Below are 117671 nucleotides of genomic sequence, written 5' to 3' on the forward strand. Positions count from 1 at the left end.
TGAAAATTCAAAAGCTTAATATGTAAAAATGACGTTCAAGAAACTAAAGAAAATTAGCTTTCCCCATCCTTCAGTCTTGGAAATTTTTTCCCTTATGTATATTATTGGATGCGGACTCAATTTGACCCTTAATTACCCAAAGATGAATTCATTTAGATATCATATATATTGTCAATAACATTTCCAAGGGATAATATGACAAATCTGAAGTTTGGATAGCTAGGAAGTCCTTTGCTGTATTCATACCTGTTGAATATATTATCATCCTCAAGAACAAAAAATCACATGCTTAATTTATTAGGATTAGAAAAGATTAACTCAACTTTTGGAAATAGAATGTTAAAAGAACCCATCTTTCCAAGAATGAATCCGCGAATAAATTATTCAAAATATTTACTCTGTTCTTTTTTTTTGAGAAGAAACTGAAAACTATTATTGACTATGAAACAAGTCCTCGAAAACAAAACAATGAACTGAGGAAGTTTTTCATGAACAAGCTCCTCTGTCCTTTATTATGTAACAAATAATGGAAGTTTTTCATAAAAGGACGAATGTATTAGTTGATACCTATTTTTTCTTAACAAGAAAGACCTAATTGCACCTGTTTTTATTTGGACTCATTTAAACTTCAATTTATAATATTGAAGTTTAACTACTCCTTCAACTCTTTTCTAGATTTCTCAACCGCAACAGCCTCATCCTTAGATTTCTTAGCATCAACATTATCAGTCTCAGCATCATCCCCCTTAGCATTTTCCCCAGCATCAAGCTCAGCATCAAGCTTAGCTTCAACCGCAGCATCATCCCCCTTAGCATCATCCTTAGCCTCACCCTTAGCTTCACCCTTAGCCTCACCCTTAGCATCATCCTCAGCATCACCCTTAGCCTCACCCTTAGCCTCACCCTTAGCATCACCCTTACCATCACCCTTAGCCTTATCCTTAGCCTCACCCTTAGCATCATTAGATTTCTCATCAGCATCATCCCCCTTAGCATTTTCCTCAGCATCAAGCTCAGCATCAAGCTTAGCTTCAACCGCAGCATCATCACCCTTAGCATCATCCTCAGCATCACCCTTAGCCTCACCCTTAGCCTCATCCTTAGCATCACCCTTACCATCACCCTTAGCCTTATCCTTAGCCTCACCCTTAGCATCACCCTTAGCCTTACCCTTAGCCTCACCCTTAGCATCATTAGATTTCTCATCAGCATCATCCCCCTTAGCATTTTCCTCAGCATCAAGCTCAGCATCAAGCTTAGCTTCAACCGCAGCATCATCACCCTTAGCATCATCCTTAGGCACATCCTTAGCATCACCCTTAGCATCACCCTTAGCCTCACCCTTAGCCTCACCCTTAGCATCACCCTTAGCATCACCCTTAGCCTCAACCTTAGCATCATTAGATTTCTCAGCAGCATCATCCCCCTTAGCATTTTCCTCAGCATCAAGCTCAGCATCAAGCTTAGCTTCAACCGCAGCATCATCACCCTTAGCATCATCCTTAGCCTCACCCTTAGCATCACCCTTAGCGTCTTTATGAGCATAACCAGAAACAAACAACAGGGACAGAAGTAATAAAATTTTGAAAATTATCGCCATTGTGATACAAAGAGATTTTCCTTTTTTTTTATTTTTTTATTTTTTTTATTTTTATTATTATTTTTTAAATAGATCTTTTTATTTTTCTTTTTCTCCCTGATTATTGCTTTTCCCCTTTGTGCTAACGCCTTTATAGATACAAGAAGTTGTTAGTAGGATGCGATAAAACAGATAAGTCATTCCTTGTTTAGCGAACAGCCATTGATACCTGGAGTTAATTTGAAAATTAAACACCTGCAATATTGAAAAAGTATTACTGCTAGACTTGGTTATCCTACGATCTCTCAAACTTTATTTTTTTTCTTTTGACTTAAAAATTATATGTGGTGTTTAATTAACATAACAATATTGATTAATTTCTTGCTTAAGCAGACAAGTGCAGAGCTATTTTAATTTAAACTGCTTTTTTTTTTTTTGCCTATTAATTAAACTGAATTATTGTTAATTAGATCAAACTCATTATATATACTATTAATTATAATGATTATTGAAGTCTAACTATTAATGCATAACTGTAAATAGCATTTTATAGCTGCATCACTGCCTAATAAAGTAACCTACTTCATTTACAACTATAATGAAAGCAAAAATCCAACCCCAAAAGAAGAAACTAGTGAAAACATGACACCAGCAATTCTTCTGATTATGTCTAGTATTTTTTTGATCAGCAACAAAATTTTTAATAGAATTAAAGAATCAGTAAAAACATTGAAATTTTCAGAAATTTACTTCCAAGCCTCCAATACGTCCATAACTAGCTTGAAAAATGTTAAATGAAAACCTGGCCAAACAATACAATCACAGCTCCTTTGCTTTGACATCGACAAGCCTACCATCTCTGAGTCTGACTTTTGAACAATAGTTTGTATCCAAGCTATCAAAATTCACCAAGTTTGGTGTCATGTGGTTAGTGCAGCAACTATCAAGAAATCACGCTTCTTTAGCTTCAATTGAGACACCACATTGTTTAATTTCAATAGCAGCAAATAGTTGTGCTTCATGGTTTTCGGAATTTTAGGTGACTTGTGCAAGATGAGCTTGTGTTTGTTGATTCTGATTTGTAGAACAAACTTTCTCAATGTGAGCTTACAAACTTACATTGAGCTCCAGGTTCTGAACCAGCAGTAGTTCTCGGTATGGTTTATTTTTTTTCAATGTGGACAAGGTGGAAATCCCTTTCTCCATTTCTTTCTGAAATTGTTCTTAATTTTTGGTTTTCTGTCAGTTTGCTGGCCTCTTGGACCTCCTTCTTGCATTTTTGTTTTATGAGTTGCTGCAAGAGCCTTTTCTCCATTGGTTTCTTCTTTCTTGTAAGCTTTTCTTTGTGCTATAACTTGTAAAGCATTTGAAAGCTCATTCAACAATATTTGTGACAGGTCCCAAGTATCTTCAAGAGAAGAAATCTTGGCTTCAAATTTTTCATCAGGAGTCACCATAACTTTCTCCACAATTCTCTTCTCTTCAAACTCTTCTCCCAACAATCGAATTTGGTTTACAATGTTCATAACTCTATCAACATAATATTTCACCTTTTCATTGTCCTTCATCTTCAACATTTCAAATTCTTCTCTTAGATTAAATACCTGCATTTGTCTAGTTTTGTCAGATTCATGATACTCAATTTTTAACTTCTTCTAAGCTTCATATGCTGTCTCACATGCCATAATCTTGGTGAAGACAGGATCTGCAATAGCTGCATGGATATAGGACAGGGCTTTTGGAGCTTTAGCAATCTCTTCTTCATATTGTCTAATCTGCTGAAGGGTTGGATTTTGTCTAAGAAGTGGAGGTACTCTGTTTAACTCTACATACTGCCATAATCCAAGCCCCTTGAAATAAGCTCTCATCTTCACAGCTCAAACATGATAGTTTTCCCATTAAAATGAGGTGATGAAAGAGATATGCTACTGGAAGCCATTTGAGGGAAAGAAACATAGTTTTCCCATTAATTCTCTGGTTTTTTTTTGGTGGCTTTCTCTATAATTTTCACTCAAATTCACACACAAACCCTTGAGATCAAGGTTGCTCTGGTACCATTTGTTGGTTTAGAAGAATAGAGAATTAAGAAAGAGAAGGAAAATTCTGCAGAGAATTATAAGTGCGGAAAGAAAAGATCTAATCTCCATTATAGCATAGTGAAAATATTTATACAAGAGCTATTCTAAAGTTTTTTCACCAAACCTCCACAAATCAATGAAGTTTGTCTTCCAAACTGAAGCTTAAAGCAAGGTTCATCACAGATTTTTCAACTTCTGCTACTTGACTTCATAAGAGATGGAGATTGTAAGATAACAAAGTACAACAAAATCTAAATGACTTCAGCAAAATAATCTCCAATCAGCTACAGTATCTTCATCAGTAAAATACGTCCAAAATCTGTCCAACACTTACATCAATTTTACTTTAATGGAGCCGTAGCTGTGACCTTTTAACAAATAGAGACAAGAAAGGGGTTTATACAGTTAAAGAGTGCATATCGATTTTTGAATGAGCCGATAAACCCTCCCCTGTTAATTCCATGAGTGCATTCCGGTTCTCCCTGTGGAAATTACATATTCCTCTAAAGATAAAAAGCTTTATCTGGAGTTTAGGTTCTGATTGTGTTCCTGTCAAGTCTCTGCTTCTCAAAGGAAGAGTTGAGGTGGATAGCAGCCGCCCTGTGTGCAGTCATTAGCAGAGGACTTGTCGCACTTGTTCTTTGTTTGTTCTTTTGTTCGTGATTGTTGGGCACAAGCTGTGCCAAGTGCTTTGGATGTTTTTGATTTGAATCCTCACCCTGATATCAAGGAGTGGCTGGTTAATATGTGTGCAGTGTTGGAGGTTGAGGATTTCAAAGTTGTTTGTATGGTACTTTGGGCTATTTGGCAGAACCGCAACAACCTGCTGTGGAGGAATCAGAGGCAATCTGTGCATCAAAGTGTGTCTGCAGCTATTGCTTTTCTGCAGTCATGGCAAAATGCACGAGTGTTGGCAACTTGTCCATCGACTATGAATTTACCTGCTGTGACAGTTTGGTCAAAGCCCCCTGCAGGATCCCTAAAGTGCAAGACTGACGCAGCTATTCCTAGGCAAGATGGGAAAATTGGCGCTGGATGGGTTCTCAGAGATGAGCTTGGTGCAGTTGTGAATGCATGTCAGAAGGTCTTGCTAGGCTCGCAGGAACCATTTATGGCCGAGGCTCTTAGTTTTCGTGAAGCTCTAAGCTGGGTGATGAATAAAGGGTATCAACGGGTTCTTTTCGAATCTGACTCTCTGCTTTTTTTCAACGTCGGAACGTGGAGTTTCTCCACCGGGTATTATTGTTCTTTGATTGCAAAGCTATGTTGGCCTTTTTAAATTATAGCTCTGTTAGTTTTGTAAGGAGGTATGCGAACAGATTTGCCCACTTATTCGCAACTCCTGCATGTTCTATGCCAGATTTCAAGGAGTGGGGTCTTGTCCCTCCTCCTGTGTTTATTTATGATGTTATTTCTTGTGATATTGGTTAATGCTAATTCTTTCTGTTTTACCTTAAAAGAAATATAATAACAAGATTCCAATCTTAACAAAATTACTAGACTAATTGGATTTTTCTTAAACTTTTGGTAATGGAACATCTTTCAAAACTTAGTAATTAAAATCATGCAAAATCATTAAATACTTTAACTTGCACAATCATTTTATTAAACACTAGAACAAGTAAAATTAATTGATTAAATACATATTAAATAGTTGAAAGTATAAAAATTATTATTTTAAATGTTATATTAACAACACATCATATCAATATTTTGCATATAAAAACGTAGATTCTAAAAATTATTATTAATATTGTGAAAACGTGCTTCATATTATCAAAATTTATAACTATAAAAAGTAAAATAGGTCATCGCTAAAATTCGTAATATCATTAGATTAAAGTTATCAAATTAAGCAGCATATTTATTCATTCCATCAAAGAAATCATAAGTGCATGCATGCACAGGCCTTTTAACAACTTCTTCATCACTAAATATGCATGAAAGTAATTATTTACAACAAAATAATAATATTCATTTAAATGTGAAGTGGCCATGCACATGATAACCTACTATATAAATGAACTATTATAGTTAAGTTTTCTAAAGTATTATTTGAGATATTGGAGAAAATTATAATCAACATATTTAGAAATATAGTCACTAACTTCAAATTAGCTTGGTGATTTAGAATGTCCTATACATAGTACTATAATTTGTTTATTAAATTAAAAATATTAGGACACTTGTGCATGTATAGATTCCTCAACATCCATTCACAAAGGCGGTCAGTAATTTACTGTTAAACTTTTGCCTATAAACAATTGAAATAATTCTCCCACTAATTGTTTCTAGCCTTAACAACTCACCCATACATTATAAACTGTATGATATTGATGACTTGAGGCAGAGCATTCAGTGGATTAGAGTGGCCCTATTTCCCCTTTACAACTTCAAGAAAACTTCCAATACATACCTAGATTGTTTTCACAAACAAACTTATAAGATGTAATAATAAGATTATTGGTGGAATGGTGGAAAGTGTTAGAAATAATCATTATTTGCTATTCAATAAACAATTCACAAGAGGAGAAATCATAAACAAGAACCTATTCTGAGAAAGTAGAAACAGTTCGGAAGAGAAAAACATAAACAAGAAAGCAGCACTCTAGGAGTTTTGCCATGTATAGTTCGAAATGATCTTAGACTCGAATAGGAAATTATGAGAATCCTTTTGTTCCATATCTAGTCCCTATGAGTAATTGTCTATTAATTAAATTTGATTAATTTTTCAAGAAAAAAAAAAGTATACCTCACCCTAGGGTAATTACATATGCTAATATTATAAATTAATTATTAGTAATAACTATTTTACAAATTAGATATTCATCTTTACGAAAATTACTAGTATTATAAAATATATTGTTACCAATCTGACTCTCATAAAATTACTTCTAAAATCGTCAACCATGAGTTTTTTTTTATTAGCTTTTTCGCTAATGTGAGAAATGAGAGAAAGGCTATCCATGGGGCAATGTATAACAACTATATATATTATATATTTATTTATTAATTACAGTGGCAAGGAAGAAGAATATAGAATATCGTCATAAAAACTCATTTTAGTATAATTTAGTAAATTAATTGTAGCATTGGCTCCATGCAGCACCATCAAATTAATTAACTTAAAAATATAAAATCAAGCACAATCTCATATACTATAACCACAAATAAGATAAATTATCTAAATAATAAAAAATCAATTAATCAATTAATTGCAGTGTTTGGCTTCATGCAGCACCATCAAATTAATTAAATTTAAGTAATGAAATAAATCACAATCTGAAATATTATAACCACAAATAAAATAAATTATCTAAATAATAAAAAAATCAATTAATTAATATTAAATCCCACATCCAATAATACCATCCTACCCATCTCCACCAAGTGAGAAAAAACAATAGCAGTTGAGAAAGGCAAACTGAAAGCAATGAAAGCCATAACTCCCAAAGCTACACAAGGCCTTGTGTTCATCAACTGTGATTGAACAAACTGCATTGTTTCACATATTAAAGAATTATAACTCGTAAAATATTGCTTTTCCCATTCTATCCAATGTGGAGGCGGCTCATAGTTTCTCTCGACCATTTTCATCTCATGAATTCTTTTCCTGAGAACTATCAAATTCGTGTCGACTAACCAGCTGTTGGAGTTATCATTTTCACGTGATTCTGATCTCTGTACCACGAAAATTCTTCTAGTTGCCTTTGTAGAGGCATGAGTATGATGAAAAAGAAGAGAAGGAAATGTATTATATGATGAAAACGACGATTTCATGATGATGTTTTTCTAATATGGAGTTGTTTTTGGTAATGTATCATATTTATAGGGTTAAGAAACGGTGGATTAACTCTATAAAAAAAGAATTTGTACAGGAAAAAAAATCTCATGAGAGGCAGAAGCGTGTCTTTTTAACTGGCAACAGCTGCAGTTTTGCGCGTAAATTTGGAAACGTTTCAAGAATTTTTTTAGATGTAAGAGACAATTTTAATTGGCTAAATAAAATATATATAATTAATACTTAGAGAATTGGTTCAGTTAACAAGAGAGTGCTCCAATTTTATTCAGGCTGTAAATGAAGATTTTTTTTTTTCTTTCGCAACTTATTGTAAATTAATGTTACGAGATTAATTAATAACTCATCTCTCTAACTTACTCAATGGAAGATTTGCTCAAGCAAAAACTAGGAAATTTGTTATTTGAAGAAGTCATTATTAACTCGAAGAATTCCTTTCTGTGATAATTAAATTAATGTCCAATTGTATAATTTAACCCTTGAATTAAAAAAAAAAATTGTGACATATTGAACTTTAAAACTGACTTTTTTTCAGTTTTAACTTCAGTTTTGTAATAATCTCATATCTCCTTACATTAAAATAAAACTTTTTGACTTTATATATAAAATATTGATTTGATATATAGTTAATATAATTTTTAAAATATTATTTTTTATATTGTTTAACTATCTAATAAGTGTTTTAATCTATCTAATTTTTTAAGTTAAGGGGTTTAATGGATAAAAAAAGTTTTTAACAGATCAAATTTTGTAAATTAAAATGTTTAATGAATCAAAATAAAAGATAAAAATGACATAAATAAGGCTGAATTTATTTGATTGCAGATGAATAATTTAATATCAATATCATATAAAATAGGAAGGTTTTTCTGGAAGCAGCAGTAATGGAATGGGATTGACTATTATGATTAATTAATTTTTTTATTATATTAATATTACACCGATTTCTCATTTTTGTCCAGGGAACAGGACTTTGAAAACATGAATTAATTAATGGTGGGTCAGCTAAATGCTTATCATGTGCCTCTTCATAATCTGGGGCAACCATAAGTTTGGAGAATCATACACAAAGCATATATGTATGTATAAGTTTGTATCATATACTTATTATTATTATTATTATTATTATTATTATTATTATATAAATGAATGATAAGTTTCTAAAATAATTATTTGAGATATTGCAGAAAAGTACTATGAAAATATAATAGCTATAACTTATAAAAATAATAATAATAATATTAGTAAGGTAAGAGCAGAGGTTAACACCCAATGACTTCCCAAAGTTATCATCCTATACTTTAACCATTATTGAGTTTTTTTTTTGGTCTGTTTCTTCACATCAGTTCAGATCCATGATATCAAAATCCCAATAAATAATGTTGTGTAGCGACAGTTCCTTGTACGTATTTCTTGATCAGCCTATTTTTAATTAATACCAAGTGTAGAATTGAGTATATTGAAAAATCCTCATGGATTGATTCTGTTGTTGATATGTATTATACTATTTCTTAATAAATTGAATTACTTGTTGATTAAAAAAATTATCCAAAAAATTCAATTAATTTTACTTTAGTTTGGTTAATATATATGCAATAAAGAAAAATTTTTATTTTTCATTTTTTTAGAAAATAATGATTTAATTTCCAAATAATAACTGTAATTTGGATAACCAGATTATTTTTCTATCAATTTATTTTGAAATTATAATTGGTGCTCATATAAATCAGGCAAGTTTTTTTTTTTTTTTTTCTTCTGATTTTAGCTGTATTTACATTGAATTTGACAATTTAAGGTCCTAGCTAAAATGCTCACTTGTTATTAGAATTTCTCATTGTTTTCCTTTCAAGGGGTGAAAAATACTAATTATTACAATTATAATCCCATAAAAAAAATTAGTATTTGAAAGATATGACTTTGTATATAAATTTTTTCCAATTTTTATTTTTGTCAAAATTAACCACTTCATTATCTTTCTTCTTTGATCTTATATAGCTCTTACTTACGAGTCTTGTTCAACTAGCTATTCTTGCAGTATCAGTTTTTCTTTTTGGTGCAATTTTCTTTTTATTGGTTGAAATAATATAATTATTTTTCAAGGTGACTAAGAAGAGGATACTCTTTCAAGAGCCTTATCAATTGAAATAAATAGATTAAAAAAGTGATATATTTCTTTTAGGCTATATGTATTTTTTTTTTCTTAAAAGATTATTAACTTATTTCAATCAATAGAAAAGAAGTTACTAGATAGTTGTTTGAAAGAGCGACTGCAGTCAGCATTTCTTTTTTAATTAAATAGTTGTTAATAAATCTAAATACAATTGCACATTGCATTATGTTTAGCATTCCTGGACATGCTTCAAATTCAGCCTTGGGGAACAAAACTTAAATATTAACAGTCCAAAAATACCAATAAATAAATAAAGCCAATTTGGATAGTTCATATAAATATTTCTGAATTTATAATTTAGGGAGAAAATAATTAAATTTTTTTTCATACCAAATATAAAAATTTGGATTTGTGGAATTCAATTTATTCCAAATAAGGGTAAAGGTAAATATAAGTTTAAAGGTAAGATTATTTTATCTTAGTTTATGAAAGAAATTATGAGCTAAATAAATCAAAAGTTTAATAAATTTTTTATATTTGATAAATTCAGATTTAATTCATCAGTAGGTTTATTACTATTTAAATTTATTTTGCAGGACCATATATCATACTTTATGAAAAATATTATAAATTAAATGAACTAAATTTAACACACCAAGGCATAGCGTAGTAGTTCTCCCTCTGTGTCATGACCCATTTCCGTGGACCGGACCGGCACTAGGATCTAAGTAGGCTTAAGGCCCCCGAAGCCCGTTGTAAGCCTAATTTATTTAAATCTCACATTATATTCATAATTATGGATTCAGGCCCATTTACTTATTATACATATGCATCTAAAATACAGTTCATATGTTTAATATGGACTTTTATTATTTATTTACAACCCAACTGAAATACAATTGCGGAACTCTACCTTTATATTTACATCGTTATTTCTATCATTAACCGTCTTCTACAATAAGTGTCTCAACTCCATAGGGCTTTCCTTTCTTTCTATTACCTGAAAAAAAATAGTAGGCAGGGGTGAGCGCCAAACTCAATGAGTAGGGTTAGATAACCCTCTCACCCCACACAATCACACAGATGCTAAAATATTTTTATCCGATTACCGTTTAATTATATGATCATGCAATTTGTCACACAAATGGCAATACAACAGCAATCACAAGTATTATCACCTTCATATAATCACATCACGTGGAAATTAGTCAGTGGAGTCACCGAACCCCGATGAGCCGTCCTCCCACATGGCTCATCCTCTCACGTGTGCACCAGGGAGCCAATCCCCCATTCTGGCCGACCGGTTCAATCCTCACACAACCAGTCCTCTCATTATTTTTCCAGTCTTTCTCTCTTTTTTTTATTTTATTTTTATTTTTTTATTTTTTTATCAACAGGAGGCAACCCGGTCGTCTCCATCAAATCTAGATCTTCAAGCGCTCACAACAGGAGGCCACCCTGCGGGCTGCGATCAGATCTAGATTATCAGGTGCGCCCAAAGAGACCAACCCGTGGTTTTCCATATCATACAGATCAGAACAGTAGGTGCACACGGGGGCGCTGATCTCCCATTTACCCGGCTAACAGAAATCAGAATCAGGATCCATATAACAGAATCAAAATCATAATCAGGATCCATATAACAGAAACAGTCTCACAAACCCATGGTGACCCACTTCATCCCAATTCCACACAACCAAGGCACAGTAATATCACATCACAGCTAATCAAGCAATACAAATAGGGCAGCACGATATGGCAATTCAACAAAATAATGCATGATAACATTTAGCCGTGAATGCATGAATGCCGGTGGATGATACTAGTTATCTAATACTACTCACAGTTCGTTATTGTCCTTTAAAAGGACTGCCTTTTTAGCCACATGCTTCTAGCTTTTGTCCTCGCATTTTGTACTTTATAAACCTTTAAAATAAACAAGAAAATTCTAAATAAGAATTTTAATTCAAAAACTTATATTTCACATTCGTTTATTTATTTTGGCTACTGGTCATTTAATTCACTTGTTATATATGCATATATATCTAGGTTCTCTCATTTATATAAATAATTATTCTAATTTATAAGCTTTAGATAAAATCTCTAATTATTCAGTGAGGAATATTGTATAATGATAATTATAATATTGTATAATATTTCTTAATACCTAAAATTTTAGTCGTCACTACTTATTAAGAATATAACTAATTTAATTCTTCATTAAGTGTTCTATAAAAATTTCGGCAGCATTTCCTCTATAAACTGGACTATCCAAATTTTTACATAAACCATATGTCAAAACAGCCCATCCATCGGGCAATTCACATTAACTCATCTCGTCCGCCATAACCATCATTCATTCTTTCATTCAATTCACAGTCTATTCATCGGGCATATTCTTAATCAAATTAAATTCTCATTATAATTAATTATGCTATAACTATTTACTTACTAATAAAATTTCCAAATTTTACTTACATTATTATTAGATAGAAATTTATATTTCAACACCGATTTTATAGTTATAATTAATATTCATGGAATATATTTAACAATATCAAATTTAATTTATTTAACTACTTAATTAAATTCATTAATTAATTATCTTGGGATTTATTCAAAAATTGCAAATTAAGCTTTAGAGTGTACCGATCGAAAATCGGATTTGATTTCCGTGATCCGCGCAAAGAGGAGAACATTCTGCCTTTGAAGTCCTCGCCGGACCGCCGCCGTGCACGGTGGCCGAAAAAGTCAAATCTTCACCAAAATTAACAAACAATATATCATTTTATTCGTTTCGATGAGAGGATCACTAATATGTATTCAAATCAAGGTGGGTATGACCTATTTGGCCGGAAATTGACCGGAAAGGTTTGGTGAAACTCATTTTGGGTTTTCCGATTCCGGTTATTACAGTCGATGAGGAGGCCATCAAATGAAAGAGGAAGAAGAGAGGAGTCATTTGGTACTTACCTTGCGCTCTAGGCTTGCCTGAAACGCCGTGAATCGCCGGAAAAAGTGTAACCACGGTGGCCGAAACTTCAAGCTCTTCCCCTTCAAAATAGACGCAATTTCAGTTCAAATCTAAGCTATAATCTTCTTCCTTGCGTTGAGTAGATGTTTTTAGAGTGTTCATTTGCCGAATTTGGTGGCCGGAGGACGGAGATCGAAGGAGAGGGAGGAGGAGGAGGTGACGCAACTGGAGAAGGAGAAGGAATAAACGAAGAGAAAGATAAAGAAAAAGAAAAGAAAAGAAATGGGCCGGTCCGGTTCGATTCAAACCGGTTCGGTCCAATTCAGTGATTTTGTCTCATTTCGTTTGGTTTTTGAGTTTTCCAATCGATTTTCGGTTCGGTTTATCACAGTATTCGAACTAAAATATTAATATAATTTTCAAGCTGTCGGTTCATTAAATTTAATTGGAAAATTTTTGAAAATAAAAATTCAGGGTATTACACTCTGACAACAAAATGAACTAAATCTAAATTTTATATTTTTCAGATCATGACCCCATTTTTATTTATTGTAATATTATAGATAATCCTTTTTATTAGTAATAGAATATTATTATTTATTATAATTTTTATCACTTAGCTTAAGGTGGATTCAATTTCTAAAGTCATTTTACAAGGCTTTTTTTACCATTGTAGTTCGTCAAATCTACCTTTTTTTATTATTGATTAGAATATCTAAATGTCAAATTAATTTCTCAACTAGTAATATCTAAATGTTAAATTTCAGTTAGAGTTAATTATACTCTCCAAAGTAGCAAAAAACTATTTCTACCCTGAAATGCCAATCCTTACATGCTTAATTTAGTTCAAGACACAAAAATTACAAGAATGTTTAAAAAATTCTAATCTTTCCAAGAACAAACAGGGGAATAAATTATTCAAAAATAAAATTACTCCATTTCTATTATAAACAATATTATCTTCAAAGCATAGAATTAACACGCATGCATAAGTTTTAAATAAATATTTTCATCATTGGATATACGTGAAAGTAATTATTGTACAATACCATGTAATATTCATTTAAACAAGAGCTTGTAATATTTATGATAACTTATTATATAAATTAATGGGTAAACTTTATAATAATTTATTTGAGATATTGGAGAAAATTATAATTAATATAATAGTTATAAGAAATATTATTATATACAATAGATATTGGAAGTATTTTAATAATAGATAAATTGATGTCGTGTTTATCTTCCGTGAAGTCTTCCATTTTGAGATGGATAGGAATGTATTTGCATATCAATTAGCTAAAATGGGAGTTTCTGTTAATGAGTAGTTTTTGGCATGGTTTTAGAGATTGTGATCGGGTTGATCTTGTTCTGTTTTATCTTAATCTGTTTTAGATCTTTTTAGTAAACAAGAGATTGCAAATACTTTTATAATATATTTGTTTTAATAAATTACTTGTATTATTATTCTATTAGCTAATGACAGTTTAATCAACCAAACCAATTTTAACATTAATCTTTATTCTTATTTTTTTTAACAGTAAATAATTTTTTTTATTAATTTTTTAATATATTTAGGGAAAACCTAATATTAGAGGCAACTAAATCAAAACCATTAGACTTATCCAAAAATTAACTTAACCCAGATGAAAGATTCAAGAGCTTAAAAAATGCGGAGAAATAATAATTTTCCACGGTATGAGAACCAAATGGTTTCTTCTAATTAGTTGTAGCGGATATTCTTTTTTTATGTAATTTCAATTAACTCATTTATTGTTTTTAAGGAATAAATTCTTAATTTCAATAAAATCATTTTTTTAAGCAATAAATTTCGTTTTTTTTGTTGTTTTTATTATGAGTAATGTTTTATGGATTGGCCTTTTATCAAATTACTGAAGTCAGCTTAATTCTTTAATATTAAAATTAAAAAAATCAAGTCACCACAATATAGTTGAACTTATTTTTTACTGTTTAACATTGCACATTTATCAATATATGTTTTCCAAATTTAAATTAATAAAGATAAATTTATAATGGAAATATTTTATATTTTGATTTATTTAACTATCCCTCGCTTTCTCGAAGTGCCACCAATAAAAATACAATATAGACTCATCAAATTCCTCATTTTCATAAATTTTTTATTTATCAATTTCAACAATTTAGATCAATCACGAAATGTTTATTAGATTTACATGTGTGCTAGATATGTTATTTTGTATGCAATCAATTATATAATTAGATATATAAATCTATTCTTCTAATAATCGAATATTTACCTTTATTATAAAAAAAAATTGAACAACCTATAATATGCATATTAAAACTCATTTTAGTAAAATTTACTTAAACCAATTCTATTATTAGCTGTTAATTAAGTTGATAAATAATAATCTCAATCTTATAATAATATATCCACAAACGAAATAAATAATCCAAATAATAAAAGGAAAAATATTTTTGGCTTAATTAATTACTTCATCCCTAAATTTATAAAAACTAATTTAGTGCAAATACTAAAATGCCCTTATATATATAGACACTTACATGAAATGCTCTTTCCCCATGGTTATATGATTAATTCAATTTTTTTTTTTAAATCACATTCTTAATTTGTTGAATTAGAGAAGATTATATCAACATCGAATGTTAAAAAAAAAAATCAAATCATTATAAAAATAAATAAGCAACTAAATTATGATTATATATAATTTTCAGCTTATATTATAATTTTTGGTGAATTAAAAATATAACACTTGCGCTCTTAAACAAATTTGTTATCATTAACTATACATGAAAGTAGTTATTCTACAACTACATAAAATATTCATTTAAATGCAAGGTAGCTCTATGTATGGTAAGTTGCAATATTGTATGATGAGTTATTATTAATACTTGAGATATTTTAAAATATTTATTTGAGATATCGGAAAAAATTATAATGATTATAAAATTAGTCATTAAATTCATATTAGCTTAATATGGTTAAATAATCTTGTATTCTGATAGAATCGATGTTCTTCAAAATCAATTCAGTGCAATAGGCTAGCGAGAGCATAAAGTGGAGAAAATGTGGAAAAATGGGAAAATGTTGAGAATTGAATTTTTTTTTTTTTTCCCTTTTGATAAATCAATAAATGGCAGAGGCAAGATTTCCATATGGTTATGTTTGACAATCCCATCCATTAGATGTATTAAATATATATTTATAATTATTTTTAAATTATTAGCTAGTTTTATTAATTAATAATGTATAATTCAAGATTTTCATATGGTTGATTAATGAAGATTAATTGCTTTATATTAATCAAAATTAATTGCAAAATCCCCACAGCTTTGCATACATCAAAAATGTATAATTCAAGATTTTAATTCTTTATTTTTTCATACAAAAACAAAAATTTGAATTTATAAATAAATTCCGTAAAATTTTATGGAATTCATTTATTCCAAATAAAGGTAAAGGTAAATACAAGTTTAAAGGTAAAAGGTTATTTGATCTTAGTTTATGAAAGAAATTATGAGCTAAATAGATCAAATATTTATAAATATTTATATTTTATAAATTCAGATTGATTCATCAATAGGTTTATTAGTATTTAAATTTATTTGCATATATCATAATTTATGAAAAATATTATAGATTATATGAACTAAATCTAAATTTTATGGTTTTCTATTTTTATTTATTATAATATATAGATAATCCTTTTTATTAGTAATAGAATATTATTATTTATTATAATTTTTATCACTTAGCTCAAGGTGGATTCAATTTCTCAAGTCATTTTATGACATTTTTTTTTTTATCATTGTGGTTGGTCAAATTTGCTTTACCTTTTTTTTATTAATTAGAATATCTAAATGCCAAATTAAGTTCTCAACTAGTAATACAATATTATCAAAAAAGTTTTTTTTGCTAAATTTCAGTTAGAGTTAATTAAACTCTCCAAAGCAGCGAATTACTATTTCTACCATGAAATGCCATTTCCCTATCGTTATATGCTTAATTTAGATCAAGAAAAAAAAAAATCACAAGAATGTCAAAAAAATTCTCATCTTTCCGGGAACAAATTGTGGAATAAATTATTCAAAAATAAAATTACTCCATTTCTATTATATATAATCTTCAACGCATACATAAGTTTAAAATAAATATTTTCATCATTGGATATACATGAAAGTAATACAATGCAATATTCATTTTATCATAAGTTATATTTATGATAACTTATTATATAAATGAATGGGTAAACATTACAATAATTTATTTGAGATATTGGAGAAAATTATAATCAACATGAAAGTTGTAAGAAAAATCATTACATACAATAGATATTGGAGGGATTTTGGTACAATGGTGTCGTGTTTATCTTTGTAAGGTTTACTCATGTTAAGAGAGGTAGGAATGTATTTGCAGATCCATTAGCTAAGTAGTTTTTGGCATGGTCCTAGAGTTTCTGTTCGATTGATTTTGTTTTGTTTTGGTCTAATTTGTTTTAGCTTTTCCTTATTTTTATTTTTATTTTTAATAATATTTTATTTCACATTGTGTTCTCAAATTTTTATTTCTATTTTTAATAATATTACTCTTTTTTATGACGTGTCTTGCACATTAATTATGCTCGTTATATATTTGTACTCTTTTAATTATATATATATTAAAGCATAAGTTTTTTATTTAGATTCAAATAAATACATTTAATTTATATTGAATTTTGTCGTACAAGACATTTGTAATACTACTTCTTATGTATTTAATTTTATTTTATTTATAACAAAGTGGTCTCAAAATAAAATTCAATCCAATCCCTAGGCCTAATCCTTCAGTCCCTAATTTATAAATGCAGATTCTTAAAACTTTAATAAGTGCCCAAAAAAATCAAGTCATCACTCAATCTCTAACCTCTTGCCCTCAACCCCAAATTAATATTTATATACAACTATAATGCAGATTCTTAAAACTTTAATAAGTGTCCAAAATAAATTATTTACTACTTAGTAAAAGAAAGAAATGAGCAGATGATCTGAATTGATAATATTAATTACTTTGGCTATAGTAATAGTATTACTTACCCAGTGCATAGAGAAAAGAATATATGCATAGACACACAAATTCTTGAAATCCCAAAAAGTGACAAAAAAAGAAATATATAGTTCTTGTTTTTTCTAATTTTATAAACATTATTTTCTTTCAAGTCAAATGTATTGAGAATATAATAGAAAAAATGTTAAGAAAATTAAAAATGTTTAATCATCAAGAGGCCATCTATTAATTGCATGGGAGATATAATTCTTTTACTAAATTAAAATGATAGTAGTTACAAATTAATTTAATAATAAAAAAAATAAAAATAAAAAATTATTATTAATAATAGAACTCCTTTTGGAATCCAACATATAATAAGAAAAAAATTATATTAAAAAAATGACTAATTTAAATTTCAAAAATCAATTCCGTCTTTAACTGGAAATATTGTAATTTAATGAAATTTGATGTTGATAAACAAAAAAAAAAATTGTAGCCAAGTCAATAAATGAAAATTATAAAGCAAATAATGCTGGGATCTAACTTTATTTCTCTATTTTTCTAAGTTGAAAATTTAAAATAAATAAATAAGTTAATTAATTAATAAAAATGATTACATAAAAGAAATGTTCTGTCCTCGCCAAATAAACTATCAATTTTCCCTACAATCATATAGAATTATTATCTATATGTATTTATTTAAAAAATAATTTTTAAAAATTATATTCAATCAAATAATAAAATATAAATTTTCTTTTTTTTCCTAACTACAGCTATCTCGAGCCTACTAGCCAGAACTAAATCATGCTTGCACCGGATTGGTCCAAGAAGGGAGAAAGTGCTCACAGCGAGTATTTGCTCCAGCCATGAGTATTGAACCTTCGACCTCACTTAAGAGAGAAGAGTACCGAACCATCTATCCAAACATTCATTGGTATAAAATGTAATTTTTAAATTGACTACAATTAAGGTTATTTTAGAATATTTTTAATTTCATTAAGAGCATTATCGGGAATCTCATTATTCTCCATCATTCCCACTTTTATATATAATAGATAGATAAATTTATTTTTATGATAAATATAAATTTCATATTTAGTAATTTTATTTTATTACTTTATACTATAAAAATTTTTTTATGTATTTTTACATTTCACTAATTCTACCTATATTAAGTAAGGTAATTTTTAAAGATTTATAAACTACTTTTTTATAAATTTCTCATATATTTTTTACTTTTAACAAAAATAAATTATTAAATAATCAAAGGATAATATTATATAAATTGAAGCCATAAAAGTAGAATTGTGATTGCAAATGACATCAATGTAATAAAAAAACAAAGGATTAAAGTGAGAAAACACTATTGCAGGTTTTATTTCAAGAATCATGCGAATGAAAATGGATTTATTATTTTTTTACACAATTAACCAAAAAAAAAAAAAAAAGATAGTATAAATGCAATCAAAGTGATATCAAAGTGCAAAAGTGACAAAATACTATTATGGCAAATCAAAATAGATTTTTTTTTTATCTTTTTACACTATTAAAAGAAAATAAAAGAGTATAAATATAATTAAACAAGATATCAAAGAGTAAAACCTGGAAACTACTGTAATTAAAAATGAAGGCCATAGAATTAAAAATGTCAATTAGTAACAAATTGACATCACTGTAATAATAAGATATTAAAGAACTAAAATGAAAAAGGAATATTGTAATTAAAAAAAACATAAGAGGCTTAATGGAAAAATCGCTGTTACATGAACAGTAATTTACCCAGGCCCTTTAATGTATATAATAAAATAATGTCTAATTTTTATACTTATATTAGTTAACAGGGTTATTTTATTATTAATATTTTTTTTTTCACTTAGGAGCATTTACATATGACACAATGGCAAAAAGTAATTAATTACGTCAAACCTTGTAGGCTTAAAATTTGTTTACCATAATAAAAAATTAATTAATTAATTAATTTCCTTCTTACCCATCCCCATAATATGAGAAAAACAATGGCAGTTGATTTTTTTTCTTTTAATATTATTCAAAAATAAATATTACTCCATTTCCATGTATTAACATAAATTTTTTATGAGTTAAAGAATTATGCATCCATACATAAATTTTAAATAAATATTTTCATCATTGAATATGCATGAAAGTAATTATTCTACAATATCATGCAATATTCATTTAAATGAAAGCTTGTTATTTATGATAATTTACAATATAAATGAATAGATAGAGATTATAATAATTTATTTGAGATATTGGAGAAAATTATAATCAACCTCATAGTCATGAAAATAGTCATTAAATTAAAATCAAATTAATTGGTTACATTGTCCTGTGCTAATAGAATAATACAAGTAATTTATTAAAATAAAAATACTATGACATTAATGAATATAGTAGTATAAGATTTAAGAGCTTGGAAAATGTAGAGAAATAATAATTTTTCATGGTTTAAAGATGAAGATGCGGCTTTTAATTAGATGTAGTTATCAACACTAGCTTCTCAAGTTGTGCAATTACCATAAGCTTTTCAAACAGAAATCAATTTACCAAAGTTTCTCAAATAGAAACAAGTTAATTTGTGATCATTGATAGTTTTATTTGATAGTAGGGAGATGTACGAACTAACTACAAATTAATTAGCTACTATTTATTTTAAGCAATAAATTCATTTTTGTTGACATTACACCTTTATCATAATATATATTTTTCAAATTTATTTAAATTAATAAGGATAAATTTATAATTGAAACATTTGACGTTTCAATTTATTGAAGCATCCCTCACTTTCTCCTTCCCCATATTGCCTCCAACTACACAATAGAGACTCATTAAATTACTCCCATTACATTCATCTCGATTTTATCAATTTCAACCATTACATTCATCTCTATTTTATCAATTTCACGAGTTTAGATCAAACACATATCATTGGTTGGGATAACAAAATTCTCATGAAAAAAGAATTTATTAAATTTACATGTCTGTTCTTTCAAAAAGAAAAAAAAAAAGATTTAAGGTATATGAGATGCAGAAATGAATAGATGATGAACAAAAATCTCAAGTGAATGGAGGAGTGAGGTCTATTTAATAAAGGCATAGAGACTAACGGAGGAGTGATCCTTACAAGCACGTATCATATTCGTAGCGATCATCAGCACCATTTTTTTATTCAAGAAAGGTCTCTAATTACACCCATGAGTTGATCTGCAAAATCTCTACTCCAACCTGTATTTCATGCCAACAAAAGGCTTTAATCTCCTTTTCTTTATTGAAAAGAAACTCAGAAGAAAGATATTATTAGCAAAAAGAGCATCTCTATTCATGTAATGTTATTTTTTATTTAATAACAACTCAGAACAATAATTCTAATTAGACAGCTAGCAGAAAAAGAAAATGAACAACGAAATAAATCTATAGCAAAATTAGAAGTGTTGTTATCAAACAAGAGAGATGAAAAATGTGTACAGAAGTAACTAAACATTGCAATAAATCTATCAAACTAAAGAAAAAAATTACAAATATAAATTTACAACCCATTTATCCAACTCCAGAAGTTCAACACAATGATAAGAATTGAAGTTGGTAAACTCAACATTAAAACAGCAAAAATTCCCAAGGCCAAGCTAGGTCTTGTATTGATCAAGATTGATTGCAAAATCCCTAGAGCTTCGCATACATCAGAAATGTAATTTGCATAATAATATTGCTTTTCCCATTCCATCCAATTAGAGGGAGCTTCTTCTTCATAGTTAGCTTCTACCATCTTCATCTCCTTAATTCTTTTTTTAAGAACAAGCATATTTTCGTCGATCAATTTTCCATCGTAGTCGCCTTTTTTCGATGCTGAAATTTTTAGGGAACTTTTATTGTAAGTATTAAAACCAATAGCTTTGTGCAAGTGAAGGAATTTGACAGAAACTGGGTGGGGAATTGAAGAAAGAAATGATGAGTGTAGAATAGATTTTGATTGATCCATTGTTTGCTTGATTTCAGATTTGAAAATGGGTTTGAATATTTATAAGAGAGGTTTCAGATTTTACACATTGAAATTGCCATACGTTAAACAATACATTATTAATATTGTTAACGCGTAATTTTGTTGTGGAAAATGTCACTGCCTTTGCTTTATTTTATTAGCTATATCTAGAAATAGAATGTTCTTCAAGAAAGAGCCAAACTTTGCATTTTGCATGTAAGGTGTGGCTAGTCGTTCCATTTGGATAATACTGAATACTATGCCATGTCATGCAGCCTTTTTTTTTTTTTTTTTTAAATAATAGTAATAATAATAACAATAACAATATGTCCATTAGCATTTTATAAGGACAATAACTCTTTCTTCTAAATTAGATAATACAATATTAAATATTGCTACCGTCCGTTTTTAACCGTTCTTCAAGGCTTTCCTAGGTTAAACAAGCAACTAAATTATAATAATAATTTTTTTTTGAGGATAAATAAAATATTATATTTAATTTGAGTAAAATACATTATATCTCACCAGGTTATCACAATCTCAACAATTCTTTTTCTGTTAATAAGTAATTAAAATTAAAAATAAAAAAGATGGGAAGGTGATAAGATGAGTTTTAGGGAAAAAAAAAAAAACAGAAAATAATTATTGCATTTAGTAGGTATAAAAATAAAATTGAAAACTTTAATTAATACTCATTAATCTCAAAATGACAAATAATTAATTTTTATAGAAGTAAACTCAAATTTAAATTTTTACATATATATAATCTTACTATATTAATTTTTAAAAATAATTTATCTTTTATCAAATTTGATACAATTTAAAACGCTCCACATGCCAACTCCACAATTTAATCCTAAGATCATCAGAGTCGTATCTAGCTATCTTGAGTAAATATGCTCATATTTTAATAACACAATGTTTTTTTTTTTTTTTTTTTGAAAGAAATAACACGTTAATCTAGTATAGGGAAATGATGGTTTATGAAAATATAATGGGTACCGTAGTGATGCATTCCCTTTCATAGTTTTCTTATAGGAAAATACAGAATACAAAAGTAGTAGAAAGATCACAAGAAAGCTAGTTGATGATAAGGATATAATCAAAATCTTCCAGATTTCCTTTCAATTTTTTATTTTATTTTATTTTATTTTATTGAGGTGAGCTCAATTTGTCACAAAGCCTACGTGGTAGGATATTAAAATTATTGAACTAACACCTACAAGAATTTGTCTCAGCCAAAAAGACTCACCCTAACCCGAGACGATCAGAATAAAGCTTAGTCCATAAAGCTAGATATACTTGTATATAAATAATTCTTGAATCAAGATTAGAACAAAGATTTTATACTTGTATTTAAAAAAATAATTTCAAAATAAAAAAATGATAAATAAGAGTGAACGAAGAGAGTATAATATTTTAATAAAATTTAGTATATTTATTTAGAATCATTGAAATGAATCAAATTTAAAATTTTATTTAATCTTAATAATTACAGTTTTTTAAAAGAAAATTAATAGTTAGTCGATCACATAGTGGTTTAATTGATTTCTCACTTATGTGAAGGGAGGAGGTCCCAAATTTGAGTACTCTTCAACTCATTTATTTTTATCAATTTAGCGAGTTTCTAATTAATTAAAAAAGAAGATTAATTGTTGATTGATAAGTAGTATAATATAAATATATGATAATATTCTAATAAGAAAAATCAGAAATTACGTAGAGAATATTTTAGTAGATATTAATCTTTTCAATGGTAGTTGGTCCTTTTTTTTAAATTGGATGAAAAGAAAAAACATTCTAGAGTTTTAACAAAACAAACTAAATCTGCTCATATTTTAATAATATGTAGATAATATCTTTTGAAAAACACTATAGAAGGCACAAGAATGACGCATACGGCATACCGTTGCATACTTTCTCATGAGGAAGACAGCTAGTTGATGACCATGACACGATCAGAATCTTTCAATTTCCCTTTTTATTTTATTAATTTTTATTTTATTTTTGTTTATTATATGGGGGTGAATTGAACTTGGCAACCCTGATTTTATAGCACGAGTCAAAAACGGAAAACTGAAAATGATTGAACTCAATTATTATTCATGCCATTTGAATTGGTATAAGAAGGGCAGGCTCGCTCTTCTCTCACCATTAAAAACATTATGTTGAAAGAGTCAAAGAAATCAGAAAATCAGAAAAAAAAAAAAAAAAAAAAAAAAACCCCAAAAAAATCAATCAATCACTAGAATATTGTAAACAGCAATCTCCATCTAATGACCAACTTAAATTTGGAAGCTACATCCATCACAATGTGAAATCCCACGAGAACTTCACAGTGATATTTTTATTTCACAATGTAAAATATGATTGCTAATACTACTCGACATTTAACTTAAATTTTTTGGTGTATTTTTTATACAGAGAAAGTTACTCTTAATAGTAACTTTGGGATGCAAAACAAGTTAAAAAGATTAAAAAGCCCTTAAAATATATGTGTATTTTTAAGATTGAAGCTTAATAATCAAGGAAAGTGTTAGATACAAATATTCTCAATATTTAATGCACGCGTGTTTCAAGGAACAAGTTATCAATTCACTTTTTCATTTCGTTTTATAGTAACAGTAGTCGTTTTTATAAATTTGGCCACATAAATACAAAGTTAGCCTTTATTTGTATGTTTGATGAATATATATCAACTTTTGTCATTGTAAATTTGGCCACAACCATTAACGTAAGGAACGAATATATGTTATGCTTTGAATGAGGATCCAAAGATAAAAATTGTACAATAAAGGAGTCAGCTACTCTTCCAAGAAGCGCTGAAAGAGTGCCTTCAATTGCAAACAATAGTGTTGAGATTTTAAAAAAATTGGATGCAATTACTACTCTTTTGGCCACATTGATGGAAAAGATAAATAAAACAGTGAGTAAACATAGAAAAATAGTGCACCTATGATGCACAGACACGGAAACAGGAAAACAGGGAAACGAGGAAACGAACAAGGGGAAACGGCATTTTCAAAAAATATAGGGAACGTAAACGTGGGGGGAATGTGTAAATATAAAAAATATAAGGGTTTATTTATAAAATTTAAAATATAGGAATAAATATAAAAATAATTTAGAAATAGTACATTTATAATTTTTAAAGGATAATTTATAAGTTACATGCTCAATAAAAAAAAAAAAAAAAAGATATTCAAATGTCAAAATGGAAAAAGATAATGAAATTCTATTAAATTTAAATTTAAAATTTGATTTTTTTTTAATGCAAGATACGTTTTCAGGGAGAGGAAACGGGCGTTCTCGAAAACGGACCCGACACGTTTTCGAGTCGTTTCCAAAACGCGGAAACGTCAAGCCTATTGCACGTGTCCCTGCATCACAGTAGTGAACAACTTGAAGAGCTGCAGTCTTCTGTTGTTGATTTGAGGCATTTCATTAAGGAATGAATTAGTATTTTGAGAATTTCGAAAACACCTGCTGGAGAAAAAAAATAACCAAAAAAGTAAAGATGTGCCTGAAGGTAGTGATCATCAAGTCGTAGAACTCAGATGAGACTGAACCTCCTATACAAGAACCATAGACAAAAGAAAAGTTTATTGACTCTGAAGATCCTTTTGCAAGTGATGAGATAGATGACCCAGTAGGAAAAATTATGGAGAACACATTTGCTACTATTAATGCTGATCTAAATAAGAATAGTGACAATAAATAGGTTAATGTGTACTTTTATTGATTGTAATTGTGCACTTTCTGATTATCTTTTGCTTTTTTGTAAGCCACTTAGTGGTCTTTTGTTTTTAGTACTTGTGCAATTTTTCAAAATCATCATAATAGTTTTACACTGTTGTAAGCCACTTAGTAGCCTTTTGTTTTTAGTATTTGTGCACTTTTTCAATGGTTTTTGTTTCTCTGTATTAGTTAACAGAGAAACAAAAATAGTGAACTTCTGTAAGCCACTTTGTATCCTTTTAATTATTAGTTGTGAACTTCTTTAAACCATTTTGTGACCATATTTTCAGTACTTGTGCACTTTTTTAATAGTTTTTGTTTCTCTGTATTAGTTAGTGGTTGTGAAATCCTGTAAGTCACTTCGTGGCGTTTTAATTTATTAGTTGTGCACTTTTGTAAAACATTTTGTGGCCTTGTTAGTTTTAGTTGTGCATTTTTTCAAACCCTTATAATGGTTGTACTCTTTTGTAAGTCACATTGTAACCTTATTATCATTAGTTGTGAACTTTTCAAAATGTGAAGTTGTCACACATTTTGCTAGACTGTGCACTTTTTTCTGCCGTCAAACTTACACTTAAACTCAGATTTTAGTATCTACTTTCAAATTAAAACTTGTTAAGAGTTTTCAAATTAAAACTCAGATTCTATATCTATTTGGCCGCAATATATTGCATTTGGACACTACTTTCTGAATTTCATGTAAATTTGGAGAAACCAAATTTTGTTTTTAATTTTGAATTAAAATTAAAAAAATAATATATTAATTAATCTATATGAAACGCTATTAAGGTGTTTAACGTTGTATAAAAAGTTATCATAAAGCAACTTTACCAAGCACTATAATTAATAGAAATAAAATTTTAAATTAATTAAAACGCTGAAACTTAGATCATAGTGCTAAAGTGTTAAAAGTTAGTTCATAATGCTACAAGGCAAATCAAAAGTTGCTGCGGAAGCCGAACAAAGCATAATTTTAGCAGACACCCCTCCCAAGTGTTGTTAAAAATCTTAAACTAATTTGAATTTTCACCATGCAGAATAACTGAAAATTTGCATAAGTTAAACACTATTTTAAATAAATTTTCATCGTTTAGATTATTCAATGCTAAAAATTCTAAGTCATAAATTTTCAATTTTTACCTAACAAATTAAACTAAACACCATCTAAATTGTAGAATAATCCATGATAATGAAAATTTAAATTATGATGATGAAAATCAAAATTCACCATAATTAAATATAAAATTCAAAATTCATCTAATATCCGAAAACTTATTCCACCCTAATAGAACTAGTTTATGGCTAACACCAGACATTATTTAACCAAGATTTTCTTAAACAAATAGTGAAATTTCATCAGACAAAGAAGGTGCATTTTAGCAAGCTAACCTACAATACAACCGTTCCATTAAAAGAATAGTGGAACAATGTTTTATATGAGTGCCTTGAACTGACCTAATAAAACAGATTTCATACTCCGATTCAAACTTCATGATATTCTAAATGTCAAAAAAAAACAAAACAAAACAAAAATCAATGGCTTATATGCGATAATTTGACTCTGTGCAAGCCAAGTTGTAAAGCCTCAACCAGCAGAAAGCACAGCACATGTTGAAATAGGATTTTCGCCGGTGAAAGAGAAAGATGAGTGCCTGACATTTAATTATACAGCGACATTCTACATTACAAGTGAGATTTCTGAGCTGCTTCAGTTTTTCAGATATACATAGAAATGAACTTTTATTGTTGTCTATTTCTATCAGCTCAGAAAAAGGCACGAGACCCTCCTTAATTGCAAAGACGTCTCTCCTTTACTTAGTACCTGTATGAGATATATCAATAAATAGATGCAGATCTTGTAATTATATTGTTTTATGCCTAAATATTTACAAACCTTCTAAGACAAATGGTCGGATTTGGTCAACAGCAGGTGATTCATATTGCTGGTTTGATTCATCTTGTTTCGGTGAAACAGGATCAAATTTGAGTTGTTCTTCTTGGTCAGGATCCAATGGCTCAAGCTGTAGCTGTGGTTCAATATGTTCAAGAGGCGGTGGCTCGAGCTGTTGGTATTTGGGCTTGTTTTTCTCAAGGAGAAGGTAACTAATGTAATACCAAAATAGTAAAATTCTACTCTGAGCTATAACGGTTTCATTAATGTGGCTTCCTCCAAAAGAGAGCCGCTCAAGTGCCTGCAAAATATAAAAGATAAATATAAATTTGGAAAACTACAATATAAACACAAGTAAATTGTAGAAAAGACACGCAATCATAAAAACAAGTCCTTGTCAACTACTTTGACAATGTCTTGTGTGTAGAATTTATTGCCATTAGCAAAGGTGTGCTAGAATTATACAGCTGAAAGCATGAATCTGTAAATCATATGAAATATTAAGAAGATAAATAGGATAGCTGATTACAGAAAGCTATTGCAGATTTATTTTTATATGTATTTTGACTCAAATTTTGATTACATAACCGAGTGCTCTTGGAAACCCGATTTTTGGTATCAAGTAGCAGGAGAAGGATTAAGCATTCACAATATGTGTTATGAAACAAATATTTTTAATACCCTAATACATATTTGACCACTAACTTAAAATCTCAAAGACAATTATATTACAGAATATCTTTAGTATTTGTTAGAAGTTGATGAGACTTTTAATTAGAAGGTTCATGAACCCAAATAATCAAGTTCATCCTAGATATATAGTACTAAGCATTACTTAGATACAATGTATTTTATTAATTAAGCTTTCAAGTCTTTTAGTTTTGTGTGTTGCTTTTATTGTAATTCTTATTAAGAAGCATCTATAAATAGATGTTTGTAAAGAAGAAAACATATAGCAAAAATTTCAAGAATTCCTTCTCTTGTCTTCTACTCGAATCTTCTAAGTTTACTTTTCATATTTCTTAGTTTCAATGGTATTGTTATAATGAACTAACACTTTTGTAATAACAAATTCTTGTTAAATGTTAATCTTTGATGTGAATCAAGGTTCTAACAAAAAAATGTCAATCTTTTCTTTGACAGTTCCCGGTTATTCTTCACCAAAACAGGTTGCTACAATTTAAACTACTGGAATTCACAATGTCAGTTTTACCTGTTCACCGGTTTCAATATCAAATGAATGTTGATGATCAAACTTAAGTCCTCTGAACTCATTGATGCAAAGCCCTTGAAAGGCCCTGAAAGAATGTGAAGAAAATGGAGTCACGGTCCGTAAAGAAAGTAAAATGGAACCATATTCAACTTATCATCTAGTCAAAATGGAAAAAAAAAAAATAATGGATTGAAATATATATAACACCCATTTACCATCTTATCAGAGAAACACGTGGTATCCATCGGAAGATGATTGGTGTATTATCTGCATTGACATAATACCCCCCAAATACAATGAATACTGTCATTAGAGATGGTCCCACTGCCATTGCTGCTTCAGTGGTTGAAACCATTGCTCCAACAGTTAGCCCCATTGCAGATGCAGCAAATGATTCTGCAGTTACAATTCCACAGAATTTTCCAAACCTAGAACAAGAGTTTTAATTCAGTAACTTCATGTATAATAAGAGGAATGAGCAATAACTTCCCTACCAAATTATGCCCAATGTCCAGGAGGCTTGGTTATTTGATTTACATATATCAATAATAAAGAATGACAAACCAGCCTGCTCTCACAAGAATTATTTGAATCACTTGATGCACATTAAAATAATGGATCTTATTCTCACGTTCATGTGGAATACACAATTAAAACGATAGGTGGACAATGGGTGGGTTCCATTCCAATTTTCACGTGCACCAAGAGTACATTCTAGAATTTGCCATCACATAGTCAACAATAATTAATGTTAAGAGATACAACAAGGGAAGCAACTAATCCAAGGAAATTACATAGATGAAAAAGATAAATACTAAGAGGAAATAATAAATGTCATAGTCTAATCAGCTAAATAAGTCTATTCTACAATACAAGGAAAAAAGAATAGCACAATTAACAGAGTAGAATTTTTAACCATCCTCGTGGTTCCAGCCATATTAACTCAAAGCATTTTGAGCACACAATTGAAAACAAACACTACTAAATACACCATTACTAAAAAAGTAACCAGAACCAAGTGCAGTATAACTGGAAGGTGCATTTCTCTCCAGTAAGGCACGCCCTTGAAAGTGACTATTTTGCACCTTGTGATACCGAAGTGTCACTTCTCAAACATGCCAACTTGAATTAATGAAAATGAAAACTATATTTTATATAATTAATTTATAATAATTAATTATTCAATTCATATTCATTAATTATTGATTTATATAAATTATATTTTAATATAACACAAACTTCATATCCAAATAAGTTCAGCATAGAAGAAATACATTCAGATTGTGGTCCACAAGTCAATATAGATACCTTCACCTTTTATTTATTCCATAAACAAAAAATAAAGATTCTTTATTTCCTAAATCAAGGGACTGCAAAGACATAGCAGTACTTTAACTTGTAAAATGCGTTAATAACCACTTTTGGGGGGCTAAATTTAAGGACTTGCCACCAATATTTATAGCAGATAAGCTGTAACAAGTGAAAGGAACATTGGTCCACTGAAAATTTCAATATTTGTTTTTCTCTTTTTAGGGGCTTGCTTCAATTTATATTTCCGCTCACCCTTGGGAGTTAACAAACACACATTTCCATGTTTGATGCTATTTTGTTGTATTTCATTTATTTCAACAAATTGCAGGGTGGCACACTGTAATGATCTTGAGAAGTGCTAGTCACATATACTAGTCAAGCTTAGGGATGAAATTGGAATCTCCTCCCCAATTCCTAGTGTCCTAATCAAGCCCGTAGAGATTTCAGGATCCTGAATAATATGAGATTCCGGAGCATTATGAGCTCACCATGCTCATACCCAGTGTCATGTGCCCCAGCTAAACAAGTGGTTCACAGCAGGATTTACAGTAGTTATTAACATAGGCCACAATTGCTTAAATAAAACAATTGTCTATTAAATGACCATAGTGGAGGTGTATCAACATGTTTTTCAAAAGTCAAACTGGTAAACCAACACACCTGGACAAAGTGGGATTAAGACGTGCCATGGGATACAATACAGCACCAAACATTAATGGAAAAGCAGCTCCAACAGGAATCTCAGCTATCAATTTAGAGAGAAGATATGGCCCTAATGCATAAGATCCCTTTACACGCTCTCTATCCACAATTGCACGTTCCTTGGGAAACACACTCACTGTTTTGGTGAGAGCAGCCATTGCTGTATTTATTGCTGCGACCTGAGAAAGGCCAAATGTCCAAAATTAATCAAGGAAACTGTAACATGATATTTTCGTCAAAATCGAAAACATAATATTTCCATACTAGCCTACTAATTCAAAAGGTTATAATTATCATCCATGCTGTGTTAATGTGTTGAAAGCAAAAATAGCAAATTTTCTTAAGTCAGTGAGTAACAAAGTGGCACAATCTGGCAACAAGGATGGAAATTATACTCAAGAATGGGACAAAGGTTCTCCATTTCTAATACCTCATGGATGAAAGTAATCTCCACAAACAATGGAAAGGTGATGCTTTCAAACTATAACCATGCATCCCATCTTTCAGAAAATATAAAGAACAAGCGAAGTCAAAATTATTGAATAACTGTAAAAGGCCTAAACCTGCATCATGGTTCATGTCTCCAAACCGAGTATTATCGATCTCAGTTAGTACATTCAATAATCTGTCCCATATGAGTAACATTTGGACTTCCTTTCAAATTTAAAAAAAAAAAAAAAAATTCTCTTACATTTTCTTTTGGTCCATAAATTGTTTTTCTCATATGCATGTCTGAAAATGCATCTTCAGAGTGCAGGAAGTTGAAGGGGACCATGTGTAACATACCTGGAGCAATCCCATTCTGTCTTGTATTGATGTCTGAGATAATCCCATTCTCCAGAAAACAGACCCAAATATTATAGCTGATGCAATTGACATTCTTGCCCGAACTTTGTTTGTTGGTCCATCACGAGAAGCCTAGAAACTCATTAAAATGTGCCAATCAGAAAAAGCCAAAGCTGAGGTTATAGTCAATTGAAAATTGCTACCTATGAACAAACTACAAGAGCTTCTTGACTATTCTAATTTGTCTCATTCACTTCCAATAGGAAGCAACTGCATTTATGAATTTTCTTAACAAAACTCAGTGCATCATTTCTACAGTTTGCTTTCTAGTGAATTGGTCATCTAAAATTGGGTAAATTTGACCTTGCAAATGCTGTTTGTCTGACCAGGAACAAGCATAGGAACCGACTCTATCACATCATGTTGAAAAAACAGATTCTTAAACATAAATATTAGCAAGTGACAATTGAGAAACCAACTTGCATCCATGCACGTTTAAGGAGCAGCCAGAATTGCTTCCACCAAGAACCTTCCCGCTTTACAATGGTTTTCTTGCTTAACTTCATGCCATACTTGTAGCTCTTCCTTGTATTAAGGGGAGTTGCATAAAGGACTGTTGATAATTGTTGTGAGAATGACTCAACAAGACCATCTATCCTTTTCTGGGAAGAGTACACACTTTCAGCAGAAGTGTAGTCAATGGATATGAGATCAGCCAAAAATTCAGCTGGATTGACATGATCAGGGCAACGATACCTGTAGAATCAATCAAATAGTAATCAGTGGTTTCAAACTTCAATAGTAGCAACATCAGCTAAAAACCACAGCAGAGAAGACAGAAAGTCCAGTGAATAATGAATAGTGTTTTATTTTTCCATGTAATCACTAATAGCTTATTTGAAAATAGAGTAATAAAATCATGCACCAAAAAGGAAGGCAAAAGATTCAACACATACAGCTGTGTACTGCCACTATGGTTAAATAATTACTTTCCAACTTCATGGCAAGAATAATGTTTGTTAAATTAGAAGTGTAGAATGCATGATGGAAGGATTTGTTTGCAATGCAGAGTATCCATTAAAAATGTGTATAACATAACAATTAACATAGAAATAATCATATGAGATCCAACATCAAATTTGAGATTTTGAACAATTACAAATGTCGGAAAGGTTGAGCTCAAGGTCTACATCCAACTATAACAGGCATCTGAGTCTCATTGGCTTTCTAGTCTGGAAAGTTCAGGCGAGAGCTGTCTAATGTATTTAGTCTTCCTCCAGCACTGTTTGCAAAGAGGTTGTCTAGAACCTATGACCTCCAGTCAACAAAAGAATGGTAACCGAAAAAAAGAAAAAAAAAAAAAAAAAGGAGAAGAAAGAAAAAGAAACCTCACTATCCCCAAGGATCACCCTGAAGATCAATATCTGGCCATGAACTAATCAACTAGAAGGGCATATGGGTCAACATGGGGAAAAATTGTGGCCATGACCTAATGAATTTATTGTGATTGCTCCCATTTATGCAAAATGTTTGGAGGCTACCCCAATATATTTTCCTTTCTAGCAATAGCATACTATGCAACCCCAGAAATCCCGTAATGGTAATCATAAATCAAAAGAACTAGAGAATTACAATTGACATATCCATATACCATAGAAAGTACCACAAGAATGATCAACATTAGAAAGGCAAGGTCTGGCTAACCCAAATTTGGAGAAGTATGTCAGTGGTTCATCATGTGCAGGACCAGCATAAACAAGCGCACCCTCTGTTAGCAAAACGATGTCATCAAATTTACTGTATACTGAACTTCTGGGTTGGTGAATGGAGCAAATGACAGTATGTCCATCCTGAGCCAGTTGTCGAAGAGTTTCCATTACCCTCTCTGCCTGGAAAGCATCAAGTCCTAGAATATATTGATTCAGCAGTCAACTCTACAAGTCAGCGGATCAATAATCTATAGAAATTTGGGTTATTGTGAATCCACAATAACACACTCTAGATTAAAGCAGAATGACGAAGTCCAAAAATAAATTGAGCATCGTTAATATACAATTTGCTAGAAATTAATGCAACGGGAATTTGCAAATGTATATAAAAATGCTTTTTCCTTTTTTGTCTCCCTTTTCAATAAAAGAGGACTTTAATAATTAAGAAAAAGGAAAATTCCAATGAGAATAAGATCTGACTAATATATGTTCTAAAAACCAAAATAAAATTGAAAATAATATATTAGGATCTAATAAAGCAAAGCTGCAATCACATTGAATACCAAGAATGCTAAAAACTGTTGTGGTTAGTTATTAAAAACAGACTTAGAAAAAGAATGCTAAAGCTAACTTATCAAGGGACGTGCAAAAATACTTGTGAAAACAGTCCAGTAAAGGACTAATAGGTGAGCAGAATCGCATGAAGCATGCTACCTGTTGTGGGTTCATCAGCAAAAATGACAGATGGGCTTGCAATAAGTTCACATGCCAGTGATAAACGTTTCTTTTCACCACCACTTATCCCACGAACTTTTGCATCACCAACATTTGAATCAGCACAACTAACCTTTGAGTAAAAAGAACAAAAGCAAACCCCGGATTGAAATCAAATTAAATGAGAGGTAATTTATTATATAAACTGATAAATACAAGAAACAAAAGATGAATTATAGTGCATCCATGGTTACACCACATTAGACCACAATGTGTTGTTATTAATTATTTTCGCAGAAGAGATATTGATGAAGAGACCAAGTTACATATATAGGATTTCTATTTCGAGGATATAAACTAAGACTGATTAGCTTCAAAAGTAAATGCTTGGACTTCAAATAAATAGGAGCTAATTTGACATCAAGAGTTTTCAGTTCAATTTACATATTCACATCGAAGTTAAGAAGTCATAGTCATATTTACCAGGCCTAGCTTGAACAGCAGATTGTTCACGTACTCATCTCTTTCTTCCACCGAAGATATATCTCGAAGTTGAAGTTCTGCAGCAAGAGACAGTGTCTCCCTCACAGTAAGCTGTGAGAAGAAAAGATCCTCCTGTCTCACAAAAGCAAACCTGCAAATGACAATAAACCTCATAAAAACCATTACAACATATAAAAAGATCATATCACTTCATATATGTCCCAAATGCCAATAAAACATACTTGTAAGCTCTGTTAGAACTAGGTCTCCCATTGACCTCCAAAAGACCAGATAAATGCAGACGAGATGATGCCATTAGTTGCCCTGCCAGGACATTGAGCAAAGTCGTTTTTCCTGATCCAGAAGGCCCCATGATTGCAAGTAATCTTCCAGGTTTTGCTTCTCCACTCACATTTTTCAACAGAAATCGCACCTGCAGATTCAATTGCCATCAGTTTTACACATATAGGCGATGCTACCCCGATATCAACCAAACCAAACATTAAGCCAAAAACAAATAAGCGAAAACAACTTATTTTTCCACATTTTCTCAGTGGCCGACCACAACTTGAAGGAAAATTATCAATTTAAAGAAAAATCAAGAAAAAAATAAATAAATGATTAATATCCAACTAACCTGTTTAGAGGATTTATCAGAAAGAGAACACGTGATGTTGGTCCAGCGGATAGTAACCGGAACAACTTTCCCCAGAACCGGAGCCTTTCCAGATTCATCGTCTCCGTTAACGTCGTTCATCTCATCGTCATCGAACTCGTCTTCCGGTGTCAAAGCAGGGCCTGGTCCGGAAAACAATCGGAGCAGAAGAGACACCGCGGCTGCCACCAGAACCTGGCCAATACCAGTCCCGCCAAACCTCACCACCTGGCCCGCCATTTTCCCGCCAAAACGCACCATTATCTTTCTATCTTCAACCTCTTGCTACTGCTGCGACCTGCAGAAGCTAAAGCTACTACCTACTGGCCCGTTTGCGATAACGGATTCACGTTCTGTACTCTGGTGAGATAAAATTTATCATTTCATGCACTTTTTTAGACGATGTCGTTTAACTCGATACTATGTTTGGATTAAAGATGAAATAAAACAAGAGGGAAGGAAATATAGAGAAATAGGAAGCAAATGAGAATTTTGAAAACAAAAAAAAAAAACTATTGTTTTCCTTTGTGTCTTCTTATATAGAAGAATAAAATTATTTTTTTCAATGAGACTAGGTATTATTTTTCTTCTTTATTTCTTTTCTCTTTGTCAAATGAGGAAACATTACATTTTCTCATTATTTTCTTTAAGCATTTTCTTTCCTCTTGTACTCTGTCTCACATCCAAACATAGCCCAAGATTTACTGTCTTAATTCCTGTTTCTTTAGAAAAATCGTTTTCTCGAGACTCGATTTTATTCCCCTATCGCCTGATAATTTGATGACACGTGTGTACTTTGAGGATAAGATATAGTTTCCCCCGCTCATCGAAGCAGAAACATTTTTTGAAAAGAAAAATCTCAAAACAGACCGAACCAACCAAATCAAACCCATTGTCAATTTATCATAGTAATTTCCGGTTCGAAGGCAAATTATTATATATGAAAACTAGCTCATTTTGCACCCTTAATTTGGCTGATTTATTCAATTTCCCCAGATTTCAATTATATAATCAATTTACTCTATTAATTTGCCTAAAAATGACAAATACCCTTAATTCTGTAAGATTAACGTGTATAAAAGAGCTTCTCTATTCTCAGCAGGTGAGACACACCTTCGAGAAATAATTTGAGCGCTCCAACACAACGTGTTAGAATATAATATATATGAAGAGATTTTCAATTCCAATTCAATTCAACTAAAAGGTACAAATTGATTTTAAATTCATAAATCTATAAGAGTGTAGAATCTTTTACCAGGGTCCTTCTAACTCCAAGACACCAATGTTGAATCTTCATATCACATTCACAATAGCAAACAACTTAACCGTGAAATTCCATAGTTCTGTAAGGTGGCTAAGGATGATAGTCGAGAACCAAAGCTTATGCTTTTCGCTTCTTGAATCGCATTTTCTCTTCAACTTGGGATCTGCAGTTGAATGATGATTTCATTTACATATTTGGCAGTTTAAGGGTTGAATTTTTTTTTACTATTCATATTAATAAAAAATAATTTATAATTTCCTTTTTCTTGTGTACTGTGAAGCACGCTGGAGATTCGGATTAAATTGTAGCCAATTTGATAATTTTGACAAACTACTGGAGCAAATTGGTGTAAAAATAAAAAATCTAGGCAAATTAAACATGTGAGTCAAATTCTTAAGTTTACAAAATTAGATGGATGATATAATTAAAATTTTTAACTTATCAATTATCATTATATAAAACTAAAATTGTGTGAATCAAATTATAAAAAATATTACTAAATTTTAAGGGTTTTTTTTAAGTAGGCCAAATTTAGAATCTGCGCAAAGTAATATTAAAATATAAAATAATCTTTTATAATATCATTCAAAAATAACAAAATTATATAATAAAATGATTGCATTACAAAATTGTATCTTATTGAGATATGCTAAAAAAAAGTTGCAGTGCTAAAATGTGTTTTCTTAAGTATCATGTGAAGCCTTTTACCAAGATATGCAATAGCAAAAGTCATATATTGTATGACCTAGGGGTGTCAAAATGGGTTGGCGTGTCAGATTCGAGAGGATTCGCCTAACACGAGATACGATAGGGTCAAGATGAACACGACCAATTTAATAATTATGTTAAATTTATCGATACAAACACGACACGAAAATTAGATAGGTAACATGAACACGACATATTTAACTCGCCTAATATCGTAAACGGATTAAGTGATATACAACCCGTGTAACTCACTTAATATCATAAACAGGTTAGGTGAGTCGTGTTGACTTGTATACGATCCACTTAACCTGCTTATAATATTTTTAAATTTTTTAACCTATTTAACTCCAATCGTATATAAAAGTAATTTTTCGTACATAAAATGCATAAATTTTTCAGAATTTATAACTAAAATAAAAAAGTAATACAACAGTAAAGTTACCTTTTTACTCTTAAATAAACGGTCACTCGTCTAACCCGCGTGTCAATACATTTATATTTGTATCATAAATAGGTGACTCGTTTATGACACGAACTCGTTTAACTTTAACCCTATCCATTTATTTCGCGTGTTAAGTGAATCGTGTTCGCATACGATGACCCATTTTGACACTCCTAGAATGACTTGCATTAAAAAATGCACACACACTATTAATGTATTTTTTAATAGTGATAATAATTTAGAAAGCCGTATTCAATGAAAGTCGTATGTACGGCTTGGAGGGAGGTCTTTCATATCTTTCAAGATCCAGAGTAGTATATCCTGAGTGTTTGAATGTCCTATTTATGTTTTATATATATATATATAAAAGAAAAATAAAGTTAATTTTTTTCTACAAATTTATTTTTATTTTTTTTATTTTCCTTCTAATTTGAAGAGAAAATTATCTGAATTCTTTTCTCTTATTTCCAAATAAAATAGTTTTTGCTTATTAATATTAGTTAATTTTCTTTTCTCCTCTTATATGACATTATCTAAAAATATAACACAAATTATCTTCTTATAATTGTTGTCATTACAACTCATCTTCTTACAATTACACTAACTCCTTTGCGCTTGGCAATATGAGAGACTTATGCTATCTTTTGAGATAGATCTCTATATAGATAGATATATACATACTTAAGCGGAACCAAAATTCACTGTACACAGGAACAATAAATTTCCATTTAAACCATTATCTTTTTATTGTATTTCCATTCTACCCTCTCTTTATAAACATAAATTACTGCTTTTTTTTTTTTTTTTTTTTTTTTTTGGAAAACCAAACTGAAACTTCATTAACAATGATAAAGAGAATACAAAGAAGATGGACTATTGTCCCACACAACAAAACTAGCATATTGGTAGGATGTTTTGGCTAAACTATGAGCACCTATATTAACTTGTCTAGAAATCCAACGAATTATAATATCTACACTGTCTTAACAACAACTTACAATCATCCACAACCTTACCTAAATCAGAAGCATCACAAACAGTGGAGGACAATGCAAGAACTAAAGATCGACAATCACTATATATATACATCTTGAACTAAGCATATTATCAACAGCCCAAAAAAGAGTGGATCATAAGGCCAAAGCCTCTGTCAAAATAGCCGCACCATAAATGTTGAAACTGCTGGAGATAGCTGCTTTGAACACACCCTCTTGGCTTTCAAATATTGCCCCAAAACCCAACATATGCTGAGGAGCAAAGAGAGCACCATCCACAAAAGCAAGCCAATCAAAATTAGACATATGATCCTGATTGACAAGGTGAGAGTTACTATTCAAAGAAACATCTCTATGCAAAATCAACCTGGGAATTACGGCAGCACATGTATAGAAGTATGAAAAGAAAGAGAGGACCTCCAATCTTGCAAAGAGAGACAAATATTGTTGCAAATCTCAACAGTAGTAAGCTGAACATTATGCCAAAGAAATTGGTTCCTGAAATACCAAAGCTTCCAAGTGATGAAAACAATTCAGCAATCCTTTCATGAGCAGAAGATAGAAAAATTCTAACAAAATATGCTTTAAAAGTACAAGAATAATGTGGTTTTGGAAATCCAAAATAATGCCATATTTCTCTTACTTTAAAACATTTCTACAAATATGATTAACAACTTCCACCTCATGACAAAAATAACAAAGTATGTCCACATTCACTCCTTTTGTAAATAAATTTGCTTTTGTAGGTAAAATATCTCTTAAAGCTCTCCATATAAACTCTTTAGCTTTTGGTGGAACCTTTACATGCCATAAATTATGCTAAAAACTTCCATCAACTATGTCACCCACTCTTCCTAATATTTTTTGGCACCAGTAGTAACATGTTTTCACAACAAAAATACCCTTGTTATGAATTTCCCATATGAGCTTATCTGGACTCGATCTGAAACTTAAAGGAATTGAAAGAATAGCCTAAGAATCCTTAACAAAGAATGTTTCTATAATTTTATTAATACCCAACATCCTAGTATTAGGAATGATAAGATCACACACCCTTAAAATTAGGATCTATAAAGCCAAAAGAATTGTCTACCATAAAAGTATCATCTTTAGGTAACCAAGCGTCCCTACAACAATATGCTTACCATCCCCACACTCCACCTAATACCTTGTTTTAAAATATTCCTTGAAGTAGGAACACTCTTCCAAGTAAAGCTTGGGTTTTGTCCCAAATTAGCTGACAAAAAATCTCCTAAAGGATAATATTTAGCTTTGTAAATCCTAGAAAGAAGAGTGTAAGGAGTAGTTAGAAGTCGCCACCTCTGCTTAGCTAACATGGATAAATTAAAACACCTAAGATCCCTAAATCCCATACCTCCATCTTGCTTACTAGAGCACCGCCTATCCTAAGACATCCAATGGATACCCTTAGCTTCATTCTTTTTTTGTTCCCCTCCAATAAGCATTCATTATTTTTTGCAATTCATCACAAAGAGTAAAAGGTAATTGGAAAACACTCATGGCATAAGCAGGAATAGCTTGACCAATGGACTTAAGAAGAATTTCCCTACCTGCACGAGATAACAATTTATTTTTTCATCCTCTTATCCGTTTACAAAGTCTATCCTTCAAATATGCAAAAATCTATTTTTTACTTCTACCTATTAAGGAAGGTAGACACAAATAAGAACCACTTCCTAAAGCATGATGAACCCTTAAAATAGAATGCACTCTATTTTTAATATGGTCAGAAACATTAAGGCTAAAACCTATACTAGATTTTTGGAAATTTATACGTTTTAATCGCGATGAGTCTTGGGTTTATGGGTTTTACAATAAGGTGTTTTACTATTTAACTAGTCTTCTTTATGACGTGCGATGCACATTGACTATGCTTGTTATACCTTCATTCTTCATATTTGTTTAATTTTTTATTTATATAATATTAAAGTATAAATTCTTATTTAGATTGAGTGGTTAAATTATATTACACTTTATATATATATAGTAAATATTTTTTTTTATTCTATGTTAATGTACTAATTCATATAGTTTTTATTATACGTTAGTTGCTTTCATTTTATTTTTTAAGGAAAAACCAAATTGATTTATAAAAATCCTCATATAGCTCCTATTATACGTTTTATAATCAATTTACATGTTTTTTTAATAATTTTCACTTTAATCTCTTGTAGTAAATAAATATACGCTAACAAGAGAATAAAAAAGCAATCTAATAAGTCAAATTAAATATTTATAAATAAAAATAAATTTTTATTTTATTTTGTAGCCAATTAAAATAATGAAAGTATTTTAAAAAATTATTAATAAAATTATATTCTTTAATAGAAATAGGATTTGGATTATATATATATCAATGTAACTAATTAAATTTCAGATGTTTAAAAATAATAACTTTTTATCTTATTTTTTGGCTAACCAAATTAGAGTGCAATTTGTAATTAAAGAAATTTAATTATACCTTTTTTAAATCAAATCTGAATCATCCAAATATATTTATTTAAAATAAATTTAAAAAGATATAAAAAATTTTAAATGCCTCATTTACATATATTATTTAAAATAATAATATTGAAGCTAAATTATAAATCATAATGATAATAAATTATTAAATTATTATTAATAATTTACGTAATAATATAATGAAAATATAATATAATTAGACACAATTAAGATAATAATAGTAAAATTTAAAATTTGAAATGCTTAATTATCTATATTTATTTATCTATTAAAAAAAGTAAAAAAAAAATCCGATCAAAGCATAGAAATATATTTTTTTTTAGGTTAAAATTTTAGGATATCTTAAATTTCACAAGAACAGTATCGTCAATCTCATTATTCTCCCCTCATTCCCACTTTTATATATACTAGTTTTTTTTATGACTTATGATGCACGTTGACTATACTCGTTTAGCTTTTCTTATTTATGTAATTAAAATATAAATTTTTAATTAGATTGCAATAAATACAGTGGTTTTATATATACGGTAAAATAATTTTTTAATTATATGTCTTGTATTGTAATATCTTATTGGAAAAAAATGATATATTTGTTTCTCTCTTTAAAATAACAATTTAAATATTTTATCTTCAACATATATGCTAGTTGATTTTATTTTTTGTTTTAGTAGTTGTTTTTATTTTTTGTTGAAATACCAAATTGATTTATAAAAATCATCATATATCTTTTATTTTACGTTTTATAATTAATTTACATGTTTTGTTAATAACTTTCATTATAATCTCTTTTAGTAAATAAATATACTTTAATAATAGAACAAAAAACCAATCTAAATCAAATTAAATATTTATAAATAATAATTATTTTTATTTTTATTTTTTTAACAAACAAAATCATAAAATCATTTAAAAATTTTATTAATAAAATTATATTCCTTAATAGAAATATTGCGATTTGAATTAAATAAGATATCAATATAATGAATCAAATTCGAGATGTTTAAAAAATATATTTTTTTATCTTATTTTTTGGCCAGCTAAATTAAAGTGCAGTTTGTAATTAAAGAAATTTAACCATACTCTTTTTAAATCAAAATCTCAATTATCTAGATATATTTATTGAGAATAAATTCAAAAAAAAAAATTAAAAATTTTAAATGGCTCACATTTACACATTTTCATTTAAGATAATCCTGTTGAAGATAAATTACAATAATAGTAAATAAAAATAAAATAATAATAATAATAATAATAATAAATTATTAAAATTATTAAATTATTATTAATAATTATATAATATATAATAAAATAAAACATAATTAGACATAACAAGATAATAATAGTAAAATTTTAAATTTCGAATGCTTAATTATCTATATGTATTTATCTATTAAAAAAATACCAATTTAAATTATAGAGATATTATATATATTTTTATATTAAAATTTTTTAATGGCTATGACTAAAGTTATTTTAAAGTATCTTAAATTTTACAAGAACAATATAAAAAATCACATTAACCTTCATTTCCACTTTTATATATAGTATAATATAGATGTAGATAGATAGATAGATAGACTAGACCAGACTAAATGACAATAAAGCAGTCCACCAAACATCTATTATTGTCAAAACGAGTCTAAACCCGCAGACAGCCTAGGATTCTCGTAATTTTTTTGAATATAAACAAAAGAATTGAGATTTGTTTTTAAAACAAGCTTTTTTTTATTCAGTCTGTTTTTTATCAAAGCCCACACAGGCCAGCCGAATGGGCATGCAGGCTCGCTTTAGAACAATATATATACATATATCATAAAAATTTAAAGTAAAACGGAGAATAACAATCCAAAATTTGCATAAATCGACTGAGAGAGCTTGCTTTCCTCTTTTTTCCATGTTAGGGCTCTTTGAATGGAAACACAAAGTCAATAGAAATTCAAAAAAGTAAAAAAAAAAAAAAAAAAAAAACCGTCAAAACGGACATGTCTGCTGGCCCGCACGGACTGAACCTAAATATTAGAGGCCATGTTTTAACAAGTTTTTTTTGCTCAATCTATTTTGGGATCAAGTCCATGCAGTTGGGCCGGACAGCCCATTTTGACAATGCTATTAACATCCAATATCTCCTTAAGTGCATTCGTTAATCTGCATTGCATTTGTTAATTATGAACATTTGAACGGTGGGAGGTCCAGGGGTGGCCACAGTTCTAGAACTGCCGGTTTCAGTTCTAAAAAATTTAAAATCGAAACTGAACCAAAAATTAACAGTTCCGGTTACAGTTTGGAACCGAATGGTTTTAATTCCAGTTTCGGTTTCAAAATGGTTCCAAAATGGACGGTTTCGACCGGTTCTCAGGCTGATTTTCTGACCGATTTCATACAATTCTGGTCGGTTTTAGATCGGTCCTGGCCAGTTTCAGACGGTTCAGGCCAGTTTCTGGCGGAACTAAATCCGTCTGTTTCGACTGGAACTAGAACCGCTGGTTCACAGTTCCAAAACTAGTGGAACCGAAATCGAACCGATTTGGACCGATTTCAATTTGGGTTCAGACCGGTTCTGGTTTCAGTTCCCACTGGTTCGAAACCGAAGGTTCAGGTTCCGAAAATCGGATTTTGGCCACCCCTAGGGAGGTCTACCTATTTTTTTTATTACATATTGTTTTTTTTCTTTCCTAAGTATTTAAAATGTACTTATTAATTAAAAAATTAAAAATCCAAATAATCTTTTTATAAGAAAAAATAAAAAATAATTAAATAGTATCAAATAAATCTAAAAATATACTTAATATAAACAAATAGTTATAAATTTAAACTATTGATTATATATTTATTGCCTTTGTCAATTTAACACCACACTACAAATAAGTATTAATTTTTTCCCACTGTCATATTTGAAAAATATCATAAAAATTATAAATGGTTAACAAGTCAGAATATGATTTTAAAGTTCCTAAATTATTGCGGCTACAAACTGAATTCTTTTAATTTATTTTTCTCATTTAAAAGTATTTTAAATTATTAAAATTTTAAAAGTTAGAAATAGATTTAATTAAAAAAATAAAATCTAATATAAATAAAATATATTTTGAAAAAAAAAAATTACATTGCGGGCTTTTAATCTTTTTTTTTTTTTTGGAAAAAATAATGCGCGTAAATTTTAGTTGTTCTTTTCCTATATAAATAAATGACAACCCAATAGTTCTTTTCGCCAACAGAACTCAGTGGCACAATGGATTCACTCCGGCCACCATCATCACCGTGGAAGCTCCCCCCAGTTATATCACCACCACAACCACCCTATCGAAACTGGGTGGAGCTTCCACGGGATATAACTGCATTGATCCTGCGCAGTTTAGGTGACGTCGAGATCTTGAACACCGCGAGACTTGTCTGCTCCACTTGGCGTAGCATATGCAACGACCCATCCATGTGGAGATCGATTGACATGTATAATTTTGATGATAGACTTTGGGATTCGGAATACGATAAAATGTGTAGATACGCAGTTGATGAGAGTTGCGGTGGCTTAATATACATCAATATTGAGCATTTTGGTACTGATGATCTCCTCATCTACATCGCTGATGGGTAATTTTCTGGTATTGATAGTGGGTGGGATTGTGTTTGTTAACTGTTTAGCTGTTGTGGGTTAGTTTATTTGTTGAATTTTGTGATAAGGGTTGTATTTGGTAATTTGATTTTGTGATTTTCTTTTTCCTTTGTGTTTGAGCTCTGAACTTGCAGATGTGAGTTATTTGGTAAAAATGTGAACTTTCTATTATGTATTTTATAATTGTGGTCATTTCTAATTGCCTTGTTTTTCTTTTTACGGGAATGTTTCATTAATATATGTATTTGGAGGAAAATAAAATTACCTTGAGAAATTCCAGACCAGCATTTTGTTGAACAACTATTCCGAAACAATTTGGTGCTTAAGGGAAATTACCTCATCAGATGTTTGCCTTTCTAGGGAGGTTCAATTGAAATCACATATCCTCGATAGAATGAAATATCCCCATGCAATTTTTTTTTTCCTATAGACATAATTTGAATCTGCACTCTTTTATTTTCGCAGTATATTTTGGTGATTTATTGGTGTCAATCTTCTCACTTTTTGATATTGCCATCTTCTTTGACCACCTTACAGATCAAATCATCTAAAACGACTTAGTTTTGCATTTTGCTATGACATTTCGGATGAGGGATTAAGTGAAGTAGTCGCAAAATTTCCATTACTGGAAGAGCTTGCTATTTCGGGCTGCCCATCAATATCATACAAAGCTCTTGAAGTTATTGCACATTGCTGTCCTTTACTCAGATCATTGAAGTTGAACAACAAGAAGTGGAAACACCCATATAAATGCAATCAGGAGGCATTAGCCATTGCAGAAAACATGCCTGATTTACGCCGCCTTCAGATTCTTGGAAATATGCTGACAGATGAAGGCTTGCAGGCCATTCTTGATGGTTGTCCACAACTTGAATCTCTTGATCTGAGACACTGTTTCAATATCAGTCTGGATGGGAATTTAGGGAAAAGATGTGCTGAACAGATCAAAGATTTGCGGGGTCCTTATGATCCCACCACCGATGACTACCCTTTTAGTGAATCTCCAAAGGAAGACTATGCATCTAGATGTTCCTATTTTTCATGGGATGTTCATTATGATGATGATGATGATGATTATGACTACTACTATGATGATGGTGGTGGTGGTGATGATGATGATGATTATGATTATTTATGACTATATTTATGATTAGAGTAAGTCTATGTTTTCTTTGAGAATTGTCTTTTGTCTATTCTCATTGTCTGATTTTGTTTTTCTGTTTTAGACATCTCTAATGATAAATGAATGTTTTATGTTTATATTATGCTAATGCTATTTCTTTTGTCTAAATAGCAGCTGTAGTTTATATGAATGTGAAATTTGCGTTCGGCTTTTAAGGGAACAAACCTGTTTCATGCCAGTGTTTTTTCTTTCATACTTCAAATTCAACTGTGACTTAGCAATTTAGCCATGACCCAGCCTTATAAGTAGGGATCTAGAAGATGAAAATTTGATATGTTAAACGATACTGTATTTACTGCTTTTTGGCCAAAAAAAAAAAAAAAACAAACTTAACCTTAACTTTCATATGTTTTAAACTCTCATTGACTCATGAAATTTTTTTAGTTATTTCATGGATTTTATTTCAGGGTAAAATTTGAAAATAAAGCTCCTAAATTTAAATTCGAGGAAAAAAAATTAAAAATAATTTTTACAGTCAATTTAGTGTAAAGAATGAGTTGTTCAAAGAATTGAAAAGTTGGAGGGCTAAAAAAAGATAAAAGATGACAATGAAGAAGAGAGAAAAAATTTGAATAAATTAAGATTTATTAAAAATTAATATACATTATTGAACTTTTAAATACTTTAGACTTTTGGTTGTCCAACGTATTGAAGGACAGATTGACGCTCCGGCTTCTGCTCGTTTTCTGATTCTGTAACTTACTTCTACCGGAGTTCAAGAATGTGAAATGCATATTATTACTCGTTAAACATACATCTTATAATGATTATTTATAATTTATTTTGCATATATTTTTTATTAATTTTTATAATCACAATGTAAAAATTCAATAATTTTAGTTATAATTATTATATGTATAAAAATAGGTACAAACCACTCTATCGATTAATTAATAAATATAATGTGATTCTCATCTTGATCAGAAGAGTTCTCCGTTTCTCTAAAATTAAAATAAAATAAAATAAAATAAAATTGTGTGAATCAAATAATAAAAAATAGTATTAAATTTTAAGGTTTTTCTTTTTTTTTTTTTAATAATTGGGCCAAATTTACCTCACAGCAATTCTGTGCACGTTCACCGTATATCTAAAGTTTCAACTCCCAAAGCCGGAAACGCTTCGTGAAGCCCAATCCAAATAAAGTATCCAATCTAATCCCCACCAGGGCCACCACCGTCAAAGCGGTTCTTCTCTACATAAATGACAACTAAGTAGTAATTCTTTTCGCAAACAGAAATCACTCGCATAATGGATTCACTCCTGCAACCATCATCACCGCCGCAACAACCATATCGAGACTGGGTGGAGCTGCCACGGGACGTAACTGCAATGATCCTATCCAGGTTAGATACCGAGGAGATCTTAAACACCGCGCGACTCGTCTGCTCCACTTGGCATAGCGTATGCAACGACCCATCCATGTGGAGATCAATTGACATGCGTGGTTTTGACGGTTATTGTGAAGAATTGGATTACGATATTGAGAAAATGTGTAAATATGCTGTTGATAGGAGTTGTGGTGGCTTAATAGATATTAACATTGAGTATTTTGCTACTGATGATCTCCTTAGCTATATCGCTGATCGGTAATTTTCTGGTATTGATAGTTGATAATTGATAATTGGTGGGATTGTGTTTATAAACTGTTTAGCTTTTGCGAGTTGGTTTGTTTGTTGAATTTTTTTTTTTTTTTTTTTTTTTTTTTTTTTTTTTTTTTTTTTTTTTGTGTTTGAGCTCTGAACTCATACATGATAATTTGAGCTATTTGGTAAAAATGTGAACTTTCTATTATGGGTTTTATGATTGTTGTCATTTTTAATTGTCTTGTTCTTTTTTTTATTAGTATGAGAAATTCTAGGCCAGCATTTCGTTGAAAGGCTTTTTTTCCCCCCCTTTATTTCTTCGACGACAATGGTGGAAACGACTTCAAACATCTAAAAGTACAACCTGAAAAAGAATCATTTTAAGTAGTCCTAACACCTTGTTTGATTTTCTGGTGTGGGAATATGCTGTTTTTGTGTCATGAATTCAAGATTTGTGGGTTAGTTCGAGCAATGGTTTACCTAGGATGGAGGGAAAACTTTTCTATTTTAATGGAGAGGCAAGTTTCAGTTGTTTCAAGCCTTCCTATTGAAATCAATGTTTTACAATTTGCATATAGAAGAGTGAATTGATAGTCTGCTTTTCTTAGGAGGTTCAATTGAAATCACATGCCCATGTTGTACTATTCTGATCCTCATGCAACACTTCTTTTTTCCCTATATGCATGTTTGAAGCTTCAATCTCTTAATTTCCCTGTATATTTTGGTGACTTGTTGGGGTCAATCTGCTGACTTTTAGCACGTGGTCTTTTTTATAATCACCTTACAGAGCAAGTCATCTAAAACGACTTAGGCTTGCGATGAACTTTCGGATGAGGGATTAAGTGAAGCAGTTAGAAAATTTCCATTACTGGAAGAGCTTGCTATTTTATCTTGCTCATCAGAAAAAGCTCTTGAAGTTGTTGGCCATTGCTGTCCTCTACTAAGATCATTGAAGGTGAACGACAGGGCACACAAAGACTTTCATACAGAATGCAATCTGGAGGCATTAATCATTGCGGAAAACTTCCCTCATTTACACCACCTTCAGATTCTCGGAAATAGGCTGACAAATGAAGGCTTGCAGGCGATTCTCAATGGTTGTCCACACCTTGAATCACTTGATTTGCGTAAATGTTTCAATATAAGAACGGTGGGGGATCTAGGCAAAAGATGTGCTGAACAAATCAAAGACTTGCGGTGGCCCTATGATCCCACTCCCATCAGTGATGACTATCCTTTTAGTGAATCTTCTGATGAGGAAGACTATGACGCTTCTATTTTTTCCTCTCTTTCATGGAGTGATGGTCCTTACGGTGGTGATCATTATGACTTCTATGATGATTTTGATGATTATGAAGATTATTTTGACTCTCGTTATGATTATTAGTGGCTTGTTGATGAGGTTACTCTTATCCAGGTGAGCTAACTAATTCTGTGTTAGTGTTCATAAGACCTGCAAATTGTCCAGTTTTAATGGTGATTTGTGTTTTGTAGGTGGGGATATATGCACTACCGTGGCATTTTGATGCAGTTATCGATTTTGCAATTTTTGGCATGCCTTTGATCAAATGACTGTAAAGTTCAGTTCTTTGTTTTCTTTCAGTGTTGTCGTCTTTTATGTAGTCTCCTGTTCTTCTCGTTTAAAGCCCCGTTGTCTTAGACATCTTTTCTATGTAATGACTTTTATAGTTATTTTAATTTATTTTTGAGGAATTAGTTTAATAATTTTTATATAAGGACTCTTGTAATTATTTCATGAATTTAATTTCAATGTAAAAGTAATCTAAATTTCTAATTTGATTAATTTAAATATATTATTTTTTTCATTAAATTTAAATTTATTATTTTTTCATTAGTCTATTGTAGCGGTCTAAAATAAGCATTTCACCTTTTAAAAAATAAATGGAAATCAATTATGCTTGTAAATTTGGAGGTAATTTGAATGTTAAAATTTTTAATTATTCTATGAATATGGTAGTTTTTTTATTTATTTTTGTTTTCTTGAGAAAGAATAGGACAATTCATGTAACTATGTAATTGATTTCATCATAATTTTGTTGTTTTAGGGTAGAGAAATTATGTCTCAAATGTGGGATTTCTCATTTGCATTATTTTTTTTTATTATGATGGAATTTAAACTATTTAATTTTATTTGAAAAAAAAAAAGTGTCCCTTAATTTATTAATTTTGTTTTGGAGAAAAATATAAATAGGTCTTTAAATTATTATTAAAAAATATATTAGGATTTCTATTTTCAAAAATTAAGTGTGACATCTCTAATTTTTGAATATGTGAATTTCTATCTTAAAAATGTAATTTTAATTGTCATGTGAAGTGACTAAAATATCAGTTTATAAGCATGTGCCGTTTTGATGCTTCGTTTTTCTCACTCCTAAGCCAAACTTTCAACCAATTTTATACGCACAGCTGATTTTTGGAAATTTAAATCTATTATATTTTTTATATTTAAAATGAGCATTGATATAATACTTAAAATTTATATTTATTTTATTGTCAACTATTTATTCCAAATAATTTTCTTAGGTTTTGAATGTTCTCTGCTAATAATAGCTAATGAAAATTTTTTTGTTTTTTATTCCATTTTCATTAAAATTAACAAAAAAATAAAATTAAAATATTTAGATTATAATTTTTTATATATATATTTTAAAAAATATTAAACACCAATTATAATATTATAGCTAAAATTATGAACGGTGCGTAGAACGGGAATATTGGTAATTCAAAAAGTAGTTTATATGTATTCATATTAACAATAAGGAGCTTTTAAAATTTAATTTCCCCCCTCAAATTTATATGTATTCTTAAAAATAACCACAATTGCAGGTCATCAACATTTGCGTCTTCAATTTTTTTTTTTTTTTAATCTCTCAATATTAAAACTAATTCTGTTATGAACCGAATGTAATATAATTAAGGATACTTCATAAAAGCATGTCGAGTAATTATAAATAAATACCAATGTCAAATTGTATTTTTTTAGGTACTATTTAAATTTATAAATAACTATTTACATAAAATTAGTCCCACGGAAGAATGGTATGTTAAACGAGTTTCATAAGATTAAATATGAAAGATGATTAAGCAGTTAATTTTGACATTAAAAAAATTAAAAGTAAATAAAAAAGTGATGAGCGAACATAAAAATTTATTCTTTAGCAAGAATTTTCTATAAATATGCTTATTTTCAAAAGTGAGAAAATGTTCGACGGAAGTCGTTTTCTTTTTATTCTATTTAATGGAATGGTTAAATTATAATTTAATTGTTAACAACAAATATTTTCATTTAGTCATATTTTAAACACATGAAATTTCTTTTATAATTTCATTCAATATACCAATTTTTTAGAAAATATATTTCATTCTGATTCAATATACCAATTCTTAAATTTAATTTTTTTATAAAATGAGATCGTTGATATAGTTAAAGTTTTTAAATGTCATGTAAAATTAATAAAATTAAAATTGTCTGAATCAAATTATTATTTTTTTTTTTTTTTTGAAAATTAGGCCAAATTTATCACACAACAAGTTTATGCACGTGCAGAGTTCCGGAGTTCCACCACCCAAACAGACCACCAGACCAAATTCCCACCACCGGTCAATATTTGCTTCTCTTCATAAATGACTGCCCACATTATTCTTTTCTCCAACACAAAATCACTCGCACAATGGATTCACGCCGGCCACCATCGTCACCACCGCAACAACCATATCGAAACTGGGTAGAGCTGCCACGGGACATAACTGCATCGATCTTATCCAGGGTTGGTGCTGTCGAGATCTTAAACACAGCGCGACTCGTCTGCTCAACTTGGCGTACCATATGCAATGACCCATCCATGTGGAGATCGATTGACATGCATAATTTGGGTAATTCTTGGGATGTGGAGTGTGATCCTGAGAAAATGTGCAGATATGCTGTTGATAAGAGCTGTGGGGGCTTAATAGATATCAATATTGAGTATTTTGGTACTGATGATCTCCTTAGCTACATCGCTGATCGGTAATTTTCTAGTATTTGATAGTCAGTAGGATAGTGTTTATTAACTGTTTAGCTATTGTGGGTTTGTTTGTTGAATTTTGTGATTAGGGTTTTGTTTAGTCAATTTATTTTGCTACTTTTTGTGTTTTTGATTTGAAGTAGATGCTAATTTGAGTTTTTTTTTGGGTAGAAGTGTGATTTTTCATTTTATTATTTGGTTATTTCTAATTATTTTGTGCATTTCTTTTGATTTATGGGAATGTTTCATTAATTTATATTTAGCGGAGAATAAAAATACTTCGAGAAATTACAGGCCAGCATTTTGTTGAAAGGCTTTTTTTTTTTTTCTTTTTCTCGTTTTGATTTATTGAACAACTGTAGTGAAAATGGTGCTTAGTGGAATTTCTACTTGCAGTTTTGATTTCTACTTGCAGTCCTGTTGTATTATAAATACAACATGAAAATATTATTGTAATTTGTAAGTGCTTGTAACATTGTGGTTGAATTATTTGGTGTCAGCACATGCGACTGTTCTGTGTCAAGATGTGTATTTGCAAATACTTTGTGCAAGTATACGTGTAATTGTGTATGTGAGATTGGTTCTGGCAATGGTTGACCTAGGATGGAGGAAAAACTTCTCTGTGTTTGATGGAGAGGCAAGTTTCAGTTGCTATGAGCCTACCCATTGAATCCAATACTTTACAATTTGCACATAGAAAGAGTTACCCCTTCGTTTGTCGATTGGGGAGGTTCAATTGAAATCACATATCCATGTTGTAGTATTGGGACCCTTGATAGAATGAAAGATCCTCAGGCAATGCTTGTTTCCCTATATGCATAATTTTAATCTTCAATCTCTTAATTTCGATATATGATAAAATATGCTACACTCAATTGACGACTACATGTTGGTGATTTATTGATGTCAATCTGCTGAATTTTAGTATTGTGGTCTTTTATTACCAACTTACAGATCAAGTCATCTAAAACGACTTAGGCTTGCATTTTGCGATGACATTTCGGATAAAGGATTAAGTGAAGCAGTCACTAAATTTCCATTACTGGAAGAGCTTGCTATTTCTCGCTATTCATCTATATCAAACGAAGCTCTTGAAGCTGTTGCACTTTGCTGTCCTTTACTCACATCATTGAAGCTGAAAATGGGGTACAAACACACACGTATAGAAAGCAATGAGGAGGCACTAGCTATTGCAGAAAACATGCCTCATTTACGCCACCTTCAGATTTTTGGAAATAAGCTGACAAATGAAGGCTTGCAGGCTATTCTTGATGGTTGTCCACTCCTTGAATCACTTGATCTGCGTCAATGTTTCAATATTAGTCTGGACGGGGATCTAGGGAAAAGATGTGCTGAACAAATCAAAGATTTGCGGCATCCCAATGATCCCATTGAGGACAGTCCTTTTATTGAATTATCAGAGGAAGATTACCCATCTGGATGTTCTGAGGTTTATTCATGGAGTGATGATTACGATGACTATTATGATGACTATTATGAATTCTCTGGGGGCAGTGATATGTCTGACCTTGGCGATTTATATTTTGATTAGCGCCTTCTTGATGACCCTGTCGCTTATCCAGGTGAGCTAACTAAGGCCGCATTGGTGTTTATAATACCTTCTAGTTTACTATGGTCTGATTTTTTATATAATTACATTGCATGCATGCTGCACTTCTTTGGTCAACATCAGTTTGCTGATAACTGATGATGATTTGTGTTTGTGTTCAGGTTTTTGTAGGTGGGGATGTATTTACGTATGCACCGGCATGGCATTTGGATGCAGTAGTCGCATTTGTAATATTTGGCACGCTTTTGATCGAATAACTGTAAAGCAGGTCTGCGTTTTCTTTGAGAGTTGTCTTGTATGTACTCTCATTCTCTTCTTTTCATCTAACAGTATGTATTTACCTTTATAGACTTCTCTACCAATAGATAGATGTATGTATTTATGTTCATACTGGCTTTGTCTAAATAGCAGCTGTAGTAGTTCTGTTTATATGCCTGTGAAATTTTATTTTGGCTTTTAGAGGAACAAACCTGTTTCATTCCAAGTTTTTTTTTTTTTTTTTTTTTGTTCTTTGCATACTTCAAATCAAAATGTTCACTTTGAAATTTAGCCATGACCCAAATAATGGTATGATATATTGTTTCCTTTGGCTTGGCTATTGGTTTTCATATTATGAAATCAATTCTTTAATCTTTAATTAACACTATCACCCACTAAATCGAGAAAGCTGTGAAAATAAAAGAAGAAATGAGAAAAAGACGGATAGGGAGATCTAAAAAGAAAGAGAACAGAAGAAGGATTGGATGGTGAAAGATTGGGGAGGGAGAAAACTCTGGTCATCTGGGAAAGGATGGAGTTGGCGTGAAGATAACAGTGAAGGTGGCAGGTGAAAGCGTTTGGGTTAGCTCAGGAACTCGATGCCGTTGTCGTTTGGCTTACATATGTGTGATGATTTTTTTATTATTTTAAAAAACATACGTTTTTTTTTTTATTTTTGGCTAAGAAAAGACCGAGTCAAAAATTGATCTAATTTTGGCCTAATTAATCCAAAATTTTATTTTAAACTTGTGAGTTCGGAAGATAGATTTTAGGTTCAGAAAGATAAATTGAATATTATATTTTAAAAAAAATAGAAAAATAGAAAATGCAATTTTAAAAGGAAAATTTCAAATAACAGCTAATTTGCAGGAGCGTTTTATTCAGACAATGAGCAGCTTTATTTTGCAGTTTGCACTAATAAACATTTACTTGAATAAGCACAGCAGATATTTCTGTTTATTTTCCGTGAATTTTTATATGTCGTTCAAATTTTTTCTAATTATTAAAAAGTAATTAAATTAAATTATATAAATTAAAAAAATATTTTTAAATTTATTTCTCTTAATTATCATAATCTCAACAATTTTCTTTCTTTTAATACATAATTAAAATGCAACAAAAATGATTAATACTCTCTAATTATTTTAAAGATCTATCTCAGGCAAAATAGATAATTTTAGGCAAAATATAATAATTAAAAATAATTTTATTCATCCGATTTTTACTTAAATTATATTTTATTTTGAAAACCTGCTCTTCATTTATTAAATTATTAAAAATATTGCAATAGGCAGTAAGCAATAGGGCAGGCCTAGGCATCCACCTACTGTAATTAGTAATTATAATATTATTATATGATGATTAATTTCTCAATCAAAATGTAAATAATTATTTCTCTCCGACTCCGCTCTCGCACACAAACGTAGGCCACGTAAGACTACTCTGCACGAGGCACAAGTTACGGTGCATTCTGTGCTCACGTGACTACCTTCCTTTTTTCCTGTCTCTAAATTAGAGATACCGAGATAACTGTAATGTTAAAAAAATTAATTAATTAATGATTTTCTCTCTTTTAAAATTTCGAATAAAATAGAATAAAGAATTCCTTGAAATCACGTTTTATTAAGGAGATAAAAAAATATTAGTACTATATATATTTTTTTAAACTCGAAGAGAAGAGAGGGAATTAAATCATAATTCATTATTAAATTTTATATATATTTACCACTACTTAATATTATCTTTATTATTAATAAAGTATTATATTTATATTATCTTTTTCCCATTTTAAGTGTCACAACTTCCTAATAAAAAAAAGTGTCACAAATTAGTTTTTTTATTTTATATGTTGATTTAGAAATAAAGGATATATATACATATATTTTTAATTTTACTCTTATATCTCATTATTTCTGCTAAGTCAATATTAATCACTTGGAAAATTAATAAAAGGGTACTTTAATTAATTATAAATGTTTTTAAGAATTAAGGAGATTTATTAATTTCTTTAACTTTTCATACAATTATATTTAAATGAAATTTAAAATGAAATGATTTTTTTTTTCTTAAATGAAAGTCATTTAGTTTTTTTTTTTTTTTTTTTGAGAAAGTTGTTTAGTAATTTTTTAAAATTCTTATAAAATTTGAAATTGTGATATTTAAAATGGAATGTTGATGATCTAAATATTAATTTGGTCATAATTTAGAGACCCGAAAATATTTAATCATTGTGATAAATAGAAAATGAAGTGACTTGCAATTAAACTCTGCTTTTCAAACTAAAACAATAGAATATATGTCAGATAAGCATTCATTTGATTTCTACATTCAGATGTGTCAATGTGTCTACTACAATTTGAGTTTGAGATAAAGCTTCGTCCACAAAACCTTTAAGAATATTGTCTGGGTATGTTTCATTTTCAGCATGTGTGCACCAACATTTTCAAGATCTCTCCTCCATTCTCTTCTTTATGAATGAGCATCATTTTCTTTCGATTTGCGCATTTTCAGTCCTGTCAATATGCGTTTCATTTTAGGATCTTCTCCTTTATTCTTTTCTTCAACAATCTAAGCATTATTTTTCCTAACTTACACAATTTGAGGAGTTTTAGATATTTCAGTTATATTAACATTGGCTTGAAGTCGATAAAAGTAGTCTTTATTTCTTCAATCCATGCTCTATTAACTTCAACCTTATCAACCAATGTTAACATTAAAATGAATTTTTCTTGTCTTTTTTAATTAAAATGGAGAAAGAAAGAGATAAAAGCATTGTTTTGGAAACCTAACCATATCCAATTCATTTTCTGTATTTTATCCGCCTCTCTCTTGATTTTCATATATTATTGTAATTAAAAAAAAAACTACGTAAAGGACAATATAAACTTTATATTTTGGCTTTTACTAAATTTAGTAAGTTTGTCTAAATAAATGGGACGCTCCAATTAAAAATTTTTAATTTTTTTTTTTTGGAATTTACAATAGCAAATTGCATTTTTTTTTTCTTATCAGTAAAATTTCTTTTATTATTAAAATCCGACAAAAACATAATATAGCCAAACATCTAAACCCAGATCATCAGGCCTCTCCAATATACCCATCCCAGCTCGAAAATGCTAAGTGAAAAAACTCAATAAACTATACATCAACTTGAAGTTTTTTCTTGAGATAAGAAAAGAAAATAAGAACAATTGAACAAAAAATCATGTAGCTTCAATAGTAAAAATCAAATCCAAGCAATAAAGGGCATTGTTGCATCTACACCTCTCTTAGCCAAACTATCAACAAAATGGTTTCTCTCTCAAATCACATGATAAAAGGAGATATTATCCGTAGATTCTAGCATCGCATCAAATTTGTTGAAATGTTCCCACCACTTCTAAGGACATTTGTTCCTTTGAGATATCCAACATATAACACTTTTTGAATCCGATTTAATAATTAAAGGGCAGTATTTAAAGTCTAAGAGAGAGAATATTTCTACGGCTTTAAAGTTGGCGAGAAATTCTGCATAATTAGAATCAAGAATACCCACAAACTCAAAAAATAAACAGATCATTATACCCTATGAATTTCTAAGAACTCCACCAATACCAACTGGGCCTGATTTTCTTCTAGAAGCTCCATCGGTGTTAAATTTTAGATAACTCGTAGAAGGTTGTTGTCATTCCAGTACATATTTTTTTATATAGCCTCCCAAATATCCAAGCCAACTACTCTTACAAACCAAGATCAGGTTAGAGAACTAATGGTTAAATAATAAGGAATAGATGGGGACTTAACCTTAAGAAGTTCAAAGTTGTGAAATTTAATAATATCAACAAGAGAAGCATTGTCTTGTCTAATACCGAAGAAAATGAAGTTGTTCCTTCGAAGCCAAATTGACTAACAAGTTATAAAAAATAAGGAAACCCATGCAATATGCAGCCCTTTAAACTTTAATAAGCTTTCCCATTGCCAACATAAATCATTCAAAGAGGATAGTAGAACACCAGAAACATTCCACCACTGGAAAATAGATAACCAAATCTCTCTAAAAGTTTCACAAAGCAACAATATTTGGTCCATATATTCAAAATGAGAGTTGCAAAGTGAGCATACACATCCATCAAGACTTAAAATAATATTTCTTTTGAACAAATTGGTCCTGCATGGTATTTTATCCAACATGGCTTTCCAAACAAACAAAGCTATTTTAGAGGGGATGAATGAGATCCAAAGATAGGGGTGGCTATATCAGGGTTCAGGGAACCGGAAACGGTGGTTCGGAATCGGTCCGAACCAGAATCAGAACCGGAACCAGAGATTTTCGGTTCGGTTCCAGTTTCAGTATTGTTGGAACCGTAAACCGGCGGTTCCACAAACCGGTCGGAACCGGATGGAACCGCCGGTTCTCCGGCCGGTTCGAACCGGCGGTTCTAGCCGTTAGAAACTATCAGATTTATTTATTTTTTTTTAATTTTGTTGTGAAATCTCTTAATTTTTTTTATTCCTCTAAACCCCAAGAGGATACGTAGGCAACTTAATTTTATTTTATTTTTTTAAAAAAATTAAGTTCAAGCCCTTTTTTTTTTCAAATTATGTTCAAACTTTGTTAAACAAAAAATAAATTCAGTTGAAGACTTTTTTTAAAAAAAATAATTAAGTTCCAGTCTTTAAAAAAATAAATTTAATTGAAGCATTTTTTAATTTTTTAGGTGTATTTTTTTTAGAAATAACTTTCACAAATTTTTAAAATTTTGAAAACCCGTCTTCAAAATTTAAAATTTAAAATTATGCGATTTGCCAAAAAATCGGTTGGAAAACCGATCGGAACCGTCGGTTTTGAAACTGTTAAGGAACCGGAACCGGAATTGAAAATTTTCTGTTCGGTTCCGGAACCGTGACCACACTTACCCAAAGTTATTTCTGATTGAATAAAGGTACTGGTTCACTTCAACCTTTTCAATGAAAGAATAGAGATTTTTTACAGAGAAATACCTCAATGATCAAAAGTCCAAGCAAGCTTATCTTCCACCTCTTATATCACAACAATGTTCATCAATTGGATTTTAAATTGGCCCGCATTTCATCCTCGAAGCATCTGAGATCTCTAATCCAATTAATATGCCAATTCCATTTTCCATCCATGTAACTGCCACATTGGTTCGCCATGGCTCTTCCATTAGAAGCTATACGGAAAATCCTGGGAAATAAAGAACTAATAGGAACATCAAAAAGCCAAATGTAAGTCCAGAAATGAATAAGAGAGCCATCGCCTAAAATCCAACGAAAATCAAGTTTTAAGAAATCATATGCAATAGAGTTTGTAGCACCTAATTTGACTACTTCACGCCAAGTAGGAGAAATTCTTCTCCAAAGATTCAAATCTAAATCAGGTTTTAGTAGAGCATCAATATCATATTTAGAAATCAACACTTTTCCAAAGGAAGCCCTTTTCTTATTTAAACCTCCACCACCATTTGCTGAGGAGAGCAGTATTTTTTTCTTTTAAATGTTGCAACACCCAAACCTCCACTCTTTTATATCAATAGATATTTTTTTCCAAGCAACCAGTTCAATGGTCTTTCTCCCTCCAAACCCGTGCCCCATAGAAATTTATGTTGGATCAATTCAATGCGGCTGATAACTTTAAGAGGAGCTTTGAAAATAGACATGTGAAAAAGAGGTAGGGAGGAAAGGACTGACTTGATCAAGGTGATTTTCCCTCCCATGGAGAAACTTTTGGATTTCCAAGAAGAGAGTTTGGATTCAAATTTATCAAGGATAAGTTTTCAAGTCTTGAAAATTTTTAGATTAGAGCCAATTGGAATGCCTAAGTAACGAGTTGGAAGCCTTCCAGGTAGACATTTCAAGATGCTTGCAAAGTTGTTTAACTCATCCTCACCAATGTTTAACCCATAGATTCTGCTTTTGTTGAAATTTATTTTTAAGCTTGATGTAAGTTGAAAGCATAAAAGTACTCTCCTTAAATTAAGCACTTCCTCCTCATCGGATTTGTTAAAAACAATTGAATCGTCAGCAAACTGAAGATGTGAGACAGTCACATCTTCATATCCAACCTGAATACCAGATAAAATTTCGTGCAAATTGCAATGTTACTCTCTCCGTCCATATATATAGGCTTACTTTTCTTTTTTTATTTATCCCAAAATAGTGCTATTTTCTTCTTTAAAAGATCATTCATTGTTTAATTTTTTAAATATACCTCAATCTAATAAAGTACATCTATATTTACAATTCTATACACCATTAATATTATAGAGAGATATTTAAGAGAAAATTAAATAAAAAATATACTTTAATTATGTTAATTAGCTTTATTTTAATCAAATCAGACTAAACCTATATATGGCGAGGAAGAGGATTTGCAAAATGACAAAGTGGTGGGCGAGTGGTTCTCAATCGGCACAAAACTTAGTTGTAAGTTAGGTAAACAATTGTTGAGGGTAAGGTGACAACCGTACACCAAATTACCTCATTCACACCCTCACCTTAAAAATAATTCACCACTACCAACTCTCTTTTGTCTCCCTCACTATTCTCTAATCAACTTATTTATCTCAACTTTTTACTTTAAGAAATAATTTTAATTTTAGGGTGAAATTTTATTTAAAATTGTAAATACGAGTGGTAAAGAAATAAATTAGAGTGTAATTATACAAATCATAAATATAAATTAAGCAAATTTATTAAACCTATAAGCAAATTAATTAATATGGGTTAAAATAAAAGTCAAAACTACTTAATTTGTTGGTGTCATAGTGCACATATCGAAGAAGCCTTGCCTAACCCAAAGAAAGTCATACCCAAAATCTCTATAAACTATGAATATTAAAATATAATCAAATCCTATAATGAGTTGCATCCCCTTCTTATCAATTGGGGAAAGACAACTAAACAAACATAAAATAAAACTAAATAAAATAATAAATATTACTCATCAACTCTTATTATAAAAATAAAAAATAATAATAATAATATATATTATTAGAAACGTATTTTTCTATATTGCCTACACTTCCACTTCCCATGTCATAGCCTGTCTTTTTTGATTTCCCATCATCACCATTATCATTGGTTTCAAGCTATAAGGAAGTTATTGTTTTTTAAAAATTAGAGATGGCAATTAAACTTGTCCCCACATAAAACCTCTTGCCTTTAGACCGTTTCAAGCTTTAATTAGAGTAGAGATGATAATAGGTTGAATTTGAATTAGGTTTTGAGATACCCATTCTATATTTACATCATCTTATTTCAGAATTTTTAATATGTGATGTTTTCAAATTAATTAAAATTAATCTTTCTTAATTTAGATGAATGATCCTTTTGTTTAGTCGATTATAAATTTTTCAGTTAGCATTGAAATATCATATAATAGGTACAGTATCATTTTTAACGACTATATTAGCTAAATTTGAATGATAATAATATGAAGGTACTAATTTTTTTGAAAAATAGAATATAAAATATCCGCTAATAGAATTTTAAAATTTGGTTAAAATTTAAGAAATGTCAAAATAAATAATTTTCCAATCATTAGATTTTTAATTAATGTGCAACATAAGTTTGATTAATAAATCACATATCATATAGTTTGATTAATGAATTTGACTGATTCATTATACCTAAATTGATTAAATTATAGAATAGCATTCCAAAAAATTGAATGGTGCCCATGTCACCTCATTTTTGTCATCTCTAACCATTAGCAAGGAGCAACTAACAACCGAGCCATGCAGCGGGTGGGGTGGGGATGGGGTCAGAAAAATGGAAAAGGCCACGTGGTCGAGAGAGGGAATTGACACGTGGAAAAACGTGATTGCGTCAGTACTGGGACAGCTATTTGGTAGCATCGTGTTGGGGGTTTGTGGGGTAGGGTTCGGACATGAAAGGGGACAGTGCCTTCAAGTGAGCTGGTAGAACTGCCTGGTTGGCAGGTGGTCACATGGACATCCCCATGTGTTGTCAAAACTCTCTTACTCTCCTTATTATCTTCTCCACTTAGATGCGCGTCATCCTCACGCGCCGTCACATAGGGAGACTTCTTTTTTCCTTTACGTAAAAAATTTGGGATTAATTTTATCTTTTCGTCTTTGAAATAATTGAGAAGGATTATACAATCTAATGAGTTATTCCGTCGAAGCATAAGATAGATCCGTTGTTTTTTTATTGTAATAAAGAAAATTAGTTTAAAATATTAAAATTTTTAACTTATAGTACCATAAATATTAATAATAATAGATATTTTGTATTTTAAAATTTTATTATTAGATATAAAAATATAAATAAATAAATAAATTATGAAAATCCGAGGTGACCGTGGTGAATAGTAAATGGTGTTAGTGACTATTAATAATTAATAAATTAAAAAATTTTAATTTATAAAATTATAATAAATTTGTTAGCGTCCAAAAAAAGAAAAATTATTTTTTAAAAAAATATTTAATTTTTTTTTAATTAGAAAAATATTTTTCTAAACGCTCAAATAATAAAAAATATTTTTACACTTAAAAATAATAAAACATACGAAATAAGTAATTTTTTGAGGTGAAAGGATAGGGCAAGTGAGATGATAATTTGCACAACACGTAGATCGCGTGGGATGGAAGGGTCCAATAGTTGCTATTAAACAACCTCAGCTACGGAATAGAATAATAATAATAATACTGATAAAAAAAGAACCTTCACATCCCTTTTATCATTCCTTTTGGCTTTGGTTTTTCAACTAAATTATTATTATCCAATGATTTAAACTTACAAATCATAAAATAATATAATAGTAGTAATCCAACAAGAAAGACGTTGATAAATGGAATACCTAATGAGAATCTAAGCCGTTGATGTCTGCTCCTGTCCCACACGATTCTTACTGCCCACATGATATGTCTACGCAGCTCATGCTAGTGGGCCCAACTCAGACATACTTGAAGAAGGTTGTGAGCTTGTCATAATAATTAGATTTATTGAACTATAAAATATATGATTATGGTCAAAAGGGTACAGAAATTAGGGGAGAATTAGGTTAAACTCTTTAGTCTCTTCTAATGTTGTTCGCTTTGCCTTTGATGATGGACATTGACCCCCTATAATAAAAAGTTAAACTAGGTTAGAATAATCTAATTATAAACGTGCAAATTCTATATTTGACACGTTCCGTAATATCACGTTTAAGACAATAATTTATTTTAAAATACTTATTATATTTGTAGTTTTCAGGAGTAATAAATCTCTTTTTTCCATGTTTACCCTTTATATATGAATAATAATTATTATTTCAATTTAAAGATTTTTCTTAGAGAAATTAGTATTAAATTAAAAGTAATATAGTTAATTTACTCAATAATTTATTGTAACTTAAGAAAATTTAATAGTTTTCGTAAGTGATGTGAAATTTCAAAATATAACAATTATTATGAGACAAAGGTAGTATGTACTCCCTTCGTCCCAAAAAGAGAGTCAATCTTTACTTTTTGGTTTGTCCCAAAATATAGTTTACTTTCCTTTTTTGCATTATAGTCAATCTTTGAATTGTCTACTATACTCTTGTTAAATTTTACCTTATTTTCAATAACTCTCATTAATTCTTAGTTATTATTCCAATACTAATGTTTTATTTAAAATGAGCATAATAGAAAAATTATATGAATAAAATTGTCCTTTAACCATATTATTTAATCTGTGTAAAAATAGAAAGTGGATTATCTTTTTGGGACGGAGGGAGTAATTTTAATAAAATTTAAACACATTTGGTTATTGGTAATTTCAATTGTTAGTATTTCCAAAGTTAAACTATAAACTTCCATCAAGAAATGAAGCAATTGGCTCGTGAAAGTCTTATTACTAAACTTCAATCACTCCAATTAAAGATGAAAGGTGCATTGTAAAATCAATAAATATTTTTTTTATATTAAAAAAACCCTAACATTTATATAGTTCCGTAGTTAGTTTTCTTTTTAAATAAATAAATGAGTTAATTAAACACTCTCTTCAATTATAATATATATATATATATATATATATATATATATATAGGTCTTCCATTTCTAGTAAATAATTCCAATAATTTCAGTCGAATTTAAAAGCTTTTGGCAAAAGTCTAAATTTTAACTATCAAAAATTGCTTTCTCGAAAACACTAATCCCTCAATTCAAGGGTGAATTCATGATAAACTTTTTGACTATATAAAATAAAATAAAACATAAAAAATTAATTCAAAGGTATCATATACTTAAATTATAAAGAAAGAAAGGAAAAAAACAAATAAAAACTTTCATTGCATTTGTTGGAAAAGTATCTTACCAATATATATATATATATAATAAAAGCATCGTACTAACTTAAATGCAATGAATATAGTTAATAATAATGAGTTGATTAAATAATAGAGATCAATTAATAAATAATGAGCATTATTTATTAATATTTGATATATACATTATTATTATTATTATTGAAGACAATGAAAGGAATCCATGGTTGACCTTCTAATCAGGTTCAGAGGTTGATTAAAACTAAAACAACTTGAAAATCATATATTTGACTTTTTATCTTTCAGCACATGTCCATCTACATTTTTATATTATACTACTATACAATGTCTGATCAAATCATGTGTGCCAATAAATATCATTCACATCTAAATATACATATTTTTTTAAAAAGTACTACTATTACTATAAATTACACGTACACATGCAACTTGGTTTAATTTACAAATTATTTAAATATTCAACTTTCTTTTTATCATCCAAATCAAAAACACACTTTACAACATATTAAACATAAATTTGGTTAATGGAGTCTGTCCCAAAACTTTCCATTTAAAGAAAATCCAGTTAGGTTATTACAGTACCACAACATGATTCAACTTTCTCTGCCGTTATGTGGCAACGTGAACCGCACTCACTCGGTTTTTGTCTTGAACAACCTCCCAAAATACGTAATCTCTCTTCCTTTTTTTTTTTTTTTTATGTAATCACTAATTATCATTAATTAGGCGTATTTTTCATGTTAATTAACTTACCTAACATGGTTTATAGATCAAATGATCAAAAGAAAGAAAGAAAAAAAAAAAGGCTTAAATATACACATATATGGCCCGCCAATGGCAAAATATGGCGGAATTGCTAAACACGTGGCGCTAATCCGCACTTCTAGATCTTAAAAGTAATCGAACGCCGTTGATTTAGGTTTACCATGGTGAAATGGTGCCGTTCTTTGCCTTCTCAAACCAGGAATCTCAGGTGGTGTCACCGTCCTTATAAGGGCGAAATTTAGCCCTTTAAAAAATGGGTGGCTTTTCACCTCGGCAGCCCCCCGCTTCGACCCGAGTCTGTTATTCGGATCTTTATTCAACAACCTGGAAATTAAGTCTCGCGCGTGGTGCTCAAGCGAAGAGTAAGGAGTATGGGTAGGAAAAGTCAAGGGCTTTTTCACGATGTTACGCAGTGTAAGTTCATTTGATGGAGCTGCAAACGGAGTACGTCCATAAATGAGCTCGTAGATAAAAATTCCAAAGGCCCACCAGTCAACAGCGTTGCCATGGGACCCACCGGCGGCGACTTCTGGGGCGACATATTCATGGGTCCCAACGAAGGAGCAAGACCGAGCGGCTACAGGTTCGGCGACAAATAACCGGTTGGGGTTCAAGGTTTGGATTTTCTTGGATCGGAAAAGCCGGTTCAGGAGGCAAGAGAACGTTTTGCTAGAGTGTGACCGCGTATAGGTTCTAGCAGATGGAGATGTAGAATCCGGAGAGAACGTCGGAGATTCAACGGCTGGGATTGCATCTGAGCATAATGAAAGGTCAAAATCTGAGAGCATGATGTGACCATCCGATCTGACTAGAACGTTTTCAGGCTTTAGGTCTCTGTAGATGATTCCCAGCATGTGAAGGTATTCCAAAGCAACAAGAACCTCCGCTGCATAAAATCTGAAACCAAAAAAGTCTAGTATTATTACTATTTTCTCGGAAGCCAAACACTGAATAGAAAGTGAAACAAGACACTGTAAAATCAAATCTCCAGATTTCTTGCATGCAAAGGAAAAGAACAATGCCTGATGTAGTAAATTAGGATCGAAAAGTAGCTATAATGAGATGATTCCATTATACCATTAATAGGAAAATTTTCAAATAATGGAAATTTGCGGCTAAGTCAGAGAGATATAATCTCTGTTGTAGATGAAAATAAGGAATCCAGAAAGCGATATTTACAAACCCAAATAATTATGCTAATTAAGTGTAATTATCACGAACTATGATAAGTTTTGCATTAATGAATTAAAGATTTCTTATGAAGCAGAGATAAAAGGACACAAAGACAAGAACGTATCAGTATATATGTTAACACAAAAAACCAAAAGCACCGCAGGCTAAGCCATGCAAAAAAGATCGATCATTGCAGTGGATAAGTAAAAATACACAAAGTTCTTTTGTTCTCATATGGAAATGATTGAGAACTTCAAAAAAAAAAAAATTTTGCAGCTTTTTTTTCTAAATGCCAAAAGACTAAAAAGATGTGAAGAAAGAAGAAAATATACCTTGCAGAACTTAGAGAGAAGCGTTTATGAGGTTGTTTGTGTCTCAAAGAGTGCAAGTCACCACCGGAACAGTACTCCATTACAATGCAGGAGAAATGTGAAGCCTCAAACTCTGCGTATAAACTAGGCAAAAATGGATGATCCAACATTTTCAAGATCTTCCTCTCCATTTCCGCTCTCTGCACCTTCTTTTTCACCGCCAACGCCTCCTTATCCACCACTTTCATTGCGTAGAAGCACAGCCGATCATCCTCGTCTTCATCTTCATACTCCTCGTTCTTGTTGTGCTCTCTATTGAGACGGCAGAGGTAAACTGTGCCGATGTCGCCGGCACCGATGCGGCGGATGAGACGGAAGTCACGGAAAGTGAGACCAGTTTTGCGGCGGAAAGTGGCGGACCGGATAGCGGAGTAAGCGAAATCGGAGGAGCGGTGAGGCTTGAGAGTGAGGTTTTCCGGTGAGGATCTTGAAGTAAGAAGCTCGAAAGATAAACGACTGTAGCTGCTACAACTTTCGCTGCTCATTGAACTGTTAGTTGAATTAGTAGTTTTGAAACTGAGATCACCGTCTGAGGAGTCGCGGTGGCCGCCGCCGCACTCTAACATTTTAGAAATTGAGAATCCAGTTGTACTTAACGCTAGCTTTTCTTTTCTTTTTATCTAGAGAAGGAAATATAAAGAATTTAAAAATAAGTCAAAAAAGCAAAAAAGAAATGGAATCTCATAAAATTCTTGATCGGTTGTGTTTGTATGGTTAGAGACAATGAATTGGAGCCTATGATCGAATCAGATACTCCAAAAAAAAAAAAAAATGAAATGAAGAAGAAAATAAAAGATGCAGAAATGGCATGGAAGTGAAGAGGGAGATGCTATGGCAATAAAGGAGATAGTAATAGATATACAGAGAGATGCGCTATGAATGTAGCAGGCTTTTTAGGGTTTCTGAGCAAGAACAGTCCGTACTCAAAGCTAGGTTTTGCGAGAGAGAGAGAGAGAGAGAGTGTGATTGTTGCTCTGGTTTGTTTTGGTTTGGTTTAGATTGAGAGAGAATGGAAAGGAAAAGATAGTAGTTGAGGTGTATTTATGATGGGAGGGATTGTTATAAACTCATTTTCTAGGAATAAGGGTTTTTCTTTATTATTTTTATTTATTTCACAATTTTAAATTATAAATTTAGCATCAAAGATCTTATTTTGATTATTTTATTTTTTATTAGTCAGTTGTTATAATTATTATTATTACTATCATTATTATTATGTATGATTAGTTTATTAATTATGTTTTTAAAAAAAATTTTCATAGATTCATTCAATTTTTAGTTTTTACGAGGATTATTCTTTTGAATTCAAATTCACTTTATTATTTATATTTATATAGTTACTTATTTTGAGAATTTACTATTTATAAATTATTCACTTTATCATTTATGTTTATTTATTTATTTTATTTTGAGATGTTAACATTTATTTTGTAATAATTGTATTACTCCAAATATGTTATATTAAAAATAATTTAACATATGGAAATAATTTTAATAATAACAAGATTAAAATTAATAGGGCTTGACCGTGGTAAAGAGTTATCGACACACGTGAGGTTAAAAAAAAGGGGTTCTTACTCGCGGCGCAACTGCATAAGGTAGGGTTGTTTTTTCCTTTTTTTTAGTGTTTTTTGCCCCTTTAATTTTTATTATTGCCGTTGGATGACGTAGGCTACAGGCACGTGCGGAGATGGTCGTTTAGATGATTGTCACGTGGCATGGGATTAGTCTTATCTTTTTGCGTTAAATTTATTGGAATTCTACACCGCGTGTGGTTTCACTGGGTTTTTGCCGTTTGGGCGAGGGGGAAAAGCCCGATATGTCGATAATACCCTTCTTAATTAACTGAAATTATTTTACTTTTTTATTTTTATTTATAAATATTTAATTAATTATACAAGTACTAAAATCATAAAAAATGTCTTGATAAAATATATGAATTTCCCATCCTTTCTTAAAATTAATTTCATTGATTGCAAGACTATATACTTCTAAAATATATATTAAAAAATAAAACAAAGTCTAAATTTTATCGGGTTAATTATATTTACAGTGTCTGAAATTACTTTAAAGAGTGTATAAATAGAGTATTGGAGACAAGAAAATATTTGAAGCACAGAAAGGTTGACGATATTTATGGAAGATACAAAGGAGACGTAGATGAAATTGTTAACATAAGTTATAAGCTATATAGGTATAGGCTGCAACCTGATGATGTAGGGCATCACATAATAGAGCCTCCAAATTATTGGCTCCTCATTGTCTTTATTATTACATACAAGATGGTACATAGTAGCTCATTTGTGGTTTCATTGGCTTTGCTTTCTTGCACATAACCACTATGATAGAGTAAAAGAGAAACAAAAATAGGTCATGAGTGGTTCAAAATGGTGATTGATTTTTAAGAGGATTTTTGTGGATGCAAAATAAAGTGGTCTTCATTTCCTAATACTTTCATTTTTAGAAAAAATGAAATTAATAAGTATCCCTAGTATGAATAATATGTAGAAACATATAATTAAAAAACTTTTGAGTTCGGATGTAGGCAGAAATATCAATATTTTCATATACAATGAAGTTATCAATTTGATGTAGATACAAGATCAATGGTTAACGGTAGGAGGAATATTTTTTGAAACGAAAAGACTATGTGATATCTCGACTCGGCAAAGCAATCTAAAGAGGACAGACAGAGGAAAGCTTCCAGCAGGCTTCTAGGATAATGAGGCTAGCTAAGGTAGTGGAATGCGAGACACATGAATGAATTAAACCATACATTGAAATGGGCGAAACTAATCATTAGAGGCACCTTCTTGGTGAAATGACCTGAAAAATTAGAAAAACTTCAGGGTTAAGTCTGTTTACTTACGGAAAATCTTACGATGGATGACCTCTTAAAAAGTTCTTTATTTTACATGCAAGATAAAATCGTGCAGATCTTGTCAATCCAAGATAGTGCGGAATAGGTTTAATTTAAAGCGGATAATTCCTCTATTGATTAAAGTCAGGGCATGACAGACCAAATAGGTTAATGGAGTTAAACTCTATCAATTAATTTGTGTATTTATCAAATTATAATAGGAACCAAATTATAATTATAACTAAATCTGAAGGACTAAATAATTATTTACCCTAATAATAATAATAATAATAATGGGAAAATTGAAAAAACTTAAAAAGCTTAGATATGTCACTGGAAAGCAAGGGTGAGCCTTGATTTAATAAATCTACCAAAACCCAAACACTATCACCAACCAACCCTAGGAGGAAGTAAAGACATATATAGTTCAAAAGTCAGTGACAATTGAGTCATAGAGTTGGTTAGGGATGTTCTGGTGAAACTTATTATGAGATGAGGCAAATTAAAGTTTCAAAGAGGTACATATATACTGACATGGGCGTTGAGTTGAGTTCTGCTAAATAATACTAAATAGTTTGAAAATTGCCACTTGCTACTATTATACACATGCTTATTTATTTGCATAGCAAGGGGCATATCCGTAAATGTCATTAAATTCATACTATATTTATTCTGAGATTGAAATGGGTCAATTTGACCCCTATAATACATAATAGTGTATACTTGGGTTTTTATTCTACAAAAGGGGTAAATTAAAAAATTGGTTCACTTAAATCATGTTTGTTGTTTAGTAAATTATACCTATAAGGTGTTGGTTGAGTGATAAGCAATACAGTCCGAGGGGATTGAAGCTCCTGATTATATAAAAAAATTAATTATATATTTTTATATAACATCATATTATGGCTCACCAAATAAGGTTTTAAAATTTTATTAAGATTACAATTTATTGAAATTAAAAAAAAATAGTCACTTTATTATAAATATCTTATTTTTGTTATAAAGTAATTAGGATATGTAGCTACGATCCATGATGTTAGAAATACACATCCCTCCTTACTCAGAACCAATCATAAGAGGCAAAAGGGCTTTCCCTTCCGGAGATAGAAACATTATGATGGAATAACACGCAAAGCTGTTGTTTTATTTTTGTAAATTAAAAATATTTATTAAACAAAACATTATAAACAAGCGGATTTTATAACGAATTTTAATTTAGAGTAAAATTAAAATAACAAGCGGTTTCATTTTCAGAAGAATTTAATTTATAAGTTCAAGATTTGAAATATGAAATTACCATTATTGAGAGAGTTTTACATGAATACCACTAAAAGCTCGAGTATAGTGACACGTATACTTAAAAAAAAAAGGAGAAAAAATTGTTGAAAATAAAGAAAATGGTCATAATTTTTAGGGTTTTTGGTGAGAAATGTCCTTAATAACTTTACCTTTGAGGCTAAGGTATGGGATATGCAAAGGGCATTAATATGATATTTTGCAAGAGTGGAAGGCAAGTTGGGAATTAAAACTAGATAAGCTGTACATGAAGGAGAAAAAATCTTTTCAATTAATTGAAGAGAGCAACGCGGCTATAAAGGGGAGACAAAATAGAAAGATATTAAAATCCACATGCCCAAAAATTGAAAATTAGTACAACCATCAAATGTCACCGAAGATTTCCACACAAGATTTAATAGCTGGATCTTGATGTCCAAATTAGCTAGGTCCAGTTCATAATTTCATTATTTCCATTTTAATGAAGATTTTATTTGATTTTAAGGTTAATTATATTTATTTCTAATAGTAAAATTTCAATAACAATTATTTTTTTTTAATGAAATGATATTTGAAAATGACTATTAACAGTTGCTATAATGATAATTAATAATTATTTGTAGGTTTAGATAGGCATGGCCGGTTCAGTGAACCGCCAGTTCGAGATGTTTAAAATTTTGAACCGGAACCGACCCTTAAACCTCCAGTTCTGGCACGGTTCCGGCCAACCGACGGTTCGAATTACGGTTCCGATTCGGTTCCGGCATTACGCAAATTTTTAAAAAAATAATAAAATTTTGATTCCGAATTCATAAATAAATAATAATTTTAAAATGTTTAAATTTTATTAACTAAACAAATTATTATAAAATTTTAAAAGAAAAACTTCTATTAACTAACTTAGAACTATTATTATATTAAATTTACAAATTTTGCTAATTCACTAATATAGAAAACTATAAATGGAATATAAAATTAATGAAATGAGTTGGAAATTATTATTTTCAAATACTAAGAAAATTATTAAAAAAATCAAATGAAGTAAATTTATGAATGGAAAAAATTGAGATTAGAGAAAGAATTTGGAATTAGATGTAAGAAAATAAAAAATAAACAATAGATAATTCCTATATTAAGAAAAATAAAGCAATAAAAAAAATAATGAAATATGGAAATTTGAGAGAATTTTGATTGAGAATAAGAGAAGAATTATGATATAATTGGTTGTGAAATAAAAAATCATCAACTCATCATATTTATACATGTTTCTCATTTTTAGTTTCCCAAATTGTCCCTTATAATAGAAAAATAACAACTATATTTTTGGATAATTTAGTAAATTACAGTAAATAAATAAATAAATGATTAAAAAATGCATAAAATTTATTTATAAAAAAATAAATAAATAAACACCCATTATATCAAAAACTATTCGTTACACTCTTTTTTTATACACTTGAAAGTTTTTTTTTTTTTTTTTTTATAAATCAACTATCCATGTACCATTTTTTGTATAAATTAAGTAAAAAAATGTGTAGTTTTTTCACCACTTTTTATAACTTATGTACCATTGTACTTATTTTCACCATAAATCAAATCAATTACAATCAAATCAAGTAATATAAATTTTTTTATAAAAATTTTAAGCTACAATTTTTTTGTGCATTCGGTTCAAACCGGACCGGAACCGCCGGTTCCGGTTCATATTTTAAAATTCACATGAACCTTAACCGGCCCTTGAACTGCCGGTTCCGGTTCAAAATTATGAACCGCCAGTTCCGGTTTGTCTACAGTACGGTTCGATTCCGGTTCGAACCGAACCGGTTGCCATGCCTAGATTTAGATGACAAATGAAGGTGTAATTAATTGAATTATAAATATATATATATATATATATATATATATATATATATATTATTTCATATTTTAAGGCATTATATCAATAAAAATACTGATAAAAAATAATTACCTTTTGTATATGCATAAATATAATACTTATTTTAAGTATTATAAATAATAATTTAATAAATAAGCGATTATATAAAAACTTTAATTATAAAATTTAAGAAAAAAATTTCATTACTAATTCTCAATAAAGTTAATATAGTCTAAAAAAGTGTACTAGAAAAATTTCGTTTAAACATAATAAAAATACAAATTAGTTTACAACTTATATTAGGAAACATCCAATATAATAATTCTAAAATTAATAGTTTTTACATGTTGGGCATGTTCGACAAAATTAGTTATTTTTAATAGCTGGATCTTGATGTTTGATTTAAAGTGTAATTATATTTATATAATCGCTTTAAAATAATTACACTTTAAATCAAATAAAATCTTCATTAAAATGGAAATAATGAAATTATGAATTGGACCTAGCTAATTTGGACATCAAGATCCAGCTATTAAAAATAACTAATTTTGTCGAATATGCCCAATATGTAAAAACTATTAATTTTAGAATTATTATATTGGATGTTTCCTAATATAAGTTGTAAACTAATTTGTATTTTTATTATGTTTAAACGAAATTTTTCTAGTACACGTTTTTAGACTATATTAACTTTATTGAGAATTAGTAATGAAATTTTTTTTCTTGAATTTTATAATTAAAGTTTTTATATAATGCTTATTCCAGGGTCGGAGAGAGGAGGAACTAGGGGAGCCCGAGCTTCTAAACTCTAAACTTTTTTCTAATTTGCTTTACAATTTAGTACAAAAAAATTTTTTTATTTATTTTGGTCTCTTAATTTTTGAAAATTTTATTTTAAACTCCTCAAGTTCTAACCGCCCTCATATAAAATGTTACAATAACTTCTAAAAATTAGTACAAACATTATATTACTGAACAATATAAAAAAAATAATATGTTACGTTTTTTACCAGCTATTTAAAAAGTTATTGCGGAATACATCGATTACATTAGCATATGGTTATTGATTTTTTTTTTTTTAATTTACCGAACAAGTTAAGGTCATAATTGGATGTAACCAAATAATACTTAATTAAGTTATGATTAAGATTGTGGGGAGATTACAATTTGAGAAGAAGAGAGAGAAAGGGACCCACGATAGCTTTAGATGGAAAAGGTTGCCTTGGGAAAGGCCAACAAAAAGTGTACCAAGTTGGGGAAGTGTCTTCCAATAGAGGCCTTGATGCTTGTCCAAATAGGAAGCTTTTAAAGAGGTTTGTTGATTGGTGAATAGATGAATGACAAATTTGGAGTACCCAACTCCAAGAACCAAACATCAACTATTTACTCACATGAACCACACAACATATGCTATGGTGGTGTGGTTGCATCACTCATGTTTCTGATAGATAGCTACACTACATTTTTCGAATCTCATCTAATCTAATCATGGAGTTTGGCATTCCTTTGCTTCCTAAATTTTTTAAAATACTACTAATCATATGATTTGTGTTTTTGTTTGTACTTAAATTTGTTTTTAGTAGGGTCAACATTGAGTTTAATAGGATGTAACTGAATAGATTTATATCAATTAAAAACCGTATCGAAAACTTTAAAATTTGGTTTGATATTGAATCGAATCAGATCAGTTCAGATTTGATTTGATTATTCTGAACCAAATAATCTATTTTGAGCGTAAAATTTAATTCGGTTTGCTATGCAAGTGACTGAACCGAAAACCATGCAGTTACTATTTGAACCGACCAATAGCCGATCTTAATAAATTTGACCAATTAAACTGAAATAAAGCAGTTCGGTTTGCTTATTTGGTCTATATGGATACTACTCACTCCTAGTTTTTAGTGTTAATATGGATTTATTAGAAAATTTTTAAAAATTAGAGTTCTTAGCATTTCAATTCTTGACATCTATTATCATGGGACAAGCTCTTGATTGTTGAGTTACTAATTGAATAACTGTTTTTTTTTTTTTTTCATCAAAATATTCACCAATAATACAAAATTTTTATTGTATTAATGAATAGATTTCTTTTCTTTTGATGAATTTATTAGAGTTTGAAGAATATTTTGTCCTTGGAAAATAGAAGTTATTTTATTTTAAAATGAAATTATTTTCTTTTGAATAGAAAAATATTTTTGTGAAATAAATGAACTCTAAATTTAAGTATCTATTTAAAGGTTGATATAAGGAAATAAATTTTAGAACCAATAAAAAAATGTAGCATAATTTTTAAGGGATTTGACTACTTGTTCTCCAAATTTTATTTGAAATTACTATCTTATAGTTTGGCAAAATTATTAATTAATCCCTAAAGTTTAATCTCAGTAACTATTTAGTACTTTCAAAAGTGTAATTTTTGAAGGTAATTTTAAAAGAATTTTGAGAGATAATATAAAATTAAATATGAATAATTAATTAGTCAAATTTTAATTACAAGTCATTTAACTGCAACAAAAATAATATTTATTTTTAGATAGAATGACCGAATAGATTGATGGAGCTAAATTTCATGGATGAATCAATGATTTTACATTTTAATAAAGAAATAATGATATTTTAATTAAATTTATAGACTAAATAATAAATTGTCGTAATTTTAAATTATTTGATCTATAGCATAAAGATGAAAAAGATGATGTGTAAAGCCATATACAGTGAAAAGGAGAAAAGAAGGAAAGGAGGAGCAAAGTCATGAAATAGGCCTTAAAATACTTCTAAAAAAAGAAAGTTAAGAAGTACTATTGTCCTTCGAAGCGAGACAAATCATACAGGTGAATTTTGATTGTACTAAAAAACAGTAGGGTAACTACTGGGTAATTAATAATATTTGCTCTAACAGCCACGTAATCAAATTTAATCAATTTACAGATGGAAGACAAGCTTCATTTACTATCTTAGGTCACAGTCAAATTCCAAAACCAACAAGGATGTGATACAAATTAGAGGCTTGCTTAGGTCCCGCGAGACCCGAATTACATAATTTTGGAAGAGATGGAATATGAATTCGGATATATGACAGAACATAACGAATTAGATCACAAATCAATCAGGATTGATTTTAAAATTTGACTAAATTGTTTTACATAAAAAAAAGATAAAATTATTATACTTATCCATTACAATCAAACAAAATTCATCAATAAAAAAAACTACATAATTAATTCAATCATGGATGATATACTAAAGTTATAATAGAATATTTGTTAGAGTTGTGTTATAGTTAATAAAAATATTAAACATAATAAAACAAAATACTTCAAAAATTATGTACTATTTAATTTTACATGTATTTTACGAATTTTAATTCATCATCGTTTTTGTTATTGTTGCATCTAAGCTTATTTAAATTTGATACTTTCTTGATTTAATCCCAAATATCATTTGAAAATTAAACAATAATAACATTAAACATAACCAATAATCTAGTAATTAGAGTAACTATAGTTAATGTCTTCTCTTGGATTGATTACTCTTTGCATTTCTTGTTTAGTAAAAAAATTTATTTAGAAAGATTTACTTAAATGCATATTGTAGAATAATAGAGAAAAAATCTAAATTGAAAAATATGTTTACTTAATTGATTCATTTTGTACTTAGAAAAGTGCATTTTTTATATTATTGTTACCTTAATTAATAAGTAATGAATTTTTTATATTGATACATTTTTTATAGAAAAATATGTTTACTTAAGTAATGAATTAATAAGTAATTTTTTATATTTTGCCCATGAACAAATGTAGTTTTGAAAATATTAAAGAGTAATTAATGGATTTTTTTCAATTTTATCTTTATACTTCTCCCATCTCAAAATATAAGTTATTTAAGATATTTGTATAAAAATTACGGAATCAATTAATCCTTCTAAATTATACTCCTTGTGAAGATAATAATTATTATATCTAATATAAATAAGGATAACGTTAGAAAGACATCAGTTATTACTTCTTAAATGACTCAAACCAACTTATATTTTCACAATCATTTTAAAACGATTTATATTTTGTGACGGATTGAGTATATATTAAACACGTTAAATATTAATTATATGAAATAAAAGATAATTTAATCAAATTAATAAATTTTTTTATTATAATTTAGGAGAATTAATTATTTTCTTAATCACCGTTCAAAAATCTAAAATGATTTATATTTGTGGTTCGAGAGGGAGTGATATTTCTTCAAAAAAAGCTGTCGAACGTTCGACAAATAATCGGAGTCCTAAACCATTATTAACCTTAAAACCTAAGTAATCTCTAAAATTAAGTAGTGCTAACCTTAAACATATATCTAGAGACACGTGTAGCTCATCAATCTATTTATTGATTCCTCAAGAAGAGTTGAATCCTGTAGATCCTATCCTATTCCTATGTCAATAATTAAAAAAAAGAGAAGTAGATCCAGGGAAATTAATACAAGCTTCATACACTAATTCATATTTATTAATGCTTGCAGTCTCCACCATTATATGTCATGGCTAATTTATTTTACTGTAAGTAGCCATCAGCGCAGCATTGAAGAGCATACAGCTAAAAGATTCCAATTGAGAGCTTTTACATTTAACTCCTTCTAAGGTTGATTATGTTACTTAAGATATAAGTAACTCGCAATTTATCACTTCTAACACATATTAGGTCTTGGTTATGGGATGGTTAGATTCAAATCAAATCGAATTAAGGTTGCAAATTGAGGTGTTTGGACAACAGGCCAAATCAAATTGAAATCCACATCTAAACCGAACTAACTCGAATCGAACTAATCAATTCGGTTAATTTTAATCTTTTTTTTGTTATGTCGGTTTGATTTAAAGTCCAAATAATAAATTCGATTCAAATTGAATAAACTGATAAACCTCTTTGAATAGCTAACTGAATTGAACCGAAATGAATCGATTCAATTTTTTGTTCAATTCGGTCGGTGGTTTTGCATAACCATAAATTTCGTGCTTTGACCCAAAATAGGAATTTTGTTATTATGGTTGGTTATGGACAAAACTTGCATTATTATAGTAGTAAATAAATAATTAAATAAACATCGTTATTATATAGAGATCGGCGCATCAATATTTATGCTTTTCACATTTAAATATATAATATTAAAATAATAAATTTCAGCAATTAATGCATGTATATAAAAAAATAAAAAGCATAGTCTAGAAGATTAATTAATTAATAAATAAAATGCTAAGATTAAAAGGAACCAAGAGAATAAAGTGAGATTAATAGCTAAAAATGAAGAATAAAGAAGAAAAGAAGAAAGGGCAGTGAAAACAGAAGCCATTATTCCCGGTGTTTTGATAGGCAGACAATACGACATTTTTTGTTACACTTCAGACAATACTTCTCTTCTTAGTATAAACTATATATTTCCTTTTTTTTTTTTTTTACTACAAAATCATGCCATCATCTTTTATTCATTTATTTTCTTATTATGAATGATTATTATTTATTTATTTTAATTTAGTTTATAAAACTGAGAGAAGCTTCTTACATAATCGCTGTATCAATGGGAACCCATATGCAGAAAACAAGCAGAAAAGAAAATAATATATGTAGTTGCAGTGAAGAATCCTACAATTTTTGTCTCTTGGAAGTGCAAAATATGCAGGCCTCATGTTCCCAAAACTCTTCACATTGTTACTGTAGTCCGCTTTGTTTAACACTAGGCAAATAGTTGGTCTTAAACATCTGAATGCTACATATTTTATAGATGCTAACTATTACATAATTCAATCATAGAGTTATATAATGATTCTTAGACTATTATATTATCTTTTTTTATTTTTGAGAACAAAACAAACTAGAAATTTCATTAATAAAAAACTGTATACAAATGTGAGATACAAATTAATATGTTTCTATATTTATATATAGGAAATCTAATAGTAACCCACTTTTATAAAGAATAAAAAAATACAATTTTGATTTGAACTTATTTGATCGAGTTGACATAACATAATATTTGTGACAGAGACGATCGCTTGCTCCACTTGATGGCTATTCATGGCACTGTTCGGTTTTATGGTTTTTCTACAAGTTCGATCTGATCACTTTCAAATTTTTTCCTTCTGTTAGAGATGAGATATGTATTTCTTCATTTATAATTACTCAAATAATAAAATATTTTAGACAAAATCACTATAATAGTGACAACAATAACTCAAAACTATATCTGAAAATAAAATCTCAATATATGGGTAGTAATAACTCAAACGTATCAAAAGATATAAGAATTAGATTTTTTATCTCCCATTGTTAGAAAATTTATTTTTTAAAAAAAATATTCTCTAAGAAATATCAAAGTAATCATAAGCTATTAACTAATAAAAAAGAGAATTGATTAATAGAAAATGAGGAAATCACTTGTTATATGGGCAAATCTTAAGTTGAGAAAAAAAAAACGTAACTAAAGACCAAGAACGGATATCTTGGAATTCTTAGCACTTTTATTACATATTTAATAAAAATAATCTCATTGCTTGTCAATTAAAAGAGAAAAATCTACCATATCTTGGTATCCAACTATCCAATTACAGTATTAGATTTCTTGATACCATAAAATATGTAAATCTAATGTTTCCAAAATTGATCACAAAGCTTGATCCCATGTGTTATTTAATTAGTGGTTAATCATCTAATTGTTAGATTTTGTCTCATTGTTGTTTGAGCAAAATAATAATCTCACTATATAATAATAATCATCCAATGCAAATTAGAGCATAAGATTATGAAAGGAGATATGCAGAAATGTGCCATGTGAGAAATGTAGATAGATTTGAATCCAAAAGTTCTTTTAGCCTTGTCTTGAACATTTTTTATATGTTCGGCACCAACTTTTTAAGTAGCTTTTAGCGTTTTAACTAGTTACTTTCTCTAGTATTGGATAATATAGGGTTTGAACTAGATTTTAGAGGTTAAAATAATGTTTTGTGAAAAGTTAACTCATGTAATGTTTAACTTTTACTCCTTATTTGGAACAAATGAATTTCATAAAATTTTGTGGTTTTTTAAATTTTGTGGAATTCATTTAGAAATCTATATTTTTGTGTTTAAAATGAAAAAAATGTAAATTTCAATTCTATAGAATTGAACATAACTACACCAAATTCTATAAAAATAATTAGAATTTCCAAATGAATTCCAAAAAATTAAGCCATCCAACATTTTATGACGAAACTACCCTTCTCCTTCTATAAAGTCAATTTTTCAATTTTTTACTTATTTAATTTATTTATTTATCAAACTTGACCAAACCATCTAAAAACCTTTTTTTTTAGTAAAATATTTTTCTATTACTGTATTTTTTATTTTAATATTTTTTTCATATTTTATTTAATATTTTGAGCTTTTTATTCTATTGAGGAGAGAGATTTAAATTAAATATGCATTCATCACTAAATTAAATATAATAATTTTATTAATATTATTTTTTATATATTTATTTTAATAAAAGTATAAAAAAATTATATAGCATAACATAAATATAATTGTATTTATTATTGTAAAATTATTATTCCAAGGATATTTTAGGAAATAAAAGTAAATGAATTTTCAATTATAAATTTGTTTCATACATGGTTTGTGGAATTCAATTGAATTACATATTTTGAACTAACCATATCAAACATGAATAATTCATTCACAAATGAATTCTACTAGAATTCTTTTACAAATGAATTCCATATTTTGAACTCATTTGTACTAAAAGGAGGCATTAACGTTTCATTAAAAACTACTAAAACAGCTAACAGCTACCAAAACAGCTACTTTTATCGGACAGACCTTTGCTTTTTTTTGGTTTCTTTTCGCTAAATCAAAATATCAATACTTAATACTAGAGTAGAATTTAAGAGCTTTGCACTAAGTTACTCTGTTACCCATTTGATTAAGACTTCATCAGTTTAAAATTTTCTAACAAGTCATGTTTTTACATGAGAATAAGTTATTTTACTGTTGGATTAAAATTTAAATTAGGAAAATAGTTGAGTTTTAGATACATTATTGTTTCTATTTTATAATTAATATAATCCAACAATAAAATAACTCACTTCTCATATGAAGACATGTTATGCAACACATCCCAAAAAGAATTTGCTTAGATAATTAATTATTTAAATGATAGAATATTTGAAAATTTAATTTATTTATATTTTCAAGGATTAAATAGGGGAAACTTACTGTGCTAGAAAATGAGGGGGAGGTGGGGGAAAGAACCCACATGGTATGTTAGGCAAACCCTAAATGCTCCTAAAATTGGACACTACAAAATGTATTGCTCCCATTCTGTATAACAGTAAATGTGATTGCACTATTTCCATGTTAAGGAAGGTTCATAGAATATTAAATTGTGAAAAGGAATAAGAATAGCACAAACAAAAACTCTTTTGTTGTTAAATTTGAAGAGAGACAAATTGCATACTTGAAAATTATAGGCACATGGATAAAATCATGTCATTTTGCATGAGTGAAAGCAAGTGGGAAGAGGGACAAAGCATTGATTCAAGGTTGGTGGTTGGTTGGTTGGTTGGGTGCTCCACCACTGCAATTTTGAAAATAATTTTCACTTTACATTTATTACTTATGGAAATTATAATAGTGTACTCAAAATAATGCATCAACCTTTTCCTATTTTCATTTCTAAGTCATAGGTTATAATCATTAATCAAGGTGTTTTCACTATTTTCCTAAAAAATTGGAAAACAGAGTTTTGTGTTCAAATCAGTCAGTTTTTTATTTAGAAAACTAGGAAACAGTTTACCAAAATTTAATTAAGATTTGAAAAATAACTTTTAAGTTATTTTCAACAGTTTTCCTTTATAACAAAAAAATGTTTTCAAACTGTTTTTCATTTTTTTAGAATGACATTTTTATAATTAAAATTATAATATTTATAAATAATTTTTTGTATAAAATATTTTCATTTGACAAAAAAAATTAAATAACACAAAAAATTATATTTTTATTTTATCAAATTAATATTTTAGCTTCTTAATATTAATTAATAGATTATCTTATTGCATAAAGAGTTAATTAGCTTATATTAATTTAAGACACTAAAAAAATCTAAAGCCCGCTCAAGTAAAACTATTAAAAAAAAAATAACAGAATGATTAAATCATAAATCATAAATTGATATCTATAGCTAATTTATGTTAACTAACTCTTATAGCAGACGATTCTAACAAATAATGAAAACAATTCAATTAAAAGAATTAGAAGTCGATACTTATTATTTAAATTTATCATTATAGTTTCTACGGTAGAACATAAGATTTATAAGGAATATTGTCAAAAATATTCTTTTAAACATTATTCTCTCTTTATCCCATATTGCAATACACAAAGATTTCAGAATTTATATATATATATAACTTATTAGTTTCTCTAACTCTGACCTATTTTTTATTTACTCTGTCAATTTTTCTTGAGTCTATGTTTATTTAATCATTTTATATTTTACTAAGAACCAATTAGATTATAGATGGTACATGCTTATTTCGTGCTTATTATTATGGAGGAAGCACACCGTAAAGCAATGGGCTTCTGGCTATATCTTCATCAACCTTCTTGTAAATATAACTGGGCTGAAAGCCCAATAAAGGGCAATGTATACATCTGGTCGGCTCTTTCCCCCTTTTTTTTTTTTTTTTAATAAGTTTCCCTAGCCGCTGGGTTAAATTTAATCCTACTCGGAGAAAATTTTTTCTGTTCACAAAAATCAAACACTCAATGTTTAATAAAGACGAGTCTTTTCCGCTGAGATTAAACGGTTAATTTTTTTCTATAATTTTTTTATGCCCATCGCAAAGTTGTTTTACATGTATTTCGTGGAAATGAATTCATTGGTACCTCTAATGATAAAACAAGCCATCAAATCCTCATAAAAAAAAAAAAAAAAAAAAAAAAAAAAAGGAAGAAGTGAAATTTTAGGGATAAACATGTGCGTTTTGCTTTGTCGAGTTAGCAAGATCCAATTAAAGCCAAACATCAAAATTAATTAAAATTAATTAAGAGAAAATTATTATTGCGTCCCTATATAATACATACTTAGTCAAGTTAGTAAGATCGAATTAAAGTCAAACACCGAAATTAATTAAGAGAAAATTATTACTATGTTCCTATATAATGATCAAATACATTAGTTGGCCCTTTTTTGTTTAAAATACATAATTACATCCCTAAGTTTTGTCTCAGTCCAATTTTTATGAATTTTCATTAATTTATATCAAAAGAGAACAAAAATACCCGTACTAGTTAGTAATTTCTGTTGTCCATTCTCTCTCCTTACCCATTATCTTCCATCATCGCCCTTGTTCACCTTTATAAATCCCTTATGGACATTTTAGGGATCATAGAGCTCTTTCCAAAACACTCAGAAATATATGAAAAGAACAAGAACAACTACAAAAGAAATCATTGTTCCAATATTGATTACCAATAAAGCTTCTCCAAAATCTAAATCCATGAATTCACTCTTTCAAGTAAAAAAACACACTATCAAATAAATTATCAGACGTTGTAAGAAAGTTTTGTTAATGATTGTAAACAACTTCAAAAGAAGTTGTACGTAGAGGGTCATTTTGATCGTTAAAAACCTTTCTCTCACAGTTGACAACCCTTTTTTTTTTTGTTTTGACTCGAAGAAAAAGACTCTAAAATGTGGATAAAATGAAAGAACTAAAGGGATTAGACGAAAACAATATTTTAGGATGTAATCATGTATTACCAATAGGGAGGTAATAATGATTTTTTCCTTAATTAACTTAATCTTTTTATTAAAAATTAAAATTATGCTAAAATTTCAAAATATGATAAAGGTTAACACTTTTTTCAAGTAATCAAGCGTATAATTTATTAATTTTTTATTTGATATTAATGACCACCTCATAATATTAGTTATTTTACTAATTATTCATTAAATGTTAAGAGAGTAATGTTTTATAATACATTCACTTCACTTCTACATACAAAAATATTATGCCACCAAATAATAAAGATCGAACTTGTATTTTCATCCATAAGGTCACTTACTACTTCAACGAACATTTTGTTGGTATTAGAGTTTGGTTTTGAATATATGAAAAGAATAGCTTAAATTTCTTTAAATAATAAAACTAAACAAGAGATTATATTATATATTTTTGCTTGAAAATAATTATATTATAAATTTTTATAGCGATAATTAGTCGTTTATTTGATTTATAGAATAAAATAAAATTTTTCAATTTTCTATCCCTAGATTGTTTTTCCAAGAACCGGTTGCATACGAGTATATAGGTGAATTTCTACCACTTTGTGCCTATAATATTTGATTTACATCAATATTTAAAGTCTCTAACTAAGTACATTTTAATATCACACACTTATTTAGTGTCAAATCCTCGTAAACAAGGCATCAAACCCTTATAAAAGAAGGAACAAAAAATTTTAAATATGGAGACAAACAATGCCAATAAAAAAATAAAGAAAAAAGATTGTCATGAGAAAAATAAATATGAGTTTATTAAGTGTAGAGTTAAACGACCGAAGAGAAGATCCACCTTCTTTTTTTACATTATAGTTAATCCTTAAATTGTCTATTATATCCTTATTAAATTTTATCTTATTTTTAATAACTCTTTAATTCTTACTTATTCCAATATAATAATTGCTCATGTGTTATTTAAGATGAATATAATAAGAAAGTTATATAAATAAAATTATTTTTTAACCAGAATAATTATTATTTCTTAATCTGTGTGAAAATACAAGATGGACGGTCTTTTGAAACAAATGGAGTAAAATTTAATATAATTAAAATATATATCCACAGTTTAAAATTTATTTATGTAAAAGATAAAAAAATGAAGAAAAAAAATGTTATACAACTCTTTAACGAGTCTTTAAGTATTAGGACCAAGATGACCTTGAGAAAATGAACAATTTCACGAGATTTTGAGCACAACAACAAACAAATAATATCGCGATAAATTAAAATATGAAAACCAGAAAAAAGAAATTTTTTTTTTTTTAGCAGTTCATAAGCTAGTCACTGTACTCTACCATGGAACGAAATAAAACCCATAAGCCTTTCATACGTCCTTGAAAAAAGCCTAATAAAGGCTTAGGCCACCGCTTCATAAGCCTCTCAAAGGGCCAAATCCATTTCCGTATATTACACACTTTCAAAACCCGGAGAAAAAAAAAAAGTAAGCATAATTTCGTCTGAAGAAATTGTTGATTCCTCAGAAAATCTTTAGCATTTATAGACAGATACACCCATTATTATTATTTCACTACTACTCATTATATCACCCATCTGTAATTGTTTGTGTTTGTCTGTGAGAGAGAGAGAGAGAGAGAGAGAGAGAGAGAGAGAGTTCTTTGTTAAAAGAGCTAAGAGTGTAAAAATTGCTTTTAATATTTTTCTGGTTTTGGTGAAAGAAAGAAAGAGAGGGAGAGAAAGAGGCTATAGCTTTGGAGTTCTTTGCTTATAAAAGGTTACAATGAGAAAGAATATATGGGTTTTGCAGTGTCTTTTATTGCTGGAATGCTTTCTGGGTATGTTCTTTCTTTTTTCCCCCCTTGTTTGAAGCTTATCTTCTTTCTCTAATTATATGTTTATTTATATTTATGACTTCTTGTTCATGGGTTTTTCTTTTCTTTTTTTTTTTTTTTTTGGGCTTATATTGTCTTTTTTAGAATATGTGTCTTTCTCCTTGGTAAAAGAAAATGAGAACAAGAATTGAGTTTTTAATACTTCTTCATTGGTCTGACCCTTCTTGATCAGGACCTAGAAGTAGAAGTTAATGTTTGTTTTATGCATATTAATATAGGACTCCCATTTCTTGGAAAGAAAATCATTAAAATTGCATTTTTAATTACTTCTTCTCTGTTTGCTACTTGTTTACTTTGATCAGAGAGGCAAACATTCTTTCTCTATGTTATATTACTTAAAGTTTTGTCTTAAAAGAAGAAGAAGATTAAATTAATTCCTTAGTTTGCTCTAAAGCTTGGCCTTGTCTTCTTGTTTCTATTTCCATCACTATGATTTTTACTGTGCCAATTTTTTTTTTTCAAGAGAACTCACAATTTTTTTTATCATACCTTTCTCTCTCCATCTCCATTCTTTCTTATTGGACAGCAACTGTTAGCCCATTTTAGCTTCAAGACTGTAATCTTCTTAGAATAGAAACTGCTCCACAGAAATGGTAATGATGGCAATGGGTGTCTTTTTGACTGCCTAAACCATGCACTTGGACTGGCTTCTCATGGTCAAAATTAGAGCTTTTAAAGAAATATCACATCCAAAACCGAAAAACAAAAAGATTAATTTTCATTTATTATCTCATTTATTCTATTTTTATTGTGTTTTAAGGCCATAATAATTGCAGAGATATGCTGTTTCTTGGAGATATTTAATTGATCTGATGGTGAAGATGTAATAAAAATAATGCATTAAATATAGAATAGGAAACATAAAATGCATTAAATATAAAAATAGGAAACAAAAAGTGAATGGAGATGAGACATTCTTTGCTTATGGGGTGCGTCTTATATGATGCTTTAGGAACCCAAATCCGTATTATCTATTCATGGAATAGGTTATGTAAAGCTAATGTAGTAGTTTTTTTCTCTTCTTTTTCTAAAATTTTTGGATCCTCTCTTTATAGTTTATATATCATATAGGTCACGGAAGCTAATAGTTTGGAGTTAAAATACTGGAATTTATTTGTAGTTATTGCCTTGATGATCTACTGTTTCTATAGTTTATGACTCTGATGATGGTCATTAACCCTTAGTTGATTATATTTAAATTTTGGGAAATTTAAAATAAGTATAGCATTGAAAAAAAAAAATTTATTTGGGTTATTGAAAAAAGAAATTATTTAGGTTGTTCATCTTAATCAAAATTAGTTTTAATTGAACAAGTGTAGAAGCAAATCTTTGTTTGTTTTCTATTAATTTGAGTTGCTTGAATAGCAAATAGGAAATCTCTTGCTGTTACACTATTTCTCTTAGAACATGATTCTATAAGAATTGTAAGGGAAAAAAAAACGAAGGTAAGAGTAACCAATAAGTAGTTAGATGTGAATTAGTTAATTACATCAAGATATTGTTCCAAATGGATATTCTACTAGTAAAAGTTTGAGATCTCTGTAAGAGAATCTCATGCTCAAATTCCATAAAGCAAAATGGGAATGAATTATTAGGTAAGGCAGAAGCCTGCTGATAGCCCATGGGATGGGACGATGGGTACTAATTATTCCCTCGGTCCCAGAATATAGGCGCTTTTGAGTGATAATTCTATCCAAAATATAAGTCGTTTTGAGCATTTTAAGAAATAATAAATGATGTTTGCATTGGATCAAATTACCCTTGGTTAATTAATTGCTTTCTTAATTTCTGTGCAAAAATCTTAAACAACTTATACGAAGGAGCATACTCTCGTTGAATCCAATAATTTCTCTTTTTTTTTTTTTTTTGGTAGTTCATCTAATATACAAAAATATGTGTTCAGTGTTGAAAATTGAGGCAATAGTGCAAGAGAAAGCAGATGCAGCAATTCCAATAACAACATTGTCACCTCCAGAAGGCAACACAACATTCCTAGGAGGCACAACATGGTGTGTAGCCCTTGCTGGTGTATCTCAAATTGATTTGCAAAATGCATTAGACTGGGCATGTGGGCTAGGGATGGCTGACTGCAGAGCAATTCAAGAAGGTGGAGCTTGTTTTGAACCTAACACTCTCTTGTCTCATGCTTCATATGCTTTTAACAACTATTACCAGCAAAATGGGAATTCTGATATTGCTTGCAATTTTGGAGGAACTGCTACTTTAACTAAAAGCAACCCAAGTAAGAAATACTTTTCCCTTCTCCATCTTCCTATTTAGTTACTGGTGTTATTTGCATAATTTAACAGATAAAAACTCTAGATTTTATTTTATTTTTTTGAATCGCTAGCGTTTGGGGTTTAATTTTCAATATTTTAATATAATTCTTTCTAACATTATTAAACTTTTTTTAGAGGCATGATAGATTGGTGTTTAAAATAATATAATATAAATATAAATCAAAATTTCAAGTATTGTAAGAAAAATTTATCATAGTAATCGCCATTGTTGTTTTGCAGGTTATGGAAAATGTAACTATGCTGCAGCTGGATTAGGGTATGTTTTTAGCACCCTAAAATTTCCCCATCACCCTCATAGGAACTAATAAAGATTTTACTTCTATCAACCATCATCCAACCTTTTTTAGTTTTTCAATTTTAAGTATTTCCAAATTACAAATAAATTCACCAAAGTATTCTTTTTTTTTTTTTTTTTAAAGTAAAAAATTCTGGTTTTATTACGGAGTTACTGTGGCCACCCCCAAATTTTAATTTTAATTTTTTAAATTTACCTTATAAAATATATAAAATTTTACTTTTCACCTATAAAATAGTGTTTTTTTTCCCAATCTGTAAATTTTGAAAATTCTTTTTAGCCCCCGCTAATTATTTTTTTCTAGTTTCACCATTGTTCATTACCATCTCTAGTCAAACTCAGCAGCATTTTGATTAACATTTTAATATTTTCCTCTCTGGTTTATTGTGTTCTCAGGTCTCTTCACTCATCAGTGGCTTCATGGTCCAAGCACAGTCCAAACATGGTATGGTGGAAGCTTGTTGGGATTTTGCTGCTTTTGTACTTGAGAAGGTGATTGTGGAGTCAATTATCTTTTGGCTGAAGCTTAATGGTAATCATTATTAGTACATGGAAATGAATTTGTGCTTAGTTAGCTAAAGTAAAGATGTTAGGTGATATTACACTTTTGTAATTGGAATTGCTTAAGTTATTCCTACCTTTGGTCAGGTGGTTTGGAATCTATATATGGTTTTTGCAATCAAATCCTACTTTTTTGTGCTCTTTGTATGCTTTATTGAATTATATGTTTCTATATGGTTGTTGGATGCCTAATTAAGGTAATGGAAGTTTCTTAATTGCAAGGCTATGAATTCATATTTAGAAGAATAGCAGGAATAGAAGAATTCATATTTATCAATTTTGTTTCAAATTTAAATAATAAGACTTGCTAGATTTTCTTTAAGGTTTTTATGTCTCATCTACCTCATTGCTGATGAAATGACAATATTAGCCTTATTGACTTGAATGAAGAGGCAGTAGTAGAATATATCACGAGAAATTGAAAGAGGATAAATTATGATGAGAAATTGTTATTATTATTGTCAGGAAAGAGTGTTATGGAATATGAAATAAGAAAGAAAAGAAGAGAAGAATCTGGCAAAGTTGTGAATCTATAGGAAGGTAGGGTCCACAATCGTATCCGGGGACTGGGGAGAATAGGAAGAAGAAGAAGAGATTTACGTTTGTCCTTTTTAATTTTTAGAAATGAACAAATCGTATTCTTAACATAGGGCAGTGTTCTCTGCATGCATGTCAGAATGTGAATGCCTTTTCTTTTTAGGCACGCGATTTCTTGCTTGCTTGCTTGCTTGCTTTCCTTTGCCTTCGCCTTCTAAGCTGACATTTTTTCTTCTTTATTTTTAGCCTTATGTTTTGTCCCAAATTGTATTTTTAGTCACTTTTTGGATGATAAAACATTACTCTCTAAGTTGAGAATAATGGCTGAAAATAAGTTTATTTTGGTCCACAGTAAAAAACTTTTCTATCAAGGTAAGTTGACCAGTGTAGTAGACGAAGTTTGGCTAAGTGATCTTGCATTCGCGATTGGGGAGTTTTTGTACAGAGATAATTCCTTTAGGAATAGTGATGGAGGCAAGAAGGGTAACTTAAGGTATCCGCATCAATTCAAGGGTTGAATTTAGTCGGACAGAGTCTATAGCCTCACGTATGAATCATACTAATGAAATTAAGTATTTTTATTAAATTAAGAATATTTCTGACCATACGCTTGGAAAAAAAATATAAAGTTAGAATATTTTTTAAAGAATCCTTAATTTTATTTGTTTGGTCCATAAGTGGAGCCATGAATTCAATTTATGTAAAAATTCATTAATTTTTTTTGGTATAAAAGAAGAGGAAAAACACTAAAAATTGTATCATCTAGAATAAGCAATGCCCACAACATCATGCATCAGCCAAGGGAGAATGTCAGTCTGGAGGATGATTGAGAATATGTAAACCCAGGTCAGAAGAAGAAGCAAAGCCCGCAAGCCAATCTGCACTGAAATTGATTTCTCTATAAATACAAGAAATGGTGATGTCCTCAAAAAGCGTAAAATATGGTTGGATAGACTAGGGGTGGCTACGGTTTCGGAACCGGCGGTTCCGGTTCCAAAAAAATTGGAACCGAAAAGGTCCGGTTCTGATTCCGGTTTGGAACCGAACGGTTCCGATTCTGGTACGGTGACAAAACCGATGGTTCCGATCGGTTTTCCGGCGAATCGCATAATTTTAAATTTTAAATTTTGAAGACCGGTTTTCAAAATTTAATAAATTTGTGAAAGTTATTTGTAAAAAAAATACACCTAAAAAATTAAAAAAATACTTCAATTAAATTTATTTTTTTAAAGACTTGAACATAATTATTTTTTTAAAAAAAATTCTTCAACTGAATTTATTTTTTGTTTAAAAAAATTTGAATATAATTTAAAAAAAAAATACAAAACTGACAGTTTATAACGGCTAGAACCGGCGGTTCCAATCCGGTTGCGACCGATTTTCTAGAACCGGAACCGAACCGGAAATCTCCGGTTCCGGTTCCGGTTCGGGACCGATTCGAACCGATGGTTCTGGTTCCCGAAACTGTAATATGACTACCCTTAGGATAGACTGCATGAGCGAAATCACAAATAAAAAAGACAGATAACACCATTAACCATCTTAACAACAATCATGTTATCACATCCCACCTGAATTGCAGGAAATTCACAGCTATGAGTAAATTTAATACCTTCAAAAAGAGCCCATAGCTCAGCTCCCAGCACGGTTGGTTGACCAATCCTGCAACAAAACCACCTAAGCAGTTCCTCACACTATCCCGAAATAAACCTCCAGCATAAGCAAGTTGACCTGCAATTCATTAATTTTTTTTATCATTTCTAAGTCATTTTCCTTGTAACATAAAATACTGTCTGATTTAAATTATATATACTTACTAGGAAAATACAGTAAAAAATTATAATATACCTGAAATTGTCCAAAAGAAATACCCTCCTACACTTTCACAATAATCCTCTGCTTTCCTCTTAAGAAACTGAAACCACATAAGAGCAATCTCAACCAATAAAATTGTACTACATATCAAATCATATAATATAAAGAACCTTATGGTCTAAAGTACGATGGATCATGAGTTATTATTATTTTGGCATAACTGCAAATAATACTTCATAATATTAAATTGCATGGCATCGTCCTTTGAAGAAGTAAATAAATGAGAATGTGTCGAACCACTCATCCTTAAATTTTGCATTCCCATCCCATTAGCTAGCCGGGAATCAGAGCATCTCCATCCAACTTATTGAGTTAGGACTAAATACTATTTAAGCAAATGGACACATTAAAAGATAAAATGCTCCCAATAAATCTGTACTTTATTATGTAGATTGAATTTTTAATCTCACTTAAGAGAGCAGACTGTCCAACCACTCCATCACAACACATGTTATTCTTACTCTTTTCGCTTTACTGTCAATTGTCATCACTGCGATGGGATTTAACGTTACATGAGTAGTGGTAAGGCGAACAGACACTCATTGGACTGAGGTCAACGCGTCATTTTTGCTACCGGGCCTAAAAATAATATGGAGTGTCAAAGCCTTGACAAATAAAATTACAGGCTCTCGATAAAACAAAGCATACAAAGTTTGATGACTATCCATTCTTCCTTAAACTTCTATAATGTTGAACTTGAAATTATATTTTAGAAAATAAAAAAATATTTTAAAACACAGTTTGAGGATCGAAATAATATATATATATAACGAGCTATACTACTCTTAATTCATCAAATTAGTTAAAATTATTATAATTGAGGGAATTCGAATTTAAAGACTCTCATTTTTTAAGTTGCTGAAAAGACTAATCAGACCATACTTAGCATAATTTGAGAGAGTTACTGATTAGTTTTAATAACTTTTCTCTTCTAATAGTGCAAGAAACTACTTATCTTGTTTTAGCTTATGAATCTAAAGCTCTATTGTGAGCTAAACGATATTAATTCTTTGTTTTTTTTTGTTAAAAATTTAGTTAATGGGAAAACCTAATTCAATTGTATTATATTTACTTTAAATATTTAATGTATTAATCTTATTTTAGTTTATGTAATATGAAAAAGTAACAATATGTATTTAAAAATAGATTTATTGAAAGTGTTTTGTTTTTTAAGAATAACAAAATAATATAAAAATAGATTACAAAATAATGGGCCTGGGCCAATTCTAATTCATCCACACCATAAGTCTATAACCCAACAAAGATCACAAGACCCAAACCCCAAATCCATTTGTTGGTACTATTACATTTACAAGATCTCAGATACCCAAAACCTTATCCAATTGAGTAACCCTATAGCACAATGCCATGTCAGCAACAAGTATCTAAGTGTATCCAATTCTAGCATTCTAAAGCCACAAATTGCACATGTGGATATGCTTTACAATTCCTTATTACTCATTTTATATTTGATTTTAGATACCTAAAAATTATAAAATTATCAAAGGAATAAGTTATAAGAGAGAGAATCATCAAAATTCTCTTCAAAGGTTCAAATGGCAGCCTCTATGATGACCACTCTTCCTCAATTCCATGGCCTAAAGCCCCAATTCTCTTCTGCTCCTGTAAAATCCCTGGTTAGTGATTTTTTTTTTTCTTCTTTTTATTACTTATTTTCCTTTTGTTTTATTTAATCAAATTAAAATTGCATTTATACAATATAAATGAAAATTATGCTTTTTTTTTTTTTTGAAAACGATGAAAATTATGCATTAAGAATGGATATTTAGTATTTGGGATGAGAATTCAAATTTAAATCTATTACCGAATCATTGATGCATTAACCGTTCAGCTATGTTTTGGTGTATGAAAAATAACAAATTAATAGGATAATTTAATATTTAGTGCTTATCTTAAAATACATAATGTTATAAATGATTTATACAGGCAGCAGTTCAACCCATAAGGCGAAAGGGAAATGGAGCTTTGGGCACTCGAATGGATTTCATTGGTTCTCCCACAAACTTGGTAAGGTTTTTATTATTTTTTCTTATTAAAATAGAGTTTGATAAAATAAATAATTATATATTAAAAAGTTTAAGAAAGTGATGAAATTTTTTAAATGCAAAATTATTTAAAATTCCCTTATTTTATTTAATGGAAATTTTTTAAGCTAAGCGGAAATGTGGCATCATGAATCAGCTTTGACACATTATATATACTCAATGAATTTTAATTTAATTAACGCTTTTAGGTGTTATGGTTGCAAATATAAGATTGGTTTACTAGTTTGTTTTGGATTGAAATTGAATTAGTATCGATTCAGTGAAAAATCAAACCGAAATAAATTCAAAAGTTTTCTTGATTTTTCATTTCTGTCTTGATTTATGATTTTTTTGCTGAATTAGTTGCCCAAAATATTTAAATTAAAATTTTAATTACTCGATTGTGCTATAAAAATCATGTTAAATTTTTATATTTGTCTATGTATTTAATAAATCTAATGATTTGGACAGATAATGGTGACAAGTACAAGCCTAATGTTATTTGCTGGGAGATTTGGGTTGGCACCATCAGCAAACAGGAAGGCGACAGCAGGATTGAAGCTTGAAGTGAGGGACTCTGGTTTGCAAACTGGCGACCCTGCTGGTTTTACTCTTGCTGATACCTTGGCCTGTGGTACTGTTGGGCACATCATTGGTGTTGGTGTTGTTCTTGGCCTTAAAAACATTGGTGCCCTCTAAATTAACAATCAAATATTTTCACCTTCTCTATTAATTATCTCTCTTAATTATTTCTTTTTTTTTTTTTAATTTATTAATTTGCCATTTTTCTCCAAAATATTGAAAAACAGATTAGGAAAAACAAAAACAAGGAAGAAAATAGAAAGAAGATTGATATCCAAATATTCTCAAATTCACTTATAGAATCTCATTTTTATCACTATAGTAAGACATCAATCAAACACTCATCACATTGAGTTAGATTCATATGTCAATGTATAGTGAAAACTGAATATGATGAAAAATTGAAAGGTTGAATTTACTTGCTAAAATTTGGAATTATTGCTTTCTACAAATAACGAAAAGTATCACTGAAATTTTTTTATGTTTGGAATGGTTAAAAATTAATTGATAGAAATGATTTTTTAATTAAAGAAAAAAATAAGTCATTTTGAAGGTGACCGGCGGAGGCGGCGGGAATGGTCATAATGAAGAACGGATTCCTCCTGCGATTAACCCCATTAGTTCAGCTCAAGTGATTCCACCGGTCTTCAGGTTGCTCTAGCTCTAACTCAAGTATATATAAATTTGGGAAAAATTTATCTAGACCGAGTCTATTGTCCCGTTTATTTACCAAACTAATAAATTAATGATTCTTATTGAAACAATGATTTTTCTAATCATACACTTAGAAAAAAAAAATAGATAAAATCGGAACACGCTTTTTAAAATTTTTAATTTCATTTATTTGATTTATAAATAGTATTATAAACCTAGTCTAAGTAAGTTTTTTTCCTATAAATTTCAACGTAGTATTAGAGCGACTCGCCCGGTCTAAGGATCCGCCGGTAATACGAACAATTTACCAACTCGGACAGATGTCTCAAAACCTTTTGCAGAATCGGCAATAAACCATGATACACTTCTTGAACATGTATCTTAACTACTACCTTCCAATATGTCGGCTATTAGTACAAGATAATACCTCACGAAGACCTTAAGCTTCGGCAAAACTTTGAGAATTGAGGCCAAAGCATGCGCTGGAAATTTCGAATACAAAAGCTTCATCGCTTTCGATTTTTCATAATCATGGTAAAAATGAAAATATAAACTAAGATTATATTTGATCCCCTTAATTTTGAAAATTTTCTTTTGGACCCTCTAGTTGGAGTTTTGTTTTGCTACTGTGTGTATGTTCAATGGCAATATTGTCATACTATGCACGGTTAAAGAAAATAATATAATGTATATAGCTTGTTAATAAATTCTCGAGTATAATTTTTTATATTATACTATTAAAAGATATAAATACAAATAAATGAATAATAGACAATGTAATCATGATTTTTTGATTAGGAGAATGAGAATTAGTAGATAAACATGTATTGAGAAGCATGGATTGAGAATGGTGAAATTTATAAAGATTAATTAAAAAATAAAATAAAAGGAGAATTAATTAATTTGATTTATTTTACAATTAATATAGAAAATAACTTTCCATATCATTTAAATCTAAAAATCATATAATTTTATTTTAAATATGAGAAAATCCATCATATTTAATATAATTTAATTCCAAAAATAAAAAATGATTTATTTTACTTTTACACTATTTATTTGAAATTAGTATAAAACAATAACTGATCTATCATTTAAATCCATAAAATGAGTATTTTATTTATATCACTAAAAGCTACAGTATATAAATTACTACTTAATATGTTATTAATTTTCTAATCTTGTATTATATTTAACATAATTTAATTCAATTAGTAAATAATCATAAATTCTATTTGTTTTCAAATAAATATAAAGACAAATATTAAAACACGTGTCATTACTATAAAACAATTATAAATATTACATATGTCAATTCTTTAGAATCCTACGTGATAGTACCGAGGAAAACCTATATCGACAACTTTATAACTATTTGTTATAGATTGATTTGCTACATGAAAAAAATATTTTTAATTATTTAACAATTATCTTAAAATATATATTAACTAATTAATTATATAATAGGTAAATTAATCATTCGATCAAAGTTTTATAAAAAGACAAGATAATTATTTCTAAAGTTTGTGAAAAAATAGAAAATAAATTGTTGGGAAAAGAGAGTTTCAAGTCAAAATTTATAAAATTTCTCTCTATTTCAACTATATATATATATATATATTATATTTATTTTATACTTAAAATTTTCAACTATTCGTCATCCCACAGACAAGAAACATATGTTTATTTAAAAGAAATTTTAAAAAGTAAAATTAATAATTTTAAAAGGCTTAATTATGTAATTTTTATTTAAAAATTTATTTCTAAAGAATATATCTAATCAAATCATACAAACATAAATAAAAAATATAATAAAAAGAATAATTTTTTTATTTTTTATCTATCTCCCAAATAAAAAATAAATTTTAAAAATAAAATATAAAATTTTTAAATGGCTCATTATCATATATATTTATTAAAAAATAAATTAAAAAAGGTAAAACACAATCTTGAAATGCTTAATTATCTATATTTATTTATTTAAAAATAATTTTTAATAAATTATATCTAATTAACTAATAAAATTTAATTTTAATTGCCTTTAGAGTATTTTAAAATTCATTAAAAATGCTATCAAAAATCCTATTTATTTTCCTTTATTTCCACATTTATGTATAATATAACTTATTAATTATAGAATAGATCCCTCATTGGATTGGACACCATTAAATGGTTGCAAACAGATTGTTAATTTAAGTTTTTAATAAGTGGCAACTTAATAAATATAAGAAATAAGGTTTCAAATTATAATAAATATAAGAAACAAGGTTTCAAATTAAACAAAATGTCAGATTATACATTAAGATAATGTCAATTTTAGTCAAAAAAAATTCATTAATACTCAAACTAACCTCGATGATCCATGTCAAGTGTTAAACCAAAACTAACAGAGTCAAACCGTAAAATTATTTACCTCTACTCCAATCAACAAACAGCAAATACAACTCTTATCGACCCATGAAAAATTAATCCTCCGTGCAAAAACGTTACAAAACCTGAAGAAAAATTTAAACCCATTATCAAGTACTTATAGAACAAATTTTTTTCATTTCCAAAATCGAAAAATAATCAGAGAATCTAGGTTTTATAAATAGAAAATAAAATCTCATTAGGTATAAGGATAATAAATATAAAACTGATTATTTTAATTGTTTAGGTCAAAATGATATTTTTTAAATTAAAATATGACATCTACTACAATATCCTTCTTAATAACCTCCAAATGTTTTTAAAAAATGAAAATCATAAGATTTGTCATTATTACGAACAATAAAAATAGAAATAAAAAAAAAATGGTAATTTTCACACAAGGCTAAAAACCCAAAAACGGCGTCGGAGCTTCTCGGTAAAGGGATAGAGTATAGACTATAGAGGCAATTGGGGCAGTAAAATTAAAAAACGAAATAAGGCATTTCAGGCTTCTTCTTTTAGCTTCTAGTATAGCTCACTGAATAAAATAGCTTGCAGAAGCCCAAAAGGCAGACACCGCGCAGGGCGATAGAGACAGAGGAAACGAGCACGGATCCTCCATTGAAAAAGAGAGAGAGAGACAGAGAGGCAAAAATAGAAGAGATGAGTATATGGAACTACGTGGTGACGGCTCAAAAGCCAACCAATGTTACCCACTCTTGTGTCGGCAATTTCACTAGTCCTCAAGAGCTCAATCTAATTATAGCGTAACCTCTTCAAATTTATGCTTTCTTGCTGTATACATGCATTATCTTTATATTCATTTGTTTATCCTTTTATGTAATTGATTTTTGGTTTTTGTTTCTTAGGGTTTTTGTTCATTAGATTGTGTTAAATATTTCATTTTTCATTTTTCGACTGCACTGTATATATATTTGATATAGATTAGCAGTTCTTAGGTTTTTTTATTTTTTATTTTTTTTTGAGGTTATTGCTTAGTTTGTGCAAACATTATATGTAGGTTTGTGCAGCTTTAACAAAGTTGAAAAATTAGTATAGGAATTGTTTATTTTCACAAGAATGCAGTTCAGCTGGGGAAAAAATAGGACCTAACTGAGATTTTGTTTTTTTTTTTTTTTTGTCAAATTTGTCATATTTACTTTGGCTAAGTATTCTTATGAATGCTGTAGCTTGCTGGGTAACTTTATGTTGTTTGCCTTGGTGATAAATGTTTTTTGTTTTCTGTGCATCTGAGAGTAAGTTGAATTCTGGATCATGTTTTTGTTTAATTTTATTTTTTATTCTTTTCATTGTAAAGGTTAATCCTATTTTTTGTGTATGGACTTCTGAATTTATGTCGCATAGAATAGGGTGCTAAGCCCAATGTAAGGAAAAGTTCAGTTATTATTTGCTGTAGTCCAATAGAAATTTGTAATTAAATAAACAATGAAATGAAGGGTAATAGTGCAAAGCTAAAATGTCAATATAGTGGAATAATCAATGTAGCGATATGGTAAATTAGGGGGAAATTGAATATCAATTTTGCTTAGACCTGTGGAGTGTCTAGTACAATATTTAGTTTTGTATTCTGCAAACTAGCATTAAAAATGTGATTACGGTCCTTTAATTGCTGCTAGTTATTATTTTTGTAATATTTCTAATAAATTTCTTTGCAGCTTGATCGTTATTACAATTTAGAACACTTTTCATCTGTAATCACTACTGTACCTTCTGCTACAATGGGCATTACGTTTGCATTATGATCCATTATGAGTTTAACAAAGTAGGCAAGCAATTTTAATCTTAATCCTAATGATAATGTGATTAAATTCACAATTACAGTACTACAGATATGATTATAGTATAGCAAACATATACATACACTATGGCATCTTTTACCTTGTTTGTTATTAACTCAATTTATTGCTTTAATCCCAGTATACAATTGAAGTTGCATTGGCATTTCATGTTTAAAATTATACCTCTATGAGTTAGCTGTCTATTCACTGTCTCCTATGCTTTCAGGAAATGCACTCGCATCGAAATTCATTTACTCACTCCTCAGGGATTACAGGTATCACGTCTTTTCTATTCTATAAGTGTCTGCACACATGTCTTGCACTCTGTATTTGTCGGCATAATTACATGTCCCTTCGTATCTACATTCAAATTTCATATTGAGCTTTCTATTATAAAAGCAAAGTTAGGATTTTTTTTTTTTTTTTTTGAAGTGACACCTAGGAAATTGAATGAAAACATTTCTATGCAGCCTATGTTAGATGTTCCAATATATGGAAGAATTGCGACACTTGAACTTTTCCGTCCTCATGTGAGTATCTGTGTTTATTTATTTTTCGTCTTCCTACATAGTTGTGTCCTTTCCTTATTACTTCACGATTGCTTTGTGACAGGGTGAAGCACAAGACTTTCTATTTATTGCTACAGAAAGATATAAATTCTGTGTTCTTCAGTGGGATGCTGAGACATCCGAGCTTATTACAAGGTATGAGCATGAAAAGTTAAATAATAAGTTTGTTGTTGATTTTCTATTGGGCGTTTGACAAGTTGAATGCTTAGTGCTCATACATCCATTTTATGAATTCACATCTTGGCAATGGTAATGTGCTTCTTATGTGGACATTTCTAGGTCTGAGTTGTGTGTAGAACCATTTCAGCAAGTGGATTATGAGACATTATGGGTTTGAACTTCAATGTTGTCTAATGTGCTACAAACAGGGCATAAAGTGCAAATATCCCGTAAACAAATTAATACTCAAAGGATTTCTGAAGTACAATTCTTCCAATTAATTATGAACCATGGCATATGCTATTTGCATCTCAAATGTCATTCGCTCATTTTATCTTCAACTTCTGCTACTGGCACCTTTTGTTTAATAGGGATAATTGCAATTTTGGTGTATGAACTTTGTGATTTTTTCTATTTTGGTGTATGAATGGAAAAAGTTAACAATTTAGTGAATCAACTACTAATTTTTTAACAATTTAGTGAATTTTGCACATGTGTCTAGCGGAAATCCTTGTAGGACGACATAGGCCCACTTATTCATTTGGTTTTTGATTAGTAGGCGCCAAATAGGAATCCACGTGGATTACACTAACTAATAATGGGAAATGCCAAATCAACCCCTGCCTCTTTAGCTTCCCATTTCACCCAAACAATGACCCAAGGATTGAACTCTCAAACACAATCTCAAATGAAAAAAATCAATTTTCATGGAAATCTCTCAAAATGGAGAACTCATTAAATCTCTCAAAAAAATCTTTATAAAAAATATTGGCTTTATAATACCTTCTGCTTAAAACCCATGCCTTCTCCTTTCTCTCTCTTTGATTTGTCTCTGCTATCTTCAATGGCAAAAACCCAGAAGCCCAAGACAACAAAGCTGGTATAAGTATCAGATGCTAATTCCAAACAAAACCCCTTCAAAAATCCAAAATTTCTTTAAATGCAAGAGTGAAACCTTCCGCATCAACACCCGTTGCCGCCGCCGCCAGCAGTGGTCCTCCCAAAAATACTCAAGCGATTTTTCTTTGTCTTTCCAGCACTATGGGAATTGAACTCCAAACATTAAAGAGCTTAGCCAATGGTGGTCTAGCGTTTCTGTTAGACATTGTGACTCCTGCAAAACGGCACCTGCTGCTGCTGCATTTTGCTGTGCTAACTGCGATTCCAAGATCCATGGTGCCAATAAGCTTGTTCCTAGACACGAGCTCATTTGAATGTGTGAGGTTTGTGAGCAAGCACCTGTTGCTGTCACTTGCTAAGCCGACGCTGCCGCTCTTTGTTTCACGTGCAACGATGACATTCACTCTGCTAACCCACTTGCTCACCGGCATGAATGGGTTCCGGTTGAACTGTTCTTCGACTCTGCTGATTCCATTATTAGATCGTTGCCATTCAATTTTCTAGTTGGTGGCTCTGCGGCCGGATACCACCACCACCAACAAGATGATTTTATGAGAGACTCTTCACCTACTCGCGTTAAATCTACTGCTTCTTCTTTATCTGAAACTGAAGAAAGAAACTCTTTGTATGCAGTTTGGGTGAATGGGGCGTAGAGAAAGATGCAGGGATAGATTTGTCATTTCCTGTTATTAGTTAGTGCAATCCACGTGGCAATCCATGTGGATTCCTATTTGGCGCCTACTAATCAAAAACCAAATGAATAAGTGGGCCCGTGTCATCCTATAGGGATTTCCGACTAGACACATGTGCAAAATTAATGAAAGTGTTAAAAAATTAATAATTGATTCACTAAATTGTTAACTTTTTCTGTTCATACGCCAAAATAATTGCAAAGTTCATACACCAAAATTGCAATTATCCTTGTTTAATATGGTCATTCCTAATCTTGTCCAACCTTATATGACTATGGATCCATCTCATCATTTGAATCTCTGAAACATTCATCTCTGACTTACATCCTTTGTTCTGGAAAAATTTTTGAAATAATTTTTTTATGGTACTGATTGTGAACATCAAGAAAAAGAAACTAATGCGTATTAGAGAGTTGTACATGAAGGGGAGTTTTATTCATTGTTGTTTCCTATTGGCATCCTTTTATCCCATGCTTTGGGTGTCATTTTGTCCTTTCATTTTCATTCAGATTGGTATTAGATCCTTGATCCAAGCTTCTATTTCTTTCCTCTGGATGAGCCTTCATATTTGTCTAATATTTGATGACTTCTTTCAATTACAGCTCTTGTATTGACTAGTGTTTTCCATTTTCCTGTAGAGCAATGGGAGATGTATCAGACCGTATAGGTCGTCCAACAGATAATGGTCAGGTAATTACCGTAGTTCTGACTTCTGAGCAATCATTCTAGCAGTTTGAAGCATAATCTACACTACTTGTTCTTTTCCTTTTGTTGTATATTTGCTGTTGCTGCTTTTTCACTGGCGATAACAGCAAACTCATTTCATGAACTCTATTCTCTCTCTTTCTAAGCAGATTGGCATAATTGATCCAGATTGCAGATTAATTGGACTCCATTTATATGATGGGTTGTTCAAGGTACATGCATTGATCCTGCTAATCTCTATTATACTTTTTTTTACATTACAATGTGAATTTTAGCCTCTTTTCCTTTTAGAATATTATGTTATTTACATTTGTTTGCCATATTGGGATGATAAGAATGATAATAACCATAACTTTCTGTTTTGTCAGGTTATTCCTTTTGATAACAAAGGGCAGCTCAAAGAGGCTTTTAATATAAGGTATATCATCTAATGTTGTACTACTTCATAAAAATTGTACATTTTTGTAAATACCTGGTTTCCAATAAGTAATATTTTATGCTTTACTAATTTGCTAGTTAAGAAAAGGGCATTAGTATAGCCATCAAAGAACTAGAAGCTAGGTTCATTGTGATAGGCATCAAGTTTAGTCTTTGAGAATGCTTATTCTTGTCAGCTGATGCCAGCATTTTGTTTCATATATTCATTTATATCCTAAAAGTTCAAATGTTTGCGCTGTCTTAATTTCAGGCTTGAGGAACTTCAAGTTTTGGATATCAAGTTTCTCTATGGTTGTTCAAAACCTACAATTGTTGTACTTTACCAGGTCCCTATTTTTTCCTTGTGTATCTTTATCTTGTTTAGGTCTTGTGGTTCTTTTCTCTTTTCTTGATACATTGATCTTCTTTACATTACATTAGTTGAAATGAAGTTAATATATGTATTGTTGTTAAACATACTTTACATAAAAAATGCTGTCAGCAATTCACTCTTCATTGAAAGGTATTTTCCATTCCTCCTCAACACTTCATCTAGAATGACAGTATTCCAAATTTGATATTGCACAACATGTAAAATAACAATCTTTCTTCCCTCTTTCCTCAAACACCTTGCTTAGCCTATTCTACTCCTTTATCACTCCTGCGTGGCCCCTGATATTTTCCTTTGCAGTTTCTTTGTACTTGCAAAAAAGTAGCAATTTACAATGATGTTGGAAAAGAGTGGTTATCATCTGAGTTGGCACATTAACTTTTAGGTTAAATTAATGATATTCTTAAAATAAACAAGAACTACATATCTACTGTCTAATTTATGTCATACGTGTCTTAATAATGTACAATTATCTTCTCTGCATATATGATTCTTTTGCAACTTCCCATTCTATTTTGTTTGTCAGAATATTACGCTCCCTTTGCCTCTCCTAGTGTCAGAATATTCTTAATTGGTGGTTTGTTTTGTGCTCTTTTCTTTGTTTGTATTTCTCTCTGGTTCCTTTAATTCTTTTCTTATTCACTACTCAGATACTTATATAGACTTTGGCACTTTGGGTAAATATCTTAATATTACCTATCTATCAAAAAAAGATAAAAGTACTCATGTAAATATGAGCATTGTCATTTTTATGGTCTGCCAATGCCTTGAAAATCTATATATTCTTTCTGAATTAGTTTTACCAAATAATCATATGGTTAATTGGATGGCCTCATTAAATTGTTCCTGTTGTTGCAGGATAATAAAGATGCTCGACATGTTAAAACATATGAGGTTGCTCTGAAAGATAAAGATTTTGTTGAGGGTCCATGGTCTCAGAACAATCTTGATAATGGTGCTGACTTGCTAATACCTGTGCCCCCACCTCTCTGTGGTGTCCTTATTATTGGAGAAGAAACAATTGTTTATTGCAGTGCAAATGCATTTAGAGCAATTCCAATAAGACCTGTAGGTTACTGGTCAATTTTACTAAGAAGCTGTAACCTATTTGCTTATGACATTTTTTATCCCTTATCAATATTTGTTATGTGCTTCTAGTCCATCACAAGAGCATATGGAAGAGTTGATGCTGATGGTTCTAGGTATTTACTTGGTGATCATGCTGGGTTACTTCATCTTCTTGTTATAACCCATGAGAAAGAGAAGTAAGTGATTCTTTTATCTCATACTTATAATGAACACAATGCAATTAGAGAATTTGTTTTTGTAGGAAATGATATAAAGTTTAAAACATTGCAAAAATAGCAGAATCTTCTTAAGACTGGGTCCACTTGCATTGCAGGGTCACTGGTCTCAAAATTGAGCTCTTGGGAGAAACTTCTATTGCATCTACAATATCATATCTTGATAATGCAGTTGTCTATATAGGCTCAAGCTATGGAGATTCACAGGTAGATATTAGTTTTATTTTCACGTTCAAATAATAATCATTTGGAGCTATTATTTTTTTTATATTAGTACACTGTTACTATTGTTTTATTTGAGAGAATCAGTGTAGCTAGGGCTTTTTGACTATTTTTATTGAACACGGACACCATGCATGTCAATCTACACAAAATTGGTGGAAATCAGATAGGGAACAATGAAAAATAGAAGTTACTGTTATTTGACTGGCTTTGATGGCAGAGGGGAGGTTAGAGGGATATAGCAAGGGATTATGCCCCGTCTTCCTTGTTGCTGAGAGCTTAAGGGATTTTTTTTCTTATTTTTTTTCTCCTTTTGGAAGCTTAACACTGTAAACATATTTTCTTTTATTTTATAAAACTTGAACAATTTGAATCCAAATCATCAATGAAATGTAGGTCCATGACTGCAGAATGTGGATCATCTTTGTTTTGCACCTGTGTATGGAAAAGTAATTTGGATATGTTGGTTTACATTTTTTCCTTTTGCTTTGCTACTATTTTGCTAAGACTTTGTTGTTTGTTGTTTGTTGTTGCCGTTGCTGCTTTGCTATTATTTTAACTTCATTGCATCATTGGAATATGAACAACACATAATGGTGACTTGCAGCTAATAAAGCTAAATCTACAACCTGATGCAAAAGGTTCATATGTTGAAGTGTTGGAGAGTTATGTAAATTTGGGACCAATTGTTGACTTCTGTGTGGTGGACCTTGAGAGGCAAGGCCAAGGTCAGGTTGTGACTTGTTCCGGAGCATATAAGGATGGTTCTCTTCGCATTGTTCGAAATGGAATAGGAATCAATGAACAGGTTGCCTTATTTGAAAAAGTTCTATCAGTAACCTTAGTTTATATTTTTTTTGGAAAAGTATTGACCACCACGTGTAATGTAGGCATCTGTAGAGCTTCAAGGAATCAAGGGGATGTGGTCATTAAGATCTTCCACCGATGATCCATTTGACACCTTCCTGGTGGTTAGTTTCATTAGTGAGACTCGAATTTTGGCAATGAACATGGAAGATGAGTTGGAAGAAACTGAAATAGAGGGTTTCTTTTCACAAGTGCAGACTTTGTTCTGCCATTATGCTGTCTACAACCAGCTTGTGCAAGTATGTTCACCTATTCTTAAATGCATAAACTTTTGCCAGTAATTCCTATGATTATTAGTGCACTCAGCAAATGAATACTTTATCTTCTGAAGATATTTTACCCTATGGAAGGAACTATTTATGTATCATTTATTAGTATTGTACTCATTATTGCTGACTGACTGGTTACCTGACAGGTCACTTCAAGCTCCGTAAGATTGGTCAGTTCTACAACAAGAGAGCTCCGGAATGAATGGAATGCTCCATCAGGTTATTCGATCAATGTTGCCACTGCTAATGCCACTCAGGTTTGCTCCCACAAATCATTGGCTGTCTTTGAAAGTTTGTCTTACCTGTATATTGAAAATGGTATCTACCATAAGCGGAATTGTTAATTGTACTGAGTAATTAGTAAATTACAAAAAAAGCCCTTAGGAAATTCTTTTTTTCCATAGGCTTCCAGGAACACGTTTATATCTAGAATACCTACATGCATCATAAATAAACTAATTAAACTATAAAGCCAAGTTGGATTAAGTTTTGGCGTTAACAATCTAAGAAGTGATTTAGGGGTGTCTATCGAAAGACTACATAGATTATAAAAAGTGTATAATCTTTGGGTAACAAAATGTTCAGATGATAGCTCGAGTTAATTTAGAACTTGAATATCATTTCACCCTGAAACTTCCCTTTGTTATTTTGAAATTTGAATGGAAATTGTGCCTATAATTACTTTTTATTCTGCGGTGGAGTAATTTGTTTTTGGAGCTTTGCAAGTTTCTCCTTTTGTATTTGTTCTCCATAGTTTGTACAAGTAGGGTTGAGAATTTGATTGTGATAAAAGATCACTTTGAAAAAACAAATATGAAATGATCCATTTTCAAATTAATAATTCGGGATAATGTGTAGTTTGTATCACTTTTCAATATGTTGAGATCCACTTGACACAGTTTGACGCGCTTAACACAGCATGTGTATGAGACATGCTCAGTTACTATATATTCCTCTCTTTAGTTTCTCTAGTTGACTTTTCTGGTTGCAAGTTTGGCGATCTTATTTACTATTTCATCTCCAGATTTAAATTTCCTTTTCTTTAGTTTGTACATCATACTGGTTAATGTCTATTCTCATGAACAATTGTCAAGAACATATGTTTAACTTGCGATGATGTTCTGTTTGGACATTGTTGTGGTTGACTTTCAGGTTCAGCAGGTTATAGAAATAAATTTTCTCAACATTCCACTGCTTATATGACAGGTTTTATTAGCTACTGGCGGCGGTCATTTAGTTTATCTGGAAATTGGTGATGGAACATTGACAGAGGTAAAACATGCTCAGTTGGAGTATGAGATATCATGCCTTGACATTAATCCTATAGGTGAAAATCCCAACAATAGTCAGCTGGCTGCAGTTGGAATGTGGACGGATATAAGTGTCAGGATATTTTCATTGCCTGACCTAAATCTCATAACAAAGGAGCATTTGGGAGGAGAGATAATACCTCGTTCTGTTCTTCTGTGTTCCTTTGAAGGGGTATGCTAATACTTGAGCTTTCTTCATTATCAGTCTTGCATTTTTGTCAATCTATTTCTTTGGGTGTACATTCTCCACATGTACAAAGAACTTTTATTTGCACTGGATATAATTAATGAGGCAAACAATTTTTTTTTTGGAAGTTTTAACTTTCGGGAAAGGACTTGCAGAAATTTGGTTATTACCATTACTTCATTCATTTGACCCTTGTGGAAAATATGTGGGCCAAATCAGATTGGAAAATCGGCATTTTGTTATGTTGTTTAGGTTTATCAATTTAAACTTTTTTTTTTTTTTTTGGAATTTTTATTTTGTGTAGGATCAGGAAAAAAAAAAATTCCAAATATGTATTACCCTAGTTAGTTGTTATTGCCCATCTCAGGCTTTGTTCTATTTATTAATATATCAAACGGTTTAAAAGTTTTCCTTTCAAATTTTTTTTCTACAAAAAGTATTTCTAAATTTATTTTTTTCCCATTTATACTATATTTTGCATTGCTATTAATTTGATTAGAGCAGATTTTGGAAACAAAAGATTCATATAACTGACCCCAACTAGTTTGAGACTTAGGCTCAGTTATTGTTGTTGTAGTACCACAAAAACTTCCTACTTGTTCTACCTGACCTGACAATTGTATTGGTTCATCACAAGTGCTCAATTTTAAAAATTTCTTGGAAGTTTTGAAGAATAACTAATACGATCATGTCATGTCAAGTGGAATGGTAGAGGCAGTAAAAAGTGGCATTTTAGTGTATTTTAATCTTCTAGTTTCTCATTCCTTTCTTTGACTGTTTCGTCTTTTTCAGATATCATACTTGTTATGTGCTCTTGGAGATGGTCATCTTTTAAACTTTCTATTGAATTTGAATACTGGGGAGTTAACAGATAGGAAAAAGGTGTCTTTAGGCACCCAACCTATAACACTCCGAACTTTCTCATCCAAGAATTCCATTCATGTATTCGCAGCATCAGATAGGCCAACTGTCATTTACAGCAGTAACAAGAAACTACTATATAGTAATGTGAATTTGAAAGAAGTTAGTCATATGTGTCCTTTCAACTCTGCTGCTTTCCCAGACAGGTAAATTTTCCCTAGCTTTCTTATACTACAGCAGTGAAGTGTATATTGGGATATTATTTCTATTTTTGTAGTTCTTTTATGTCTCTTCCTAAATCAATTACAATTTAAATGGCCACATTATTATAATATTGTTTTCCTGCTTCATGTATTTTACTGGGATTTAGCCACCGCGATGGGATGTTGTAATTTTTGGTAAAATAGGTTCTCGAGATTCTGCTTCACGTTGTATGCAAATGTGAATTGAATTCTCAACTTATCTACAGTGTTGGTGGTTAATTATCTTGTCTAACCCCTCAAATACCAAGCAACACACTGTCAATTCATGCCTTAACTATAAATATCTTCCCTTGAAGTAAGGGGTGGGGACAGGGGAGGGTGGTCCTATGAAGAAAAATAAGACACCTCAGAGGGGGGGGGGGGGGGGAGTGCATTGTTTGTTATCCAATCTGCCATGTGATTAGCCTTAGGATGGATATGACATCCTGAGACATTCCTATGACCCAAGCTGACAGTAAGACGCAAGTCTGTGTTATCTGCTGAAAATGAACAGTAGCCTGGCAGTGGAATGCTAATCTTGTTGTAATGCAGTGGTTGAGAGATAAAAAAACTGTCATTGAAAGTACTCTTTCTGACACTGATGAAGTAGATGGCAGCATAGTTGTCAAATCGGGAATCAAAATTTTTATTTTTAGAATCGAGAATCGAATCAAAATCTTAGGATTTAGTATAACAACTTTTCAAAATTAATTAAAAATAAATACATACATATTTATGGATATATTTCCATTAATTTTGTCAAAAGATACCAAAATTAATTGCAAGTAATATATTTATATAAATTTCAATTCTAAATCATTTACCAAACACAAAATGAGAGAGAATTTAATGACTTGTTTAGTTGTCAAGTTCAAAATATCAAACTATGAAGTTAAAATTTTAATATAAAACAAAGTAAAACTATCAAGCCATTATCCTATCCAAATCCATATTTATTCATTATCATTTCCAAATTCAAGCCCTTCGTTATCTTCATCATCTAATATAACTATATTCTCCTACTCATTTTTTTCTCTATATTGACTTTTCCACTGATTTTGTTGGGTAAGAGAATCGTTCGACATGAAAATCGACTCGAATCATAAGATTCAAGTCACATGAATTGTAAGATTCATGAGCAATATTGATTCACCCATAAGGTTCGAATCGTTTAGCATGAAAATTGAATCGAATCGTATGATCGTTATCATGAATCATAAGATTCTGATAATATTGGGTGGCAGGCAAATATATTTTGAGAACTATGAATTTATGATTCTTAACTAATTAGTGGCTCTTTTGCTAATGAGATGAGGATTTGGCACCTTCTATTATACTGTCTAGGATTTGTAATTGCACCGCAATTGCACTTAACTGTATAATTGCACTTAACTGTATAATCGAGGCATAAAGATATTGTAGTTTGTGGTTGGCCAGCAGATGGAAGCTCTTCCTGCTATTCTTATTATCATTTTGAAAAATAGTTTCTGTTCTTACCATTTTGTGGTCTATTGTTGAACAGCCTTGCAATTGCAAAAGAAGGTGAACTTACTATTGGCACCATTGATGATATTCAAAAGCTTCATATTCGGTCAATTCCACTGGGGGAACATGCAAGGCGCATCTGTCATCAGGAACAGTCTCGGACCTTTGCCGTTTGTAGTTTGAAACATCAATCTAATGCAGAAGAATCTGAGACACATTTTATTCGTCTGTTGGATGATCAAACCTTTGAATTCATATCAACATACCAACTTGACCCATTTGAGTATGGCTGCTCCATACTTAGCTGCTCCTTTTCTGATGATAACAATGTGTACTACTGTGTTGGGACTGCTTACGTTTTGCCAGAGGAAAATGAGCCAACTAAGGTAGAGACGCGTATATACCATTAATTTCCTTCTGAGTCAAAAAAAATGAGGTAAAGTTTTGTTGACTAACCAATCTATTTTCTGGTTTAGGGTCGAATTTTAGTTTTCATGGTTGAGGATGGGAAGTTGCAGCTTATTACTGAGAAGGAAACTAAGGGCGCTGTTTACTCTTTAAATGCTTTCAATGGCAAACTGCTTGCTGCTATCAATCAGAAAATCCAGTTATACAAGTGGATGCTTCGAGATGATGGTTCTCGTGAACTGCAGTCTGAATGTGGACACCATGGGCACATACTTGCCCTCTATGTACAAACTCGTGGGGATTTCATTGTTGTTGGCGATCTGATGAAGTCAATCTCCTTGCTAATCTACAAAGTAAGTAAAATTCCACTGAATGCAAATACGTCCTCCATTCTAACTTACCTAATAATTGGCATTGTTGTTGTGTCACAGCCAAACGTCGTGATTGTTCCAAAATTTCTCCGATTTTCTACAGAATTGCCTTGCTTTCCTAATTATGCGTCTGACGAAGTCTTTGAGCTGGCAATTTTGTTTTACCTATATAGCTACTATATTTCCTTGTTTAACATACTATTTTTCACCTGCCTTCAGCATGAGGAAGGAGCAATTGAGGAGCGGGCTCGTGATTATAATGCAAATTGGATGTCAGCCGTTGAGATTCTTGATGATGACATCTACCTGGGTGCAGAAAATAACTTCAACCTATTCACAGTTCGGAAGAACAGTGAAGGTGCCACTGATGAGGAACGAGGCCGACTTGAGGTTGTTGGTGAATATCATCTTGGAGAATTTGTGAATCGATTCCGACACGGTTCCCTTGTCATGCGCCTGCCAGATTCTGATGTGGGTCAAATCCCAACTGTTATTTTTGGTACTGTTAATGGTGTAATTGGAGTGATTGCATCACTTCCTCACGAGCAATATGTCTTTTTGGAGAAGCTCCAATCAAACTTAAGGAAGGTAATAAAAGGTGTTGGAGGGTTGAGCCATGAGCAATGGAGATCATTCAACAATGAGAAGAAAACTGTGGATGCCAAAAATTTCTTGGACGGAGACCTAATTGAATCATTCCTTGATCTCAGCCGCAGCCGGATGGATGAGATTTCCAAGGCAATGAATGTTTCAATAGAGGAGCTGTGCAAGAGAGTGGAAGAGTTGACAAGGCTGCATTGATATCAGTCTTGCCCAGTTTTTGCCTGTTGGTTTTTCGGTTCATTGTTTTGTTATTATTATCATTTTGTATCGCTTACACCATCACTTTTTTGTTCTGGTTTTGAGTGCAAGGTTTCCAAGTCAAAATGGTAACCTAACTTTGCAAGTGACTGGAAAATGCATGTGTAACATATTTATTTATTATAATATCATGTTTCAAAAGGTATTAGACCTCCAGTGTCAAATATGTACTAGTAAACCTGGGTCTAAATTCAGCTATATTTTTGTTAGGCTCAATACATAAATTTACTTTTTCATTTTTTTACGAAAATATTTTATGGTGCTTCCAATTTTTAATTTGATCTATTTAACAATTTAATTTATAAAATTGTATTTATTAAATATTTTAATTGATAAACACTTATTGGATAATTGAAAAAAAAAATGAAATATATGTATATAAAAATAAATATCGGTATTGAAAATATAATATTTAATCATATGGTAACTTTTTAACAGACTTTTAGCATTGGCCGGTCAAAACACATTATTTTTTTACGGTGTTTGGTAACGTTTTATAAAATAGTAACGTTAAAGTAATGTTTTATAAAAAATTAACACGGTTTAATGAAAAGTCATTCAAACATGTAATAAAGTAATGTTTTATAAAAAATTAACAGGGTTTAATGAAAAGTCATTCAAACATGTAATAGCTGTAAAAGCAACTAATTTAATTTTGCCTAATAATCAAAATAGATAATTTTACTTAACAAACCCAGAGTGTGCACGCCCAAATTACTTCTTGCCTATAGTGCTTCTTGGACCATATTATGCTTGATATGGAATCCCAGAAGGCTTTCTTAGGCTGGCCCAAATTGCTCTCACGAAGGCTTAGTTGTTCTGCTTCCTTAAGCCTCATTTCGGCTTAGTAAGCTCTACTTCTCCCTGGGCTGAAATTCTATTTTGGGCCCGAGTTAAAAAAAACAATTAAAAAATGGAAAAGCCAGAGAGAAAACCAAAAAAAAAAAAAACCAAAAATACAAAAAGTCACCACCTGCTCCCGTATAAGATCAGCTTCTAATTGTCAAAGTCTTATCCCTTCTTTTGCTTAAATTGTTGCTTGAAACAATCATATGTGAGTATTTTTATTCCCTTCTTAATTACAATCCAACACATATTAAATTTGTGATCTAAAATTTCTGTTCTTCATTTGCAGCTTTATGGCAGATTCTGGTGACTATCCTCTCTACAGCTGCAGAAATTGCAGAAATGCTCTTGCCTTCCACTCTGATCTTATTTCTAAATCTTTTGTGGTCACTTACTTTTCCTTAATTCTAATTTATTTATTTAATTAATTATATTATATTATATCTTTTAAATTGTGATCTCATGTGCAGGCAAAATCAGGGCAAGCATATATGTTCTCTCATGTGAAGAATGTTATTTTGGGTAGAAAACAAGATAAGCAGTTGATTACTGGACTCTTCACTATTGCTGATATTTACTGTAGCGTTTGTGGAGAGGAATTGGGTTGGAAATATGTTAGAGCTTTTGATCTTAAACAAAGGTACAAGGAAGGTCATTTTATTGTTGAAAAATTGAAGATTTTTGAGGAATACTAGACCTCCTGCATCTCGTAATAATGAAAAACTTATCCAGATCATATCTATAATCTGCTTATAAACAAAATAATGAAATTAAAAATTTTTATTGAAAAAATACAGTAAAAAAAAAAAATAAATTATGAATATTAAGGAATCCTCCGTTTTATTAAGATTGGTTAAGATTCCATAAGTAAACTTGTTTGTAACTTGGAATTGGATGTTTGTAATAATAATTGTTTCGTTCTTTTTTTTAAGGGGAAGATAAGATTTGAAGGTTGTACTGGGTTTTGCTTTGGAATTGGAAATTATATTTTTGAAATAATCTTTATTTTTATTTTTTGTTTATAAGGAATCTAAATATATTCATATTTTAAATAATTTAAACTTTTATTAAAATGATATATTTATTGTATTTTGGTAAAAATATAATAAATAAGTTATCCCACATAAATTATGAAAAATCTAGTCATAGGGTGATTCAATTTAATATTTGCCAGAGCTGGATAAATACAATCCTCAATAAAGTGAATAAATTATATTTGATATCATTCTTCACAGCTTATAACATTAAAATAAATTTTTAAAGAAAGTTCATTTAAATTTTTATTTATTAAATAACTGTGTAGAATTTGTTGGCATTTTTGGTTGAAATCCAATAAATTTTATTCTAAAATTTGTTTTCTTATGTATAATTATATAGAATTTATTATTCATTTCATAAAAATTTAATTAATTAAATAAAATATAAAAGAAAAAAAAATCATATTCTACACTATAAATAAAATTGTTTTTCATTCTCTAATAAACAACATGCCATAGCAGAATAAGCTGCAAAAATATATTCTATCTTGCACTGATTTATGGGTTTATTGGGCTTTTCTTCTTGCGATATAGGCCCACAACACTTTAACCCAAAAGTCTACAAAACCGAAGCAAAGAATTTTTCTTTCCATTCGATTTTCATTCAGCGCAAATTTTAAATTTAATAAAATAAATCGAATCAAATGCAATTAATTTGACTATACATTATTCAATTCGATTCGGTTTACATTTTAAAATTTTCTATTATTCAGTAAATATTAGTTCGATTTAATTTTAAATCGAACTGATCTAACTCTAAATTATATTTTACATTGAAAAGTGATCGTTCATATAAATTAAATTAAATCGAACTGCTCTAATCCTTAACTTATATTTTTCGTTGCAAAGTCATCCTTCGTATATATAACAAAAATGCTGGCATATGAAATGAGCTAGATTAGCAAACTGTAGCCCCCACCTTAAAATATCAATGAAAGCTGAAAAGGGTTAGACATTAGTATTTATTTGACTGAATAAACTGCATTTGGTTGACTTATCAATTCCAAATTTTGTACCTATAATGCAAGTTGAGTCATTTTATATTATTAAATTTTATAATCTGATAATTTGATTAATTGAATCTGACTGCTTAATCTATAAAAAATAAATTTTGATTGTTGAATTTTCTTGAAGAAAAGCATAAGCATTATTTCATTTTCACCAACATCAACCCATCTTGGATTTATTACATTATTAGTATCCCACGTTATGTTTCGTTATGTAAATTGAATTAGAAATATATTTATTACATATATTATATTTCATTACAATTTACTAAATATAATCTTATAAATGACGAAATATTTTCCTTTATATATATAGTTGTGACATCAAAATGTAAATTTTGATAAATTAGTTAAAAAGAAAGTTAACTTGCTAATATTGATGGTCCGATTAATATATCGATTCAATTATTAAAAATACCCTAAACTTTGCGGGTAGTTTTAATTGTACTATAAAACCAATTTTCTTCTCTTATTATTTTGAATCTCAATTTTAGTTATAATAGCACACTAATTTCAAATTGTATCTAATCTAATAAAAAAAATATTATTTTCATTAAAACTCTACTCTCTCTTATAATCGGATTAATAAAAATTCATTGTTTAACAACGTTCTAACTAATATTGGTTTAGAATTTAAATTCGTGAAGAGCCAAGTAGAATAATAACTTTTAAGTTAATTGTAATTGTCCTTTTTTAAGTATGAAATTTTGTTTATACCCAGGTTGAATCTCTTATAAAAATAGATTTTATTTATTACGGCGTCATTTTATTTTTAGAGAATCATTTCTTGTTGTCAATATTATATAAATAAATAAAAGTATTTTTATTTTAAAGATGAATAGATTATTTTTTATTTTAATATTTATATAAACACATATAAATATTTATTTGTTTATAAGTGGTGGCAAGAATAAGTCTAATTTAGTGGAAAAGGTTAAAGTGGATCTATAAACATAATATTTTATTCATTAAATTTGGTGTAATTTAAAATTATGATGCTATTGTACCTAAAATCAAAGTTTAGGGTACTAGAAAAAGAAAGTTAAAAATTTAAGATATAATTAAAAGTACTCACGAAATTTAAGATTTTTTTAATAATTTAGCCTAATATATCACACATGCGTCGTGAATTTCATTTATTAAAATTAGGGTTTAGCATTGTTTGAAAAATTAGGGTTTAATACTATTCGAAACGTTCTAATAACAGTATTTTGAATGTACTAATTTAATGCGTTAAGATCATTTGAAAAGGAGATTTAATTTAAATGAATAGAAACATAATTTCAACTTGTATGCATAAGGTTAGAGAATCAACAAAGGAAACAAAGACGAAGAATATGTTCTTCTCAAACTTGCAATAATAGAATAACCGGGAGACTGATTTGTGGTTCTTATGTACACACCTATAATATTATAGGTCGAATTGAGTCAATTTGATCCGTTTTGCTTTGCTATTTTATGTAATTAATTTTATTAAAAAAAATTAAACTTTTTCAATTCATTCCAATTTTATCTAAAAACTATATAAGCTTAAATACATTTAAAAAAATTAAAAATTAAATCAAACTAAAATAAACCAGTTTGGTTCTACTATATCATTTTCGATTTGATTTATATCTAAAAAATAAATAAATTTATTCAATTTATATTGATAGGAGACAATCAAGTGTGGTCTAATTAGTATTTTTATTTACACGAGAAATAAGAAATTTCGAATTCAAGTAATTTCGATTATAAATGTTTTCATCAATTTAGTAAATTCAATTTAAAAGACTATATAGAACACGCTATTTCAGCGTATCAGAAAAAAAAAATTATATTGATCGGATCTATACCGACCTAACCGAATGGTTGCAGAGACGGAGAGACTCTCTTTGAAATGAAAGGACAACCACGTGAAATTAAGAACAGTGGACAAAGTAGATAATGTTGTGGAATTTGAAGTAGTAATTGAGAAGCTTTTCGTTGGTATTGATGCATAAAAGTTAGAAACCTTTCACATTTCAAACACAAATTGACAAAATTCTCATCACCAATTTCATACCCAAACAGACAAAGACAAACATATCTCTGTCCCTCTCATTTTCAAATACTGCAAAAGCATTAAGCTCCCCACATTTTTGAGATTCTCAATCGAATCCCACCCTGACTTTTCTTAATTACATCTGTCTTTTGATATTTTCACCACGTGTCAGACCCGTAACTATTTTCATGGTTCACAGTAAATTCGATTAATTTCTACTATTTTTTGAGGCAAACGGATTGGCTAATTACACCACTCTTAAATTTATCATATTGTGCCTCTTAAAGAAAAACTTATTGTGCTAATAAGATTTTACTATATGGTTAAATTTGAAGTTCTAAATTCAAAGATTCAATGAATTAAAGTTATACTGTGCACTACGTAACCGTGAGCAGCCATCTCTTTAAACAACGTTCACCAAATCTATGATAACATTAACTTGATAATAATACTTATAGTAGAAGAGACTCAAATTTAATATTTCTTGCTTTCTATTTCATCTATAAGACATAAAGAAAACCAATCAAATAATATGTGTTAAGTTAGAATTGTATTTATGATTTTTATCCTGATAGGTTTAGGTCTCTTTTGGGTTTGTTGTTCAAAATAAGATGGGAATAAAAAAAATTCCTCCATCTTCTGTTCATTTGTTCCTTTTAAATAAATTCATATTTATTTTTCTATAATAAATGATTTATATTCGCAATAAGTATAATCTTTGATTCATATCAATGGTGTCTGATAATGTAACATGTTTCTTCGTGTTTCTCCGTTACGCATAATGACCGTAACTCATTTATGTGTCCATATGCAATATGTTACTAGAAAAACAATTTAGTATATAAAAATTTAGAGAAATTATTTTATCGTTTAAATTAAATAAAGCATTAGTGACTACTAGAAAAATTTATGTCTTTGATTAAATCATCCTCAAACAAAAAAAAAAAGGCGATATCGGTTAGTTTTACTATATATTATTTGTAATGCTTGAAATTTTGATATCATTTGAATTTATATTTCTAAAAAAAGTAAAGATAAAATAACAAATAATCAATAAAATTATAAAAAAAAATAAGAAAAATAGTGTTTTACTTGCATTTCTAAAATTTGGTTGATTGTGAAACTTCATATCATACAGTAATGGATCATTCCACAAGTTTCGCGGTACCAAATTCACTTTCTCAAATTCACATTTCAAATTCTATATATAAATATTAGTTTTCTGTGCCTTTCATTCATTTAACAAGTAAACTTTACCATTACAAATCTCAACTACTAATGCTGCGACACTTTCCTGCTCTTCATTCCTACAATTCTTAACTGACATTCAACTATATATTTTATGTATAAAATAAATTATTTTTTATTTTAATAATCAAACTATTCCTTTTTAATTTTTTTTTATTTTATAATAATCATAACTAATCAAGTGAATTATTTAAAGCGAAACAGTATGGTATGACTTTGAATAATTTTTCATTTCAATTTTATTTAGCTTGCGTACATTATATAATAACTTAATGGTAAGTGTATATTAGACATAACAATAAATTGAAGTTTGAATCTTCCTTCGCCAATACTCACATATATATAGAAAAAGATATATATGCAATTTCGTCATTCTCATTTTAGATTATTATTATTATTATTATTAAGTATAAACTACTAAGAGTGAGCTTACGGTATATTCAGTTGTAAAAAATGTAAAATTGATTTTTTCATAAGTGAAATTCAGAAGTAAAATCGAACTAAATTAGTATCTGAATTGAATCAACTTGAATTGAACCAATCATTTTGATTGATTCTTACTATATAATTTGTTTTTATGTCTAAAAAATTAATTTCTATTAAAATCTAACAGAGTTTTAATTCAATACATTTCTTAAATTAATTTTAATATTTTAATTTCATTTTTGATTTAATTTATTAAGATTGATCCGTCTCGGTAAATCTGGATCTGCATTTTAGTTCAGATTTTTTTTAGTTTAAAAATTAAATCGGAACCGTCGGATCAACCCATTATTTCTCAAAGACTCTGAAGCAGATTTAAGTAAATTAAGGAGCAGTATAAATTTTTTTTTGGGGTCCGCTTTTCTGACTCAACCGTCAGTGTTTTCGGTACGACAGTACACAGAAGTTAGCACTCGCTTTCGATGGCTTACATCTGTGCTTATGTCATCAAAAGTCATTAGCAAAAGTTGAAATATTTAGTACATTCACATCTACGCAAGGGCCCGGCTTTTCTTTTTATTTTTTTCTTTAATTTAATGCGATTATTTTGAGTTTGAGTTAGCCAGATTTCCAACTTATTTATATAAATAAATAAACAGTTATATTATGTAAATTACTAATTAAAATTATAAAAAATATATATATTTTAAATTATTAGTTAAAAATTAAATATACTTTATATTATTTGGTTCCCTTGAGTTGTTTTCATTTCTTGTTAGTAAAGCTTTATTATTTTAAATGGACTTAAAATCGAAATCTGAAATTAAACAATTTTCATTTTTTTTATGTCATTTCAGTTCCAAACAATTTATAATTAAAATTGACAAATTTGATGATTTGGAAGTGAAAACTTGATTAAGGCCTCATTTCATTCAAAATTGACTATTTTCTAGGGAATATACTCCTCAGAATGACACACGTCTAAGAAAATTAGTCATAAGAAGTATAATTTGAACATATTTAGAAAGTAAATTGCTATCAAATTATAAAAGATAATAATGCTAATAATATAAATTTAAGGCTATGTTTGATATGATGTAATGCAATGTAATGTAATTAAATATGTAATGCAATAAAAAAGTAATGGAATGAAATGTAATCAATATTCCATTACTATGTTTGGTAATATAATTGAAAAAAATTTTACAGAATGTAATCACCATTCCTTTTTTATGTTTGTTTGAAAATATGTGATGTAATAAGCATACCACCATCAATCATACCACTACCACCACTCTATTGCCACCAATATCATCACTCCATCTCCACCGCCACAACTACCACTCTACCACCACCATAAATCCACCACCACCACAATTATCACTCTACCATCACCACCACTACCACTACCTCAAACACGACTCCACCACCACCACATCATTATTAACGCAAAAGAAATATTTGAATAAAAAGCTATTCGCTATATTAAGCTACTAAACACCATCCAGATTTATAAATTTATTTGAACTAAAAAATTAAAAGAAGGTAACCTGAAAAAAATATAATATAACAAAATAAAAGCTAAAAGTCATTACAAATTAATTTTTTTTCATATATTTTCGTTGAATAAATTAAATTACAATTAAAAAATTATGGGTATTTTGATATTTTTTG

General features: G+C 29.8%; 10 protein-coding genes, 2 long non-coding RNA genes and 1 pseudogene across 14 annotated transcripts; 7 read left to right on the plus strand and 6 right to left on the minus strand.

Moving 5' to 3' along the window:
• Nucleotides 1-6881: 6881 nt before the first annotated feature.
• Nucleotides 6882-7446, minus strand: LOC149493055 (uncharacterized). Its single transcript, XM_089715627.1, has one exon. The coding sequence runs from the start codon at nucleotides 7435-7437 to the stop codon at nucleotides 6994-6996; it is 444 nt and encodes a 147-aa protein (XP_089571753.1). The 5' UTR covers nucleotides 7438-7446; the 3' UTR covers nucleotides 6882-6993.
• Nucleotides 7447-10348: 2902 nt separating this feature from the next.
• On the minus strand, nucleotides 10349-12768 carry LOC149493056 (uncharacterized). Its single transcript, XR_016322871.1, has 4 exons — nucleotides 12540-12768; nucleotides 12216-12323; nucleotides 11411-11492; nucleotides 10349-10566 (listed from the first exon to the last, which is right to left on the minus strand). It is a non-coding gene; the product is annotated as an uncharacterized LOC149493056 (long non-coding RNA).
• An 8282-nt stretch (nucleotides 12769-21050) lies between these two features.
• On the minus strand, nucleotides 21051-21577 carry LOC149493057 (uncharacterized). The gene has a single exon (XM_089715694.1). It carries the CDS (start codon nucleotides 21564-21566, stop codon nucleotides 21117-21119), a length of 450 nt encoding a protein of 149 aa, XP_089571820.1. The 5' UTR covers nucleotides 21567-21577; the 3' UTR covers nucleotides 21051-21116.
• Nucleotides 21578-26678: 5101 nt separating this feature from the next.
• ABCG7 (ABC-2 type transporter family protein) lies at nucleotides 26679-35229 on the minus strand. Of its 2 annotated transcripts, XM_012220282.3 has the most exons (12): nucleotides 34751-35228; nucleotides 34356-34546; nucleotides 34114-34264; nucleotides 33631-33763; nucleotides 32912-33113; nucleotides 31687-31963; nucleotides 31208-31339; nucleotides 30380-30600; nucleotides 28624-28836; nucleotides 28409-28493; nucleotides 27199-27496; nucleotides 26679-27126 (listed from the first exon to the last, which is right to left on the minus strand). In XM_012220282.3, the coding sequence occupies exons 1-12, from the start codon at nucleotides 35027-35029 to the stop codon at nucleotides 27116-27118; spliced, it is 2193 nt and encodes a 730-aa protein (XP_012075672.1). In that variant the 5' UTR covers nucleotides 35030-35228; the 3' UTR covers nucleotides 26679-27115. The 2 variants fall into 2 exon arrangements, with proteins under 2 accessions (XP_012075672.1, XP_089571494.1); XM_089715368.1 differs by having other exon boundaries at nucleotides 26679-27496; nucleotides 34751-35229.
• A 2866-nt stretch (nucleotides 35230-38095) lies between these two features.
• LOC110009827 (uncharacterized) lies at nucleotides 38096-39191 on the minus strand. The gene is made up of 2 exons (XR_016318507.1): nucleotides 38821-39191; nucleotides 38096-38675 (listed from the first exon to the last, which is right to left on the minus strand). It is a non-coding gene; the product is annotated as an uncharacterized LOC110009827 (long non-coding RNA).
• A 4649-nt stretch (nucleotides 39192-43840) lies between these two features.
• LOC105636887 (F-box protein SKIP19) lies at nucleotides 43841-45542 on the plus strand. The gene is made up of 2 exons (XM_012220280.4): nucleotides 43841-44249; nucleotides 44809-45542. Exons 1-2 carry the CDS (start codon nucleotides 43891-43893, stop codon nucleotides 45407-45409), a joined length of 960 nt encoding a protein of 319 aa, XP_012075670.1. The 5' UTR covers nucleotides 43841-43890; the 3' UTR covers nucleotides 45410-45542.
• Nucleotides 45543-46494: 952 nt separating this feature from the next.
• Nucleotides 46495-48798, plus strand: LOC105636966 (putative F-box/LRR-repeat protein 9; annotated as a pseudogene). The gene is made up of 2 exons (XR_016322847.1): nucleotides 46495-47040; nucleotides 47825-48798. The product of XR_016322847.1 is annotated as a putative F-box/LRR-repeat protein 9 (transcript).
• A 1818-nt stretch (nucleotides 48799-50616) lies between these two features.
• LOC105636886 (F-box protein SKIP19) lies at nucleotides 50617-53061 on the plus strand. The gene is made up of 3 exons (XM_012220279.3): nucleotides 50617-51064; nucleotides 52017-52645; nucleotides 52794-53061. The coding sequence occupies exons 1-2, from the start codon at nucleotides 50730-50732 to the stop codon at nucleotides 52612-52614; spliced, it is 933 nt and encodes a 310-aa protein (XP_012075669.1). The 5' UTR covers nucleotides 50617-50729; the 3' UTR covers nucleotides 52615-52645; nucleotides 52794-53061.
• A 10814-nt stretch (nucleotides 53062-63875) lies between these two features.
• On the minus strand, nucleotides 63876-66188 carry PID (Protein kinase superfamily protein). The gene is made up of 2 exons (XM_012220278.4): nucleotides 65434-66188; nucleotides 63876-64825 (listed from the first exon to the last, which is right to left on the minus strand). The coding sequence occupies exons 1-2, from the start codon at nucleotides 66036-66038 to the stop codon at nucleotides 64054-64056; spliced, it is 1377 nt and encodes a 458-aa protein (XP_012075668.1). The 5' UTR covers nucleotides 66039-66188; the 3' UTR covers nucleotides 63876-64053.
• A 17416-nt stretch (nucleotides 66189-83604) lies between these two features.
• Nucleotides 83605-87415, plus strand: LOC105636882 (Carbohydrate-binding X8 domain superfamily protein). Its single transcript, XM_012220277.4, has 4 exons — nucleotides 83605-84079; nucleotides 86040-86378; nucleotides 86656-86692; nucleotides 87128-87415. The coding sequence occupies exons 1-4, from the start codon at nucleotides 84025-84027 to the stop codon at nucleotides 87225-87227; spliced, it is 531 nt and encodes a 176-aa protein (XP_012075667.1). The 5' UTR covers nucleotides 83605-84024; the 3' UTR covers nucleotides 87228-87415.
• Nucleotides 87416-91180: 3765 nt separating this feature from the next.
• On the plus strand, nucleotides 91181-92482 carry PSAK (photosystem I subunit K). Its single transcript, XM_012220276.4, has 3 exons — nucleotides 91181-91341; nucleotides 91652-91732; nucleotides 92221-92482. The coding sequence occupies exons 1-3, from the start codon at nucleotides 91261-91263 to the stop codon at nucleotides 92446-92448; spliced, it is 390 nt and encodes a 129-aa protein (XP_012075666.1). The 5' UTR covers nucleotides 91181-91260; the 3' UTR covers nucleotides 92449-92482.
• A 3407-nt stretch (nucleotides 92483-95889) lies between these two features.
• LOC105636880 (DNA damage-binding protein 1a) lies at nucleotides 95890-109569 on the plus strand. Its single transcript, XM_012220275.4, has 19 exons — nucleotides 95890-96161; nucleotides 97420-97468; nucleotides 97664-97723; nucleotides 97806-97897; nucleotides 100152-100203; nucleotides 100368-100430; nucleotides 100587-100636; nucleotides 100907-100982; nucleotides 101885-102094; nucleotides 102185-102291; nucleotides 102429-102537; nucleotides 103160-103360; nucleotides 103443-103658; nucleotides 103835-103945; nucleotides 104895-105170; nucleotides 105978-106252; nucleotides 107811-108159; nucleotides 108250-108534; nucleotides 108772-109569. The coding sequence occupies exons 1-19, from the start codon at nucleotides 96058-96060 to the stop codon at nucleotides 109351-109353; spliced, it is 3267 nt and encodes a 1088-aa protein (XP_012075665.1). The 5' UTR covers nucleotides 95890-96057; the 3' UTR covers nucleotides 109354-109569.
• A 744-nt stretch (nucleotides 109570-110313) lies between these two features.
• Nucleotides 110314-111258, plus strand: LOC105636879 (Yippee family putative zinc-binding protein). Its single transcript, XM_012220274.4, has 3 exons — nucleotides 110314-110467; nucleotides 110549-110645; nucleotides 110730-111258. Exons 2-3 carry the CDS (start codon nucleotides 110553-110555, stop codon nucleotides 110952-110954), a joined length of 318 nt encoding a protein of 105 aa, XP_012075664.1. The 5' UTR covers nucleotides 110314-110467; nucleotides 110549-110552; the 3' UTR covers nucleotides 110955-111258.
• Nucleotides 111259-117671: the final 6413 nt, after the last annotated feature.

The sequence above is a fragment of the Jatropha curcas genome, chromosome 10, assembly GCF_041381405.1.
Source record: "Jatropha curcas cultivar XTBG-Jc1 chromosome 10, XTBG_Jcur_1.0, whole genome shotgun sequence".
Taxonomy (NCBI): Eukaryota; Viridiplantae; Streptophyta; class Magnoliopsida; order Malpighiales; family Euphorbiaceae; genus Jatropha; species Jatropha curcas.

Excerpts from the sequence above, each read along its gene's own strand:
- LOC149493055 (XM_089715627.1), bottom strand. The coding sequence starts at position 7,437 with ATGAAATCGTCGTTTTCATCATATAATACATTTCCTTCTCTTCTTTTT.
- LOC149493057 (XM_089715694.1), bottom strand. The coding sequence starts at position 21,566 with ATGGATCAATCAAAATCTATTCTACACTCATCATTTCTTTCTTCAATT.
- ABCG7 (XM_012220282.3), bottom strand. The coding sequence starts at position 35,029 with ATGGTGCGTTTTGGCGGGAAAATGGCGGGCCAGGTGGTGAGGTTTGGC. Across the intron at positions 34,547-34,750 it reads CTGATAAATCCTCTAAACAG|GTGCGATTTCTGTTGAAAAA; the intron begins GTTAGTTGGATA and ends TTGAATCTGCAG. Across the intron at positions 31,964-32,911 it reads ACATACTTCTCCAAATTTGG|GTATCGTTGCCCTGATCATG; the intron begins GTTAGCCAGACC and ends TTGATTCTACAG.
- LOC105636887 (XM_012220280.4), top strand. The coding sequence starts at position 43,891 with ATGGATTCACTCCGGCCACCATCATCACCGTGGAAGCTCCCCCCAGTT. Across the intron at positions 44,250-44,808 it reads CTCATCTACATCGCTGATGG|ATCAAATCATCTAAAACGAC; the intron begins GTAATTTTCTGG and ends ACCACCTTACAG.
- LOC105636886 (XM_012220279.3), top strand. The coding sequence starts at position 50,730 with ATGGATTCACGCCGGCCACCATCGTCACCACCGCAACAACCATATCGA. Across the intron at positions 51,065-52,016 it reads CTTAGCTACATCGCTGATCG|ATCAAGTCATCTAAAACGAC; the intron begins GTAATTTTCTAG and ends ACCAACTTACAG.
- PID (XM_012220278.4), bottom strand. The coding sequence starts at position 66,038 with ATGTTAGAGTGCGGCGGCGGCCACCGCGACTCCTCAGACGGTGATCTC. Across the intron at positions 64,826-65,433 it reads TTCTCTCTAAGTTCTGCAAG|ATTTTATGCAGCGGAGGTTC; the intron begins GTATATTTTCTT and ends TTTTGGTTTCAG.
- LOC105636882 (XM_012220277.4), top strand. The coding sequence starts at position 84,025 with ATGAGAAAGAATATATGGGTTTTGCAGTGTCTTTTATTGCTGGAATGC. Across the intron at positions 84,080-86,039 it reads ATTGCTGGAATGCTTTCTGG|TGTTGAAAATTGAGGCAATA; the intron begins GTATGTTCTTTC and ends ATATGTGTTCAG. Across the intron at positions 86,379-86,655 it reads TTTAACTAAAAGCAACCCAA|GTTATGGAAAATGTAACTAT; the intron begins GTAAGAAATACT and ends GTTGTTTTGCAG.
- PSAK (XM_012220276.4), top strand. The coding sequence starts at position 91,261 with ATGGCAGCCTCTATGATGACCACTCTTCCTCAATTCCATGGCCTAAAG. Across the intron at positions 91,342-91,651 it reads CTGCTCCTGTAAAATCCCTG|GCAGCAGTTCAACCCATAAG; the intron begins GTTAGTGATTTT and ends TGATTTATACAG. Across the intron at positions 91,733-92,220 it reads TTGGTTCTCCCACAAACTTG|ATAATGGTGACAAGTACAAG; the intron begins GTAAGGTTTTTA and ends TGATTTGGACAG.
- LOC105636880 (XM_012220275.4), top strand. The coding sequence starts at position 96,058 with ATGAGTATATGGAACTACGTGGTGACGGCTCAAAAGCCAACCAATGTT. Across the intron at positions 102,095-102,184 it reads GAGCAATTCCAATAAGACCT|TCCATCACAAGAGCATATGG; the intron begins GTAGGTTACTGG and ends ATGTGCTTCTAG. Across the intron at positions 108,535-108,771 it reads TCTCCTTGCTAATCTACAAA|CATGAGGAAGGAGCAATTGA; the intron begins GTAAGTAAAATT and ends ACCTGCCTTCAG.
- LOC105636879 (XM_012220274.4), top strand. The coding sequence starts at position 110,553 with ATGGCAGATTCTGGTGACTATCCTCTCTACAGCTGCAGAAATTGCAGA. Across the intron at positions 110,646-110,729 it reads TTATTTCTAAATCTTTTGTG|GCAAAATCAGGGCAAGCATA; the intron begins GTCACTTACTTT and ends TCTCATGTGCAG.